General features: G+C 36.5%; 2 protein-coding genes across 4 annotated transcripts; both read right to left on the bottom strand.

Moving 5' to 3' along the window:
* Positions 1 to 8,920: 8,920 nt before the first annotated feature.
* LOC149782709 (low-density lipoprotein receptor-related protein 6-like) lies at positions 8,921 to 58,531 on the bottom strand. 3 transcript variants are annotated; one of them, XM_089934211.1, is made up of 20 exons: positions 58,394 to 58,531; positions 57,016 to 57,469; positions 55,275 to 55,348; positions 39,276 to 39,454; positions 36,317 to 36,473; positions 35,721 to 35,831; positions 33,153 to 33,303; positions 31,330 to 31,470; positions 28,227 to 28,335; positions 27,301 to 27,442; positions 25,947 to 26,048; positions 24,639 to 24,869; positions 24,039 to 24,210; positions 22,178 to 22,308; positions 19,877 to 20,033; positions 16,264 to 16,376; positions 15,238 to 15,363; positions 13,805 to 13,975; positions 10,762 to 10,894; positions 8,921 to 10,398 (listed from the first exon to the last, which is right to left on the bottom strand). In XM_089934211.1, exons 1-20 carry the CDS (start codon positions 58,476 to 58,478, stop codon positions 10,377 to 10,379), a joined length of 2,961 nt encoding a protein of 986 aa, XP_089790337.1. In that variant the 5' UTR covers positions 58,479 to 58,531; the 3' UTR covers positions 8,921 to 10,376. The 3 variants fall into 3 exon arrangements, 1 of the variants encoding a protein (XP_089790337.1); XR_016414426.1 differs by lacking the exons at positions 8,921 to 10,398; positions 10,762 to 10,894 and having other exon boundaries at positions 13,953 to 13,975; positions 15,238 to 15,663; XR_016414427.1 differs by lacking the exons at positions 8,921 to 10,398; positions 10,762 to 10,894; positions 16,264 to 16,376 and having other exon boundaries at positions 13,953 to 13,975; positions 15,238 to 15,663.
* A 16,577-nt stretch (positions 58,532 to 75,108) lies between these two features.
* On the bottom strand, positions 75,109 to 108,924 carry LOC149782708 (low-density lipoprotein receptor-related protein 4-like). The gene is made up of 7 exons (XM_089934209.1): positions 108,748 to 108,924; positions 107,341 to 107,794; positions 102,910 to 103,162; positions 101,136 to 101,292; positions 79,593 to 79,703; positions 78,086 to 78,215; positions 75,109 to 76,840 (listed from the first exon to the last, which is right to left on the bottom strand). Exons 1-7 carry the CDS (start codon positions 108,830 to 108,832, stop codon positions 76,828 to 76,830), a joined length of 1,203 nt encoding a protein of 400 aa, XP_089790335.1. The 5' UTR covers positions 108,833 to 108,924; the 3' UTR covers positions 75,109 to 76,827.
* Positions 108,925 to 117,383: the final 8,459 nt, after the last annotated feature.

The raw sequence follows: 117,383 nt of genomic DNA, 5'->3' as shown, positions 1-117,383 counted from the left end.
GGTTTATTACCCACAAGCACAGAGGTCGGGAGACGCTACAAGAAGTTGACTGACATGGTAGACATGTTAATTACCATAGATACTGTTGAAACGTTTACAACAACTTTTCTTAACCTTCTGGTAGTGACCTATATTAGGTGTTTAGATGTTAGCCTTGCCATCCATCAAAGGCTACAAACCACTTAGTTGGAAATTTCTAGTTGTTAAGATTGTTGCCTGAACAGCGTGGCAACCAAATATTGGTTTTCAAAAACATGGGTTAAGAACGACAGGTTCAAACAAAGTTTATATTCCTCTCGGAAGGTTGAATAATCTTGGGTGCCTTTGAGTTCCTTCACTTTCTCGATTTTTCTGGATTTTATATGATATTGAATATAACTATTCAATTATCAGAAAACGAAGGAAATATATGTCAGTAATGTTTATTTTTTGGATATTGTGTGCACCCATGTTTTCAATCTATCCCAAGTAATTTTCAAGCCTTGTTTAAAACCAGTTCTGATTGGCAAACATGGGAATATTTTCATTTCTAGTTTGATAAAGAAATTTGTTACACAAATCAGGAATATAATATATTCGAGGAGAGGTGTTTTTGCTTTGCAAAATATTTCATACTTATACATTGTGCCACTATACTCCCGTGGGTAGGTGGTTCTTCCCGGGAATTTCCCCGCTTCTTCCTCCACCAGATATATTGGCCACCATGTATGGTCTATCATGTACTGATAAATGGTGTCAAATCGATAATAACAATAGCAACAAGAACAACAACAACAATAAACCTTTGGCTAGAGATATCTTTGGGTATAGAGACTATCCACTTCAAAATCGTTTCTTTCTGAAAACAAGACAAATTATCGCAACCTGAAGCCAGGTGTATACTTTGAATGAACTAACTATCCAGGTTAGTCATTATTCACAAAACTGCCATCCTAGATCTATCCCAGCTAAATTTAGATCATACAACATGTTCTTTTTATAGAACACATGAAAAATGTTCCAAGAACTCGACTCAATGTATTTTCCGAAAAAGTTTATTATTGATATATTTATTCCTGCTAGATAATTTAGACAATAATGACACTAACAATAACTCTACTCACAATAAAGTAATAATATATTTGCATTATACTGATTTATTTTTGTTTAGGGAAAATGTTGTTTACATTCGATGATTCTTGCATTCTGAGATGTATATGTACATAACTATATTTAATTTATTGTAATTACTACACTTTAATTTCTGTTCAGACAAGATTATATCCTTCTGTGATAATAAGTTTTTTACAATGGGGAAAAATCTGGATTAAGGCACCGTCCATTTCGATTTCGAAACAAAATCATAGGCATATTTTTCCTGAACAGTTTGACAAGGAACTATTATGCTATAAGGAAAGGCAGCAGAGAAGATAAGCCAAAGGTAGATGAATAATTTTTGTTAAGTAAAGATAAATAACACCAACGTTATTAGCGACAGTGACTAAATTACTTAATCAACAGAAGCTATTCTAAGAGACAATTAATCGACTGCATATGTTGGTAAATCTTTCATCATTGTTAATTTCAAGGCATAGGTGATTGAAATAATTTAAACACGTCATTTTAACCCTGATATATGGATACACGAGTTAAAAGACTCAAATCCACATGACAAAAAAACCCAAAACAATTATTTGAGTTAAATAACACTGGTTAGAGTTAAAAACTATCATTTTAAGCAGCGTAGAAAACTAGATAGTCTAGGTAAGACGTATAATTTCGCTCAACTGTTTATCCAAACCGTCATATGAAAAAATATTTCCATAAATATATCATTTAATCCACCTTAGCTCCTAATGCATCATAATTTTATAATTCACCATAATTGATCCTTTGATGGGATGTATGCTTAGATGAGACAGTATGAGGGTTGCATTGTGAAGACAAGATAATTTCGATTTCGTTTCTCAGTCTAGGGGAACGGATATATATATATATATATATATATATATATATATATATATATATATATATATATATATATATATATATATATAATACTATAACCATGTATTGAAATGAATATAGTACACGTGTACTTAATTATACATTTATGTAATGTATAAATGGAGTGTTCTTCAAGTATTTAATTTTTGCTAACTATTATTAGATTTAACGTAAATCTAAAGATTAATTAGATCCTTTTAAGGTTCTTTGTTTTAAACCAAAGGCATTACGTGTTTTTAGTGGAGTGGCACACAATTTGATCATTCAATACCCGATCATGTTTCAGTCAATCGACTTCTATTATGCTTACGACTACGATAAACGTAAGTCGGGCATAAAGTATGCACTAAATATAGGACTATGTTCAATGTGTCTCTTTACCTACAATCCACAACAATAACACATTACCTTGGCATTGACATAAGGGTACAAATTATATAGCTTCAGAACTGGTCGATGCCTGTGAGAAAAACGGTGAGTGGCTAGTTATTTTTCTTTCAACTTGGGGACTATTCCCCTTTATTCCGATGGAGGGAAAACCTGATATACTACGAGGGACAACATCGGACATGTATCATAATGGAGGAATATGAAAGATGGAATGCAGTACACGTTTGCTAGTTAAGTAATTTGGGAGCCGACGTTAAAGTAAAAAACAAGTATTTAAACATTAACATTTAACAAAGAAAAGAACGTTGTATGTCAAAAGTATATACAACTTTATAACTTATTTTAAATGAAGAAAACACTTGGTATGAGAAGGGAATACAACGTAGTAGCCCAGGCAACAGGATCAAACAGCGTCAGACGTGTGCAGGAAATAATAATTTCCAAAATTTCGACATGTGTCTGTATGTGTGTGCCTCGACGTGTGTTCATGTTAGTATCACATCTGTCATCCTCCGTCATTACTTGAAGCCTTAAAGTATCCACTGGGAAAGTTGGGTTAAGACTGAATTCTCATGCGAATAAACTAATCAAATCTAATTTATCTCTTACATCCCTTTCGCGCGCACAAACAGTTTATCGTTTCTATTTAAATGCTTTAGCACTTGTAAACATTTCATTTTTATCCCTCCGTATCATTTATATTTGCACAAAACAGTGCTAGGCATATATGCATCTGAGTTTAATCTGTTACTGTGATGTTGACCACGATAAGCCACATTCCATACGAAATTAATGCACGATATTTCATGAGAATAATGGACACAAATGTTTAGTTTCAGTTGTTTCAAGGTCCATCTTTATATGCGTGTTTCAAGCATTACTGCAGAGAAACCATTTTCTTCTCGAGAAAAATATGTGTCTTTAATAATACTAACACGACCATAATACCTTAGGAGAACCAATACTACCTCGGAAGTCCGGCCCTCCTTGGCTAAAACGTTGTAGCTAAAAAGCCAAAAGTTAACTGCCCACCTAGGTAGAAGTTAGATAGAGTGATTTCCCTTTGATGCATGAGCCTCATGAATACTTTAGTTATTACTTGAGCGGAGTGCAAGCTCTTTGCATGGATGAAAACTGTGTGGAGGATACAAGGGTGTATGTGTATTATGATCAGGTACGTATTATTGAAGAATCCTATTTTACTGTTAAAAATGGTTTTATCTTCAAACAGGATATCCGATCGTTATACCTTAGGATAACAGGTAATGGGGGGTATGTAAATATTGTAGGTATATGAGAAGCTTCTAGAAGAGAAAACTTAAGAATATACTACACATGCTGGGGAGAGGTTTCGAAAGGGAAAAACTTTTTACTCTTGCAAATCCATCGGATATCATGCAGCCGCTTCCTTATGAAGCTCAACTCCTACCCTCAGTTATTGATAAAAATCAAACACATGATACAAGTTTAACATACATAACAATTGTAATAAAAGCAACCTTTAGGAAAGGCCAGTTGACTACCTATACAGGTAAACTTACTCAAGCGTCGTTTAATGCAAATATGAAGATGGTTCTTTGACCAAACTATCCATAAAAAAATCGTATCCAGCTGTTGCTGAAACAATAGAGCAATATAATTGAATTTGCTACAGCACACATAACACATGCACATAAAATGCACTACAACTTCACTATTGATACTTAGGAAGTGGACACGATAGTATCAATTGCAAAACAATGTTATCTGTATGAAAAGATGAATGACGGCCTAAATACTCAGTGGCCTGTAAGACTAGATTAGCATAGGAAACTTACTCTTAGATATCCGTCCGTAGCGGAAATTATACAGCAATATTGTACTAATTTTCTATGTCACATACAACACCCACACCTATTAAATAACGCTACAAATCATATAAAAAAGGATCATCATATAAATGTAATAGATGTTTGCACTGTTCTTTTATTAATGAAAATATTTCTTTCAATAGTAATAATACGAAAGAAACTTTTAATGTGCGTTGTGATACTAATTGTGCAACATCAGATGTTATTTATTTGGTCACATGCAAAAAATGAGGCATCCAATATATTGGACAAAACCGTCAACAAATATCTAAACGCATAAACCAACATAGATCAGACATAAAATAACTATATCGATCAACCATTCTCATCTGATGTTGTCGCACATTTTAACAGAATTCCCATACTTTGCAAGATTTATCCTTTCAACCTATTGTTATAGCTGATTTTGAGATGGAACGTCTGCTAAAGGAAACCTGTTGGATTCACCGTCTTAATACGGTATATCCAAAAGGTCTAAATTCCAAATCACTATACAACATCCATTAATCCTTTTTTTTAATTATGTCCCCTGTTTACAATTAGTTAAGAATATTTTTATATTATTCTAATTTGCAGAATAACTTAACTAGTGAAAGTATAAACTAATATAATAAAAAATTTACTAATTCCTTAAAATTGAAAGTGCATATTTAAATTAATTCTCAATACAATATGATTAATTATTTATAAAATACTTGATTATAAGTATTATGCACACCATATTTTTTTTATTATATACATTGAGCACCGATGAAATATTGAACATACGTCAATAATATATCAAGATATCAAATAGTATTACTTTTTTATTTTTAAAAAGTTTCATATTTATTTATTTATATATCTTTTTTAAATGTGCATTATAATAATAAAAATATTAATAAAACTGTTTATCTCTATTTATCCATCAATTTTAGAGATAGTTATCAATAGAGATATATGTATCTTTAAGACCCAGTTTTATGTATTAAAATATTCATATGTGCTGTATATGCATATCTTCATGTGAATTATTCGTTAAAAAATAAGAAAATGAGGTAAATAATGCAAGCTATGACGTCATCTTGTTTATGTCATATTGTTTATGTCATTGATCACTTAGAAATTATAGGTTACTGCATTTTTATGGGAAATTATGAACTAGCTTTTTGAATGCAAATACTGCACAACCTTGGAAGTGCAGTATATCCATCCGACAAAAATAGTTCATATTTTTCCATACAAATGCAGTAAACTTTTTATTATATGCTCATTTTTTAATTCTACCTAATGCTTAATTATATGAACAAAATACACTACAAGAAACAAAGTAACTGAATGTATGCCGTATTCCAAACTAAATACACAGGCGCAGATTCATCATTACACAATAACATTATTACTGCGTACATAACTCCGCCCAGATAAATTTGAACTTAGTCGCGCGCTCGACATAACTTTCGAAAGAATATGACGTGTCTAGTTAAAATTGAAATTTGGAGTCATATTGTGATTGAATGCGCATTGCAATAACGTTTCCATTTGATCTGGAATGAATAGAATTTGGTATTTTTTTTTCGATTCTCCGAAATTTTCTGATTATGGACTGGATTTATATGTGACAGTTCCACATGAAATACGTCAGTCTGAAGAAGCGAGGGAGAAGCGTGTTGACGTCTGCAAATGTGTTTCTGTTCTGTCATTGAATGTTTGAAATCATAATGTGGGAAAAATATGAAGTCTTTCAATTGCAATTATCTAAAAGACGCTATGGAATTTAAAGCTTATTTCATTTTGAGTGCAGTAAGGAGGATGCCATTGCACTTATCATCGAAATTACAGTACAATTTCGAAATGTGTAATCAAGCTTGAGAACTCATGACATGGCTCATATAATTCGGATTTGCATAACTAAGAAAGTACATTTTGAGGAACTTCAGGATGTAAAACTGTAAGTATATTTTTTTGGTCATTCTTATCACCAGCTAAAGAAGACAGTATATGCCTTGTCACATGAAAGTTAACGCGGAATGTGCCAAAGCAGGTGGTATGTGGCAGTCCACGAAGCATCTGGTTTACTTCATTCAGAAACAAATTTCATCAACCACAACCTAAAGCGCCTACTACGCGATTGTACACGATTTGTTTACAAATCAAAAGTGCTGGCGTCTGGGTCCATTGTTTGTTTACAATAGAAAGTAGTTCCTTTATGCATGTAAATGCAATATGTGAATTTGCACGCGAGTTCAGTATCGAGTAATATTGCACGATTCTGACAATGTTAAGTTAACGGAAAAAAAATGAGCTATATATATATATATATAAAGATGAATCATCAAAGCAGGTATGAAGGATAAGATCGCAATGGGATTTTCTGTCTCGGATGGATAAAGTCCACTCATTGGAGTTAAAGGACTTCTACATAACAATAAAACTAGCCTCGATTTACTACAGTCTGCGCGGTTATTGGAAAGGTGAAGCTGGTATTGGAACGTTGGTGAGTGCGGCAAAGGTCCCTCACGAGGTTGCTTGAACATGGTTAGCCAAACAAGTGGTGTGGCAAATATACCTAATGCATGTAATTTGGACCTTACTTATGTAAGTACGTTGCAGGTCGACAGGGAGTTTTATCACAATGTAGAAAATGTTAAGTAGTATGATAATAGTAGTTTTGTCTGGTTACAGAACTAGGCTAAATTCTTGTTCCCGACATGAGTGTCCTCTTACATGGTCGTCTCCTAATAACTCGCATGCATATGGTGTGACCAGAAACTTGGTTTTGTAGAATGCTTTGGCCGAAATTGTTATTTTTATGCTACTACATTTCAGTTCATATATAATGCAACCATATGTTCTCACTTCGCTGACACTATTTGTATGTAATTATGGAGTCTGATGCGTACAGGTTAGGCAATGGGTGCCATAATCATTGACCCTGGTGTTCGATTATCAGTATAAACCACGTTAAAATTATCTATCCTGTTCGGTAATATTCTTTCTCCACAGTGGGAACAGTAAAGCGATTTTAATAGGATAAATGAAACTCATGAGAGTTTTGTAACATAGGCTTAATGCAGGTTTCTTGATACGACCACAGTAGAAAAGAATCGGACCTCATAATTATCCAGGTCATATAAGTTCGCTTTTGTTTTCTTCACCAAACGATTGAAGATTGACCAAATATAAATTCAACTCATGCACATTCGTCATTTGAACAGAATGGACATTTGTTCGTATTTTAACTAAATTTCACGCCGATAGCCTATTCTAAATAGGTATTGAGGGACGGATTTAATGAATATAACTACAGATTTAAATTACATTGAAATCTACATTTCGCAAGCTCACATGCAATGTGAAAAAAACGATGTTAAGATTCTTTCCTGTTCTCACACTTTTGCTTTATTTCTTTAGCAGCAAAACATACTTGTTTAATAAAACCACATACTAGCTAAAATTTAATAAGGATAAACAACAATTTATAAGAAATTAGCATTATGATAATTGAAAACCTTGCTGTCTAAATTGGTCACATTCTTAAAGCTGATCACCTATATTAATCTGTATCAATCAAAAATGCCTTAAAGCACGGTTCTCCCGAGATAATCCATTTATAGATTGTATGGTTCTGATATACGAAAATATGCAAATGTTCATGAAATCTAATTTCTTAATATATGAGTCAGCGTCAAGAAGTTAGATTGTCTTATGTATTGGGCATTTTGATACTCTTGAATATAAATCAGGCGTCGTCCAACTACACCAGGTGCTGACTGTAAGTCTACAACATATACCGGTGTCCTTACAGATGAAGAAATATACTCCACGACTAAAAATGTGCAATCAAAATAAACGGCATTTGAAAAAGACATGTGAAAAAGATGCTATGCTAACGAATGATGCGCCGTGAAAGTAAGACAGACACCAGGTAGAAGGGGGTAGAACGTAAAACGAAAGACTTATATAATTGATCCACAGTGTTCATAGAAGCGCAATAGATGCTCGCTTGGAAGTTAAAAAGTTTCCAAGCAGAAGCTGGTCACAAGGCAGATTGACACACAAAACTTCGAGCTAACTATGGCAATACAACTAGACGAAAAGAATAAACAATTTATAATAATTCATAATTTATGGAGCACATCATCTGATCACTAAGCTTTGATGAAGATCAGTTCCAAGAATGTGACATCCTCTTTGGGGAGGTACGTTATGTATTTTAGATATATAAGGACAAAGAAACGATGTTCTCATTAGTCAAACCGGGGACATGTATTAAATATGGTAAAAAGATTTTAGATCCAAACGGGACCTGGCATCGAATCTCCGTAGAGTAAGAATTAAAAATTCTTTAACCTGTATGGTAGTAATATTTGATTTAAATATTAATTCTGCCTACTATTATAAAGCATTCTTCTGTAGAATCCATGGATATCACTTTCCGTTATATCTGATGTATATTTATAATTCTGTATAATTAATTATATATACCTTGATTTCTTTCATAAGAATCCGGAATGACTGTGTAGGTAGATGAGAACTAATTACTAGGTCGTCATAGTGGGAGGGAAAGTTGAGTATGCAAAAATATACTACAGAATAAGGTCTTAAAATATGTTAAATACAGGCAAAAGGAAGATATATGATGCAGATCGAGACATGAATCAAGGAGAGTGCAAGATGGATATTTTATAGGATTAATCATTCAACATTGCAAATCGATGAGTGTCATCCTGACAATCGTTTATTATCTACATATTCATCTATGTAAAAGATACAAACAATATGACATAACTATGCAGTTATAATTGCTTTATATTATATTTACAAACATATATTTTGAAAACTGTTACATCGGCACCGAAAAACCATGTACTTTAGGAGTATTAACAATCTTCAAACTTTATATTGTTTCAAGATATTTGTTCAGTACCATTCTTTAACACAAAATTAATATGGATGAGTAATCGAGGATAACAAAAATTAAAATAATAAATTTCATCAAATATTTTAACAATTTTGCAAATGTACAGATACAATAAATCATAGTCGTAGCTACATTTGCCATCAATACCAAAAAGTGGCAATATGATCATGCTTAATGACTCGCATTTGAGCAATTCAAAACCAAAATATTAAATTAGAAATAATTCTAATTTTGCAGTTTTTTTATACATGGGATTTATGTTATTAAGAGAAAATATCATACATTACACGCACAACACGGGCGTGTTTCTTAAACCACGTGCACTCAGTAAATACAACAATAAAATTTCAATATTTGTCAAAAAATTAAAAATGCGACAGAGGTGATATGCCGTGACAACGGTCTCAGTAGTGTTTATCAATCATCGTGTAATGTGTGAAAAGGCATAACAGTCCCATTTGTGTTCACTTATAAATGTGACAGATTGAATAATGGCAAAATAACAGACTCGATAATATTCAACTATCAAAGCAACAGATGTGGAATGGCGTGATTACAGTCCTATCAGTGTTCACCTATCACGTGACAGATATGATATCACATGAGAACAGTACCAGCAGTGTTCACCTATAAACGTGTCATATATGATATAGCGTGAAATTAATCCCCATATTGTCATCCGATGAACATGAAAAATAGGACATGGCGTGATAACAATCCTGGTAGTGCCCATTTCTCAATGTCACAGATGCCTCTTGGCGTGTAAATAGTCTAAGTGACAGATGCAATATTTAGTTTTTCCAATCTCGGTAGGGTAAAACTATCAACTCAACTAGGCGATATGGAGTGGTAATCAATTCAATGTCTTCGGTAGGGAATATAGAAAACAATAGTTTAGAAAGTATGCTCTTTAATGAAGATTCCAAAAGCAGATATTCGATGTTCAATTATTCACTCACAATTTGCGTATGAAATTTAAAATCTTGTGAGTACCAACGATAATGTTTGGATTGACTCTATACATATATTAATAATTCATCCCTTACACTTGGAAGTTATATCCATGAAGTGAACACCATGGAGGCTACAACGTTTTGCTTTTCGAGTCTTTTGTATATATCACGATATATATCTTGTGAAGACTGACCGTTTCGTGCTCTCGTAATCGTCTCGTTATTCGGATCAAAACACAGGAAAAACATATATTGCTCTCAATCATATCGTTGAAGTCGTCCTTCCATTGCTTTTTAAGCTTGCTCTCTATGCCTCCTAAATGTTAAACAACAGTTTCATTAAGTACGACTGACATAAATTGAACTACACGACCCATAAAGGCAAGATCACTTCAAACATTTTAAAACATTTTATTATTATTATTATTATTATTATTATTATTATTTTATTATCATTTGAAAAATTTCAAAATGTTACTTTTAATATTCTTGAATTGACGATCCATGAATGTGAGAAATTTCCTCAGTATATTATGGGCCTGTTATGAATAATAGTAACTATAAAGTATTTATGGTGGTAAATAATTGTTTAAGGATTCATTAATGACTCTTTTCCGATGGCCTTTACTTATGCAGATCTACATGAAATACAACTTAACATGTTATCTTTCAAACTTACCGATTTTGGATGAAAAATATAAATATTATAAGACTAAAAAGTATCTCTGTCTTCCAATTGTTGATCGTGAGAATGATGGTACGATATCTCTGTTTCAACTGTGAAATCCCTTGTTCACTGCTCCCTTGCACATCTGCCAAATATTTTGAAATCATGCTGAGATTACGTATCGAGGCATCCTACGTAATATGTTGAGAACAAATGCATAAAGAGAACTCATGGTGCTGATAACACAAGTTGAATTGAATTTAACCCCATCACATTTTCTTGATGTATGTATATATATACCTATGCATGTAATCTTAACTCCAATTTACCGCTCAGTCATCCACATATCTATGGTAAAATTGTTTGCTCTACAATTTTCAGAAGTTAAAATAGTTAACATATATTTAAATATCTTTCAACAACTTTGGTACTTTTCACTATTAGGAAAATCGATGTTATCTGAAGGAGACTGATACAAATATATTCAAGCAAAGATTTGCCTGAATTAGTTAAGAACCTAAAATATTGTATTAACTTAGACAATAATAACTTTTTATATGCTTCGGAAATAAATATTAAACACTCCTCTAAATGAACCATTGAGAGAACCAAATAGAACTTCCATAGGTAAGATCAATTGTTTAGTAAATGTCCGATGGAAAAGAGAATATTAACAATATTTGACAGCCAGTTCGTCGCATCTCGTTTATGAATTAGATATACAATATTACGTCAATCCGATTAAAACAATTAAAATAGAGATAGAAAACATGTCGAAATGTTAACCTTGTTTCACTATTTTGCTACACATTACTATAAAGATGGAAGGATGCTAAACAAGATGTAGCACAGACAAAAAGTCTGCACGAAAAGAACGATATTTGTAACAAACGATTTCTTTGTTCAATAGAGGGCCTGAAAAATAACTTAACAGACTTACTGAAAGATTTGCCTTTACATTTTCGTATTTATTTTGCTGTTATGTTAAATCGATATGTTTCTGAAATTCTGCTTATTTATTGTCAACACGTTAACTGCAAAACTTACTATTAGTCAATGTCTTATCTTCGTAGATATTAAGTATTTTCTTATCAACTCTATTCAAACCGAGTAGTAGCTGCATCAGATACTTCAACAGGTCAAGTACATTTGTTATACGTTAGTCACTGAGGCTAAAGTGAAACGTTAGTTGTAACTCCCATTGATGTAGTTATTGTTTCTAATTTGGCAAAGTATTCAAAGATTTGTCTAAGTTAAGCTGCCCAAACAGACATGTTTCTGCTAATTGTGTATTATTTATCTGACGTGAATAACAGTTTACAGGCAAGATCTAGTACACTGCTGTCTACATCTTTTGTGTTGACATTTAACGTTTTCATTGCTTATTTTTCATCGCCTTTAATGCCAATTAACGTGATAAAGTCTCCATTGTAAACATTTCAACAGGCAGAGCCTGTAGAAAACAGGAATAATACAAATTAAATTACTTTGTACGTCGTTGATATGACCAAAGGTTACATGTTGAAATTTAAAATAACCCCACAAGCTATAACCTACTCAGCAAATCTGTCTCTCCTCCTCTCTCTATCTCTTAATTTCTCTCTCTCTCTCTCTCAGTTACAGTCGGTTATGTAAGTGTTTCAGTATTGCTCAGAAGGAAAGTAACTAAGAACGGAGTAAACTGAATTCCTGAGAAATCATTCTTTCTTAAACAGAGAATTAATGTACTATACTTATTTATTTATTTTGCCTGAAACGGCAAATTCGACGTTTTTTGTTTTTCTAGCAAAAGGTTGCATGGGAACAATTTAAACAGCTAGGAGTCAAAGATTTGTGTTGAAGCTAGATTCTAATATTCTCCTAAACAAAACGTGTTTCTAATGCTTCCCGTGTCTACATTGATTTAATTTCTTTCCCTCTATTTCCAATTTATGTCAACTTTTGCTTTTCTATTTTGTCTTTTGAATCTAGCAGAGCTACATCATATTCTGAACCAAAATGTACTATTACAAATTGGTCACATTCGTAAATAAATTTTATGTTTTATTTTTGAATCATTGTAGATTGCTCTTGCAAGATTTTCAAGCTCGAACTTTTCCAAATACAAATTGGTATATTTCCCTACATCAAATACGTAATTTATTCACTCTTTCTTCATACTGCGGTGTTTTACTGTGAAGACTGATGCTACTTACATCGCTGTTATCATAGCTAAAAGTAATTTTGGAACGCTGCATCCTTTAGGAAGTATTTGCCTATATATTTAATATTCAAATCAACACATTGGAACATTTATTCTCTTATCGCTATAATTTAAGGTAACTAGTTTTGAATATGCTTTGAACCCTTCCCAAATTGCTAACCAATATACACTCTCCCTAGATACGGACATATTTATATCATCTGTCTAAAATGCATGTATAATTCATTATCATGTAAGTTTTTCTAAGTCTTGAAGAAATTGCTAAAGTTTCAAAATACTTTTGTACCACCGTATCAATATGATATCACAATCAAAGGTTTTCGTTTATAATCTTGGTGTTATCATATCCCTACCAGAATGCGTGAATGTGTTGTGCTAATCAAATATAATGTTTGGGATTTCAATGTAGCAGTGTGTTATTTCTGTAGGAGTGGTTTAGTGTAGTGTTGTTATCTGCCTCAAACTATGACGCATTTGTTATCTGTGCCGCATAAAACAAGTTTTCAACTATAAACGTTATATTGGTTTTATGAGACCTTGTAGTTCAAAGGAGGAAACTTGAGTACGGTATTTTAAGATGAGGTAATATAGTGTATTGTGTTAATGTCTTTGCCTATAGTGTTTATTTATGATATAAACTGCATTTTTCAGCAATGAAAATGTGAGAGTATGGGTAGGTATTGCTGTTGATCCTGCCAGACATAAAAGTTTTGAAAATAAATTATATTTGATTTAACTCATTAAGAGATCGGGGGTAATTCTCTGATCCAAGTTTATAGCACTGAAAGGATGTTTCTCAGTTGCAATGTTCAGACGGATTCTTGTTATTTGTTTCTTTAACAAGATGCATACCTTCGCAGGGTGATGGCGGATCCCAATATCCGTAGTCATCACATCTCAATTCTAGTAAGCCATGTCTAGCAGAATATCCTGTATCGCATACGAAAAAACATTTGCTGTCTACAAACCGGGAGCACGGTGATACAATTCGGCCATTATTTATCTTGGCAGGACACTGTAGCACTGTATATGGAAAACAATCATTGATATTTGGCAGAAATGAAAAAGATGCGAGACGGTAAGGTGGATCCGCATGACAACAGTATGGATGGAATATATTTAATGACAGTGTTCGAAATAAAAGAAACGGTTGGAAACATTTTCAAAAAATGTTACAGCAAAAGGTTGTACAAGCATCGTCTTTTTCTTCTTCTACAAACTAGATGCAAAAACGTTTTAATTTCATACCTACAAATCTGATTCGTGATCTATAATGGATGTCACTTATTATTGTTTTGACAAGCCAATACTTAAAATGTGTTTGTATATTAAATTGAAATTAAAGTCTTTACATCAAGAGATGAGTATCCCCAAGCCTTTACACCTGTGTGAGACATATCTAACTAGTCATATGTGTGTTCTGAAAGTGTGGAAGCTGTATGAACGCAAAGTCATTCAGTGATAGTGTCCACAATATTGAGATTTGAATAGAAATTTAGCTAAATGTTTGAAATGAACACAATCTTCGTTGTAACTCTTGGACATACTACTTGTCAAAATTCTCTCTCAATTGTCAAGCATCACATATAATTACAGAATAAAGGAAGTACGAAAATACTTCATACTTCTTTCGGCAATACCTTTTGTGATGAAAAAATGTGGAAGCTATCAAAATCAATTGCATTCAATTTAGGGTATTTGGATACATGGCTTTGCAGATAATAAATACAACCAAATACCTACCTACACGACATTTTTTCTATGTGATGTAAGTGCATACGTTATAATGTAAGTTTGGAAGACAAAATGCTATATACCAATGCAGTTAAGAAGATATTTAAAAACATGCCATGCTGATAAAAAATATTGTTTTTCACAGTTCGTGCTGATGGTTATGAAACCTTCCACATATTGCTGCAATAAAATGAGCCATTTTAAATTTTCTACAAGCTAACGAGTTCAAACACCCCATCTGCCAGTTCCAATACATGGCTGACATCTAAGTCTGAAAAGTGTTCTGATGTTCTTCCTCAGAGACGTTATATCTGAATCACGATGTCTAATGCGTCTTGAAAACTTATCGTATTAAATGATCTAATATCATATATCTAACATGAGACAATGATCATATCATAAACTGTTGACGGTAAAAGAAAACCATCTGGTCACATGATTTAAACAGAGAACAAAACTATAACAATTCACGTTCTAAATATACAGTAGAAGAATGCTTTATTTGATTTTGTAAATGACAATCATTAATAACTCAGCGACTAAATTCCTACCGTTTGAACATCTTTTCCCGTCATCCTTCAATTCTATTCCGTCTTCGCATGCGCATGACCTTCCATTTCCATTTGGCAGACAAAATGTACTGCAGTCCCCATTATTGACAGAACACTCAGGATGCCCTTTAAATTAAGACCCGTATTGATTTAGAGTAATGTGTGAATATATGTACTATTTCTTTACTGCATTTCAAGACAAAAGTGGATACGCAATGCCTACAAAATGGTATGTTAGAGAAAAATAGAAATGAACTGCACAAATGTTAAAAAGATAAAGCTTTCTAAATTAATGCATAAGTGAGCACAAGAACAGGATACTTATCCAATTAAATCTGTGTAGGACGTTTGTTAAGTTCAATGCAGTTCCTGTATAAGGGTCCTGAAATAATTGCTCCACTATACGTGTCGTCTAATAATTCAGCGCTGTAAAATATTAAGCACTTTTATAAGTTTTTTTTTAAAACTCATTGTATTTTGTAATATTGCTTCCTTTAGGTGACGACACAGTTGATTTTGTTTAGGACAATGCTTGTAACGTAGCACTAGCAAGCTGAATGCACGTTGTATCACCTGAGTGTCTTCTGTCTTCAACAGCTTGAAGAAAGCGCCTAAATAGTTATACAACTTTCACTCCCCTTTTAATTTCATTTTAAAGGGAATGTTAAAGGCTCAAAATAACTAATGTATTGCTCACAATTCACCCATAGGTCTCCTTGAGGTTTACCTATAATCGTAAGGAAACGACCTGGGTTGTGGTGGAAACGATTGTAGACTGCATTGAATTTGCAAGTAACAAAACATAAAACAAAAACAAGTATTACATCAATTGTGGCGAAAATTATCTTTGGTTCAACAGTCAAAGGCAATAACAGATGTGGGGGTTGAATAAATCGTACTTAGTTATTTATCACGTTTTTTTGTTTGGAGGGGGCCAATTCTAGATTTGTCAGCTAGAAAAATCTATCGGAAAATGTGCAAACAAAAGCTAAATTATTAACGAAAGTTGTGTCAAGAACTACTTACTTGGTTGTAAATCAGATGTATATACTAACAAGGCATCCAGACGGCCAAACTCAGGGTACTCAAACATACGTACCCTTTGATCTGGATTCGATTTACTTATGGCGGTTATGTATCTGCAAGACAATCATATTTTCACCATCGCACAAATGAACAGTGACATATAACAAATTATGTAAAAAGAAGACAAAATGTAGACTAAAAGTAAAAGACAAATGGATCCAGAAAGAAATGCAGTCATTGTTGCAAAAGTAATTCAAACAGTACTATCTCAAAGTTGCATGACAGGGAATCACTACATGTACTAATATTAACTTCAACTCACTGTCAATGGCAAGCTAAATGACACGACAGAAAAAAAAAGAAACATCGCGTTACAGATCTGAATTATCATCTTGAAAGATATAAAATATTAGTAGACATAGTAATGTGAATACACGGTAAATTGCGAACACTTATTGTCCAAACGAAAGCAATGGAAAGCCTTAAGTCGCTTGTTTATCTACATAGTATAATATGTGCATCTGGGCTTGTTGTTCTTTGTACGAAATTTCAAAGATGAAAGTTGCTTCAGTGAAGCATGCGTATTTTTATTTATGACAGTTGATGGATCTAGCTCTGTCAAATTTTATCACATGTTTTAAAGACATATAAAGTGAGGCACAAGAACTATTGAGTCAGTTGCAACGGATATTTCTTCTTTCTACTCCGATCTATGGTTCATTTTCTTTTCTTTCGACAATTCTGAGATACTGTAGTAGTTCTCATTGTCTGAAAAAACAACCCATTGTTTCAGTTTAATTGTATCAAATATTAAATAAACTATCAGTGAATCAAGTAATGATTAAAATAAATTAGCAAGACAATCTAAATTTCATTATTTTGACATAGTCTGGTTTACATTAATTAGACAAAATTCCTCACAAAATCAGCATACTATACTATGAGATATTCCAGAAAAATGTTTGATTTGTGTGGGATGTACCGGATATGAAATTGTAAGGAGAGAAATAATTTAAAATATATATTTCATGAAAAACGCATAACAGCCTAAATATCTAGAAAGATCGTGTGTCAAAATTTTCTTTCAAAGCTTCATTGTTATGTCTTTTCTCCAGTACCTGGACAATTAATCATTATAATTATTAGCGTAATTATATAAGTGATGTTAACTATACATGGTATGTTCATTATATGTTCAATACACACCAAAAGGAAGGGAATACGCTATCCTGGATTCTACAGGAGAATGCTTGACAATACTAACATAACTTTTATAAATACGAGTAAGCAACATGATCAGACAGGTTAGAGAACTCTAATTTGATACATGGGTAAATGTCAATCAACGCCTTCGCTGTAAGGACCCGAACCCTATGCCATCTCGACCATGGGTACATGGCCAAAAACGATGTCCCAGAGTTGGTGGTATAGGCAACCGTGTGTATCAGACGCACACACATGTCGATTTAGTAATGAATTCTCATCTGTACATAGTGTTCCCAGATTTCTAAGACAGACACTATGGTATATATAACTATTTATTAATGATTACCAATTTACACCAGAACAAACGTGCTATTCCTGAATTATACTGTTAGTATCTTCTACGCACTGATGCCTATACCACAGTCTGTAACATCCGTTTTGGGCGGTGTGCGTGATTGAGGTAGTGTAGAGTTCGAATCTCCTTAAAGCATGAAATTAAACTTTTCTGACATGTACGATCATGCTATTTGTTCATATATATATATATATATATATATATATATATATATATATATATATATATATATATATATATATATATATATATATATATATATATATATATTGTATGTGTTATTGTTGTGTTTGTTCATTTTCTACTGTTTGTTTTCTTTTTCTGATGACTGTATGATATACATATCTGTATTCTGTATATGTGCTTTATCCAAAGTCAAGTTAATTTCATAACTAACACGCGATTTTATTTTTGAAAACAACATAATGCATAGCTAATATTTTGCATATAATAAATACTCAGATCATTATTAATGGTGGTAAATATATTTATTTGATTATGAGTCTAGGACATCAATTTCCTTCTTGCAAATTAATATACTTGTTGACAAATTTGAACATTTTAGAGAGGAGACTCACCTACATAGTGGCTTTGGTATTGTATATTAGCCTTTGATATAAATGTTGTGTACCAGATAAAGAGTTACTCATTCCTGCCTCAAACTTTTAAGCAGAGTCAGTGTTATTGTTGTGTTCAGTTTTTAATTTGTGATTGATTTATTTATTTAAATTATTGACTGGAATTTCAAAGTGCCCATTAATACTTCTTGGACTAAGTCATTAATTTGGAATTATAATGAATTCAGACACGGCAATTTTAGGCTTATATTATAAAAGACTGTCAGCACATCTCCTCATTCCAGGCCATTGGCAAAACATATTCGAAGTTACAGGCACATCAACACATTCAAAATTGAAATATATTATCAACGTTACTGTAATTCAATTGGAATCTGTACATTTGGATTTATGATAGAACTTTAAGGACTATTTTGGATTTAATTCACAACAATTGAAGTTTTTTAGTTATCACATTTTTATTTTAGGTAAATACATTGTTAGTTGAATTGTACAAAACGTGTTGGTTTTCGCTCTTGTCTGTTACTTAATTTGAATCCATAGACTCGTAACAATATCTCTCTCTCTCTCTCTCTCTCTCTCTCTCTCTCTATATATATATATATATATATATATATATATATATATATATATATATATATATATATATATATATATATATATATATATATATATATATATATATATATATATATATATATTTATATATCATACCGTACATCAACATATCGTTTTACTCTTTGTGGATACACAATGTAATTCAACTGGTGTGCCACATGCACGGGTTGCTCAAATATTTTACACGAATGAGCATTAAGCACCGGAAGTGAGTTAGCACCTGGGTTCATACCTAAAAGCCCAAGTCCATCAAACAATATTTCATTTCTGTCATATTTTATGTTATATGTATACATGGTTATTTTGTGAAATTCATTTATTTCAAAACAGTATACAGCAATGTGCCATTTTGATAATGAAATGTGTTTGTTTTACCTCTTTTCTTTCATGCTTTGATTACATTAATATCCTATAGATGAATAACGATAGTAGACATTATGGTTTTTCCCTGTAGACTGAATAAAAATATTGAGGTTTGTAACATTGTCTTTTCCTACCTCACTTTGAAAGCCTAACACATGTATAAAATCGTTTACTGCATCTTAGCTTGCGTAACATTGATTAGAAATGTCTGACAAACACATTATTTTATGTTAATTCTTGTTAACAGTTTCGCTAGAACCAGTACGATTCGCCTTTGGAAACATACAGTTTAAGGTTTGCTTTTTAACTTAGAATAAGCAATATATATTGTTTTAGTAACATTTAACGTATATGTTGCCAACACGTGTTCATGTGTATGCGAATCAGTTCAGAGAAAATTAATAGAGACTATAGATATGAGCACAATTGATGCGTGAGCTTTATTACAGTTTGTTCCTAAATCGTGAAGAAAGCAAACAAAAAGACGTCTTACAACTTGTTCCATGCGGTGTAATACAGAAAATCATTGCCAATGCCGATATCCATGAGGTGAGCCCCAAGGTCTTCTGCTAACAGTGTTCTCCCACTCCCATCCAGTCCGCAATATTCAATCCGATTATAATATCCATCAGTCCAGTAAATGCGGTCCGCTGAAATTAATATCATAATCATTGAATACGTTTCCCCGATTGTAAATGGTCTTTAAAATAGTGGTAGTTATAAGTTATAAAAACATATGTGCTATAATTTTAGAAAGATATACATGCTATATGAAATGTCTCTTCAGGAAACAATAACAAAATATGTTGTAAAAAGCAGGCATTGTTAAACATTCCTTTTATATCCTAGCTTGGAAATTGTTATAGCATGAGTCATATCTTCCAAACATAAAAGTGCAACTACAGAACCATAATTTGTATGTTTTATGTTTTATTCCAATTGCATGACAAATCTTTAGAATCGAATACATTCTCTTTTTTCTCGGATGTATTGGCAAGGATGCTTCATCTGATACAAACAGTTTTACTTGCTACTGACACTATGCAGTAAAATGTCTCTTAATCAGGTTCTCTGCATTCTGTTTTCACCCTCAGAGAAACCGCACAATTTCGGAATCAATAAGTGGTCCTAATACCAATAGTATCTACTACTGACGTCTATAAATAGACAAACAATGCGAGTGTATGTAGGACATATAAAATATCTAATAGACAATATCATCAGTGTCGTTAATGGGAGAGCAGATGATGGACAAACATCTTAATTTAGTTTCTCCGTTTCGAAGTCGCTGACTCCAAATTTCGTAATAATATTTTCCCTCAGCCCCAAAGTAACCCTGCAATAAGGAGTGAGATATTTCCTAACTGCATAGTATTGCAAGAGAAAATAAATTAATGCATATAAATAAGTAAGAACTATATCACTGTTATTGCTAAAACGTCTATGATTAACAGTAGTCTGTTTTTCATTTTGTTTTCAATTACCTCCAGATGAGACCTACATAGAAGTCAAGCTATTATGTTCTTTACTGTGGACGAGACACCAATCTCACAAAAAGCACCATACCCATCCCTTTAATTGCAGAATATGTGAATCGATGTACCAAAGGAAAGTTGTCCCTAGTTTTATGGGAAATAGACGTAAAATACCTTTAGAAGTAAATGGTTAGCTACTAATGCAACTGGAATTAAGCAATAAATATAGATTACATATCTGTTTATGTTTCAGTCTACATATCAAACGGAATAAAGCACATGATGTTACCATTTATAATAATGGAGGAACAACATGGGGGTCCCATCACCTTTAGAAGGTTGATGGCAAATAAATGTTTATATATAAATAGATTAGTTTTGACTTCATACTGGATTGAAATTCAGGTACTTACCAAAAAAGGTAAAACAATAAAATACAACATTTGAAGAAAACAAATATGCGGAAATGTGTGCAGATCCATCTAACTCTAGTGAAGCGTTTAATATCAAATGTCAACCGGTTAGCAATATTCTTGTATTTTCGTTTCTGGTGTGTTCAGAAATTTATTATTGTACGTAACCCCACTGATTCCATGTATGTAGTTCTAAAATCTCTCAACCACAAGTTAGAACTCGGGCATTTAAAATCGCAATAAGCGTTTTATTCGCGCACAGTGCCAATGCCATTATACTAGATTGCCTAGCAAATGCAAAATAAACTAAAATTGAATGAATCTGTTTGGCTAACGAATCGGAAAAATATCGTATCTTGAAGATGATTTTACTATAGATTTACGTGACATGGCTTTTATGCTTCATTTAGAATTCAGATGTTTATTGATGCTATTGTTTCTGCCATCTGATAGCTATGTAGAATTTTTAATGATTTAGTTACTTCTTGAGAAATAAGCAAAGTTAAAACAAGCTTTTGTTTAACAATTTTCAAATGATGCTTATAATTTTCAGTTCGGCTGGCTTACATTTTCCTTCATTCCTTTGTTTTTTGTGTGTCTAGTTCGCTATTGTGGCATTATGTGTGGACATCGTAATAACGCTAGATGTCATGTGGGATACGGCGCCGGTGGTATGGGTCATTATTTCTAGAGTCTTTCCTTATTTAAGTTATGTCGTGTCTTATTCAGCTTGAGCTATAATGATTCAAAATAGCCTCTGAGTTATATATTTAAGCCTTTAGCCATCGACATTTGGTCCTAAACCAAACCTCATCACAATTATAATGCATAGGTCAATCACACATTTTATTTATATTATGTGAGAAGGATGCAATGTTTTAAAATCTTCTTTGGAGTGACACTTACAAGAATAGTCAACTGCAAGTCCGTTGGGCCAAATCACGTTTGATTTCACTAAGATTAATATCTTCCCACCATTCATAGCGGCCCTTCCAATGTGAGGCTGAGATTGGTGATGGTCGGTCCAAAATAACAAACTATAAAATTTTACAAAAGCAGCACATATTTACAAAACGAATTGAAAAATCAAGCAAAATAATAATTCATACAGCAACGTTGACTGATGTATGTATTTTCCACTCAGAAAAATATATAGATAGCTTTTGCTATCTTCGTGATTTCATATGGCAAGTATATTAGAAGTTAAAACTGATTTTTGGTGAGGCAAAAGGATGAGTGCAGTAAGCAGCTGAAGATTTAAGACCACGAGTACTCCATTATGTTCCAGACATCTTAGACAATGAAAGGATTTCACCTACTTTTTACTCAATGATCAATTGTATTCGCCTATGCTCCTTTACACAACTACCTGTTTCATTAACAAACGGCATCAAATATACAAAACAATGGACGAAACCTATTCAATTTATTCATCAATTTATGATTTCAAGCCTAGCAATTATAATAGAGGCTGCTAATTATGTCATCGCAATTCGAATTTCAATCTAAATGAAGTTTTCATTATAGAAAAATACAAGCTTGCTCAAAATCCTTTTCTGGTTCCTAGAAATGTCCATTTACAGTGTTTCGTTGCGTAGAAGGTAAAAAACAAAGCTGTCGTCTGCATCCATTTCGTGTAACGTTTAGTTTTAATATCTCTCCAAAATAGTGAACAAAATGAGAAGATGATGAGTTAAAAGGGCTGTAACTCCTACATTTACCAAATTATTCAGAGCATATCGAGAAATACAGTCTCGCCAACGAAAATATGGATACCGTCTTAGTGAAGAAACTGATGTTTGGATTGAGAACCGAAGGTAATAACAGTTTTATATGCCCCTGGCGACAAAGATATTAGAAATTATACGTTGATGAATGAAATGACTGTTTTGTACTTTCTTTTTTAAAATCAATATGAGATGGTGGGTAAAGACAATAACAAACAGATTCAGGCAATTAAAACAAGACACCCATTCATATTTTGGTTTCTGCTATAGTGAGGCTGCTATAAGTATATTTGTATCAACTGTTAACATTTTCAATTAATTTATTGAACCAAAGTAAATCTCTAGTAACAATGACATCGTAAAGCATATGAAAAAGAACATTAAGTATACAAATTAATGATATATTTTATTTCTTTTACTGTACCATGTGAATACATGTTGGGATGGAGGTGCAAATTATAGTTACAAACCCAACTTCCATTGGCCGAAAATACACTTTTCTATTCTCTGTAGTCAGAGGATATTTTGAATCAGGTAAAACAACAATAAAAGGCACAATCGACTAATAACAAAGAATCATAGCTGAAATAAAAGTTATTTACGTGTAAGGGTTGATCTTTTTTTAATACTCTTTTTTATAGTCATGTTACTATCTTAATGGGGAAGTTTGTGTTCTGCAACACTTTTCTTTTGAAATTTAAATAACATATTTATTACGGGAGAGGCAATGGCTGACTTTTCGTCTTTATATTAACCCAATTATTAGCCTACTTTTACCGCTAGAAAGATTACAGAACAAAACCAGTGATTGCTATTATTCAGTCCTTTGATGTAATATATCGCAATTGCTAAAGCACAGTATTTTTATTAACAGCTTTTTATGCAGTTATTTATTTTTATATAAATTTGAGGACTTCTAAGAGTAGCATTTTTACTTCACGGCAAAATTATTTTGCCGTATGAGCAGATACAAGTAAATTACAAATCGTTCTTAAAGGTTTACACTAGTTTCATTTCAGTTACAAAAGGGACATTTTTACCTTTTCAATGGGTACACCCGTACTGCGCGTGGTTGCTTTAGACCAACAATCAATTTCCTGTGCAGACCTTGCTTTGAAATGACCCCAATGTAACTGTCGCTTGAAGAAACAACGCTATGGTATAAATTACCTGTTGAATGATCGAGAGCAAGGCGATCCGAATATCCGGATGCTGAAATATACAAGTAGGAATCATTAAGTAATTAATACGATATGCATAATGTAATATATATATATATATATATATATATATATATATATATATATATATATATATATATATATCTTATTACAGAAACTGTTCAATAGGCCATTTTGTCCTGTGCACTCAGATTGTTTCCAACTTTTCAACTAGTGTTAGATTCTTTGATTGTCCAGATGTTTTCAAAAACACTCGCGAAAGAAATATGTACAAAGAAATGAGCTCAGGCCTCGCCATATGTTTAAATTATTCATTTTCTTATGAAATCTCCAAGTCTTATTTATTAAATGTAAACGAATTTGACTGAAATCCTTCCTTAGGTGAATTTGTTAACTTGATTTGATCTCAATTAATAATTTAACACTTTCTGTATGTCACCATAGTTTTGGAAACACGACCTGTTGAATAAATCACTTTTTCTCCTGTTCCATTAAGATAGGCTGAATTAACCCTGAATGTGGAGGCATCGGTCCAAAAGACCATGTTTTGGTTCTCGTCATACTCAATGCCGGTTGCTCTTCCTGTACTTTTCATTGATATTGCATGTACTGCTCCTCCATCGAACACCAGCTGGTATATCATATTATCTGTAAAGTCCGATACCAGAATGAAATTTGTTTTGACAGGGGCTGAAAAAGAATGTAACAATTGTACAAACATGATGACTAAACTGAAGCAAAACTTTCTTAAAATGTATAGGATCAATATCAAATCATTCGCTGTTTCGATCCATAAGAATGTTTCATGCGCGACGGATTATCTTTTAAAGTCATATTTCTTGTACAAACGTGACTCATTTCTTTGCATCTATCAAATTGGAACTTAACAACACAGTACTCAGAGAAACTCCATAATGTCCCTTTTCTCATCTAACATCTGGAATACGATTGTGAGTTTAAGATTGGCGTTTTTTAAGCTAATGTTTAGTATATGCTACGAAACAGAGAAAACTTAAATTTACCACTGCAGTGTGATACGAAAGGTTATGTAAAAAAGTATCTAAGTTAGTGCAAGTGCTGTTTATATCTAGTCAGCGTGGATTGTATCTACAAAGGTAGCTGGCATAAATATAGTTCATACTTCAATGACATTGAGGTATCATCAGCGTTCGTAAGTTGTAGTGACCAACAAATGGCTCACACTGATTCCCTTCAAAATATCAACATGCTATTTCAGTTTCTCTTTTAAACCATAAAATTCTCGAAGCGTTAATTAACACTTCTGAAAAGGCGTATAGCTACTTCCACTAAAGATCCTTTTAGTACAGTTATCTAGGCAAACCTTTACAGTTGTGGGTTGTTTTGTTTTGCATATGCGAAAAAAATGGGGTTTAAAAAGATGCTAAAATAATTTTTTCGTCGATTGTGCAACTCTTGTAGAAATGATCAATTTTGAAATGTTTTTTAAAATGCTTTTCAACACCTGAAAAGGTAAAAGCAAACATTTAATCAAACTATATATACTTCTTCACTCATCGCTTTATTGATTAATGCACGAGCTAGTTTACTTTAGATACGAATATGTTCGTAAAGTTAACTATGGAAACAAGCCTACATACAAGAAAGTGCTTAATACGAACTCTTACATATGTACTGTCTTTCCTTTGATTGCTTCATTTTTGCGCATGTCATAAGAATTTAGGTAGTCTCTATGATAACTCATTTATTGAAAAATGATAAATTAACATGTTTTGTTTTTATTCTCACATGACTTGCAATGTCCCACAGAAACTTCACGATGAAAACCAAGTTTGCATTCTGCATCTATTCTCACATCCGTCTCACCACAATCCAGTGAGGTGCATTCCACTAGAAATAAAGAGTAAACGAATAGTGCATGCAGTATATTCCATATAGCATAGGTTTGTCTTATAATGCTTATTGCCATGACTGTACAAGTAAAGAAAACGATCTGATATATATATATATATATATATATATATATATATATATATATATATATATATATATATATATATATATATATATATATATATATATATATATATATATAAGGTATGTCTTACATATATGTATATGTCTATATTTTATAGACAATATCTTAAATGCGATACGGCAAATTAAGATCTGTAAAATACTAAAGAAAACGTCACATTCTTTGCCTTTGCGAAGAGAAAGGATACCATGTTGAATGGTATCCTTTCTCTTCGTATAAGAGACTAGCAGTAATGTGCGAGCTCGCGTGTTTCATGAAGGAAACTGAATACATCCTTACCGAGTAGAATCCCAATATGAAGTTGAGATGTAAAAATAATATAATATTAAAAGGCATTATAGGCAATATATATATATATATATATATATATATATATATATATATATATATATATATATATATATATTGTCGCATACGTATTTATTTGTACATTTATTTAATTTTGGATAAACCATCTCAGAAAATTTCCTCCACTATTCAAGTAATCACCTGGTTATACAAGCACACATTTTTCTGCTACCTGTTAAATGTATCTAGCATTTAATATCAAACAAAATATGCATTATCGCCTTCAAAGAGTCAAGGAAATGCAGTTTAAATTTCCTGAAGTATCTCTAGTAACAGCTGAAATTGTACGTAGTTTTAGCAGCATAATGATTATAGAAAACGTTTTGTTTTCAGATTATAAATTCGTTGCTTTATTGAAAATTATGATAAGGGAATTTAGCAGAAATGTTTCTGAAAACGTATTTAGACGCCTTAGAACTCAAGACATATTTCCAGTGAAATTAATTTTGTTGGATATTTGATGGGATAATATTTAGCCCAAATCCGATGCAACTGTGCGCTAAATATTTGACCATTTGTACTAGTTTAATAATTTGATATAAAATTTATAAAATGGATTGGTCAAACAGAAAACCAGTATTACTAAACTTAAATTTCAATCCAGTTACATTAATTCGTTAGTATTCCACATATATGACATGAAAACTATGTATAATACATCTCTCACACGAATAAGACAAGTTTGATAAAATAATGTAGAAACCATTTGCATAATGGGATAGTATATCTTGCAATTAAAGTATAAAATGTGCTCACCCTTTTGGAATGTAGGATCAAATACTCGTATATCAGTAATTTTGCCATCACTACTGTGAATGTTTAGGGGAGCAGCTGCTTGTTTGAAGCTCAAATGTATTTCTGACGAAGTATACGTTGATACCACTTGAATAAGAAATCCCTGCATAAGCAGAATGAAAATCACAATTTACCACCATACGCCTTTTCCACAGTTCTATTAAAATTTATATTAAATAGACATTGACAACGATGATATGAGAAATGTGCAAATAAATGTATGGTACTTTCTACAATATGCCCTTATTTCATATTAAGCATTGTGCTATATTGTTCACAAACACTATATTATTAGGAAATGTTTAACCAAATGATACATTCTAGAAGAATTATTATAAATAATATAGATCCACCGTCACCGTAGCAAAATCATCAGTAATATTTGAGGATTTCCTGTCCCTTACAAAATAAACGGACTTTTCTAGGATCAACCCAAAACAAAGTCAAAGGCCATTCAAAAACTTTCTCCATTATACAATATAATTTGAAACGTTAACGTTCACAAAATGTTTGTTATGGATCAAACTCTTGTTTAGTTAGAAACAAACTCATCTAAATCAACACATTAAGGATGTAAACCGAGAATCACTGTCCCCTTGAAATTGCACTATTGATATTCGTCCCGATTGTGGATTCTGAGTGACATTTATGTAGGATCTCATTCTTAATCCCCATAAACAGTACGAAACAAAACACAAATCACATTGAAATCTTTCATTTGTTTATCTATATGTTCTAAATTATTTTCATACTCACCCTGCTTGACATGGTCAAACGTTATGGTAAAACCAATGTTGTACACACACCGTCCTATAATTTTCAAACTGCATGAACCCTGTACTCCATTTACTAGGTAACATTATTGTGATGAATGAAACTCTCCTTACTCTATATAGCCTCAGCAAAGAAATTGTTCTCCTGAGACTGTACACCGCCTTGATGTTTGTTCCGTCTAAGCCGCTAGATTTAAGATATGCCCCGTCAATCCAGTACAACCTGTGATGAAATAATTTACATGCCAGTAAATGAGTAAAACACAGTAAACTGGATTTCCGCAAGAAATAATTTTTTTAATTTGCTGTAATGAGTTATCACTGTTTTTTTTTTAAAAAAACTCTATTCAATACACATCGATAACATTATCCGCTATGTTTTTTCAATTAAACGATCTAGTGAAAAACACGACGGCTTGTCATGCAGGAGTGGCAGGTTCGAATAGAACAACGCATTTAATTTTTTTATTTTGTAGTTTATGTGCCTTCTTACCTAGACACAGGAACGAGAACTGTGTTACTATTGCCATCGTCTATGCCAATATACACACAACACAATATCGTTTCAAAAGTAAACAGTTGACATTATCTCGGTGGATGCATTAAGAGCTCTTCTACTTCAATCTGTACACATTAGCTAAGCAATACGTTCGAGCATACAATGAAAAGAAAATTTGCTTGTTCTATATCAATAACGGAAAGCTCAACTGATTTAGTCCAGTATATGAAATATATCCATTATTTACTCAATTCAAGCCAACAATAGCTTTGTACTTTTCACGGAATTGTATAAATCCTTTTATTTATTAAATGCTAGTGTACAACGATACCCGAGGGTGATTTATGTATATTGTACAATATTTCAAAATAGTGAGTTCGGTTCATCCTATGCCGCACGTGCGAAGTGCTTTCAATGGGAAAAACCGAATGCTACCAGTGCACAGACAATGTAGGACGACTTCGTCTGTGTATAAATGCCCCACTGTAAGACTAAATCTTCACATTACGGAACGTCTTGTCAGTGTGCGGTCTACTTTAAGGACTTGCACATCTTCAGCTGTAGAGGTATGTGAATTATTAATTTCTTGTGTATAAGTTATAACTATTGTACTACCACATTTATTTTTGTATGTTTGCTATGTAGTTTCGGTTTACGTAGTGTAATGTAAGTATGTTTTATTCTGGTTTGTGACTTAGCAAGGGATTATATTTGCAATATAAAGCAGCATTTTTAAGAAACGTTTAGTACCGTAGATTCTTGTCATGCACGGTTAGGTTTACTTCAGAACCTGTTTGTTGTTTTGTAATTGTGCTTATAATGTAATCTGTATAACTTACCGTATATAACGTCATTACGTTTTATCGTATATGCCCGTGTCATGAACAGTACACGGTGTTAGGTGTATTTTCAGCTGACCCGAGTGATCGGAGCGATCGGAGTTATCGGAGTGATCGGAGTCGACGTGGTACTAGCTGCAGAACTAAGCATAGAAGTCGGCCGTATCAGCTGTGAAGCTGAACCATAGCAGCCGTAGAGCTGAATAAACGGTGTTGCTGGTCAAGTAGCAGGTGATTGGGAGCTGACTGCTTGATTGACCAATCTGGAATACTAACGGCTTGATTGTCCAGTGTGACTGGTAGCCGAGTGTGCTGGTGACGGAGTGTGTAACTCCATGCATGTAATCTTTTAGGCGTGGGCTAATTTTTGGGGTTGTAAAACCCAGTGTGTTTTTTGGACTGTAAAGGTAATTTGTATATCCGTCCCATTTGTTTACATAATTTCACTATTTGAGTGAATATATTTTTACTATATAAGTAAAATGCTGCATTTGGTTTACTATTTGAGTAAAACACGTCAATATTTTCGTTGTGAAATTACTGTGAATTATTCATCCCTTGTCCTTGCACTGTGTAAGGTCATTTATTTGTATTTTCATTATCAAGTCCGTGCGTTTTATGTTAATTGATCGAATATTTGGATCATATACACTCACATATTAATCATAATTAATTGCTCATTCAAGTCGTTTGTTATTAAATATTGTATCACCATCAAAAGCGTTCTGTTGTTAATCCGACATCCCAATTCTGGCACCATTTGGAACAAGGTAGCAGGGTGTAAATAATTTACGTTTCATTTATTGAATTAGGGACTATATGAGATTAGAAATTTCAAAATATGTTAATTTTCATTAGAAGTTTTTGTATATTTCCTTTAATATTAATATATGCGGATCTGCAGTATATGAATAGTTCCCAAGCGAGAAATAATTCAAATCAGTATTGAGATTAAGGAGGGAAAGTGTCAGATTAATTTTTGATGTCTTTGTTTTACTATATATTATGCATTAAAAAAATAAACCATATTTATTAACCGTATGAGATCCACAAAAGCAGGAAGGGTCAGCAATACAGATTTCTTTAAACAAATCATACTTGAGTGTGCTACATTTTTATTCTGATCCGACTAATGCACTAAAAGCTTGCCGATCGCCGATAGATAGAGGGGTGGGTAGATAGATCCTTTCTATGTGTTTATCATTGATGATGGGATGGAAGTGTAAAGAAAAATGTACAATATAGAAAGAGAACATGCTTGTGCATGCTTTTCAAGATGTAATTTGGACTTTGTTGACGATTTATTCAAAAAGCACAGAACAATTTACTCATGTATTTCGTTAAATCAGAAAGTAATGGGTTGCTTAAAGCTCTTGCTTGTAAATTCTTTTCAGAATCGGCACTATCACATGATGACCAATTTCAATTCATTCCTGCACTGAAACAGATCAGCTATATAATCGACGTGATTTAGAAGCAAGCGAGTTTCTTGTCAATACTACGCATTCTTTGTGCAACAAGTGTAGCAAGATTCTTTATTATAGGTAGTATTTTTATTTACGGCATTCTATTAAAATGCTTCCGTCAACAAAGACAAATGTTTGAGTACAGAATAGGAATGTTTACAAGGTTAATTTTATAAACAATCATGTATGACAGCATTTCATTATATTCTTATTTGATATCACTTGCTTTGTGATTCATTAACATCTACAATAACAGTGATTGATAAAATATGTATATACTCTATCCAATTAAAAGAAGCTGGAATGAATATTTTATATGCTTCTCGACTTACTGCCTTAACATCTGAAATCTATCGTTTATATGGATTCCTATATATCTGCCTTATGTATGATTTTATATCTCCTATACTTACTCATAATCAGTTTGGCATATTGTAAGTGATTTAGGATCGTCCAAATGTCCACTTGATATTAATGTCTTCTTTGCAAGCCCTTCTAAATCGGATGACTTAATGCGTATTGATGAATCATGACCAGATATCCAAAAAAGTCGCCTGCAGAATAATAAAAATATATGTAATTTAATATTGTTGTAACACAAGATATGGGAAAACTGAATAGGACGAGAGCAGTAGTTAAATTACTTGGGGCGTTTGAGTACTGTTAAACTTAAATTGTAAGAATTGTTTGAATCAAGGGTTAATTTTTCCGTATACTTAAGAAATAAAATGTTTCTTGCAGTCGTTATATTACTAAAGTTGGTCTCACACACTTCGCGAGAAAACAATATAAATTCCACGATTAGGAAACAAATGTTTAGCATTTAGATATAAAATTCAAAGCCAACGTGCTAGATGAGCTCATGAAGCAATGCAATAAGTCAGATATACTCCATGTAGGAGTTTGTTTTGTGCGTCGTTCATGTATGATAATCACGTAAACTAAATAAATCCCCGCATCAGCAACAATAAACAAGATAGACAGATACTTTTAAACCAAAATCACCATCTAGCGCCTTTTGCGCCCTATGACTACAGAGGGATCCCAAGGCAGGAGTTTATTCTTTGTAGTTCAATAGCTAACTTTACATTGCAAAACGTTAAATATATAAAATATTATATTTAAAAAGGTCACAGGAAGACCTTGATACTTTATTTGATGGTATTTCACCCATTAAAGCTTTAAAGGACCAGTTAGAATTCAAGTACAAAAATATAGTTTTATCAGGGATAGAAAAAAGCTACTGTGCCTACACGTAAATAGTGTAGCATCTACATTGCAAAATGGCTGTAATGGATATTCTGCTCAAGTCAATATACACCATTGGCATAAATTATGACCAGTAACTTTTAAATTATGTAGACAGAATAGTACATTGCGTAAATTCCACAATTGGTTTTGTAGACAACCTTTCAGAAACATAAGGACATTTAAAAGCTATGTGCATTTTACCCTGCAAAAAATGTTTGCAACTCAATAGTCGATTGTGTTGTTTGACATAGCAATTATCATAAACAATCTTTAACATGAAATATTGTTTCTTGTTCATGACTCTCTGCAGTAAATTGTCAGCTACTAGGCCTCTAATGGAAAATTATATCGTGCGCCCATCAAAGCCTTTATAATAGAATCTAAAACAACAATCGTGAAGCGAACCGGTGCAGACGACATTATATATATTTCGTGTATGTGTTTGCTGTATGTATGTGGAGTTGGAGGTGGAATGATCAATTCTAAGTTTAAATACCTACCATATTTACATTCTCACATACCTCATCGCATAATAGCACAGGTGAATCGATATGCTTATAAATTAGTCATTCATTGCATTTAAAAAAATAAAATCTTTACTGTGTTTATGTATTTTACAATAATGAGGTTGAATATAAAGCATATATGCCATATTAGCGTTGCCCGTAAGGGTTTAGTTTTAAAATTATCTTATATAATTACATCAGGTGCAAAATTTAGTGGGCATATTGCCTTTTGCTTTTGGAACTCAAAGACTCGGTCTATTTCATTCTTTACTGTGTATATATAGGTCAACAGCTAACTTATATAATTTCGTTGCAGCACATAGAATGTTATTTGGAAATCGCGAAGTGAACATTTGCTTCTGAAATAGTCTTTGAACGTATTTCCACACTATATGTTATTATACGAAATATCTTTTTCGCAAGATAATTCTACTGAAAAGAAGAAACAGTTGTCCATAGTTAGGCTTTGAATTACAAACTTTTGTTCTGGGCTGATGACCAGATCTCGCGGAGATTCTAGTGTGGTCCAAATTATCGATTTGGTTTGAGTAGATCTCGAAAATTTTAATAATATCCCATGATCTTCGTCACACCAGTAAATATCTCTGTTGGTTGGGTCGAGAGCAAGACCTGAAATTCACATTGGAATATCAGTAATAACATTATAAAAATATGTATAGGATTGTGGTGTATTGTAATACGTTTATGCTCTTCATTGCGATCTCCCGTTATAGGGTGCCGGAATAACTGGCCATAGATCATAATGGCATTGCATCTATAATGTAATGAATTATGTAAAAAGTTACTGTGCAATTATAATTATAGTATACATCTCATACATCTTTAATATTATTCATATTTTATGACCATTGGTTCATACATTACCCCTTATTTCGAATAAAGAACCAGTTGCATAATAACCACGATCCTGCAAGTGTAACTAATAATAGTTCTTCAGTAATTGCAATAACAACGTTTCACCTATGAAAAGCATAACTATCATGTTGAATGTAAAAATGAATGGGTCTTAACATTAAGAGTCCAGTCAGTCGTATATTAAAGGATAACTGCATACATAAGTCAATAACAGCAGGTACGTTTGAGAGAAAATAAAACCGAGTTTTGTTTAAATTGCATAGAAGTAAAATTTTGTATTAATTTGTGTTGAAGTTTGATTTGAATAAAGAACTGTAATATTACATGAATGGTAGGCATATTATATTGCCATTCCCTACTTTCTGCTGAGGCAAGATTCATCTTTGAGGTTTTCTATGTTTTTTGTTACATATAAATAATGAGATATTATATCAGCCCGAGGTTTTTTCCCAGCACTCTGATCAGACCTAACTATATATGTATCAAAAGCATTCGAGTCTTGTGAGTTCTTACTTTCGCTTAGTTTTATGAAAACGTTTTCGACTTCTTGGGTTTTACTTAGGTCTGACTAAATTTAGGCATTTGAGTCATATAGGTCTTACGTCGGCTTGAATTAATAAAGATATCTGAGTCTTATGATGGCTTACTTCAACTTAACTTAATACAGATATTTGAGTTTTGCAGGGACATACAATTGTCTGAACTAAGTCGTTTGAGTCTTTTGGTAACTTATATTACCCTGAATCATTAAAGACTAATCCCGATTTAATAAAGACGTTTGAGTCTTGTAGGGGTTTCTTCAGTCTCAAGTAATAAAGAATGATGTTAGAAAATGGTGAGTTTTAAGGAGACCTTTGAATAAGGAAATGAAACAAATGGACGATCCTGATCCCTCCACGCCCACAGAATGAGCACCTCTTCCCAACTTGCCTTGCCTGTGTTACGAGGAGAAATACATTACTATCTGAAATAGGCCCCATGGATCCCAAGCAAATCTTAGAAAATATATATCTAATGTTGCTAAACGTGATACAGTTAAATGAAATTTCTGAAATGCAATCACACTGAAGATTTTTTTGTAACATTACATTGAAGGTTAATGCAAGTATAAAATGCAACTTTCTTCAAGAAAATCAATGATAATAAGAAATAACCAACAAGATTTACTCGACAGCTCTTAATCGAGCATAGTTCAGCCCAATGAAAAGTCAAAAGAACTATGTGTATAGCAGAGGCTTTGGTAGACAATACCAACCACTTATATGTCCTGTAATAGGCAGCAATAATTCCAGTTTGTAAGACTTATCAAGTGGTTGATGAAAAATGCCTGATTCATTGGCCATAATGACTTCCTTGTTGATCAAGTCCACTTCAAAGAACAGGATATTTTGTCGTATGCAAGAAACAATTCTTTTGGTCTTCTCCTAAGGTTTTTGTGACTTCATGAATGTCAACCATGCAAATACTTGTGGTATTGCTGTAGGCCAGACTTCTATGAAAACCACGTAGAGTTTCTGCAACAGTTATTAAACAGATTTATGAAGCGTTTTATTATGACTGAACAGTTTGTGAGTAAAATCGTCAGAGAGGTAATGATTGCATCATTTTGAAATAAATTAATGCAATTTTCAAAACTGTTTTTTCATTAATGTTCAGAATAGAAATGTACATAAAAACTATATATAAATTAACTTTTTTCTAGTCTGTGTTCATTAAAAGCTGCACATAACAGAAGAAAGACAAGTATGAAATGGAAACTAAACACAAATTGGAATACGGATAAATTATATATATACATACACTAACTGTTGTGGTGAAGTGCGCAATGTATGGATATTCAGTCTGCTATCAATTGAATTACGCTCGCTATCAAAGGCATGAGGTCATTTTCTAAGAAGCGTAGCATGATATCTTTGAAATGTTAGAGTGTCTCAGTTATTAAATGGCCATTGCGAATCTTTCTTTAGGTTGGTTAGAACATGTTAGGCTCTGCTAGAACCGCTCATTTCGATGACACCTCGTGGCAGAAAAAAAGGAATAATGAATGAAATCAAAAGTCTGCACAAGCTATACGTCTCTCCGTTTTGTATATGTTAATCAACATTGTATCTCGTAATCTATACTGTGTTTTTCAGCAATTATTATACAAAGAAAAGTAAGATTTGAATTACCCGAACACGTTGATCCATCCTTGTTCAACAAATAACCTTCCTTACACTGGCATTCTGCATTTGTTTGACCGTTTACACAAAAATGCTCACAACTAGCGACCGTGCAGAATTCTAGAAATAGTTTCAAAACGTAGTCACTGTAGACAGATTATGTTCTATAAAAATTGTAATGTGGGAAAAATAAATGACGAGTCAGGCTGTAAGATGGCACTATTTAATAACCATGTATGAATTACCTGAAAACATGTCTAGACACCTGAAAATATTATCTTCAGGATAGCTCCATAGCATACTTAGTTTTCTTCTTTTCTAGACCATGGGGACTAGAAGTTAGTCTCATAGAAGCTGTGCTACTAATAAAATGACATATGAGGGTCTTAAAAATAGTATTCTATGCAATGGTTGTACGGATTTTAGTATTGACATTTCTAGAACTCAGTACCAACTAATAAACTTTCAGTATAAACAATGAATTATGCATCTAGTAACTGTTACATATGTTTTTATGTTAATACAAGGACGTTTGAACAAACAGATAAGGATATATCACAATGAAAAATTGTAAATAATAGAAAAAATATATTTGATGCACATACCACTTGGTATTTTATTTTCCTTTGACTGCAAAATTGCTATCGCATTTATTATATGATCTTTCTCACTCCTGATGATTTCATGTGTTTTACCATTCGCTTTGTTTAAAATGTATAAACCATTCGACGTAGTGGCACCATCCAAGATATAAATTAAATCCTGGAAGAAAAGAAAATTAGGCATAAAAAGACGCAGTACTTCTGAATATATTTGTATCGTACACTATCACTATAAATATGTCAATACCATTGCCTTCTGCAGACAACTGAGACTCTTGGCACGGTTTAGTAACATAAACAACACACATTATTCAAAGTTTAAAACTGAACATTTAGTGTCCTTGTGACCTACACTAGTCGTCCGCTTTGGAGAATTGTCTAAATTTGATGTTCAGTTTCCAATTTTTTTTAGTTAAGTTTTCCAAGACATAATATTACAAGCGGATAGCTACAATTGGTAACGAATATCCCACTAATGGCATCCCATTAGGTGCACAATACACTTTATAGTGTTTTCCTCCGTAAATCTAAGCCACAAATTGAGAAAGGTCTGTACAGTAAGTATGTAAATAACTGGTATCTATAACTGATTTACATTTTGTCAGTGTAGATTAATTTACAAGGCTGATATATCAATCATTTAAGTCGCTATAAAAGTATCTAGCAACGCTGGAACATGGAACCTCTCAGCGCAAATCTTGTGAAATTTGATTTGAAACCAACGAAATTGTTTTTGGGTGAATATCTTACTAAGACGCGAAAGAGAAAGAACTTAAATAATGTTATAACTAATAAGCTTCTGAATAAAAAATAAGTAAGAATGTCTTGCATTCATAAAATAGTGTTTGATTCAAGGTCTTTTAACTACTCTTCAGGCACTTGACTTTCTAATAAAGTATATATCTATCTCGTAAGAGACTCGAAAGTTAATGAAAAAAGAACTAGTCCCAAGAGTTTAATAATTTTACTTTTCTTTCGTCGCCAACATACAAGTGGATGAAGTGGATTTTAACTTCACTAGTCTATACTTAGATCCACGAAGAAACATCAAGTATAAAGATCTTTGACTTCCCAAATGCTTATCATTTCATACTGTTGTACATAAAATGCCCCTTTGTTTCATTCAAAGCTGTGCGTTTTGTGCCACATAGGCTTCCTCTTTCTCAAATAATGAAATACATTGTTTTTTAATCCCGGATACGAAACTTATCCTTTTGAACTTTATAATTGGTCTTGTTATGGTTTTATTCTGATTTTGTTGAACTTTTGTTGAACTTTTATGTTGCAGTTCTCTTCCGGAAGTATAAATCCATTGGAAAATGTAGACGGTGTTGTGAAAGGTACAAAACCATATATAATATTGCAGTTTGTTAGTTTCGATAAGACGTCGTGTTACATATCACTTTATTAGATTCTGATTGGTCCAAATCAGCCCACATGAAACTTTTGTGCCGTATCCTCTTTACCGACTGGCTGCGATCGTGGGAATACAGTTTAGACCAATCCTGCTGGAATTGTTGTTTACACTACCAATATTTTGGCGGCCATTTTTCGACTTGAATCACGAAAAACGAATTGCGGAAAATGGTTGCGTCAATCTGAATATGGCCAATTTACACCTACTTAGGGGTTTGTTATGTCATGTATAACTTATCATCACATGAAAAATGGCGTAAATCCCCAAGACAAGAACGAGAACAAGAAGCAAAACTAAAGGTATTGCTCAGTTGATAGCGGTTGTGTGGGTGGAGGGGCACTATACCTGTAATGGGGAATAAACCCTATATACAAGCGTGGTTTAAATGTTAAGTCACAGAAATACCTCTATTCACAGAAGAATGTAAACATATACCGGTCCAACAACTGACTGAACTTTATCCAACCACATAATATTTACGTGGTAAATATGTGATGTAATCCCGACTCAAAACGAAAATTGTTTTATCTTCTCTAGCATACGTTTCCAAATTTAATGATGCATTCATCTGGTCACAAATGCATTACATCAAATATAGAAAGTTTTGCATCCAGTGACATTCTGTGCTGAGAAATGATTTTGTTTGTGTAAAATGTTCTGTTTATTAGGAATGCCACATTTTTCTAATTTTTAATTTGTAAAAAGCATACTCTTCATTTAAGCGTTAATGCGTTTGGGACATTGTTTACTCACAACAAATAAAAAGTGAGTCGTATCAGTCAAACTGAACAAAATTATTCATTCTTAGTTCAACCTAGATACTTTTCACTAAAATAAATCTATGTGATAAAAAGAATATCGATTGGGTCATGATTTAATTTTATATCTATTGAACTCTTAATATAAAGTTCAGCTTTGCTTTTCAAGGCTTTCACAAGATGGATATCATTCAACTCGTTTCATAAATTGAATATTATATTGATTGTAACCCATTTATATCCTCTATATATAGCTGTAAGAAGAGTTTCTTGTTTTTAATTAGAAGTTTTTTACATTACTGACGTAATTGCTACAAAGAATAGACGCCGATGGTTCCTTTTCTCGTTAACTATTTACATACGTTGTTTGTAAATGTCACTAAAAAATCAGTTACAACGCAACACATTCAATGAATAAAGACGACGAATTATATCAGACATAATTACAGATGAAGCTCATAAACTTAGCAAATCACAAAACCTAATAAATAAACAAAACTATCATTGTACTAATTGAAAGAAGAAATATACCTTTAAAGAGACACTGAGAAAACGACAACTTCTACGAGTTCTATTTCTCCCCATCTTCTTCTACAACTCTCATGGCAATCATAAAATGCAATTTAGTAAATGAAACGTACTGAGACTTTGTCTACATCAGTAGTTAAGTTCCATATGTCTCTGTATAGAAAGATATATAGACTGATTAATCGATCTAAATATATACTTTGATTTGAGCTGAGCTGCAGTAATACCAGCACAAAGATATAAAATATAGCCTACATACCTCAAATATTGCAATATCGAGGAAATTGGTACCCGACATCCGAAGAAACAGTTTCCTTTGTTCTCTGTAATATCCGATGCTTTCGATTGTATCTCGTTCACTGTCAACCCAAAATATTCTGTTTGATGTGCTGTCGGCTACTATGCTGACAGGAAATATGAGTCCACGACTAACGAGTAGCAGCAGAGGGGGCGAATCGGACATTTTGTCCAATCGTTATTTTGCTTAATTATTACTTTCTGCACTCAACGATCTAGTGTCGTCAGCGCCTGGTAAAAAAAAAACGACGACGTCGTTGGGGGATCGTCGCGTCGTCATTTGGTTTAATTAACACCTTCTGCGCGCCGATTCCCAGCGTCGTCAGCGTCCGGTAAGCACGTCGACGACCGCGTCGATGTCATTGCCCCCTCTGCTGCTAAGAAGTTATTTACAATGAAAATTATTTACAACTAACCGAATATTTGGTCAAGTCCGATACGATATCGTGTCCGAGGATCATGTAAATTTATCGTTATGAATCCATGTGGGGTCGACTGAGCATGACTAAAAAAGTTTCGAAAAACATTAAAGTCCATGTCACCGCCGCACCATGTCTGCCAAATATTTCGTAGCGTGTGTGTATCAACGCCGTTGAATACAGCAAGAATATTGCAGTTATCTCTGATTACTTTTGGAATCTGAGTGTATCGTTGAGTGACATATATCACGTCAGTGTTTTTATGCCTGCCTCTGGAAAATATCCTAGCTGGGTTCTTTTGATTGTCTAACATAACATCATCGTACACGACTAGATTGTTAACGTCGCCATCAATATCATCAATACCCGGTGCATCATTGATATCCGTAATAAACTCAATAACATTCTTTTTAGCGATCGCTGATGCATTCTCGTTGAAATCTTTCAACACCTCGTAGCATCGTTGATCATCTACGCTAGGAGCAACCAAATACAACTTATCCCACTTCATCCATCTCATTATTAAATTGAGTAACAATTGCGTCTTGCCGGATCCAGATGGTCCGATGATAATCATCCGGATCGAGTTTGGTAACGCTGCAACATGCTTAACTGGTTCTCTTGTTTTAGTCGCCGAAAAATCAATTATATTCATATCTCTATACATAAATTATGGATCTATATTGTGTGAAGTGTAGAGTGCGTACTGGCACAAATGATATGACAACCGTTACGACAAGAAATAACAGATCGGCGCTTACTGGTAAGTGTGTACAATGCGGTACAAAGAAATTTAGATTTATTTCTATTAGACCCGGAGATGTTTTAAAAAAAAGCGAGGAGGTGACATCGCAGCCAAATTGGCAAAACTCCCCGGAACACCGTGGGCAAAGTATCCAGGAGAAAAACACCTCCCAGGATATAACTACTGTGGCCCCGGAACACGATTAGATATTAGACTCGATGATCAAAATCAGCCCAAACCCGGTGAGTATCCAATAAACGCTATCGATAAGGCGTGTCATGCTCATGATGTTGCTTACAAAAGTAGCGATCTGCAACAGCGTCATATCGCGGATGTAAAATTAATTCACGCGCTAAATGCTATTCCTGATAAATCCGTCAAAGAAAAATTGGCCTCATGGTTGGTAAAATCGGCTATGAAAGGTAAATTAATGATTGGCGCTGGTAATTAATAACAATCATCCAAGAAAAACGATGGATTCCATCTATTATTCTCCGAGAGGATACTGGAAGGGGAAGGCCGCAATTGGTAAGCTTGCAAGCGCTGCAAAGGTAACAAAGACCACTGCGGCTAATTGGTTATCCAAACAGGCTATATGGCAAATCTATCTACCACCGCCTAAACAAATCAACTTCTCGCGCTTTGATGTCAGCGTACCTAATGAAGTTCATCAGGCTGATATACTATTTCTGCCGCATGACAACGGTTATAAATACGCGCTAACCGTAGTTGATGTTGCGAGTCGATACAAACAAGCGGAACCGTTGAAAACAAAGTCAGCAACTGAAGTAGCCGATGCGTTTGAGCGGATTTATCGAAGAGGTCCTCTGCGCTGGCCAAATCTATTACAAGTTGATCCTGGTAGTGAATTTCGCGGCGCTGTTTTATCAACGCTGAAACATCATAGCGTCGCGATACGACGAGGTCATACTGCGCTACATCGTGATCAGGCAATTGTTGAACGATTCAATCGGACTCTCGCTGAACGGTTATTTGGATATCAATACGCGAAGGAATTCATCCAAGAAAAACGATCTCGTGAATGGGTTAAAAGGTTGCCAGGTGTAATTGCAGCGTTAAATAACGAGATTACCCGAGTAATCAACATGAAGCCCAGCGACGCGATTAAATACGAGTATATACCCGGAAAATTAAAAATAAATAGCGTTTCTAAGCCGATTCTTGGCGATGTCACTGTTAGATATCTATATGAACCAGGAGAGCTTGAAGGCGGTAAAAAAAGGGCTACCGATCCTATTTGGAGTGTTACCACACATAACATATCAACGATAACACGATCAATTGGTAGACCACCGATCTATAGACTGGATTCAACTGCTCCTCAGCGCGGATTTACACGCGAGCAACTACAAGTGATACCTAACGATACTCAATTACCCCCGCGTGGTCTTAACTAGCGCCGTTGCGTCTATTACACTCAAGACAGGTCAACCTCACATTGTTTTTGACATGACCGAGACTGTTATCGATCCTATCCACGGTAAATTGGCGAGTGTCTTTATCCGAATAACGCCAACTCATTATACAATTGCAACTCGCGCAGTGATTATTCTGTTGTTGTCGTAGCGAGATTATTAATTCGGCATCAATATCAAAACGCCGCTGTTTTTTTTTATCCTGTTGGCGGTAACCCGAGAGTTTTCTATCAATGACGCTTGCATCGATGGTGACTTTGTCGCCGGCTTCGTCGGTGGCTTCGTCAATAACAATTCTTCGAAGCTGATTTATCCTTCGTACTCTGGACACTGCAAGATAGACTAGATTCGACCATTCGATGCGATTATCAACTATCCAAACAATTGTGTCCGTGATGGTTAGTCCCTGCGAGGAATGTATTGTTGTTGCGTATCCTAGCGTCCACGGGGATTTATCAGCACGTAGCGCGTCCTCGACGACGCTGATATCAACGAGCACGATATCATTCAGCACGAGAATTTGTTTTTCTGTCCGACCTGGAATTTCAACTTCAATGTTCTGCCGCCGTGTGTCCGCGGGTCTATAACATAACGGCACTGGACGCGTTGGAAACTTTTCCTTATGCAACGTAAACAACTTCCGCTGAAGTGTGTCTCTGACTATCTTTCTACTCGCTACAATCAAATCGTTTGGTCTCCATGTTTCCCAGAATTCATTTAACGGCGTTTCCGGAATCACCTCGCGAATTATTTCACATTGAATTCTATCCGGCTGTAATCTGATTAATTTCTTAACCTCGCGCAGTTGTTCATCAAGTGCTCGGTAATCAGTATCGGTTTCTTCATAATAGTCCACAAAACCCCTTAACCAATCATGTGGACCCTCGCCGACAAATGGTGGTGGTTGGCCATGGTCCCCACACATGATTACCGCTGTATTCGCGCGCAGCAACCACTCAAGAAACATTTGTAAAGTATCTAACGAAACAGTACATATCTCATCCCAGATGATAATGTCGGGAATAAATTTTTCACCCATTCGATCAGGAGTCCACTCACCGCCGCTGTATCGAAAAAAGCTGTGATAAGTAACGGCGTCAACATTTCGTTGTTTTATCTCTCGCGCTAGTCTATGGGTCGGTGTAAGCACGATTATACTTGCCCGCGTTCGAAATAATTCAATTGCCCGAGTCGTCTTTCCTGACCCGCCACAGCCGCTTAAATAAACCGTCTTGTGTCTACAAATTGGATCAGAACACGATGGTGCATTAGACCATTCTGACAATTTATCACCGCGTAAGTAGTTGTTCTCAACGGTGACATCTGCTGACGGGGAATAATCGCGTCGTATTTCATTTTTAATTCTCCATGTACCCCAACTCTCGTCCGGACTAGTAAACTCGGCTACGTTTCCTTTATACGCTACGTCAACATAAAACGAATCAACGGCTACTCTAACCGCGGTATCGGGGAATCTATTTATCATCGAGAATAAATTGATAGCGGCATATCCCAGCATAGACGCCCTCAAATGTGGATACGCCGGGCTGTCTCCATCGCTGTAGGTAACAACTGTACCCAACCTCGTTCCATTGGACAAGAAAGCTGTTTTGCAGTTCACGTATCTATTTTTTGCCACTGTGTCCTTGATTACGAAATCATATTCTGCGTCATCTATAATCAGCCGTGAGCAATATCGTTTGTAGTCGTGGTTTTTTCCACCTTGTGTGAACTTACCAATTATTCTTCTACCGAGATCTTTTGCCTCGCGGTTTCGTTGGTTAAATATCCTCCTGGACCATTCGATGATATATTCCTCGTCGGCATCAATGTTTTTTCTGGACTCGTCAATTATGCTATCTAGACGCTCCGGTTCTGGTAACCAGACTTCAGTCTGTGCCCGGTATGATATAATCGCGTCACTGACAATCAACGAAACTAGCATGCTACAATCAATCATATACCGTAGCAGCGCTATTGGCAGCCATCTCTTTTCAGCCATGTGTCTACCGATCCAAATATAGCAACAGCGATGGAGTCCTGCCGCGAATTCAAATGATACTATGCGAGCGAATCCGGTTAAATCAAAATCAGGCAGTGGTCCATTAATAGCAACACGAATCATTTCATGACTGGGGTGTCCAAATCGTCTAAAGTACTCAGCGGCGGATCCATACCCGAGAAAACTCGCTGGATAACAGGCAACCATATCAACCGAGATCATAGCGTCGCGGTTGTATTCAGTGTTCCATAGTCCACCGTGATAGTATTCCAAACAACTGGATTGTACATCCGGTAGAAATTCTCTGCGCGTTGGTCTCCACGCATTTTTCCTTGCTGCAACATGAGCTACAACCGATGGAATCGTAAAACAATTTGTTAGCAGTTGTTCATCATGCTCCTCAAATTCTATGGCGGTTTTTTTCATCCTGTTGTGAAATGCTTCAGTGCGATATAATTCACCGTTTGGTCTTACAAACTGATCAAAGGTATCCGCATCGTTTTCAGCGCTGCGAAGTAACCACATTGATACAGGGTCGTTTTTACACAAGTAGGCAATAGCATCAAATAGTTTCCTCTCCGCGAGAAAACCGTCCTTGGAGAATTGTTCTCCCAGGAATTCTTCGGGGATATATTTTACTGTTCTATCCCGTGGAAATATTGTGATCACGGGCGTCCATGCGTGTTCGTTATGATCAATAATTTTGATTGGGGCTCCCTTCGATTTATACTTCGATTCGTATAATACTTCACCGGTTATCGTTGTAACGGTTATTGGAAATCTCAGCGATGTTTCTAATCTCGCTATGTCGCTGATGGTTGCTCCACGCTCTTTTACGGTTAGTTCCCACTGGTTGATTTTGCTACGTCGTAAATCAGTCAATTTGTTTCCTCGACATGCATTTGTAAAATGCTCTATTATTCGTTCTGCTACACAATTTATCCCAGTTGACTGTTTCATCGGTTTCAGTTTTCCGATATCAGGTTTCTTATTTAACGGGTATATTCCATAAACAACTGCTGTTTCAGGATACGCTCGTTCATAGTATGGTTTGTCAATTCCGGTTAACAACCCCGGCTTGGAGTCGCGGCTGACAGTAACTGTTTTCTTGTCGCTGAGAACTGGTTCAAATTTATCACGCATGATCCAATCGCCTGATTCCACCCGGACAATGAATTTTACTCTGAAGAAATACCTTTTACCGTCAAGTTGTGATATTATCATTGCTGCGCGGTTGTCGTTCATGGTAGCATCAACAATGCCATCAATTCGAAATGTTGACCAACTGTGAGATGCGCCATCACGCTTGAATTCATTGATACAATCGCGTATTTTACTCAACAGGGTTTTATCGTTTATTAACGCTTTTGGTGTGTCCTTGAGGACTCTATCGAGATTAAACCTAATATTTTTCCGGGGCTTAATTGCTGCCAATCTCTCGAACTCATCCATATAATTAAAACAAGTATTTAAATGAAAGAATATAGTATAATGAATCACTGCAAATGGTTGATGATTGGGTCGACAACCCCGTGCAATAAATCATGTAGAGGTGAATTCTGCGGGTATCATTTACAAAGCGTTCGTAATGGTTCTCTTGGCCCCCTCCCGTGCTTGGTTTGCCACGTCGGTGTAAGAGGAAAATCACAGTTGTGTATCAATTGTGGCGGAAAGCGATACAGGGAACTAAAACGCTATTATGACAAGCGAATTAAAAACGCCGTCATTAACCCCACCGCCGACTTCGTCATCAAAACCCCCCAAGACTACGTTGAAAGATTCATAATTAAACCAAATAATAAATTAGACAAGTAGTATTATTATACAAATGGACCAAGAATTTCAGCCGCATCCCCTGCTCGTCAATTACGAGGCATCTCGCGACGGTATTGTTAGAAATCGTAGACTGAAGAAGCCGGTTGGATGGAAAAACAATCACGGGTATTTAATGTTTACTGCTGGAGGGAAAAAATATCTCTGTCACAGAATCATCTATGAATGTTTCCACGGATTGATCAAAGATACTCTCGTTATTGATCACATTGATTCTAATTATCAAAATAATAGACTGTGTAATCTGCAAGCCATCTCTCAGAGTGAAAATAGTAAAAAAGGCCAAACTGGTAAATACTCAAAGAAAGCAAAACCCGTAAAGTCATTTGATACAACAACTCACGAGGAAAAAATATTTCTGTCGATGAATGAGGCAGGAAAATATTTTGACATTTGTATCGCCTCAATACAATTTGTTGCAGAACGAATATATCAAACAGCGATCTCAAAAAAGACGGGTCATAGAATTCGATTTTCATATATAACATCAAAGGGAGATAACTCGTTTTGTGATAGCGTCGCATGACAAGAGTTACGTCCCTTGAAGTCTAATTAATGTTGCGTCCCTTGAAGTCCAATTAATGTTGCGATTAATTAATCATTTTACGATGAAAACTAATGAAATACACGCTATTATCTAACAGCTGTATTCTTTTTTTTAATGTTTTATTTGAGTATTTGGTTTCATTTAAATGCCGTGAAACACCATTAATAAGTATTTAAGGATTCAAACGATTCAAGGGAATTCAAATTAACACACACCTTGTGACTGACGCCGCTGTATTAGTCACTTTATATACAAGATGACTCGTTATAAGCCTGGGGCTTTCGAAAGCCAATTCAACTAATCAAAACTAACCCACGCTCTTGACCCGGGCGTGTGGTTGTCTTTTGTTCACAATCATGCAACCGGGTTAATTTAATTGGGTTGCTTTTGATTGGTTGAATTGGCCGTAGAGTTCCGCCCCGCCGTTTTATGTTTGTGCTGTCTTGTACCGTCCCATCATCCATCAATCATTTCATTGTAAATATATTTATCCTTAATTAAGTACATGTAGTGATGTCCCCCAAGCATATCTTCTGGGCGGTCTACGATGACGTTTGTCACCCTAGGCCTCCCTCCCGGAGATGTATGCTTTGGGGTTCCAAGATGTGAATGTCCTTAATTAAGTATATGTATATGCCTGTAATCTGCCACAACACTCGAGTGGAGATCTACGGCATTGTACTGTCCATGTATGCCTGCAATCTGCCACAACACTCGAGTGGAGATCTACGGCACTGTACTGTCCATACAAAAAACGGGGTCAAAAATGGCCCCAATAATTTTATTAAAATTTTTGATATTAGAAATAAGATGTTTTATAAGAATAATGAATATCGAAGACATCAATAATATATTAACTGAGATTTCAAAATTAAAAAATCAAGGAATTGAATTATCTGATGGTCTCGACAGTGAAAAAATATTATCCGATTATGAGATTATTAACGAACAGTCGAAACGGGGGCGTTTTACCCTGGCCCGCGAGTATTTTTTTATAAAACGATTACAACATACGATTAATGAGAACCTGTACCACAATGACGCAAATGCATTCATTGGACTATTTACTGCCGTTGAAATAATACGAAAAAAACTCGGACGTGTTTATGAACGACGCCGGGAGATTTCTAGTAAGATCAAAAACATTAGAAGGATTATAGACGAAAACTCCGTGGAGCTCCCGATGGTACACTCGGCGGAAAATTAGAAAATTGCGGATCAATTTACAATAATGGTAGGTGAATCACTTACTACTCGGCTAGCCAGAGAGCGGCTAGCAGCGCTTAAAAAGTTTATACCGTTACGAGACAGAGTGAGAGAGAAACTTCAAACGCGACAACAAATGCAAACCGATTTTACTGTTGGAAGCGAACAGTTATTTGCCCCGGTAACTAAAGCGACTAAGGATGTTACGGCGGCAACTGTACCCGTTCTTGGTGCGCTTGAAAAGATAGCGGCAGAGACAAAACAAACAAAAAGGTCTTTAGAAACACTCCCTGCAAAAATAGCGGCTGCTACAACACGGAGGCCACCACCACTCGCTATAACCGAACCACAAGAACCTTATGTTACAATGGCCGACGAAGAAGAACCAGGCGCCACCGCAAGAGAACCAGAAGAAGAAATACCCGAAGAAACACCAGAAGAAGAAATACCGGAAGAAAAAGAAGGGAATATACCCCGTATTGTACTCAAGAAGAGCACAATAGATCAAATTAGAGGCTTCAGCAACAGGGAAGAATTAATTAATTTTACTGCCAACAATTTTGCTAAGAACATACGAGATAAGAAGCATATCAATAGCGGTTACGAGAAAAATATAAAGTCGTTAAAAGACTGGGCAAGAATAGTGTATTTAGCAAGTAAACATAAAGATGCATTACCACATCGTAGTAAATCCGATTACGACGCATTCCACAAGGAAGTTAAGAGTATAACACCAAAAAAAGGAAAAGGATACCCTGTTGGTAAAGAATCCTACGGCGTTACCTGCCCTAATAGTGTTCTCAGTGATATATCACGGCTGGAAGTACTAATCGGAGGAAAACGAGCCGGAAATAACTCTCCGGAAATAATCAATGAGGCCGCTGATATTTGCAAGCGTTTATTTGCAGGCGGTATTATGGACATTAATGCATATCGAACGCTCATAGACGAGCTCGTGGATGATTAATTGGAAAACTGGTGTTTTTAATAAGGATGATCATACACTACAACCATGATAAACCAGTACTCGTCTACGTGGTAAACTCGCGATTGCCTGTTTACCGCGCGTACTATGGAGATGGTCTCGGTAGCACCATTGCGGGGTTATTTACAAGAATGGCTCCAAAAGTAGCGCCGTTAGCCAAACAATTAGGAATGAAGGCTATTGATGTTATTCGTGATAAGGGTATTAGTGCTATTGGAGATGTTGCCGGAAAGGCGCTTTCTGCCGCGCGAGACAAACTAATGTCGTTGGTGAAATCCAGGAGAAAAAAACAGAAACCACCGGTGATGCCATCAACGACAGTGATGCCTGCAAATGTCAGTAAAGTAATAAATAACGCCGTGGAAGAAAAATTAGAGTCGTTGGCGACGACTCAGTCGTTGGCGACGACTCCGTCGTTGGCGACTTCGCCATCCGCCGATGCGGCAACCAACGCGCTCATGAACGCGATAGCGGGGAGTGGTTTAAATTCAAAGAATTTACGACGAAAAAATCGCAATTGAAAACATCAACATGATAAATAATAGAATGTTTGCGCGTACCGCTGATCCCGCGTTTGATATGGATGCCCCAGTGCGCAGGGATGATTCTGTCCGTGATTATCAATATTATTCTTATTATGCAGCGCAACCCGACCTACGATCGCGAATTGAACTTCAGGTCCAAGATACCAGTAAATACTTTCTGCCGTGTGAAGCGTTTATCGAAATTGAGGGAGAACTCGTGACAAATGCCGCCGATAATACACCATACGCAGATGACCATCGTGTTCGAGTTGGCTTCGTCAACAACGGTATCATGGCGTTATTTGAGAGCGCCAGATATCTTATTGACGGGCGAGAAATTGAATCAATAGAACGCGAGGTTGATGTTGCAACGACGATAATTGGGTTGGCGAGATACTCGGATGATTATACAAGATCGGCGGGCCCATCTATGATGTTTGCGAAGGACACCACCAATAACGCTGACCATCTTCAGTACATCAACGTGCTGGCGGAAAGAGATACCGCAACTGACCCACAGGCTGAAGCAGCCAATCCAGACCGCAGAGCAAGACCAGGTGCTAATTTTAATATTATAAAAAGCACCAACAATGATTACAATCTAGGATTCGCAGCACGAGTAGGAATGTTGCAAGGACCACGCCGACAGTTTTCATGCGCGATTCCACTCCATCACATATTTGGATTCTGCAGAAATGTCAGAAAAGTTGTCTATGGGGCTAAGCATACAATCGCGCTGACGCGAAGGGGCGATGATAACAATGCAATATGGCGTGCTGCTGGCGTCGCTGCCGGTAAAGTCATTTTAACTAAAATGGCATTGTGGATGCCGGTGCTGACTCCATCAGTTACCACGGAAGCACGATTGTTAGCATTTATGGAACAGGGAGGGAAATCGTTGTTGAGTTGGCTAGCGGTAACAACTGATGCTAAAGAGGATAACGTCGCCGATACGTTTACATGGCACCTGGCATCAAAACAGGGTGTTTCAGCCCCGCGTCATATATTCATAGCGCTACAGAATAGGGAACGATTGGGCAGTCAAGAACGCAGCCATATGATATTTGATCAATTAGGAGTCAGGGATGTTTCGCTGAGAATAAACGGACAACAGGAACCATCCGAGGATATACAGCTTAATTACGGCGACAACCATATCGCACGTGTGTACCATCGATTGCTGTCGTATATGGGTCGTGATCAAAACGTCGACACTGGTTTGCAAATATCACAACTTGATTTTAAAAACCTGTATCCGATTTATTATTTTTCACTGGAACATCTTGATTTAACGAGACAATCCGTCGTTGATATACACTTCCGAGCTCGTATAGCCCCGGGTGGTGTTAATTATAGAGCGGTTGCTGTCATTCTCAGCGATAAATCAATGCTGCTAGAAGGTGTTGGTGGACGAATGAGAATCGTTGATGCGCCAGTGGAAAACATGTAATTGAAAGCACAAAACGCGTTTACAATAAATGTCGTATAGTGTCGTCAGTGTAGAGTTGACTGATGGTCAAGTCAAGAAATTACGATCAAAGTCGGCTAAACAATGCGGAACCACAATAACGCTGAAGCCGTCGCAGATGGCGGGTGGTAATCATAAGATATCGTTGACGGCGCGTCAAATAAAACATTTCAATGATGCGATGAAGAATAAAAAGGGTGTTCAAATAGATTTTTCGGCCGCAGCAATTAAAAACATGGAAAAGACCGGTGGGATATTTCCGCTGTTAGCTGCGATTCCGGCATTAATTGCCGCGGCCGCACCAGCAGTGGCTAAGGCGGCGGCGTTAGGAGCCGTTGGTACCGCGGCGGGGATGGCATTGAAGAAGGCAACCGGGAAAGGCTACAAAAAAAAACGACCCGTAGCCGGAAAGGGTCTAAGACTACCGGGAACCCCGTATTCATGGTATTCGGGAAAGGGTCTAAGACTACCGGGAACCGTTTATTAACGCAGGAGTCAATGACTCCTGAGTCAATGACTCCCATGTCTAATTTTGATTTAATAGACGCCGCAAACGCGTTAGCGATAAAAAACTTCAGAGGTGTTTTTATGAGGGATCAATTACCGGCGGCCCCAAGGAATACTGAAACCGGTATAATTAACCTCGATGGGTCCTCCGGAGCGGGAACTCATTGGGTTGCATACGCGATTGATCCGCGTGCGATCGTCTATTTTGATTCATACGGGTTAGCCCCGCCGAAAGAGTTTATGCGGTATATCCGGGCGTGTTCAGCCCCGGCGTGTTCAGCCCGGGTTTTTTATTCCACGCTGCCAACACAGCAGTTAAGTGACCCACCGATATGCGGCCGTGAGGTATTGAACGTACTCGCGGCGATTTCATCATCGCGAAAACCACCTCATGTGGTTGTAAACGAATACACTAGTGGGGTCGTAGAGGCCCGGCGGGTTAATTAGAAACGTCGTTTTTTTCTACAATAACGATGATTGATATTTGGGGACGACCGGTTTCGGCGCTGAAAGAATCCACGGAAACGGCCGCCGCCGACATAAAAAAACTAATTGAGGATGAAATCGCTGATATGTTAAATTTAATCAGTGTTGACCCAGGCGAAATAGTTGTATTTCAAGACCGCCAGGGTAAATTGAAATCCGGTAATGTGTCACTGAATGATGTTTTAACACGACAGCGTGATGCCGCCGAGGACACTATCGCGTTATATACCGGCGACGGACGACTCAAACCGGGTGAACATATATCGGCGGTAACATTAGTCAAAGACGGTTTTATAAGGTTGGATAGATCGGTGACCGAACTTGACGCGCAGGTGAAAAAATCTGTCACCGAGGTGAAAAAATCTATCACCGATATACAACTCACTACCGCTAGTTTTTTCGGGACCCCGGCGGTAACCGAACCAAATCTTGCAGCAATAATGGGTGCTATTTTGGATTTTGCAACGCTGTCGGGCCAATTTGTCTCGTTACGGAAAAATGTTAACAGGATCGATGACAACTTTGATAAATTCTTTGGTAAAAAAAATACCAGACCGGATGAGATTACAACAACTATAAATGATATCACTGCGTATGGACAGGAAATAAAAACAATCAAACTTGATGTTGCAGAGAACAGAAATGGTGTAGTAGTACATGAGCGGGAAATAGAAATAATCGGCGCTAATGTTGCAAGGATCATAAATAATGTAGACTCGCATGGACGGAAAATAGAAACAATCAAAACTGATGTTACAACGATCATAAATAATATGGACACGCATACACAAGAAATAGGAATAATCAAAACTGATATTGAAGCGAACAAAAAGAGTGTAGACGCGCATACACAGGAAATAGGAACAATCAAAACTGATGTTGAAGCGAACAAAAAGGGTGTGGACGCGCATACACAGGAAATAGGAACAATCAAAACCGATATTGAAGCGAACAAAAAAAATGTAGACACGTATTGGCGGGGAATAGGATTAATCAAAACTGATGTTGCAGCGAACAAAAAAGGTATAGACGTGCATACATATGAAATAGGAACAATCAAACTTGATGTTGCAGCGAACAAAAAAAGTATGACCGAGAATACACGGGAAATAGAAACAATCAAAACTAATGTTGCAACGAACAAGAATAATATAGACGCGAATTTGCGGAGAATAGAAATAATCAAAACTGATGTTGAAGCGATTAAAGACGGACTACCGAGAATAACAGAGCAACTCGAAACTAATATTGAAGCGAACAAAAAAAATGTAGACGCGTATGGAGGGGAAATAAAAACAATCAAAACTGATGTTGAAGCGATTAAGGACAGACTACCTAGAATGACAGAGCAACTCGAAAAAATGAAAACACCTCATGGGATCATCGGCAGTGGCGTATACACGGTTCAATACGGATCATTCGATTGGACTCCTACGCGTAATGCAATAGATGTCACCGCAATTGTTAAGGGTATTTATCGATTGACATTGATTTCGGCGATGCAGTTCAGTATATCATCGCCGAGTTCATCCGGGTTTAACAATACAATATCAACAATCATCGACAAGGATACAATCGAACGGTTTATAATTAAAGCCGTTGATAGAAATCTAGCCGGGGCAAACATTACATGGTATGTGGAATTTGTAGCGAATCTAAGTAATTAAAAACACTAGTTCTTTTAAAATAAAAATGACCACCAAGGAAATTGAATCAGAGGTATCACCGACGTCACATCAATATCGATTCGATACCGCAAAAGAATTCTCCGCGAACTTGAAAACGCTTTCCGAACAATACCGTGCAAAAATAAAAAAATACCGCCGAAAAATAACCGCCATCGACGCGGTCGTGTACTCGGTGTCGGGTATAGTGGCCGGTACCGGTGTTATTTTATCCACGGTGACCACGATAGCCCCGATCGCTGTTCCAATCGCTGTCTCCGCGATGACAACAGTTGCTGGAGTCGCCAACGCAATCACTAGGAAGATATCATCGTGTTTTCAGAAAAAACTCAACGAGTATACAGTAAAACATCAAATAGTATCCGACGCATACTCGAAATTATCCGGGTTGATCTCGTTATCGATTGATAATTTGTTCGTATCCGATGTTGAATTCTCCACGATGGTCCAGTTATATAGCTCCGCGATGTCAAAAATCGAGGATTTTCAACTGGAAGCCGAAACCACCTGGTTGTTGAAATTAGACACTAAAGACAACAAATAATAATAATGTCGCTGAACCCCGAAGGGTTTCAATTACTTCAGCGGATCGCGGAGAACACCACTCCGGTACAAACAAATATGATATCAATAACGTCAACGAAACCCGAATTCAGTGTGAACTTCCCGTCGCCGGTTCCAGTGAAGGAAATAGCGCTGGCAAAATTGCGAGTATATCACAGTTGGCCTAATATTCGAGCGGACGCATTTAACGGACAACAACCTAATAACTCGCTGGTTTTTGCACGGAAAAATAAACCCGATGGGACCCCAGACTGGGAGGAGGTTACAATACCAACTGGGTCATACCAAATAGAGCAAATCAATAAAGAATTTCAACGCAGAATAAAATCGATCACAGGAAAGGAATCAAAAATCGCTATTACGGTTCATGAACCGACGTTATCATCGACGATTGAAATAAGCACACCGGGGTATATGGTTGATATTTATAACAGTTCAATAAGAACCATACTAGGATGGCCTAAGAATCCACCCGCGGATTTGCACACAAATGTGCAATCGTATCATGAGATTAATCCCAGTTATCTGAATGATTTGTCTATTATAAGAAACACGTTATTACCCAGCGAGTTTATATTTCAAGACAGGAATACCATGCAATGGTTTTTTCCGTATAAGAAAACTCCTGAATTGTCAGCCAAGGTCACAGTTCGTTTAGATGATATCACTGGTGCGTTTGCCGAGATTAATCGTAATTACCAATCACAACTAGAACAGCTACGGAAAACAAAAGCACGAAAACACGTTGAGGTGTTAAATCAACTTATATCAGACATGGAATATATTAATGAGCGAATCGTTAAGACAATATCCGATAGCAGCGATGATAATAAACAAAAATTCCTAACCGGGTATAATATCACAGAAGCCGATTTACCCGATTTCAAGTTTCCAGGATACAACGCACCTGAACTAAGAAAGTCTCTTAATGATTTTCTCAGTCCATCAACTTATATCCTCAGACACGATAACGGGGATGATGGTATGCATATTGCTCCATACAACGTAAATATCGCATCGGTGATAGCAATCAATCTAGTGTGTGATGTTATCGAAGGGAGTTACCAGGTAGATACCAATCAATCAAATCAAGCTCAACAGGGATATATCCTTTATTCATTTTCACCAACAGCCCCTCCGGGATTTTTAATCGTTGAGAATCCGATTAATCCGGTCTATATGCGATGCCATGATCGGTTTTTAACGAGAATTAATTTTAAACTCACCGATCAGTCAAATAACCTAATTGATCTACAGGAGGAGGAGTTAGTGATCACTCTGTTTGTAAGATCATTGTAAATAACTTCTTAGCAGCAGAGGGGGCAATGACATCGACGCGGTCGTCGACGTGCTTACCGGACGCTGACGACGCTGGGAATCGGCGCGCAGAAGGTGTTAATTAAACCAAATGACGACGCGACGATCCCCCAACGACGTCGTCGTTTTTTTTTTACCAGGCGCTGACGACACTAGATCGTTGAGTGCAGAAAGTAATAATTAAGCAAAATAACGATTGGACAAAATGTCCGATTCGCCCCCTCTGCTGCTCGAGTACCGATCTGTTACGGCCAAATAAATCTGACTTCTCAATCTTTGTTGAATTTCCGATGTCACTCCAAAAGAGTAGTCTGCAAAACATGAATAAAATAGTATAAACACGATTATTCCTTCAATGACTTTCGCCAATAAAAGGTTATATAAAAAGAATACATTTGACACGAGGCAAAGGTGTTGCTCGTGAAGACAGAACTAACTTATCTATAATAAAGGTACTGTAAAAGAACATCGATGGTGATGAGGAACTTAGATAAGAAAGAACCATATACTGCCTATTTATAACCATCAATAAATTTGCACTCATTTTCAGTCATCTATGGTTGTTTATTTTCGTCTGTAACACCTTTAGATAATATATTTGCGGGAATACTAGTCGCTCACATTTCAACTGGATGCCTTCTGAAGAAGATACAAAAGATCATACTTTATTTTGGATTTTATTTGTTTTGTTTATATATTAATGGGTAAAAAAACCTGAAAGAATCATGTTGATATTTATATGAATTAAGTTATAATCAACCCCATATTTGTATATTTTGTAAACTATTAAGAAACATAACTTAATTATATCTAGGTAGCGTCCCCACAATGATTGTATCCAGTTAAGATAGCTGAACAATTAAACTAGACCACATTAGACAAGGGCAAGTATCGCTGTGAGTATGATGTTGAAGTGCAGTCGAGGCCATTTCTAGCATTTTTACTACATCGGGCAGACACAGAGGAAAATAAACATTTGTTTCAACTCGCAATTAAAAATTTGGCACATGCGTCAATTGACAATATCTCATAAATAGGACAAACATATGAAATTGAGAAACATGTGAGCAATCATCGGGTCAATGAAAAGAAAGCCTGTAATATATGCATAATCTCTACAAAACACGTGTTTCACATGTATAAATATTCATAGCCTTTCTGTAATAGAGGAAGTGGTAGAACAGACTGGCCATTCTTTAATGTATATTAAAATTGCTGACATGCATCCAGGAGAGGAGAAATGTTCCTTTCATTAAGCATTTGAACGGAACATGAATCAGATAACTGATAGGGCAAATATGAGTTCGTATTCTTTAAACTGTCAGCATCTGAAAACAATAGTAAGAGAATACTTTATAAAGAATTAGGTTATCACCAAATGACAACAAAGATGAGAAAGCTGCAAGCATAGTATGTGTCAATTAGGCGACAAAGGTGGTCGAATGAGAGCTGACACTCAAGAAAGGTGAGCAATATTTCATTTATCATGTTCTTTGGGACTCTGTTTTGAATATTGGCTCCTTAAACATCTTCTTATTCTCGCATATAAAAACCTAGTGGCGATTTGACTGAATTCGAATTGTACAAAACTTTTCATATCTCTCAAAATTATCATGCCGAAGAATGAAATACACACTGCTGACGTTAATAGACTGAGAGAAAGTACACAAAGAAGAAACAATCAATGCAAACTATGTAAAATGCAACCAGAAATAAACATCAAGAAACAACTTTGTACGTAGATCATTGAAATTATGAAACAGATTACCAGAGTTTGAAATCTCAGACAATCAAACCACACATTCAACTTTACTAAGCCATTTCCAATATATTCAAGATTTAATGTCGGTATGGAAGAGTAGCTGAAGATAGAGGTAGTATAGTCTGCTTTCAGAAGAGTGATTTAGGTAATGTAGATGAATAACATTTGAAGGTGGTTTGCACGCTTCTACATGTATATGACATCATGATCGGTTACTTAGACACAGGGTCCACCGTTATTGCCCGTGGATTGCTGAGTCCTTTGTCGATTATTATTTTGTACATAGTCGGATCACTGCTGTTCATGTGCCGCATTCCTATCCAACGAAAGTGTTGGTCCGTCCAGTAAAGGTTGTGATTCACCCAATCAGCCGCAAGTTTAACATAGTCACCAGTTACGCGTTCTTGTATTACTGACCAGCCTGATGCAGACTTTTCCAGCGAGAAGTTTTCACCAATATATATGCACCTGCACATAGATTCGTAAGCGTATATGCATTTTGCTGTGGAATCGATGGCTAAGCTTACGAAATACAAGCTGGAATTACTGACGTCAAACCATGTCTTATTTCTAGATGTTATGTTTCCTTTCTCTGTCATGGGTAATGTAAAGTAGGTGAAGTGCTTGTATGTTGTGCCCGAGGGAAGAACGGATAAGACCAGTCCATTTTCTGAAAAGAGTAGAAGTAATGGATTCGAACTTGTGGTAAATAGTACCGTAAATCCCTATATGATACCAGTATACGATAGAACGACACTTACCATTTAAATGAAACCTATGCCAGCATTATTCCTTATCCAATGCGTTTCGTTGCAACGTGTTACTGAAGATGTCAATAACGAGGTATACAATGCATCCATTTAGTTTCTGTCAGAAAATTACTGTGCACGAAACCAAGTCAAGAGGTTTTTATTTGTAATCTTATGCACAAATAATGGATGACGAAAAGCGTATATCAATATAATTACTTCAACCTAGAGAAAACAGAGATCCGCAAAGCTAGCCAATATAATAAAAAACAAAAGTGTCTTCTCATCATTCAAGGAAAACAGACATTCGTTTTGTATGGGGGGGTCATTGCATTCACATATTATAGCATTCATTATGTCTAGGCAATACAGTTGCTGAAATGCCGATTTGAAACAGACATACAATACATCCAAATTACAAAATTCATATATGACGGTCAACTATACATAACGAATAAAACAAACAATAAATCAGTACAAGTAAATGTGTATAAAATAAGTACCACAGTTCGGTATAGTACAACGGATGTCTTATATTTGCTTTAGAAATGTAATTAACTGCGTAGTTGAATCATTACTCCTAAGTACTCCTTCGCAATTTGTGAATTTCAGTGAATACATGACAATATTTTCTCCGCGCAGGCAATTTAAATGTCATATTGACTTTCAACCAGCTGCCGAAATGCATTCAACCTTCAACTAAAGCAGATGTTAAAATTAAATGTAAATAGTATACTGATGTGCTAAATATAAAGTTATATGTGCAAATGCATAAAGTTTTGACTGTTAGCGTATACCTTGTTTATATACAATGCGATTAATACTGATTTAACATCCGTACTTACCTGCAACTGTTTGGGACGATAATCTAAGCAGGAGCTCTAATGTTGCAAATATAGCACAAAATGAAGTGATTGATTTCTGTTCCATCTCAAGGAATTGTTTCTAACGAAATACTGAATGAACGTAAGGTATATTGACCAAAGGGGGGGGGGGACTATTCATGGCCAGGTATGTTTGGTATGCATATACACTTCTGAACAAAAGTTAGTTATATTTCAAAAATTGCAGCTGATGAGCTACATCTGTTTATTTCAAGCTTAAATGGATAATTAATAGTTTAATTATTGTTCAATTCAATCATTTGTAACTACGAAAGGTTGAAATTGTGTATTGTAATTGCTTTAAGACATATTGGCAAATGTTCAAATTTGACCTAAATGTGTGCAATACCGTTTGAGTTAGCCAATAGTTGTAATTTCATTTTATTATTGTCCATTTTTTGCTGCCTCGTTTCTTTTCAAAATATCAAGTATGTGTTGTGTACAGCTGCTAGTCTCGGCTCTATATGTTGAAGATACATAGATAATAAGATGCTAAGAAGGGTTGATTGCCATGGTAACCCTATTAATCGCACTGGACACGTGAGATCTCGCCATCAATATTATTATTTTTGGAAGGTTGAAAGACTTTGAGTACTGTCAAGTTCTTGCACTTTCGGAATTGTTAATGTACACTCTTGTTCAGATAATTTATATTAAATCGAATGTATTTAGTTTGGCAACACTAGAAAAAAAATGTCAGTACCCATTGTTTTTAGAAACTAGTGTGTGCTCTCTTGCTTTAACAAGTCGTTTGTAAAATCGTTTTTATCCATTTCTTACTCTCAAACCAATGTTGTCTTCTCTTCTTAAAAAAGTGAAGTTGTACTCAAGATGTGGAATTAATACATCCGAGGATAGATATTCAGGCTTGGCAAAATATTGTATTATATTGCACTACACACTCGCACTGTGGCTAGAGATATTAATTGTGAAGAAACCACAAGGAAATATCCACTCAGAAATAGCGTCTGTTTTGAATACGGGACAAATTTATCGCAACCTGTAGCCGGGTGTATAATTGAATTGATTGAATCACTTCATATCCCATAATACCTTTACCCAGTTAAGTTAGGAGTATACGTTCAGTACTCAAAAGAGATCATATGTCACAGTTTTAAGAACGCCACGTATAATGTATTTTCTGAAAAAGGTTATGTGCTAACCGCATGTATAACTACTAGACAGTTATACAATGAAAACATTGACAATGCTATACACATGATAAAGTACACATTTATGTGCAATGTACTAATTTGTTATCGTATACGGTCACACGTTATATGCATCTGGGGACCTAAAGGAATGTGGAAAGAAATATGGTTAATTGTTTTTGTGAATAGACTTTATCATATATTCAGACTTGAATATATTCCTATGTTATAATAATTAAAATGTCAGTAGTTCCTCCAAAATAAGCAAAGTCTTGATTAAGGCACCCTCCATTTTCATTGAAAATAAAAATCATGATTTGTAATTTGCTGAGCAGTTTGATAACAGTCTTAAAAAAATAGGGACAAAACAGTAGGGAAGATAAGTCAAACTTAGAAAACGGGAACGTTATTACCAACAACGGTTAAAAGGCTTGGCAATCTTTAGGTCAGGTGTATGGGTTGAATACCTGAGCTGGTCATTGTTATATTCATTCGCATGACATACTTATATTCAAAATTACCTAAGTCAGATAACACTCATTGTAATGCAGCCATGCGTTTTGAGCATACAGATTTGAAATTGTAAACGATCACATTTCTGTATAGTTAGATGATGTATGCTTACCTAGAGGTATTTGGACATATATTCAACCGGTTGTGCTCGCTAGATATAAAGGTTTGTTCAACAAAAATAAGTTCGTCTGTGATAAGAAATGAAATGTAATACCTTTAGTTCCTTTAATATAGGGAAATATTTCGGTTAATTCACCCTCAATTTTCGTTTAGATATAAATTGATGAGACGTACTTTTCTCATCATATTGGCAAGAGAAGTTTGAGGTATCAAGTAAGGCAGCAGAGGAAAAAGTAAAAGTTAGAGAGACTCAATTAATTCAGTAATATCAGATTAAAAGCAGTTATTGCCTAAAATGACTCGAGTATTGAAAACACGAGGATAAATAAATGGTAACATATGGTCGTAAAGTGTTAGATTTTGTTACTGCTGGAAAGTTAAATACGACATTGTGTTGTAGATATCAGTACGTAGATGGTGATAATGCAAAATTCGCGACCCAGAATGAATATATAAAGGTCTTTGTATAGGATAATCAACCAGAAGCATACACAGAGTTCGAAACAATTCATGCAAAGTAGCAGCGAAAACTAGATAATTTAGATAGGGTGTATCACCTTTCTAAGTCTCCTAAATCTTTATCTCTTAGATGACGCCCACTTCGTGCATGTTTGTGTGTTATTATATAATTGGTTGTAATAAAACAATTTGTCCAGTATGAAAATCGAAAAAGAATCGCTGTTAAGGCACCATAGTATTGCATGCACGTACGAACTGAACTCTAATACCATCTCAACGAAGCTCACATCGCCTGCAAAGATGGAACTTAGTCGTAAACAACAGCCTTGTTCAACGATATTCGTATTGAACAAAAATAAAGAACAAAAAGAAAAAAGCTATAGAGTATATTCGACCCACTGAAATATTTACGTATTTCAAATTGCTGCTAATTGCTGCCAACTGTCTTGCCATTCTGTACAATATGGTTATTGACTTGCACTAATAAACTATACACATGAAGTATTGCCGATTACAATTGATTCTTTTCACCCATACAATATAAAATCGTAAAAGATATTTATATTTACAGTTAATTCATACACATTCAAAGCAGAAAAATAAAACTCAATAATATATGTTGTTCATTTCAGCAGTGTGCTACTTTCATCATTTATCGCTATCTATTCTTTTAAAAGATATTTAGTTTTAAATTTAATATGGATTTGTGACCATGTCAATAATTCTGTGAATCATGTATCGTGTGTTTTACTATTGAACCGGATAGGTCGATTCATCACTTTTCAGAGAGCAAACAAATATCGCTGATGTGCTTGTGCGTAAGTCACCATATTATTCAAATAATATAAATATTCAAACAGAAAGGGCACCTTTACTTAATGAATAATGCGATCATGTAATTAACGCATAATCGTGAGTTTTATAAGATATTACGTTCTACTAATAATTAGTTGGTTTCTCGTAACTGCAAAAGATAAATCATATCATTAGATAGCTCTTTATGTACAATAAAGGCATAACAGATTTACGCCATAAACAAGTACATAATTTAAACAGAGTCAATACGAGACCTCGTAAGAGTTAAACCAAGTTCAATTATGCTGACGACTACTCTATATATAACACATAGTAAGTCTGCACTAAATTTGGGCTCACAGGTAAAGTCTCTTTTGTCTTGTTATAGTCTAGAAGAAGAGACTGTTATTTTTGCCCTGACGGGCACGCAAATATTACATACTTTGAAAACAGTTTGATCACTTTGAAAGACACATTGAGTTATAGTATTATTCAATTGCTGAGACTATTTCCCTTTGCTTTGATGCAGGGAAAGTATATGTATGCATGGGAAAATGAATACCCTAAAGGGATAAATCAGGCAACCCTCCATTTGTCTCAAACTATATGAAAGATGTCAAATGTCAGGCACTTTAAAGTAGTAAAGACAGTATTCTAAAATGTACTTAACAACACGTTACATCAAAACTGAATTCAGATCATAGTATTAATCAACAAAGTAAAATAGGATAACCTATTAAGAATAGAACCAGGTGTGTTTATATCCATTATTTTGGTTAAAACTCAAAACCTGGGAAATGAAGCTCATCTAAAATTCTTAGGAGTTAAGAAGCATGGTTCAATATCCAACAAATACTTTACAAGATGATACGCACTATGCACTGTTAAGCTCCAAATATTTTGTGCAAAATTATAACCTCCATCTTATTTTGATTGGATACGCGTATGCCATTTTCTTGCTAACTGATCACACAATTTACATCTATCATTAGTCATGATGGTCATCATCATGATCATCAGCATCATCATCGTCATCATCATCATCTCTAATGGTAATGTATCTTCTTCGATCAAAGGAAATTTATAATAAGCTGTCCTAACTGAACTAAAGATGTATAATTTTATGTAGTGCTTTTCTTAGGTTTGTATTTTGAGAAATGTTTAACATACGTGTTCTAAATACGAATGGTGTGTGTCAACGTATATATAGACAGGACATTAGCTTGAAAGGAGTGTATAATGGATCCATTTCAAATAGTATTTTCACGACAGGAGATACATACGTCCTCGGGCTGCAGCATTGATCACCTTCCCTGCAGCAGCATATCATCTCGACTAAGCGCACATCCCTATTAAAGGATGGAATCGCTTCCATATATTTATGCTTATGCGTGCTCAGTATTCCAATCATTTCTGGAGATATCAGCATATGTGGGATCACTTGGGGTTGTTTGCATACCAGTTAGGTGTAATAATCTGCAATCTCCAAGTTATATTTTGAGACGTAACGCGGCATTGTATCTCAATGTATTGCGTGCCGGTGGCTTATTCCAAATGGGGATTGAAGTTCAGATTTACCGCATTGAGTTACCGAATTAAATCATGCGGTCAATCACTGTTTCAGAAGATGGTTCTTATTTCATAACTGTTATAATAAACACATTGGCGCTATACTACCTCAGCATTCTCCCCTTTTCTTTAAGTTCTGCATTATTTATTTAGCACCATGTAAACTATCTAGTAAGGACCAGATGATGTAGAAGTGATTGCTGTTTATCTTTTATATTTTTTAAAAACAAATTATGCCTAACTCGGTTTGTGCAGTGTAGGTTGATACATTAGTATTTTTCGACCGATGTCCAGTTATATTGCACAAATATCTATAATCCGATGGTTATCAAATTTTCCATACAGAAATTACAGTTGTGTTTGGTAATGTTAATAGCAAAACATTCATAAATATTCCTGAAACACCCCATGAAATGACTTCTTTACTTATTTACATTTTACTTCGTTTCATCACTTCTGTCACAGCATGAGGGTCTGTGAATATTAATCTTCCGAAATATGTTTGAATTTGATTGTATGAGAACTATTGCAGTCGTGGTGTTAGTGTGTGAGAAGGCACTTCCCTCAAAACAAGAGTGTGGTTCAAATTAAGAGAAAAAGACAATTTCCCAGAATTGCAAACTGATCAGGTTGGATATGTGAATAAATGCATACTTAAACAGTTGGTATAAGATATTAATTCTCACACATATCAATACCTATATAAACCAACACTGAAATATTATTTCACACACATGTTAATACCTATATAGATCAACACTGACATATTAATTCACAAATTAATCGTAATGTTGATAGCAAAATCCTTTAAGAAAACACATTCATTATGATTTTTCTTTAATCCTCGAATATTGTGTGTGTACATTAGATTTAGTTACCGTTCCAAGTTTCCTTGATTCATTGATTCACTCACTGATTCATTGATTCATTCATTGGTTCATTGACTGAAAGATTGATTGATTGATTTGTTGATTCATTGATTCATTGATTCATTCATTGATTCATTCATATTTTTACATGCTGATAATTTCTTACTTGCATTTTACCTCCTGAATTATTAATATACCTGCTAATTTAAATTAATATAGAGTATCATACATAATTGTTCACTTCAATAATTACCCCAATAATTTCTATCCATTGCGACCGTTGGTGAGCAACGGAAGAAAGTATTCGACTAGTTTCGTAAATGGCATTTCAGGGTGAAACTATTGATTGTATTTAAACATACTGCAGAATAATGTGGTGAAATCCCTTTGAACTACATTATGATCCCTCGGTCGTTATGCCTTTCTATGGCATATGTATTCATTGGTGATGTCATGCAATGACATTACACGTGATATATTAGTTCAATAACACAATAAATCAATATTTTGGTCGCCTAAATGCTATGTCACAAGACTGATTGGCTTATTTTGTTCTTCTGGATGTGTATTGAATACGTAATGCTTGTTTCCGTTGTCACGTTAAATGAGCTGAGTGGGCAGAAATGCAAAACTGAAAATAAACATTAAAATAACTTGTCTCAGGATAACAGGCAGGTATAATCGTGAGAAAAAAATTGTTACGACCAATATTGTTTTCTTTGAATAAGGGATATAAAACAATTCAACAGTCAGTTTGTTTACTGATATGTTCATGACTGTACAATAATGATGCTTAGTAATGGAATTCACAGATCTGCTATTTAAGTTAAGAAATTCGAGTAAGAATCTGCCAGGTCTTTCAAATAGGTTATATTACCTTTCTACGTTGATTAACTAATAGAAAAGAAATGTTCGAATTGTGGTTCGCGGACCATTGTTTTTCTGTGAGCTTCGTTCAGGAGGTGGTCCTAGGAAAAGATGCGCAAGAATTGAGAACCTAAACATCACCTAAATAAAACAGGCTAATCCTTCCCGATAGAAGGAAAGACTACTGATACTAAAATATGTGTGTTGTGTTTTTATTTGTAGAACAAAAGAAGTTAATTATTATTATATTTTTTATGTAGCTTTTTTATCCAAAGCGCATTAGAATACTTCGCTTAGGATACAATTAATATTGCGAAAGGTCATTACGTGGTCTTCCAAGACCTCAGCGGTAACTACAGTGGTCCACTGATACCCTCAGCAATGTTCATGTGGTCCGTGAAGACGCGTTTGAGAACAACTGTACTAGAGCAAAGATGACCTCCATTTGCTATAGCAGGATATTATTTCCAGGCTAAGGCACAGCCAATCGATTGATTTACATAGCAAGAAGTGACATTATTATGAATAAATATGCTAGGTTAGTTTTGGTCAGTATTTGAAATTATTTGAGTAATGTAGAAAGAAGTTTGAATAAGTTTTCGGCATACAGGATTATAAACTAAGAATCAAACTGGACACATAAGATGATTCTGAGGTGATTGTATAACAGAAGATGTGAGATTCGTTCAACGATATCTACTGAATCACTATTTTAAACTTAGCATTCTTGACTTATCATTTTTCGTGAATTCTTATTATCAACTATTTATCTCACATCAAATACGTTTTTCCAGCTCATTTGCGGTTTAACATGGTTCTGTTCTATTTAGTGTTGCCTAAACAGTAACCATGAATATGCGTAAAAGCAGCTGTGGGCGTTTTGAATCAGCTTGACTTCATGGCCCAATACAGAGCCAATAAATAAACACATGCAAATTAAAATACTGGTCTATATTTTGTTGTTCGGCCTTTATTCGTCCACTTAATTATATAGTTGCTTAGAAAGAAACGGAGAACAAAGATAGACAATGTGATCTTTATTTGCTGAGTCATATATTGCATAATAATGAGAAAAAAAAAGAAATAAAGAAACTGTACATATTTTATATTCTTCTTGTTGTTAAATATCGCATTTTATACTATTATTATTCCGCATATAACTCCAATATATGCACTATATATGCAGCATAAACGTCTTCAGTTTCATTCATTTCACTGGTTTTATGAGACCTTATACAGTGTACAATAATTTACATTTAGGTGATATCCGTGTATTTACTTCATGTATTTACCTATATTGCTTTTTATGATATAATACAGCATTTTATGTCATTATTTGGTTTGTTTTCATTTAGGTAACTAGAAAGTCTAGTTAGGCTTTACTAATGATTATATCGGGCATTCGATTTCGAAATCTGTTCAACTGAATCCAAGTCCATAAGACAGAACGACAAATGTGCTTCCCCTATGTCATAATCAGCGAGTAGATTTCTCAAGTGTAATGTTCAGATTCATTCATTTTCTTTATTTGTTTATTAAACAGCTACCTTGTAGTACCTTCACAGGGCTATAGTGGAGATCAATAACCATAGTCATCGCATCTCAGTTCTAGTAAGCCACCTCTAGCCGTATATCCTTTCGACAATATGAAAAAACTTTTGCTGTCTACATACCGGGAACACGAATATACAATTCAGCCATTCTTAATTCTGGTATAACGCTATCACTGGATAAAGAAAATACAGATTTCGCACAATTGAAAAAGATGCGCTACTATAACGTGGATCACCATAAGAACAGAACGAATGGTAGAAGACTTTTGACAGTATTTGGAAGGTACAATGAGATAGAAAAGTTTTAAAATTAGCCTACATGCAATATATATTGTTAATAAATAAAACAATGTGCATGCACGGCTAGCATTTCATATTTACAAATGGGTGTAGCATTATTACATTTGTACATTTGTGAGAGAATCCTAATCCCAAGCTTTTACAACTCTGTTCATTATACCTAAAATAATGTAACTGTATTTTAAAAGTGTAGATGTTGTATATATAGGTAACTTTGTTAAATGGTTGAGTTTAACAGCATGATCGCAGGAACCTTAGACCATGACGCTGTCTAAAATTCATTACCATTGAATGTATATATTGATTAGCAAGCATTACATGTATAATTACACCCGAAAAGTGCCAAGAGACCAACTGTGTGTTAGTTATTTCATTATGGTGTAAAAATACATTTGTCTTATGAGATGTTGCAAAAAATCCATTGCATTCTCTCAAATATACATCAATAGGACTATTATTAAATAAGAAATAACACGACAAGGATTGTTTGAATGGAAATAGGTGCATACATTTTTTTGAAAGGCAGAATGTTGCATGCTAAATGGATTTTAAGAGTTACGATGACATCTAATTACATGGCAAACTGTTAATAAAATATCGAAAGTGTTTTTAAAATTTCTCGCTGGCGGATACGGAAATGTTCTCGTGTTGTAGACTTATGCAATACATTTTCAATTGTCTACACGCTAAAGCGTTATAACCCTCTATCAGCAAGATCGAAGATGTGACTTACACACTTCCAGTGAGAAAATGAACCTTTAAATCTATATCTGGATGCATATGGCGTCAGAAAAAAACGTGTCGTTTTCAGTGATCAAATCTTATAGCAAACATGAGTAGTTATACGCGATGGAACTGGGGGAGAAAATATATTTAAATAGGTGCCAGTAGTCTTTATGGACAAACCACTGTATATAGGGGGCCATATGTTTATCATGGCATCGACACTTTGGGGTCAATCGGTAACAACATTACAAGTAGCTGACCTCAATCGGGGTGACAAACTAACATTTCTGGTGTTGATTTCAATAGGTGCCACTTTAGGTAAGCATGGGAAATTCTATACTAAATATTTCCATAGCTTTAACATGGGGATTGGTTTATAAGGTCAAAAGTGTTTATGGAGATGGAACTGTTTATGGGGACAAAAATATTTCTAGGAACTGAAGTGTTTTTGTGGACACACTTTTTTATAGGGACAAGGAAAAATGTAATGTGGACCTTGCAATTGGTATAGGTCGTTTCTATGCTCAATGGCAACTTACGGAAAATGTAACATTAAAATTGTTAGATACGATCCGAACACACACCTTACAATCTAACACCCACATTTTCATGACTATCCAAGTACACCACGTTACAATCTGACAGCCACATTTTGACTACTTTCCAAACACCGTTAATAGTTAATGACCATCCTACAACCTATAAACACAATCCATAATCCTTTTTCCTATCACTGAATCGTGTGTGTTTGTGAGCGTGTGTGTGTGTATGTGTGTGTGTGTGTGTGTTTGTGCATCGTATACAAATTAAGACAAATCAACGGTGGATGGACAGACTGACAACCGCTCCGCTTTGTATGCATAAAACTCGGATGTCATGGAAAACATTCGCCAACGCGAACGTGAAAGAAAACGTAAGACCGATTTACATGTTAATATAAATTCATACAGTTTCAATAACACCAAAAAACAATACCATTACAATAATCAACATTTGTGACCATCCGAGGCAGATTCTCAAACACAAGATGCAAATACACAGTTATACAGTTTTAAACAGGAACGCATTTACAGGGTGGAAGACGTTGTGGAGTCAAACTTGACTTCCACGTTTCCAAGACACTGTCATTTTGCCATCAATGCACACTAAGTTCTCTAGATAAAACCAGAAGATAACCATAATCTTAACAAAGGCATCTTTCTACTTTATTATCGTTTCTAGATTGCTCACGATCAAAACTAGTCACTAAATGTTTTAAGGGATATCCAAGACTGTGTTCATGAAGATAATACACACAATATTTTACACACATAATGGAATTTGTTTCTTGTAATCTTACATTATTGAACTGAGTCGATACGGCATGTCTTCTAATAAAATCAACAATGCCGTCTTCCAATGGCGGTGATCCATAAGAATCAAACTAGTACACTCTGCGATCATTTAGAAAATAGACGGCTACCGAATGGTTTCTGGTTGATTATTGTCGTCGATGTTGATGGCATAGGTTTGAATGTCTTTTTGTTTGCGATGACAAAGTTAATCTTTAGTACACACAACAGGACTCAAAGAAGCAGTGTGCGAACTGTACGTCAAAAGCTAACGAAGTTCCTAGGCTTCACAGCAATGATGAGTCATTAATATACACCTGACATTTTGTTTGAAATTGTCTATCAAGTAAATGGTTATATACTGTGTCTCCGTACTCTGTTTCTAGAAAGCTTAAATGCGTTGGATCTCCAGAGAAGTGTGAATGGAGGGATGGAAAGGTAACTTCAGTCTTTATGTCACTTTTTCATCACTTTATCTTCTCAGATGAAACCCTTGGTGTCATCTAGGTACCAATTGTTCTTCTTGGATCATCTTGAATTATTTATTGTTTATAACCCAACAGCAAGCTTTTTGGATAAAAGTTTTAATTTGTTCTGCCAGCTCATTAGCAGAACAGGAAACTAGATGCCGTTCGTGCTCTCGCCATCTCAACATCATAACTGTTTCTTTCACTATTTCTTCTGGAGTTTTGTCTTCCTGTTGTGGTTCAAACCATCCCCGTCGCCCATCTACATGGGTTCTTCGTATTCCACAGCGTCTAATAATCTCTACACCACTCTCAATTTGTTGATTTCCAGAGTATTGTCAAATTCTGCACGACGTTCACGACAGAGCTGTGGCAAACTAAGTTCCACACGAAGTTGACCCAAATTTAAAGGGTGGAATTGTCCCTCGTTGCTGCCTTGATCAGAAGTAAAACCAAAGGTACACAAAGCACAGAACTGCGTCCTTGTTTGATTTTGTTTGGACAGTCCTTAAATCAAACCTAATGATCTTCATCCTCATCTGTAATCAAAGCTGTGTCGTGAAAATTCTAGAGCGTGTCAGGTTTCCACATGACGGAATCATCCAGTTTTGTATTCTTGGCTTCCTTTCCGTTCGTCAAGAGATTGTCCATTTACGCTCGGCAAGGGTACATGTCCATGTTGCTGTTGACAAGTTTGTTATTCAAGTACAAATCTATGTCGCTGAACAATGAATGCATGAAATTGTTGACTGGAGCTACTCTGGAATCGGCGCCTGGATTGGTGTTGTCCGTTTGAGAACTTTGACTTTAAATACAACTGACTACAATTCAGGTCGATGTAATCTTCGGTTTATCCTTTGATATCGTGTTTCATAGGGGCTGAGTAGTCAAAGCCAACACGGGATGAAATTCTACTCAATGAGAATCTTACATCGTCATCATGGTAAGTTGCGTGGAAACAGAACGAGGGTTGTCTGTATTACTCATTTAAGTTTGACCTCACACAGGCAAACATACACGTGACGCGAGGGATTCAGTCATGGTGGGTATATTCTCATCCGAATGGAAATGCCGGCAAAGTGGACTTTTGTATTTGTAAATCTGCACTGTTTCTTATTTATGCCCATAACTAACTCTGACTTTTCATTTCTGCCAGTACAGTCTCAAACGCAGCCGCACTGATTATATTATCCTTAATTGCAACCGATTACAATTAACCGATTGAGGCTAATCTGAGTGGCCGCATGCAATTCAGAATAGACGAGTACTCGGGACTCGGGAATTTATTGATATCGAAATTAAATTGCTCACGCCACCACAGACACCAGTTACTATCATTATAATTCGGGCAACAATTCCGATTGGTGCATTGACAATGAGTGATGTTGTTCTGATTTCAGTCACACCAAAACCAACAGTTGCAGCCACAACATGACCGCAAATAATATCTACCACCAAACATCTGGGATTGATTTTGACGATCAGCGCTTCGATTATTTTTTCGGCGTTGGAATGACAGAAGGTCCGTCTTCTATCAATAATACATTAGCATATTTTAATTGCAGGACGGGCATACCTTGCCTGGTCTCATCATCACGTGCAGGCGTAATACGCACGTTTACATCTATCCAATTACCATTTTACTGGCACAATTGTCATGCAGTTATAAAAAACCTCTTTCTTTGGAATACTTGACTCTCTGACGACAGTGGGTTTTGGCAGTTTGGCACCCATCTCATAACAAGACACACGATTATGCCAGAACAGTGTACATCTAACGATCGTCTATACCCATAACTGTTACCAAATCAAGTGAGCCTTTGTTAAATATCAGTCGAGATCATTGTGACTCAGCCAAGTCTCTGTTGGTGTAAAATATTCGGTGATGAATGGAACTGTGGTTTATACAGCGAATTATACCACTTCGCTACGATATAAACATATCCGGAGAGTTTTTGCATCTGTTGCTGCAGTCAATATTTGGGCGTCTTCCTGTGCTATGATTCCAGGCCTCGAGTTGGTAGTTGTGCATCCGGGTGATTAAAATGACAATTTCTACTTGACCCTGAACAAAATTTTATGTCAGTTCATACTAGGGCTTGGTAACACCACTTTGAAGCAGATATTCATTGACAAGTGGAGCGAAATTGATATCGTTGTTAGCATCCGCTGCCAGCTGATCCAAGACTTCGTTGATAGATCCGGCAATCTCATCACCGAGGTCACATTCCATTACGTATACAATTATAATAAAATCTGATCTTAAACACAAACGCCAAAGACAGTTAAGTATCCTTCGTAATGAATTTCATCTCCGGCGACTAATGATATTGATACTGTGTTTGTGAAAAAATCTACAGCATGAACAGATTTGACGATAGGTGACATAAATGATAGAAATCCAAAAATGCCTCGGATTATTTATTATTATTAAATATCTACCCCATCCACATTTACATCCAGTTCTGATAAATAAGGATGATCCAGACTCGCGTGTCTTTAAGGTGTGACGTTTATATCTATTAAAGCCATTTTGATCAAGAGAACTTAAAATAAGTATGGCATTTGCTAAGTTAGTGTTTTCCTCTCCTTCTTTGATAAATATTCATGAAATTGTTCTCCATGAAGTTATTACATGTGGTGGCACGTGTGCGATTTTTTCTTGTTACATATTTAGCTGTATGAACACGTTTTTTGATAAATACAACCAAAACGCCGCTGTCTCTTATTCCACTGTTGTCAAGTAGCTTAATCAGGTTTTTTTTTTTTAAACCACAAAATCCCCATTCAACTTGACAATATATATTTTGAATGTCTGCATCAGACTTTTCAGTTTGCCAGCGTGATCTTCAAACTTGGCGACTAAACACAGGTCCTCTCAAAGTTCTTCAACGTCTTCGTTAGCTTCCTCAATCGCCTCTGACTAACCCGCGATAGCCTCTGCAGTTGCTCTTGTGGCTTTTTTGAGAGCCTGGGTAACTGGACCAGAGGCTGCTCTGTTCCCGTTAAAGCTACCACCTGTTGTAGGGATGCTTTGGTGGCCTCGGCACTTTTTTTTTGTTGGTTTAATCAGCGGGTTTCACGGCATCGCTTCCAATGCTTCTGAACGACATTGCTGCTGGACATTTTATATGATTTGAATTTTGATTGTTGAATTGACGCATCCGTGTGAAACTTGTCCGCGTTCAAATCAGCACGATACTTGCGTGGTTCGGCAGTCAAATTATTCGACAAAACTATACGGGTGCGAGATAATCCGTGCAAACAAATATGTCAAGATCAGTTTCTTTACTGCCGCAGAAATCTTGTGAGACTTTTTTTAATTGGAGCAAGCATTTGCCGAGTTAATTTACAAAGTTTACTTACATCACTACCTACATTTGCAAGAATATTGCCAACATTTGCCTAGTTCAATGCCTGCATTTGCCTAGATTGTTGCCTGGCTAACTTACCACCACAGAAACATTGGTAAAATAGCAAGAAATTTTGTTTATGGCCAGCAGTATCTTCTTTGAGAAGTGGATATTAAACAGTCAACCAAATTGGTTGTTTTTTTTTTGTTATTAACTAACACTGCACTGATGATGCTTGTCAATGGAATTTCGAGCTCTGCAGTTTAAATTATGTCTTCAGGACGTGGCGTTCTTCGTTACAATTTTTAAAGAGTTTATATGGCCCAGTAGATGTAGTCTGTATGTAGTCCCCCACCCCCACTTCTCTCTCTCTCTCTCTCTCTCTCTCTCTCTCTCTCTCTCTCTCTCTCTCTATATATATATATATATATATATATACACTTTATGAGTAGAAATTCAAACTATATTCTTCAACTTCCTTCTGCTTGTCCATCTATCACTCGAATTAATATATACCCGTTTAGCTTGTATATTTTGTTCAGAAGAAATGCTCGAGAGGTCTGGAGCATTTCAACAATTTTCATAGCAACCCATTGAATACGACAAAATAAAGTTAGAAATAAAGATCTTACCACCAAAAATGAAAATAAAACATTCATAATCACGTTTGCTCCGAAATGGAATTACTTTTCAATTTTTGATCACTTGATAAATGATGGCACAATACAAGAGAAACGGTCAAGGAAGATAATTCCATTACTTGTGTTGATTATCACAACAAGACTTATTTCCCGTGATATCATTATACAGATTCTGGCTCCGTAGATAATTTCTATTGAATTTTAAAAAAATTGAAATGCATTTAAACGTATCCAATTTCTTTAAAATAATCCCTTCAGACTTGTATCGGATTTAGGATTAAAATATTTTTTAACAAACCAGGTACTATTAAAAAAATAAATGGAAGACAAATCAACAGTGTGTAAGGATATTAGCACCATGATACATGGAGACTACCTTGGTGTCTAAACATGTTACTTTTTACAGGTGATCATATGTACGAATCTATGTCTAAAGAGGCAACTTGCCACCCGATAGTAATCTGTATCAACAAAAACGCATTAAAGTATGGTTCTGCCCAGGAAATACATGTTTTGTTTGCAAGATTCTACACCATAGCCGGATCACATATGCGAATGTTTATGAAATCGAGACTCTTATCATATGGGTAAGTAAGACTGAATATTGTAATGAGGATTTCCAATATAAATCGGATGCTGACTGTATGTATAAAATTAAACATACAAGTTGCCTTTAAGATAATCAAATATTCTACGCGATTTAATAAATATAACCTCCTCGAATTGAAAATGATTTAAAATGTGAGAAGAAAATAGGGGTTGTCCAAAAAGAGACACGTGTAAAAGTTGCTATGTTAACGGCTGATGCGCCCTAGCAAGTTGCACAGACACCAGGTAAGTGGTGGTCCTCTGTAGGTTCATGTACTAGAGCAACATGACGCCATGTCCAAAGATAGGCTTATATAATTAAGCCACAGTTATGAAGTCAGCGGAAAAGGAGATCGCTGGGAAGTTAAGTAGATTCTATGGAGAAACTGGTCTCATATGGAACTCACGAACAGAGATTCGGGAGGCAATATGGCAAAACACTAGAATAAAAGAATAAAGAAAGGTTATAGCTTAGGGAGCACATCATCCAATCATGGAGCGAGATGACAATGTGCTTCAAGAATGGGACCTACTGTTTAGCGTGGTCGATATATCTGGATAAAAAGGCGATTTTCTGAATCGTAAAGTGGGCCACATGAAACTCAGACTAGTATTATGTGTTAAATAGAGTAAACGGGTTCTATATCCATGGGGGAATTACCTTTGGGCAGCCATCATGGAGAGCAAAAGGAAAATGCATTGTCTAAACATTGGGTTATATTTTTATTCACGAGTCTGCCTCATTAGAATTGGTAAGGGTAGAAGATGTCTGTTTTGGCTGGAAATATAATCAACAATCGGTTAATTCTTCTTTTACAGGATGACCCAATATAATTATAAATGGGAACAATGTTAGACTTGATTGGTGGAAATAGGTGTTTGCATGCACTCAAACTGAAATATTGTATTCCACCCAATTGTCTACTATCCAGCTTCCATTTATCGACTATCTAGTATCCAGGTAATTTACTATGATGAGCGGGATGGAAATTTGTTTTCAAAAGCCATTTTGAGGGGCATATATTTATTTTAGAAATGTACTGTTTCATATGCTAATATTTAACCTGATAACTTGTTATTGTCGGAATCGTGCAGTTTTTTTCGATACTAAACAGATTCTTACTGCACGACACGTGTGTATAAAATACTATCGTGTATTAGGAACTGCTTTGAAAACAAACCATATACACGTCACGTGTGAAGACCCAAATCTTACATTGGTAGCATTTTTAACGTCACACAAGAAATAAAAAGAAAGAAAGAAACAAACAAAACGATCATTTTTAGATAATACATTATTTACGGTAGTCTAATTCTATTAATTTTTGTAAAACATACTCTGAATGGTAGAATGCAATAAAATCGAGAGGGAAATTTAAGATGCACATGATTTATTCAGCAAGCCTCTTAAATATTCTTCATATCTCAAAATTGTCTGTAGGATTGAATCTATACACTACCCTATAATCAGAGAGTTCCCATTTCCAAGTTAGATGATGTCCTTGAAGAACTATTGAGAGATGACTTCATGAACGTGCAAGCTGGATATTTAAAAGTTGGAAATAGATATGTGTCATCCTGCCACAGGATGATTACCAACATATTTATCTAAGTAAAGAAAACAAAAAACGTATACAAAAGGGTCATCCCACTGTGCAATATTTTATGCAAATACAATTGACATATAGTATATTTAAAATATTATATATTGCAAACTATTACTTTTTCACTTCAAAAGTATGTACTTTCGGAGTATAAACAAATTTCCATCCTTATTGCTTAAAGTTGTATGTTCTGTTCTTTCCTTTAACACACAAAATTAATATAAATGAATAATAGAGGATAAAAAATTAAAACAATAAACATCACGAAATATTAAGACAAAGTTACAAATGTACAGATAAAAGAAAAGATACTCGCAGTTACATTTGCCGAAGATTCCAACAAGTGGCAATGTGATCATGACTAACAATTCAGCAGTACAAAACCAAAATATTAAATTAGAAATAATCCTAATGTTGTGTAACGTACTTGGGATTTATCTCAGTTACTAAGAGAAAGTATAAGATGTTGGCACAACATGAGCATATTTCATAAATTACATGCATTAAGTAAATAAAAATATAAATTTACAATATTTGTCATTAGTGAACGATAGGACAGGTGTGATATATCAGGACAACAGTCTTAGTACTGTTTATCTATTAACGTTGACATGTGATAACAGTCCCATAATGTTTGTATGAAAATGTTGCAGATTCTATATGGCATAATGACAGTCTCTATAATGTTCAGCTATCAACTTGACAGATGTATAATGGCTTGATTACAGTACAATTAGCGTTCACCTATCGCGCGACAGATGTGATATAGCTTGAGAACAGTCCCAGTAGTAACGTGACATATCGCGATATAGAGTGAAAATAATCCCGGTAATGTCTTCCGTTCCAGCCTGGCAGATACAACATGACGTGATAGCAGTCTTGCTAGCCTCTATTTATATTGGTCACATATGCGTATTGGCGTGTAGATAATCTCAACAAGATCCACGTATCAACGTGACAGATGCGACATGAAATGATGGCAATCTAGGTAGAGTCCAACTACTCTGATGAAGGGAGATAAAAGCCTCGGCGGTGCATATGTATTAATTGAAAATATTCAATAGAGAATATATAGAAAAAAAAATACTTGAAATTATCCTCTTTAACGTCATTTTGAATATTAAACTTACAATAATGGAGATACAGTGGGAATGCCTTGGTACATCTATTCATAATTCATCCACCCGTAAAAGTGGAACTTGGCATAACAATTGTGTCCTTAACGTGAACACTGTGGAACTTGCTATGATTTTGTCCTTAAAGATTACACTATGGAACTTGGTATGATTGTATCCTTACAGTGAAAAATATCGAGGAATCAACGTTTTGCTTCCTGTGTCCTTCGTATATGTTACAATATATATGTTGCAAGGAATGGCAGTTTTGGGCTCCCGTAGGCTAGTCATTCAGATTAAATGAAAGGGATTGTGCATCTTGACCTACATTGCTCTCAGTCATATCCTTTGGACGGCCTATCCCGTTAGGCCAGCTATATCTGTCTCCTAAATGTTAAGTAAGAATTTCATTACGGATGATTAACATAAATTGAAGCACACGACCCATCAAGCTAAAAGCACTTTAAACACTTCAATAATAATAATAATAATAATAATAACAATAATAATAGTAATAATAACAACAATAATAATAATAATTGTTGCTGTTTAAAAGTTTATTTTCATATTCTTGAATTGATGAACCATGAATTTTAGAAATTTCCTCACTGTATAAAGTGTAATTTTATATGAAATTTTAGCAACAACTGAATACTTCTTTGCGTAAATATACGTTAACTCATACTAGTCATGGTTGTTTAATTTTTAAACAAAATATATCGCTTTTCTGCCAAGTTTAACTTTGTAAAGGAGCATCATTATGTTGCTATTATACAATTAAACGTCGACATTTTGCGTTTTTTACCAAGCGAACTGATTCATATTCTCTATATTTTCTGACAAAAGTAAAACCAATAAAAACTTTAAAATTAAAATCGAAATGTCGGAAACGTGTTAACTTTTAAAATAAAAAGATATTTGTATAAAATAAAGGGTCTCTTGGTAAAATTAATATTTTGCGAAACTATATATGTTCACACATAGACCATTATCTGTATTAGCAATGATCTTATGGAAACAGCTTTCTTCGGAAATTTAAGAGATTTTAATTCTAAACACATGCTATAATTCCGAATCTGTCTTAATAAATTAATCCTTATATAAACACATACACATGTTTTAAGAAAAGCTCTATCTATGCAGGTTGTGTACAAAATCTCCATCGGAATGATCGATGTAAAACTCTACCAACGGCCTGTTGTGTTTAATGTCATATTTTATAATGAACAGATAAGCAAGCTGTGATGTTGGACAACGAAACAAATTATTAATATACATATATCTGCGTCGACTTTGTTGTGAATAAGTGAAGAACGAAAAACAAACACATACAAAATCTTTCCGAAATTGATACCAATTTTAATTGATCCAAATTAACCTTTAGCTCCTTTGTTCAGGATCACGTCGATAACTGGAGATGAGACCACAAGTATGGAATATATAAACTATTTCTCATTTGGATGGTCTATAATAATGCAATATTTGACGTAGTTTTTTATGCATATTAGTAAATGTTTAGTGTTTATAGTGGCACATTAATTATTTAAAGATTAACGAATGACAGATCTATGAAGGTCTTTTGTTATTTAAATCTACATGTCATGCAACTTATATGTTGTCTTTGAAACTTACCAAAAGTGAAGAATTATAAAACACAGAAAAGTAATCATTATCTCGATCTTCCAATTGTTGATTTTCTTAAGGATGTCACGAAACCACTGTTTAAACCGTAGATTCAGTTTTTCGGTGGTCCCATGCACGACTGCCAAAATATATTGAAATCGAGCTGAGATTATGTATAGAGGCATATATTTAGATAATAACCGTATAAAGAAATTTCATGGTGCCGATAATTATGATGTCCATATGCATGGATGCATGTATGCATGTATGTATGTATGTATGTATGTATGTATGTATACATGGACGTATACATGTACGTAGATATCATTCAGATAAAAAATCCTGACCCTCCACCCGCCATCCATAAAAGTTCATCTTAATGACTTGTTGTTTTTGTCTTACAAGAAACAATATGTTATTGAGCTAAATCCTTTGAACCCCAAACCAATCTTAGAAAATATATGTGTAATGCTTCTATCTACAGGTGATACAGTAAAATGTATTCTCCACAATAAAATCACACTTAAGACTATTGAATTGTATGGGAAAACAAATTTACAAGACAACACCTTTCTTCAAGTCAATCAGTGGGAAAAAGAAATAATAATAATAATAATAATCATAATAATCATAAGGACTTTTATAGAATCTCTAAGCTCTTTGCAACATTAGACAACACAAAAGAACCAATATGATATCGACGACAACTCTTCAACAACATCTTGATCCCAATGAACTGTCAAACGAAACCATATTTATAGGAGAGGAGAAAATTACGCATGCAAATATATAATCACGAATTCTATTAAGTTTACTGGACAATATCATCCACTTTATGAATATAATGGCGAAAGGGACTATATTTTTACCCATTTGAATGGAATTACATCACCTTTTAAAACTGTTGTTCCTTGCGTAATGCTCTTAACAAAAGAGCATATAAAAATTTTACATAAACGAAGTTTATTTTCTGCTCTGTATTCATTAAATGCAAAGAAAAGCACAATGAAATGAAAACTATCTGGAGTAAGGATACATGATTATATATATATATATATATATATATATATATATATATATATATATATATATATATATATATATATATATATTTTTTTTTTTTTTTCAGCTCAATAACTAACTAGTGTGATAAGGTACAAAAGTAATGGTTTACAGGTTTTCTCATTTACTCAGTTTAAATGCTTCTATCTATTGAATTACTCTCACCATCAACAGGCATGATTTCATTTCCTATGAAGCTTAGCACGATATATTTCAAGTGTTAGAGTGTATCGGGCATCAATAGGTGATTTATAATCTTTTTAAGGTGGGAGAGACCCAGTAAGGCTCTAACAAAGCTGCTCGTTTACATGACGCTTCATTGACATTTAAAAGAAAGAAATAATGAGTGAAAGCAAAGTCCTGCAAAAGGTATGTCTCACTCATTATTGTATTTGTTATTCCATATTGTATCTCTAAGCAATTATTCTGTCAAGAAAAGTACAATTTGAATTACCCGAGCAAGTTGTTCCATCCTTGTTCAGCTGATAACCGTTCTTACACTGGCATTCTGCGTTTGTTTCACCGCTTACACAAAAATGCTCACAACCAGCGGCAATGCAAGATTCTATGAATAATTTCAAAACGTCGAGACAATGAAGACAGATCGTACTCTATAAAAATTGTACTATGGAAAAAATGAATGTGAAAAGAATGAGGCTATAAAATAATGACTCTGTTTAGTAACCACACATACATTACCTAAAAAGACACATGTACACACTTGAAAATATATACTATGTTACACAATGTTTTACAGGTAATTTCAAAACAACGCCATAAACAAGTCTAGTTGTCTGTACTTGCAGTCCAAGCTGACTAGCAATTAGCATCATATTGCCTGCGCTTCTAAAAAAATCACATACGTTCGTCTAATATATGGTTTTATTGACAATGGTGTTGATAGATTTTATTATTTACATTCCTAAAATTTGGTAACAAACAATAAATCTACTATATAAACATTGAACTATTCAGCTACTAATATATATATATATATATATATATATATATATATATATATATATATATATATATATATATATATATAAGTAGTGAAAGGGGCTACTATAGGGACAATGGGAATTAGCATTACAGACCCCCCCCCCCCGGGTCACTATAGGTACTATGTAAATTTAACATGGGGAAAATTGCTGGGTCACTATAGGGACAAGGGAATTTAACATGCGGAATAGAGTTTGGGTTTGTTTAGGGACAAGGAGAATTTAACATGGGAGAAAAAAAACTACTTTAGGGACAAGGGGAATTTAACATGGGATATTTTTAAATTTTTTTTTAAAAAAGGGTAGGCAATTGAAAGTCAATCTCTTTTCGAGACCTATGAGTGGCCCTGAAAAGGGCCTTTGGGTTTCTTCTTCTTCTTCTTCTCTTCTTCTTCTAACTCCTTAACTTCTGTAGCCATCCTCTTATTTTTTCCATCATTCCTTTCTTCTTCTTCTTTTCTGTTTCCGGTATCCAGTCCGGGTGACCCATAGCTCGGAACTTCTGTTGGATTTTCATCCAGTTAGCGTTCAGTTTCTCTAGTTCTTCCTTTTTCTTTCTATTTTCTTCTTCCTTTCTTTCCTTTGACCACTTTTCTTTGATGTTCTTGACCTCTTCGGTCAGCACTTTCCTCATTACTTCTTCCGCTTTCTTAAGCTTGTCTAAGCCCCACTTCACAAAAGACCAATCTGTCCATTCTACAATGTCTTCTAAAAAACACCTTACACTCGTCACATAAACTATGGCTTCTTTCAACTTGCCCACTTTCACATACGGTGGGTTAATGAAACCTCTGATTCTCTTCTCCTCATCCTCTATCATTTCTTTCACAATATCGATTGCTAAGTGGAGGCTTGTTACTTGTCTTGAAACGAAGTCTTTTGTCACTGCATGCCTCCATTCCTGTTCAAGCCTTTCTGCTACATTCAATCCATCCACCATCCAGTACCAACTTCCCATAAGGTTGTTATACAAAGCTGAAGCTGCTGGCATCTTCTTGTTTGCTTATTCCGTGGAATGGGCTCCAATGGCAAACACTGTGAGTTCTTATAGTGAAAGCGCGGACGTGATGGAAAACATCCCCTACTTTTCTCATTTCATATGATCTACTATCCACATACGTAAACCATCAATAAACAAACCCCTAATCTACTATTTACACACGCAAAGCATTAAAATGAAACCCAAATCTACTATCAACACAAACCTACGCCATCGCTTACAAACACACACACACACACACACACACACACACAAGAAAAAAGAGTCAGTGTTTATATTCACATTACTTTACATACACACATTGGCAAATCGATTGTTATTTCTTTTCTAAAGGTTTGGGTAGCCCTGAAAAGGGCTGTTTGTTTTTGAACTCCAGTGACACCTGGTTAATGATGGCACCTTCCAGGCCTGGCACCACACACACATCTTCTTCCCCAGTCTCCTTTTACCTTTTTTCTTGGGAGTGCAGAGGCGGGATAAGTGGCTTCAGAATCCCAATTTTCTGTCTCTGGGATTCTGAAATTTCTTGTCTCCTTTTCCTCCTCTTCTTATTTTCTTCTTTCCTCCTCCTCTTTCATCCTTCCCTTTTCGACAATGGCCTCCGCGGCCAGTTCATTTAGTATGCGCCTGGCATATTACAGGTTCATCTGGAGTTCTAGAAACTTTACAATTCTGGTATTCATTGTCTTGTTAACGAATGAACAGGGTAGCTAGACTGCCCAGCGATTTTCAATTTATACTAAAAGCGCGGACGTGATGGAAAACATCCCCTAAAAACAAAATTGATCTTACCTAGATCATGACCAAACAACGCGCGGACCTAAAAGAAACACTCACTTACTTTTTTATACTGCCCATCACTATTCTAAAAAAATTTATTAAACAAATAATATACTATCCACATACGCAAAGCAATCAAACCCCAAATCTACTCTCCACGCACGTCAAACAGCAAAAAAACATGATCATAATCTACTATCCACACTAACACATACACTCACATCACAAAAGAGTCAGTGTTTATATTCACACTACTCTACCTACACACATTGGCAAATCGATTGTTATTTCTTTTCTAGAGTATTGGGTAGCCCTGAAAAGGGCTGTTTTTTTTTGTTTGCTATGGCAATCTTTTAGTTTCTAAGAATGCGACGTCCTCTGAGGATAGACTTTCTGACGATAGGTCTGCTTCTTCGGAAAGAGAAGAAGAACTCTTTGGTGTCGATACGACAATCGACAAAGCCTCTGTCAGGTTCAGGTTGCTGCTGCTGCTGCTGCTGCTGTTGTTGTTGCTGTTGCTGCTGTCTCTGAAGTCAGTACTTCTCTGTCCATTCTTCTTTCTCCCTGTTCACTTCTTCTCTGAAGAGCTCTTCTATCAGGTCTTCAGTGACTTTTAACATTCTCACATTCTCTATCTCTTCTGGCTTCGGTATCAGACTGTGTCTGACCCTATGCAAATTCACGTAGGCTTCGTTTAGCTTAGCTAGTTTGGAGCACATCTTCGTAGGAGGATGAGTCGACAATGGATGGTTAGACTGGAAACTACCCCGGTTCTTAAAGTCAAAGCGCGGACGTGAAGGAAAACATCCCTCCACGGTTTTCGAGCCGGAATGTTCAATGAGTGCCATGAGAGGGATAGTAAGAAGTCAAAGAGCATGAATCAACATTCTTATAGCCAAACAAACCACAAAGGCATTTTTTTCAAAACACAACATTTTTTTATTCAAAATCACTTAACACTAACCAACAACTCCAACATTTTTAATAATAATCCAACAATATAACATCAAACATTTTGTTTCAAATGACAAACATTTTTTTTTCCAACTCACACATTCTTTTGGACAGGGCTGATAACGTTGTGAATGAAATTGTGATTTCCACTGTTGGAAGTCATTAGGCCATTGGTGGACACTACGTTTCCTAGCTTGAGACAAAAGATAAGCATACTGGTCACAAAACCATTGATTTACTTTCACATCGTTTCTAGAAGAAGAACGAGGATCAAAATGAGTCACTAAATGTTCTAAAGAATAGCCCAGGCTGCGATGATGCAGAAAATACACACAATATTGTCCACACACCAAGGAATCTGTGTCTTGTAATTTCACATTATTGAATCGTGTGGTTTGAGCATTTCTTCTCATAAAGTCAATGATATCGTCTTCCAAAGGGGGCAATCCATACGAATCAAAATATTCCACACATCCTTTTTGACGAAAGTAGACGGCTACCCAGTGGCTTCCTGGGAGATGACTGTCGTCCGTGTTGATGACATAAGCTTGATGGTCTTGAGGTTTGCGATGAGGGAGTTCATCTTTAGCACAGACGACAGGATTCCAAGAAGCCGTGTACGAACTGTGGTTCAAAAGATAATAAAGTTCGCAGGTATCCATTGATTTGTGTGGTTTTTTTCTTCACAGGTAATGATAAGTTATCAATTCGATCCTGACTTTTTGCTTGAAAATGTCTGACAAGTAAAAGGCGTTTAGCTTCGTCTCCCCACTCTGATTCAGGACAGCTTCGATACGGTGAATCTCTTGAGTGGTTAATGGTGGACAAGAATGTTCACGCAAGTCTTTATACCACTGATGCAACACGACTTTGTCCGAGATGAGACTCCAAGCTTCGTTCAGATACTCGTCCAATTTTTCTTCTTGACTCGGCATCAGGCATTTATCGTGTTGAATTTGACTGGGATGATCATTTTGACATCCATAGCAATCTTTCTTGATCAATTCCGTCATTTTTTCGACCAAGTGTTTGGCAAAACAGGAGACTAAATGGGCTTCTTGTTCTGGCCATCTCGACTTCATCATGACAACTTCTTCGTCTTTCTCTTGGGATTCTTCCACGGTCTCCTCACATTCCATGTCCAAAGTTTCTCCACTAGGTAAAGAGGGAAAACAGTCTTCCATGGCTTCTAATAATCTAAAATGACTTCTCTCAAACTGTTGATTTCTATCGTATTGTCGAATTCTGCATACAGGATGACGTTCAACGTTGGATCAGCAGGGTCTCGGTTTGCAAACTGAATTTCCACACGAATCTGGCCGGATTTTATAGGGTGGAAATGTCCCTCGTCGCTGCCTTGGTCTGGAGTGAAATCAAAACCTCACAAAGCATAGCCTCCTGCATAATCCTCGTACGTAATGCCATGACTGGTGTTGGTTCCTAACTGTCCCGTGGCTTCGTACAGGGACAAGTACGATCTCAAGTAATTGTTCTGGGTAAAATTAGGCTCAAAGGGTCGGGTACACAAGGCCTTGCCGTCGCGACTGACTTCGATCTTGGACACGCCAAAGTGTCGATACTCAAAAGGATTTTCGCTGTGAAGTCCATTGAAAGCTGAATTCCTGACGATACCAACGATCAAACGTTTGGGTAACTGTCCTTGGAACAGATGATCTTCGATGATGCATCGCTGTCCAACAGGAATGGTGAACGTTTTCACTTCTACGCGTCGTATCGGATACATGGCGGTCGTTCTGCACAACGTCTGACTGACGTCGTTTCCCACTTTAGGTAACACTTCCACACGACGCACCTAAAGTCGGGATTCTTGGATGAAAGTTTTGTATTCCTTGGCATGGGCCATCAAATGGAAAGCGGCAGTGCTACAATTCAGTCTCAGACGGATATCCACTCCGTTCAGCAAATACTTTTCTTGTAACCACACGTCCAAATGCAAGCGATCCATCAGTTCTAAACTTCGCCCTTGCAGAATTTTATTTCTACGCGTGTTAAACCCCACATTGTGAGCATTCCCATCTTCTATCAGGGCTGTGTCGTTAAACGTGTTTGCACCGGCCGTGTCAGGTTTCCATACTACGCAAGCATCCAGATGAGTATTCTTTGCTTCTTTTCCGTACGTCAATGCTGCTGCTGACCAGTTTGTTATTGAAGTACAAGTCCACTTCACTGAACAAGGAATGCATGAAACTGTTGACAGGAGCTACTCTATCATTGGCTCCAGGATTGGTGTTGTCCGTTTTGATCACTTTGACTTTCAAGTACAGGAAACTGCTATTCAGATCGATGTAATCTTCGGGCTGACCTTTGATGTCAAACTCGATGGAAGCAGAATCCGTCAAAGAGGAGACCGGGTGAAATTCCACCCATTGGGATTCTTGCATGGTCATCATGGTGGGGGGCATGGCAAACAGATCCAGTTCCGACTTAGAACAAGCGCAAGACTCTCGGTGCATCATTTTTTTGTTCTTTCTCATTAATCGAAAACGTCTAAGTCTCGAACGGTTCTTCTTTTCTTTGTCTTTCTAGTTTTGGACGTGTGAAGTCTGGTGAAAGGGTGTTTTCTTCGTCGTCTCTTTCTGCCTTGTCCTTGCTGAATGCCTGACTCGGTAGCGTGCAGGGCATTCATAGGTGTGTCTCGTCGGCCCAAAAGGTCTTTACCCGTTTGCAGCAAGACATTTCTGCCTGCCCTCATGAAAGCTTCTTTGGGGTTTTGTTTGTCGATGATGACATTTTGGAGAAATTCTTTGCCTTGTGTCAGTGCCGCATCTTTCAAGGCGTGCAATCCGCGTGTCACCATCGGTTTCAACACCGGAGCCACCGAACGAAAAGCCGATTTTAACATATCTCCTAAACCGTGTCCTCGCTGTCGAGGAACCCCTCGGTACACTGGATACATGACTTACGAGTCGTGAGAGAACCGTTTTCGAAAATGGAGTTTCACCGTGACTTTTCCTTTGGTGAATGGAATATTTTGTCCCAGATCTCCTTTTATAGCAATGTTGACCGTGTCCAAATACGACTTGCTGACAGGCAAATAGTGAGGATGTACAAATTCGCGGTGAACGTGGTAAGTGTTTCCATCTTCCTCGTCAGCGCTCGTGGCAGAATCCACTTTGAAAGGAATGACACGCAGTAACGGCACAGAGGTGTGTCCCACCACGTTATACTCCACCACATCGGAGTACACAAACATCAAATTCAGTCCTTGGTTCAGTTCTACCGGGGCACGAAATAACTTGCTAAAAGACTCGTTGTCGTAAATGATTGGTAATTCGTTTTTTTTCAGCTTGGTCATTCTCAGGTCCATGTCTCCGCCCAACATGTCAAACAATTCAGGACAAAATAAAATGGACAGGATTTTACTCCCGTCAAATTTTATCATGAAGCGACGAGCTGCTTTGTGGTACTCCATGGTGACACTTTTTTTGACACTTTCCAAAGCTTTCAGAAACAAGACATTAAATCTGGAGGTAATGGTGCTGACCAAATGTTGACCACTAAAATAGTAGCCTGGGGAAATCAACAAGTGGTAGGACCACTTCTGTGTTTTGTCATCATAGGTTTTGTGATCATATTTGACATGGGTATTCAAGTACTTTTGCATTGACTCGTCATGAACTTCCACCGTAAAAAATTTTGATTGGGAAGGACATTGAGGACTTGGGTCGGGTGAATGATTTCCACTAAAGCCACTTCCCAATGGGCTTCGTGATCTAATGGGATGGCCTGAGGTAATTTAGCTGTGTAACAGCATAACGTGTTGTTGGGAAACACCTCCATGGAACTGTCACTGGGTAAGTTTAAGTAAAATTGGTTTTGGTGACTCATAATTCCAGAGTTCTGTGGCTGTCCGAGGGGTTACTGGACGTCAGAGGCGTGTCTCCGTCTAAAATGGGGTTCTGGTTGTGATTGAAGTGGTGACTGGCACCGGCACTGGACACAAGGTTCCCGGGGTTCCCGTTCGAGGTGAATTTCAGGGAGGGATTAGGAAGCAGGTAACCGATGCAACTGCTCAATAAAATGGTCCACAATTGTTTGTCTCCTTGTTGCAAACTCAAATTGGCGATGGCTGCCCCGATGACACAATACACCACGAAGATTTGGCAGAAAAAGACGATTTGCGTTTTAGGCACACGTTCTCCACACCACACCCACAAGGGTTGTTTTTGTAAATCTTGCAGAGAAGAACTGGGTGAAGGAGTGGTCGACGTAGCTGCATCTGTGTGAAAGGGTATGATGGTCACTTTTCTTTTTATAGTCGATGACTTGCGAAGCGTCGATCCAAGAATCAAAACTGGGTGGATATCCTTTCCAACGTACTTTGACTTCTTTGACATGTCGTTTGCCCACTTTACGGGTTCTGCGTTCGAGAATGCTTTCGATGTCGTACACGTCGTCTTCTTTTTTGGTGACACGTTGTAACTCGGGCAAATAAAACGTTCCTTTGAGCACTTCTCCGTTCGTGTCTTCCAATTTATAGACGGTAGGATGACGGCCATGCACTCGTCCAGTGACACGAAACAATTCGGTCGTCCAGTTAGGTAAGTAACCTTTGTCGAAAGTGCGTTTGGTTTTGCCAATGCGCACCCAATCTCCTATGGTCAACTCTCCACTTTTCTTGGGGACAGCCCTCGTCGGGGACGTACCAAACAGGCGCTCAAACACCAGCACTTCGTTCTAGGGAGTCACTTCTTGCGGGGCACGTCCAATGCTTCGATGGTAAGATTGGTTGTACGCTTGCACCAGGTGAGGTAAGATGTCGATGTACTTCAGAGTGTGGTGATGCGTAAAATATTTCCACATGCGTTCTTTCAAAGTGCGTTGAAAACGTTCCACGATGCTGGCTTTGGTTTCGGGATTCTCGGTGGTAAAAAAATGAATGTCACGTTTCTTTAATTCTTTTTGGAAAGCTTGGTTCAGAAATTCGGTACCTTTGTCCGTTTGCCATCGAAGAGGGTGACGACCGCTTTGTTTCAACACCCGTTGCAGGGCTCGCACTAACTCGCTGCTTGATTTGGAAGTCAAGGGCACGACCCAGGCAAACTTGGAAAAGACGTCGATGACACAAAACAAATATTTGTAGCCACGATTGTAGCTGGCCAAATGAGAGACATCGGCTAAATTGGCTTGCCATTGATGATCGATGCCTTCCACTCGGGTGCGACTTCTGGAAAATTTGCGTCGAATGGGTTTGTGTAAAGTGTAGGTAGCTTGTTCTTGTAACCATCGTTGCACTTGAGGTAAACGGAGACTTTTCAGTCGAATTTTGGCAGCACGATACAATTTTTGAACTCCTGCGTAACCTGCAGGATGGGAGGGATCGTAGTAAATGCTGGCTAAGACTTTTTCCATTTTTTTGTGTTTGTTTGTGTAATAATAAGTCACCCACTCTTCGGTGATGCTACTTTGGGTGGGTCGAAAGGGTGGTTTGGAAACGGATTTACGTGTCCGATGGGCTACGGGAGTAGAAGTCGAAGGTAGTGTTGGTGGAGGTGGCAATGGAATGGCTTTGGTCTTCTTTTCTGTTTTCACTTCTGGTTTCCCTTCTTTCTTTTTCACTTCTGTCAAAGGAGGAGTGGACATCATCTTTTTAACCCAAGCTTTCATTTCTTCTCGTTGGGGTGTGGGGGACGGGGTCAACAAGGATGCTGAAATCTTGCTCGAAATGGGAGCTGCTGACGGTGTTTGAAACACTTCTCGCATCTCTTCTTCCTCAGGTCTTCGTGGGGCAGCATCTCCGGTGACCCCTGGGGATGGTAGTAGTGGTGGTGGTGGTAGTGACGATGGTGCTGGACTTTTCATCAAGGTCTTAAAATCTTTCAGAGTAGGTAGAGCTGTTTCGCCTAAAGCTTTCTGGTGAAAGAGTTGCAGTCGTTGCAAGAGTTGACCGTACTTTTGCGATTTTTCTGTTTCGGACAAATCTTGGAGATCCATCAAGGACTGCAATTCGTGTTGTAACTGGGACATCTCGCTCAAATTGGGAGGTAAATGCGGGATTCGTTGTTCTTGCCAACGATGGTATTCCATCCATCGTTTGTAAGGCACTAAAGCTAGTTTTCGTCCTTCCATGGGGTTGTCAGGGGTCGATTCTGAGATCTTGGGACTTCAGAGGGCCTTTTTATCTTGCTCCCACCAGTCCTCCCAACATGGTTCCCAAGACTACTTTCAGTAAAGGGCCTAACAAGAGGGGTAAAATGCCTCCACGTTGGACCAACATCTTCTTCTTTTGACGAATGGGAATTTTCTTTTGAACCATTTGGCGAAGAACGTGACGATGTTTGCCTAAGCATTGTTTCTGGTGTTTGGACAAAGGGATCGTGCCTTTCAAGACGTTCAAACAACATTCGCACACGGTATCGATGACCTCTTTGGAGGCTGATTGAATGAGTTTTTTTCGTAGGGGTGGAGAAGCTTTGGACAGGACAGATAACATGTCCCCATGTTTGACTAAACGAGGAGGCAGTCCTTTTCTTTTCTTTCCTTGGGGATGTTTAGAAGAGGGATGTTTTCTGGAGAGTGACATCTTTGAGTCTTCAGCACCAAAAACACTGATACCCCGACTTGGTCACAGGCCTTTTTTATACTGGAACGCGTCGCCACTGATTGTCTTTACGTCGCATCAACTTCAGGACAGGCATGACACGTCGTGCAGGGGTACGCAACGGACTAAATCGAGCCAGTTCTTGCTTGGACAAATCTTTTAAACTTTGTAACATGCCCGATCTTTCTTGGACTTTGATTTTGGGAGAAGGTACTTTGTGAGCAGCAGCCACTGCCACTAAATTGGAAGGTCCTGCCACTGGGGAAGTTCTTGGGGTCATCAACGGAGAAGTTCTTGGTGTGATCAACGTCTCCAAGTACTCTTCAGTTCTTGGTGTCATCAACGGAGAAGTGGATGAACGTGAGGCTGCCGGAGACGCAGTCACCGCCGTGGCAGGTCGTGGTTTGCGAGTGTAAGGTTGCGTCCTGGCCGAAATGCCTCTCTTGCGACTTGTTTTCTTCTGTGGACTTTTCTTTTTCTGGGGACTTTTTCTCCGTTTCTTTTTCTGGGGGCTTCTTTTCTTTTTCCGGGGTGGTGTCTGGTAAGAGGAGGGTCCCGCCACTGGAGAAGTTCTCCTTGGGGACCTGGTCTTTTTCTTCTTCTTGGATCTTCGTTTGACTTTTTTCTTGGGGAGAAGTTTGGGGGCATTAGGATCCCATCTTAAGAGAGAGCGAATGATGACCCCTCCTAGAGTACCGCTCCCTCCAGGTTTCAAAATGATTTGTTTTTTGGTTTGAGTGTCGATGCGGGGATCAGCCAGTTGGGTCAAAGCGACTTTGTTTCGATCAAAAAAACGTTTGGTTTGATGAGGAATCTGAATGATCCCTTGTAGCAATTGACGTGCTGTCACCGTGAACCATCGTAAAACTTCTTTGAGACTAGCTTCTAAGACACGAGCTCGTGATTGTGGATTTTTTTCTCGACTGATGCCATACAAGGCACGAATCAATTTGACGGGAAGATGCGACTGAAGGGACGTTATGTTCAAAATGTGTGTGAGACAGACGAAAAGGGTCTGAGGTTTTTATAGATTTTTTTGTGAAGTGAAGTTAAGTCGAGGACGGAGACGTGTACAGGACAGGCCCTCAGTCTTGGCACCAGTGGTGAAACAAGTGGGTACGAAATCGCAAATCATCAGGGGTCGTAGGTTCCAAATCGACGAGTAAATAGGCGTGTGGAGTTTGAGTGGCATCGTCGTACGCCTGAGTCAGCCAAGGCGTTCCTAACTGTTTGGCTAAGACTTGCACTTGCGATTTATCTCGAGGGCTTTTAAACAAGACCACATAATGCGCATTGAGACTGATGGTGCGATGGGCTTTACTTTGTTGAAACAAATTTTGGGTGATGTAAACGACACTGGCATTACGGTGATGCCCTTTGCGCGTGAACCACAGCTTAATTTCTTCTTCGTCTTCTCCTAACATGTCGTCGAAAATGACCAAATGGGTTTGACGGGAGTCAGAGACGATGCCGTCGTCTTCTTTAGGAATGCCTTCCACAAACACGATGGAATCGCCTTGACTTTCTCGCAAGAGGCTGTACGCCGATTGCCACTTTTTGTAACACCACACGATCCGCTGAGGTGGTCGATCGATCAAATGATGTTTATGTTCAATCAAACGTTTGACGAATTCGATTTTGCCTGAACTGCTAGGTCCAGCAATGAGCATGTTAAAGGGATGGCGAAGATACAAAGCCTCCCAACTGGCACGATCTAAGTGTTCGTCGATGACTTTGACAGTGGAGGAAGAGGGAGCAGAGACAGCAGAAGTAGCCATAGTGTCAGGAATGTCACTTGTGACACGAAAACAAACAAGACGAGAGTTTATATACTTTTTTTCAGAACACGTTTATTGAATGTTTTAAACATGAATACGAAAGACAAAAATACATAAAAGCCAAAGGCTTAAGTACAACGATAAAAGGCACATGAAAATCAGTAACGTGAAATAAAAACAAGTGTCTGTACAACATGTTTTGGGTAAAGTTCTGACCAGTTCTATAGGGGGTAAGGGCACACAAGTGTCCTCCCGAAAGGGTCTTTCAGTCCTGTCCACGACAGTCCTGTCCTAGGTGACGGGTTCTTCTGGCACCGTTACTAACACAGGTTGAAAAGTAACTTTTTTCTTTGGACGTTGAAAGGAAGGATCACAACTCTCGAGCATATTGGGCCACTTCTTGGGTCCAAACCTCAAAATCCCATTTTTTCCAGGCACGGACATCTGTCCAATGGGGATGTAAGTCACAAGCTACATACACATCGTCATACACGTCTTAGGTAGCTAAAAGTTGACGAATCTTTTTCTCCCGTAGAGGTCGAGAAGTATCCAGATGAAAACGTAAGGCTTTGAGCAAAAGGAGTCTCTCGTGAACATTTAAAGGCACCACTTTCATGTTGAATGGGGTGGTAAATACTGTTCGTAAAGAGTCCACGAGGAATCGGCTGGTAAACGAAATCCCAGAAAACAAGTCACTAAGACACACACCACTTATCAACCCAAATTGAATGGATACAGTTCTTGTAATAATCGATGGCAATGATCCACGGTTTGAATATGGTCATTGAGTTCCTTCCACGGAATCTGTTCAATTACATACGACATAATTCGTGGCATGGCAGCCTGTTTTTATAGTCTCTTTGTTTCGGAAACAATACAAGTACTTTCTAGCCAGAGATCTTCGTTCTCCAGTGGGGAATCTAAATCTTGCATACTGTAACCTAGACTTCAAAGTTTGTTTAGATGTTTCCTCTTCCACTAAGTAGATTCCACGTAAAATATGTTGGTAATCCTTTAACTTGTCTTCCTCAATGCGTTGCACTAGGTGAATCTCGAAGTAACCAAAATGATCAACACGTGGATCATCGGGGGCCTGGAAGTATTGAACAAGGTCTGACCACTGAAACAATTTCTGACGAATCAGTTCTCTTATACCATTCAGGTACCAGTGGTTAAACATCTGGTGACGTAACGGATGCAGCTGTTCTTTACGTTTGACTTGTATTTTGACCAGCTCTCGGTAAATGCGTTCTCTCAACTCCACAGGCAAAGCACGAATGTTCTCTTGTAAAGTATCCATGAATAGGTCATACTAAATCCTCTTTTGTCTGACACAATAAATGTACCGTTTGCACAGGCATGGTTTTAATTCATTGTCGAATCTAAATCGTTTCGTCACTAATCTACACATTAAAATTCGTTCATAAGTTTCCACTTTCACTAAGTTGACATTGCGTAAAGATGTTGGTAATTCGTTAACTCTTCCCCTGGAACTGGATCCAGTACGTTTACAATGTAGTAGATAGAATCATCCATACCAAACCAATTCTTTTTATAACCAGGGGGTCGTTGATCAATGTCTGTCCAATGGAACACTTTCAACTCAATCAGTCCTTGTATAGCATTTAGGTACCAGTGGTTCAAACACCGGTGACGTAACGGATGCAACTGTTCTTTACGTTTGACTTGTATTTTGACCAGCTCTCGGTAAATCCTTTCTCTCAACTCCACAGGCAAAGCACGAATGTTCTCTTGTAAAGTATCCATGAATAGGTCAGTCCGTACAATTCACAATCTTCTCCTAGAGCAAAAGTAATCCACATATTGAGTAATTTCTGACCACTGCCATTCAGGGTAACGCCCAAGAATCTCACTGAACTCTTTTGATGTAAACGGTCTAGAGTAATACAATAGGATGAATGCACACTTGACCCAAAGAAATCTAACACACTGGTTGACTTTTTTCACTTTCCTCTTGTGAATTTCACGGCACAAAAGTTCTACAGTCACCCATTGAGATTTCACTCTGGCATGTCCCTGCCAAACTTCCTTGTAAATCTTCTCTTGCAGTTCTTTAGATAATGATCCAATATAGTTTTTGAAATGAAGTTTAAATCCTGGTCTCGGTGATGTCCAACATTTGACTTCTATCCAAAATGGTTTCTTCTTCGTCAACGATATGGTAAGTTACTTTAATGTCTCGGTCCCACTAAGGGTAAGTAATGACAATTCAGTGACCATCTAGCATGTTCTACGTAGGCCGAATCTTGTGGTTCCCAGTGGTGAAGTGACACACCGCAACTGAAACACTTGACTTTATCTCCTTCGCCCAAGTAGAACAATCCGGCTCTGGCTAATTCTTCGGGGGTCGGTCCTCCCAGATACTTAGGCCATTTTCCTTTGAACGATTGAAGACGATTTTCAAAATCGCAGTATTCCGACAAACGCACAGGAAACGAATATTCGTCTTTCACAGGTTCGTTTCGATGAGGGTTGGGTGACATGGACAGGAGTTTGCTCAGAGCTGGATGACATCAGTAGGGGGGTAGACGTGAAGGTGAACATCCCCCTTTAAAACGAAACCCAGTAAAATGTCCAAGAGGACGAGCGGCATCGCTTTCGCATCCCTCATGTTTGACACGCACAGCATCACTTTCCATGATAGGGGTAGTGAGAACAAAGTTCCCATGATGCTTCACGGCATCGCTAAGGTCACAACGTACAGCATCGTACCCATCGCAAGGCTCACAATCGCACTCGTCTGCAAACTCCGTTACGCAATTACAATGGTAACCACATGGACAATCGCAGTTTCGTTCCGGACATTTTCCGTCGCAATGCCTGGGTTTTATCCATCCAATATTAGTCACACTAGAGGAAGATACAACATTTTTACAATCCCCAAACTGGAACGATGTCTCTTTCAAAGTATTCATCTTGTTCGCTTGGTCTTGGTAGTCACAATGAACTATCGATAATGACCATAGTATATTTTTATACTAGTCGCAATGCAGTCTCAAGCTTGTACATCGTTCCTTTTTTATGTTTTTTATGTCTAGTTTTGGAAGGTACCGTCTCTAAGGTGCCGTCATCATTGTACCGTAGTGTCATGGGTGGAAAGGCCATAGAAAGGTAAGGAAAGTGCGGAGACCATCGAGTATGTTCCAGAATAGCTGAATCTTTGTAGATACATAGATCCATTCGTAACTTCAGTCAGCAAGCGAAACACTGTACTTCGTATCCCAATCCTGACTCAGGTCCAAAGTAGACAAATCCTGTTCTAGCCAAAATGTGCGAAGAAGGTAATCCTTTCCTATCCGTAGGCCATGCTTGAAACGTGTCCAATCGACGGGCACAATCACAATAGTCAGGCAAGAAAACCGGAAAATGGTAGGGTTTGAACTTGGAGTTCTCATCGGGTTTCTCACTCGATTCTTGCTGTGGCGAAGTCATCCTTCTGGTGGGTGGCTATCCGCTTACAACCAATGTTTTATACCAATATGTCCATACGGCAAAGTAAAGTGGTTGGGCAGTCGCACTCGCTTCTGGTACACGATTTGATAGACTTTTTCCAAGGGTCGACGGACGATGTGGTGAGTGGGTAAACGTACAATCTTGTTGGGTTGATAGGTGGTCACTTTAAAGTGTTCATCCTCTCCAGATTGCAAGGCTTCTTTCAATACCCCAAAGTTCACCACACGACTGATACGATAATTCAGAGTCAATCCTTTCACTTTACACTTCGTGTGCACTTCTCCTTGTGGGTCCCGGTATTCGTAGCCGTAATTTTTTGGACCGCCACTGACGAAACTTAGAAACTTGTCGTCGGGATGCTCGTCTGTCCAGGCTCCTAAACGGTCTCCTTCGATGTCAGGGTGCTGTTGACTCGGGTGATGGATGTAAATGCAACTGTCCGTGTCAAAGTACACGACACGTTCCCCTGACAGTTCTAAAGCTTCGTACAATTTTAAGCGAGCATGGGCTGTCACATAAGCCGCAATGATGACATTTCCAAAAGGGTCGTCTTGTACAAAGTCCAGATCTTCTTCGTAATTGACCAAGATCAAATCCTCGCGAACGACGTCCACGTGTTTCATGAATTTGGTTTTGTCGTGAATCATCTGGAAGTAGCGAGAAGGTTCTGTCAAATACTCCGTCTTGGGTAAACACGGACGTTGTGCCATTTTACCCCACAAGCAATTTAACATCACTTTGGCAAACGATCGCCTGCCTTCGTTTTTCTCGATGTGGTCTAAAGAGATGCCTTCTTGTTCATAGTATTTCTCTTTGAATTGTATTTGGTCTTCGGGAGTGTGACACCAGGACGGATAGCCGCTGACCTCTTGCTTCAGTTTCGAAAAGGCATCCACGTAGTCGGCGAAAATGCCTTTCTGACTGGGGTCACCCTTGTGGTATTGTTGTGTCTTGGGAAAGTGACAAATTTCGTACACTTCTAACAGTTGGTATCCCATGTTCAGAGCTTTGAACAATTCTACGCTGACCCAGGTTCCCGTCAAAGCCCGTTCTTACTGGGTGTGCTGACAAGGCTGATCTTGGTTGCACGTTTCGGCACAAGTACGGCACAAAGGAAACATCAGTTTACCTTGGCAATGGTGAGGTAAGACGGGATGGTACAAATCAGTGGGAGGCAAAACTTTGCACTTGATCAAGCCTTCGTATTGTTGAATGTTTTTCAGGTCGATGTGTTCCGTCAACAATTGTGGGTGCCCTACAGGAAAGCGACAATATTTGCACACGTAGGGATACAGCGAACACACGTCCAAGTATTTGATTTCTTCTCCTTTCTCTTCGTCGGCTTGGTACAGAAAACAGGTGGCATTGGTCCTTCCTCCGTACAAACTATCCCTCGGGTTCAGGGGGTCCATGAACTGGTAACTTTCCACGAGGCGTTTAAACTCGGGATCGGTTTTCAAACGGTGATCGTATTCGTGTTCCCACATTTCCACCACTTAGTATCCTTCCTGTTCTAACTTTAGGCGTCGCTGACAAGTGGCCTGGTACAAGTCTTCCATGGTTCGTTGTAAAAACTGATTTTTAGTGCCACGGTCAGGGTAACAGACGGGACATCCGTGAAATAAGCAACCGTTAAACTCGTACACGATCTTGGGGTTTTCTAAGTCCCAGCCATCGACAGAATTCGTTCCGATGGTCTTTTCGCCCCCTGCTTTGCGGGCATGCTGAATCCATTGTCCTTCTTGTCGCACAAGTAATGTAACCAGCGTAGGGCTTTGACCGAGTATTGACGTTTGACATAGTTGGTCGTTTGAGGACTGATGACAGCTACGGTGTTTTCAGGCATGAATCGTTGCCGGTACACTAAGGAACACGCTTTGGCAATGGTGCAAGCTTCTTTCAAAGGATCGACCCCTCCGTATTCCATGAACAGTTCTAGAAATTTTCCACAGCAACGTCGTAAAATGTCCACGTCGGAACGACAATACTTTAACATTTCTTCCTGAAAGTCGAAAGGGTCGGAGGCGTGAGCCTGGTACCAAGCGTAGAAAGCTTCTCGTTGTTCGGTACGTATGTTGTCGGGGTCGTAATAGTGAGCCTCAAGTAAATGGGGTAGAACGGCGTGTTGATTGGCTTCCGTATTGAAAAAGTGTGGAAAGTACCCTTTAGCCATTTCTGTCATTCCAAACGTTTTAGGCATTCGGTTCAAAGGCATGGCCAAGTAACTCATCGAATCTTTAAACTGTACTTGTCCCACTTGCATGAAAATGATTTGGCTCCGTTCAAAGTGACTTTAGGACGTTCGGTGCCTTGTTCCGTATAGTATCTTAAAAGAATCTGTCCATCGTATCCGGAGAAATTGTGAGCCATCACCGTGGCATGACGATGACAATCTCCGTAACGTTCGATGTCCTCTTGGCTCCACGTCTTGTCGATGGGGTCTAAGACCCATTTGGCAAAATCGGCTAACGTGTTCGGTCCTCAAAAGATTTTTTCACGCCCTCCGGGAATCTTACTGCAGTGAGGGTAATGACTGAAGATAGGTTCCTGAATGCACTTCTCGCATACTCGATGAGCCACGCAGAAATTAGGAATGTGAATACCGGTCTCTTGCATGCATTCGAAATCAAAAAAGATGAAATTGCCTTTCTTCTTGTGACCGTCCTCTTTCTCTGGTGGGGGTTGGTATTTTTGCACGTAGAATTGGTGTTCCAAGTCCACGCTGTGGTGACAAATGTGACATTTTTTCTTTCCTGAACATACGTGTGTCTTGGCATTATTGGTACGTAGGCCTTGTCCACACGTAGGGCACAATCTCAGCAGTTGACAAGCACATTTCTGCTGTGAACCTTGCGTCTTCAAATGTTGTTGGTAACAGGTAGGGCTGACAAACGTGCGCAGACAAGTTGAACAATGCACTGGTCCTTCGCTCAGACAGGGTTGAGAGGCCAAACATCCTGATCATTTCGATCCACAATGTTTGTGCTGTTCTCGATTGTTATAGCCAAAGTCACATTTCTCACAATAATAAACATATCCCAGGAATCCAGTGATACTGGTAATGGTATCGAAATGGTCATCGTGATAATAGACATGAATGTATTTTCTATCCTTAAAGTCTTTCCCTCGAAACAACAGAGGCCCGCGCATTTCTTGAGGGTACACTTTCAAGGTGTAGCGTGGTGCTAGGACATCTTGCAATTTTTGCATTTCAGGAATGCCACAGGGTGTGTCTTTGGGCAAGTCGGCTTGTTGCAACAGGAGTTCTGCTTCACTTCGTTGTTTGGCTCGGTCCGATTTTCTAATATTCTCCCAGGCTCTTTTCCATTCTACCGTGTCGTTTTTGTTGGCCACCACGATAGCCCTGGCTAAACACATCTGGTCTTGAGGGTTGTGAATTTGGACAAGGCTACGCTTAATGCTGCGAATCTCGTTTACCAATAACATCTTTTTGCGTCCAGTCCCTTGAGGAGGAGAGACTTGGGTCATGTCCAGTGTGGCTTTTCCATCGGTGATGTCAAACTGGTCATTGGATTGTTGTACGTGTTGAATTTTGTCCATGACTTTGGAAGCGGTCAGTTCTGCAGGGGTGCTAAACTCAATCCAAACAGGGGATTTCAAACCGTCGTGTTGTATGGAGAGTCTCAAGCGATCGTCTTCTTTGGGTTGACATTGTCGCTTGAGTGTGGTGAGCAAAGAATCCCACACTCCGGTGATGAACCCTTCTGCTTTCTCTAACGGTACTTCAGCCTTGAAATCTTTAAACTTCACCGTGTATTTGTAAGCCGTGGTTCTCAATTTTCTAGAGGAGCGCTTTTCGGTCTCTCGAATGGAATAGTATTTTTCAGGGTTGACTAAGGGTGGCGAACTTTGTTTAGAAGGTTTGGATTCTGGTTCACTCATGTCCTCTTCAAAATCACTGGCATGAATTTGTGCCAAGACTTCAGCTCTGGTACGAGGCGATAGATCACGTTTCTGCCTCTTACTTTCTTCTTCTTTCTTCTCGAATGAATTGGATCGTTTCATCTTGAGTGAAAAACGTCAAATGACTCAAGTTTAAACACCATAGACTAATTTATAGTCATGGCAGACCAGCGTATATAAAAGGGTGTGTGTCTTGTCCTTTCACTATTCATTTCACTCTCTAACTGAGCACCACGATGGAAGAGACTAGCCAAAATGAATGTTTCATCAGAGCTTTGCGAGGGGTCATTAGAAAATTTTCTTCAGACCAGCCGACGGACTATTCTCCTTCCTTTCGAGATAAAAGTGAAGATACTTGCTATATCTGTCAGAAGAAAGGGCATTGGTCTTCAGAGTGTCCAGACCGTCAAAAAAGAAAAAGAGGGGTTAAAAGAGACAAAAGTCAAGATACCTGTTATTACCGTCAAGAAAAAGGACATTGGTCTCCAGATTGCCCAAAAAAGAAACAAGAGGAGTCAGAAGAAGAGAAGGATTCTTCAGAAGAAGAGAGGGATTCTTCAGAGGAAGAAAGCAGCCAGGTAAAGAAAAAGAAACAGGAGAAGAAAAGAAGAAGGGAAGAAAGTGAAGAGGAAGAGGAGGAGGAAAAGACTGTGACGGTGAAGAAATTAAAAAAACAGAGAGACTAAACAAAGAGACAGAAGGAGTGTAAGAACTTTTTAAAGTGCTCTTTTGTGAATTGTGAATTGGATTGTAACTATTGATAAAAGAATAAATTTATTATATAAGGTAAGTGTCTTTGAGTTTTGATTTGAAAATAAGAAGCTACACTCACGCACTCATATAGACGTAATATAGGGGTAAAATGTTTTTTTTTTTTTGTTTTTTTGGGTTTTTTAAAAATTCTTTTTTGAGTTATTGGCAATTGAAAGTGTATCTCTTTTCGAGAGACGTGGGTGGCCCTGAAAAGGGCCTTTTATGGTGTAGGGGTGAGTTTAAGCAATCAACTTTATCTGTCTTAAGCCTTTGCCACGGCCGAGGCCTACTTCTGATGATGATGATTGGGTTGAAATCACTAAGGGTGGTACGGTAGTTTTAGTCACAGGGTTGGCGTGTTTAGCTCGGGAAGGTCGTATTCTCTTCGGTCGTGATAAAGAAGTCTGATACATTTGTTTCAGACTTCTTAACTCCGCTAAAATGTCCATCAGTACCGTGACGGTTTGACTTTCACCCTCTTGTTTCTTTGCTGCTACTTCTTCTTGTTGTTCTTTTTTTCTTACCTCTTCTTCTTGCTGCTGTTGCTGTAGGAGAAAAGCTTGTTCCGCTTCCTTTTGTCGTTGTATAAATTTCTCCAATTCTTCTTTCTGTCTCTGTCTAAAATTCGCCACTTGCGGTAATGAAGAAGGAGACGAAGGTTCCGGAACAAATTCTTGCGAGGTAAGAAAATCCACAAAATCCCAATTTACCTCTTCTGAAAGTAAGTCCGGGTTCCCTTGGGTGGTCTCCACTACTGGTGCACCCCAGTTGATCGTTTTCTGAGTTTCCGTCATGTTGAAAAAATGTCGCATGGATTGACTACACACAGGCGCTGGTGAATCTATATAGACCACGTGACGTCACAGACTGCTCTCTTCCGATTGGACGTGGGCTGACTGAATTTTGTAACGCGTGTTTGGATTGGTCAGTGAACTCAATCCGTTTCAATCCTTCCTCTACCTATAAATAAGCGCAGTTCACTACATTGATTCACCTGTTCTCGGCGCCTCAAGATGTGGACCACAGTCGAATCATCCACCCTTGTGTCTTCAATGATGTTTAGGACGGACATGCTAATGTATGTCCGATCCAAGTGGACAGTTGTCCACAAGTCAGACACCAGTCTGTGGATACGAAGAGTCTATGTGGAAAGACAAGGATGCCTCAAGAGGACTCTGATTTATGGCCCTACACTAAGACGCAGCTTGAGGACAAGAAGATGCCGCAGATGCCCTTTATGTTAAGGGCATATTAACATAAACCCAAAGGCCCTTTTCAGGGCCACTCATAGGTCTCGAAAAGAGACTGACTTTCAATTGCCTACCCTTTTTTAAAAATTTTTTTTAAAAAAATCCCATGTTAAATTCCCCTTGTCCCTAAAGTAGTTTTTTTTCTCCCATGTTAAATTCCACTTGTCCCTAAACAAACCCAAACTCTATTCCCCATGTTAAATTCCCTTGTCCCTATAGTACCCAGCAATTTTCCCCATGTTAAATTTACATAGTCCCTATAGTGACCCGGGGGGGGGGGGTCTGTAATGCTAATTCCCATTGTCCCTATGTAGCCCCTTTCACTACTTATATATATATATATATATATATATATATATATATATATATATATATATATATATATATATATATATATATATACATATATATATACATACTTACTGTTAATACATAAATGTTTGAATAAATGGATAAGGATATGACAAGATGACAAGATTGACAATGGTATATAATTGAAAATATTTACTCCATGCATTTACCACTTGCTATTTTATTTTCATGTGACTCCAAAACTGCTATCGCGTTTATTCTGTGATCTCTCTCATTCTTGATGAATTCATTTATTTTGCCATTTGCTTTGCTTAAAATATATACACCATTTGACGTATCCGCACCATCCAAAATATAAACCGAATCCTGGAAAAGAATAACATTAGAAATGAAAACTACGCACCACTTCTGCTCACATTTTGTATCTTACACTATCCCTGTGAATATGTACTTAGTCATTGATACACAATTCTGCAGAATCCCTAGACCCTTTACATTTTTGTAAAATAAAACACAGATAGTATGCAATGTAATTGGACTTTTTTGTCCTTGTGATCTACACTTGTCAGCCGGGGTGGAGAATTGTCATAAATTGAAAGAACAGTTTCCAAGATGCTCTTTTTAAAACTTGTCCTGAAGGTAAAATCTAGGATGGATAATTACAAATGGCAACTGATATGACACTAATTGAAACCCATTTAGAGCAACATGTACAATAAACCTTAAGTCTTAAATGTTGCAAAGCCTCTCTGCAATACTAGTGAAAATAATTCTTATTTATAACTGACTTACATTGTATAAAAGTAGATGAATGTATAAAACAGTACTGGAACATGGGGCCGTTCAGTGTAAACATCGTATTTGAGAAAGGCCGAGAATTATGTTCAGTTCTTAAAAACAGCGTTGATCTGATTATGATTATAACTATCTATGTTTGAAATTTGACCTCAAACCTAGGAAATTGTTTTCGTCAAGTGGGGTGCCTAGATGTGAAATGTGAAACAACTTACTGAATGTGCCAACTGACAGGTGCTTTGAGAAATATAAGAATATTTTGCATTCAAAAATAGTTTTTGGTACAAGCTCTTTAAAATAATTTAGACATTTGACTTTTTAATGAATTAAATCACGTCTTTCTAGAGATTCGAACATCGATAAAAAGAAAACTAGTCCCAAGAGTTTGACCTCTTTACCATTTGTTTTCGGCTCCGACATACAAGGGTATTGGGTTGGATTGTAACTTGGCTAATCGATACTTAGATTCACTAAGAAACTTAAGAGCAAAAATATAGAAATTTGACTACCCAAGGCTATATCGAATGTATTTCATATTGTGGCACACAAAAGATCCTTTTTTATTTAATTGAAGGCAACTATTTCTTCTTTTCCTCAAGCGATGAAATTCATTTATTATTAATCCTGGACGAGAAATGTATCCTATTACACTTTATAATCGGATTTGTTCCGATTTCGTTGAATCTCTTGCTGTAGTATAGTTTCAGAATAATAAGTTCATCGGAATTATAGGCGGTGTTGTGAAAGGTACTAGATGATTCGATATTCTAGGCACTGATTAGAGGTAAGTATAGTTGCTTACATAAAATATAAATCTACCCATTAAAAGAAAAGTTTCCTGATTTATAGCTGGATAAATGGGATGAAGTAAATCAGCCATTAATGCAAATAGAAACAACGATACTTAAAACGACAAGACTGACAAACAACTACAACGAGTTTTATATCTTTCCCATCGTCTTCTACAAACATAATGACAATCATGAAATGCATTTTATCAGATGACAAGTACTGAGACTTTGCCAACATTCAAAGTAAAGTCCCTGTGTGTTTTTAGATAGATTGATAGTTTGGTGGGTGGTTTTAATATTTCATATGAAATAAAGATATATAGATTGACGAGTCGATATAAATATATACATAGATTAGAGCTGCAGTAACACAAATACAAGAATAGAGTTCAGATACCTCACATATTGCAATATCGAGGAAACTAGAACCCGTCATCTGAAAAAACAGTTTCCTTTGTTGGCTGTTATATCCTATACTTTCAATTGTATCTCTTTCACTGTCAGCCCAGAATATTCTGTTGGTCATGCTGTCTGTCGCAATGCTAACAGGGAATACGAGTCCGCCACTAACAAGTACTGATCTGTTACCACCTGATAAGTCGGATCTCTCGATCTTTGTTGAATCTCCAATGTCACTCCAAAAGAGTAATCTGCGAAGTTAATTAAAAGTACATACTTGATCAGAGATAAAAATGTTCACTTTGAAACGAACTAATGAATAAAGCAATATAAGCAAGATCATTCTTAAGTCAATACAACGTTATATAAAACCTAGACAGGAATACATTTCACAAGATGCAAACATTGTAGTTCGTGAAGACAAACATCGCTTGAGCTATAATGAATGAGTGTGGTGTAAATAACATCACTGACGATATAGAGGAACTTAAATAATTAGTAACATAGACTGCACATTTTTCTATTTATCAATATTGAATCTTCAATGCTTGTTTAGTTGCGTCTGTAACATCGTCAGACATTATATTTGTGGGCAAACAAATCACTTACATTTCTATTGCAGGTACCTTATGAATTACGATAGAAAACAATTTCATGTTTTGTTTTGAATTTGGATTTTATTTGTTTTCTTTATGCTATTTGTTTGTTTATATTATTAATGGATTAAAATCGATAACAATTATGCTGAAAATTATATGAATTTATTTATATTGAACCCCTTATTTAAAACCTTAGTAAAATATTAAGAAACATAACTTGATTTTATCCAGGCGACTTCCTAGAAATGATTGTATTAAGATGGCCGAAAAACCTGACGAGATCACTTAAGACCAGGGCATGCATGACGGTGAACATGTTGAGGAATTGCAGTGTTAGGACATTTCTAGCCCTTTTACTACGTTATTCAGACACATGGGTCAACAACCATCTGGATTAAACTCACCATTTGGAACATGGTACAATTCACAATAGCCCATAAAGGAGGTAAATGTATGACAGTGCAACAATATAGTTTTTGCAGCAATTATTAAGTTTTGGGTACATTTTCAACAACATTTCAGTCATTTAAAGAAGATCATAAGCGAACCATTTGCGTCAGTGAAAGTAAAGCAGCATTATGTGAATGCTGTCAATGAAACGTGTTTAAATATTTTTGAGTCATTCTGTAATGGATGGAGAGGATGAACTGATTGGTGGTCATTTAACGTATATTAAGAAGTCCGAAATGTATGCAGGACAGTAGAAATATTGAATAATGATACAAAACTTTCAGTGAAGTGTTGCAGTTTAATTGCTCTGAAGAGTGAAGGTAACTTGCACGATGTTATTGATATTGTCATTATAATGGCAGCTGCAATATATATTCAAACATTCAAACTGAGCTACGAAAAGCAGGCTATTACCTGGCAAAAGAAAAGTAAAATCAAATCATTGGGTCTTAGGGAAGAGAGAAAGTTCAGGTAAAGTAATAATATACAATATCCAAAAGAGAAAGAATCAAGAGGACAAAGCACATATAGGCATAAATGACACATATCATAAATCACTGGACTCATAAAGACAAGTATAAGGGATTACTGGACTCATAAAGACAAGTATAAGGCATCACTGGACTCATAAAGACAAGTATAAGGCATCACTGGACTCATAAAGATAAGTATAAGGCATCACTGGACTCAGAAAGACAAGTATAAGGCATCACTGAACTCAGAAAGACAAGTATAAGGCATCACTGGACTCAGAAAGACAAGTATAAGGCATCACTGGACTCATAAAGACAAGGATAAGGCATCACTGGACTCATAAAGACAGGTATAAGGCATCACTGGACTCAGAAAGATACAACGTTTAGACGCACGTCCAAAAATGTAAAAAGTGCAAACCCGTCATCAGTTGTGTTGTCAAATGAAGATACATTAATACCTATAAAGGCAAAGAACTCCAGCTTCTTAAAATGAAAGTAGTATAAAATATGTCAACATGTCTTCACAACATTGAACTTATGTACGATCTGTCATGCATGACAATCATGTAGAGGTGGCTTGGTTTGCACCTCAGACGTGACAATAAAAACTTACTCAGTGTATATATAATGACGTATATTGTCCTATGAATTCTGGTAATAGCCACAGTGATAATGAATGGAAAAGTATAGCGTTGTGATAGAATAGAGAATCTCTCTTTCGTAATGTCATTAAAATTCGAAATAACTCGGCTGATATATATATATATATATATATATATATATATATATATATATATATATATATATATATATATGCATTCTATACTACACATAAATGCTTCGTTCAGGTCAGCAGAAAGTGTATGGTGTAATATTTGGGATTATAAGATATGGTAACCTTTACAAACTATCATAAAGTGAGAGATCAACCCAGAAACATATCTAGAATGTTGACAAAGTGCGTGAAAAGAAATAATTAGCAAAGTAAAGAAGAAACACAACGACGTTTTGGTACCATTTAAAGTCAACGACTAGGATTAGACCTGCTCTCCTTACCTGTAAAAAACGAGAGTACGTACCAGACTACAACCTCGGGCAGAGTGGAGGTAGCAGTACCATTTCGATCCTTTCAGTATCATTTTTATTCAAGAAGTGAATATCAGAGAGTGTGTACCTCTTACAGACATATATATATATATATATATATATATATATATATATATATATATATATATATATATATATATATATATATATATATAACCGGGGACATGGTGGCAATGAAACTGAGGCAGTAAATACTTGCAAATATCTTGGATCACACAGCTTGCATCATTCATAGAATTGCAATATATGCCTGCAACGTGGCCTTAAACCAGAAAAGCGGTAAAGTACACAGTCTATATAAGGTGATACAAACTGCTAGACATTATAGAGACACTATGGTTCATTGTATAGTATGTACAATCATGGAAATAATCGTTAAAGATAGCATCACAGAACATCTGCAGAATCATAGGCACTTTAATGTTGAATGATTTGGTTTCATGAGTGGACATCCATTACTACGTTACTGAAAATGTTAGACCAATGGACTGAAATGCTTGATTCAGATAGACGGGTGTAAAGACGTGATTTGCTGTGAATTTAAATAAAACATCTGTCACAGTACACATATACAACTAATTATAAGACATGGAAGACATTTCTGTCTGTAAACAAAATGTTATTGTACATTGAGAAATATCAAATACCATTGTGTACAAGTAACATTCAATAAAGGTTCGTGCTGGTTCTGAAACTTTAAATGCTTACTATACTTTATCTTCCATATATGTGTTAAAATATTCGTTTTTATACATATTTTCTGCCCACACAAAATCTCTGAGAAATATTCTGTGAGGAAATACTGTGAAAAATAACTCAAGAATTTGTTCCATTTATGCCATTTAATGTGGTGACAAAGAAACCATCTGGAGAAATTTAAAGAGTTTGGAATGAAGAATGCGATTATTTTGGTATATTCTAGGACCAAATGAAAATATTCTTGTACATTGTAATTTAGAAATGGACACGGGGGCTGCTGTTGGCAGCAAACGTTCAAGGACTTACAGATGCATGCCAATAGATGAATACGGCCAATGACAAATGGAATTAATTAGATTAAATATGGAATATAACAATGCTTACATAGCTTTGTTGTATATTTGTACAACCACGCTTTGAACCAATTCAAGAGCGCCCGCATAACGTTGTCTGGCAGAGGGAAGAGGGCAAACATGAGTTAGTCAGCTATTACGTTTTACCCTAGGTGCGGGCGCCTATTGAAACTTCAAGAAACATGAGAATTGAATCATATAATTTTTTATCAAGTTCTGATGAAATCTGTTTTGAGTGTAAGTTCCGTAAAATTGGTATTGTTATTCTAGCATATCAAGTAACTAGTGGTTATATTACTGAATTGTACAAATTAAGCAGGCCGAAGAAAGAAACACACACTGCTGACATTATTAGATTGAGAAAAAATACACAAGCAACATAAATCAATGTACAATGTATAGAATGCAAAAGATAATAAATAGAGATAAATAAATATCAAGAAGCAACTTCGTACCAAGATCTTTGAAAGTATGAAACAGTTTTCCAGAGTTTGTGATATCAGCCAAATATGTTGACTTCTACAAGAGGGTAATAAATAACTTCTGGGCAAGCCAAGACATAGGATCTAGTATACCACGATATTTAAAATGTATTCTAGATCTGAACTCGGTCTAGAAGAAAAGCTAAAGCTAGAGATCGTATAGCCTGCAGATGAAAGAGCGATTTAGGCAAATGTACTTGAAATACATTTGAAGGTGGTTTGAACAGGTGGCTAAATATGCTTATGACTTAATAATAGGTTACTTAGACACTGGATCCACCGCTATTGCCCACGGATTAGTAAGTTCTTTGTCTATTATTATTTTGTACATTGTCGGATCACTAGTGTTCATAGGGCGCATTCCAATGCAATGGCAGTTTTGGTCTGTCCAGTAAAGGTTGTGATTCATCCAATCAGCGGCCAGTTTAACATTGTCACCACTCACATCTTCTTGTATTATTGACCATCTTGATGCAGAATTTTCCAACGAGAATTTCTCACCAATATATATGCAACTGGACTGAGCGTCGTATGCGTATATGCATTTTGCCGAGGAATCGATGGCCATGCTAATAAAATACAGGCGAGATTTACTTAAGTCAAACCATGTCTTATTTATGGATGCCAAGTTTACTTTCTCTATTATGGGTAGTGTGAAGTAGGTGAAGTGTTTGTCTGCTGTGTCCGATGGTACAACGGAAAAGACGAGTCCATTTTCTGGAAATAACAGAAGTAATATAATGGTTACGCATATTTACATATGATAAAAGTATACTAGAGAACCATAAATTAAAATTTATTTAAGCCAGAACCAGTATGGAGTATCGTTGTGACGTGTTACTCAAACGTACATAACTAGGTACGCAATCATTTCGATACAAAAATCACGGGGTACGAAGCCAGGTCAAGAGCATTTTATTTTATTATCTTATGTACACATAATGAATAACGTAAAGAACATATGTATATAGCTTAATTGAAGCTAGGAAAACCAGACGGCAGCAAAGCTAGCCAACGTAATGAAAATAAACACACGATTTCGTTGGTGCGTAATCGTACAAGGAAAACAAAACTTTATTTGGTTTGTTGATTGAAGTAATTCCCGATTGCATTGACATTATATATTACTAATTTTGTCTTGGCATACATGCTGCTGAAATGCTGATTTCTAACAAAGATGTACAAAACTATAAAATTACGTTGCTTCTATTCTGGATATAATCATCTACCACCGGCATAATAAACAAGAAGACAAGTACTACAACTACAAGTGGACGAAATAAAAATCACATTTCTGTATAGTATGACGAATTTATTATATTCGGTTTAGAAACGTTATTACCTGCGTAACTGATAGCTCCATTACTTCTAATTAAGTACCCCTTACAATTTGTGAATTTTAGTCATTACTGGAAAATATTATATTTCCCCAGCAGAGGCAGTTTGAGTATATCGTAATGACTTTCGACTAGCTGCTGAGGAAATGGAATCAATTTTCACCCAAAGCATAACCGTCATTTAGTGTTATATGACAATTAGCAGAATTAAGTTTAAATACCTCTGACGTATTAGAGATGACGTTACTATCATTATTACATAAAGTTTTGACTCATTCTCCACACCTTGTTTATATACAAACCACATAAAACTCATTTAACATTGCTACTTACTTGCAGCTGTTTGGTATGATACTCTGAACAGGAGCTCTAATGTTGCAAATACAGCACAAAGTGAAGCGATATGTTTCAGTTCCATCTCAATGAATTGTTCCCAACGCAGTATTGAATGAACTTGAAAGTTATTGACCAAAGGGGTGAAAAACTATTCATGGCCAGGCATGTTTTGGTATGCATATACACTTCTATGCAAAGGTTAGGTACATTTTAAAAATTGCAACTGATAAGCTAAAACTGTTTTTTTTCGACCTTGGATTGTCAATTAATAGTTTATTATTTGCTCAAAACAATCATTATTAAGTGAGAAAAGATTTAAATTATTTGCATCGTGCAATTTATATGAGATAAAGAGCGACATATGCAAATTTGACCGAAATGTATGCAATATCGTTGAGTTATCAAACTCAAAGTAAATATGATTTTGCTTTGTTTTAGGTCATTTTATGGCACCTAGTTTCCTTATTTCTGCCCTCTAAAACATCAAACGTGTTGATTTAAGATATCCTATGACAGTTATCAAGCTCGGCCAAATATTTCTTATTCGTTACACTGTGTACTAAAACTGTGGCAAGCAACTACAGATGTAAAATAACCACTAGGGAAAAGTGACACAACCTGTAGCAATCGGTATAATCGAATAGTCTGGATATATGGGTTAGTCATTATTCACTTCCTTTTCATAATAACTCTACCAAGCTAAGTTTAGATCATACGGTCATTACTCAATATGGATCATATGTCATACTTCTAAGAAAGCCACGTATAATGTATATTCTGAAAAAGGTTATGTGGTAACACATATATACCTACTAGACAGTTATATGAAAAAAACATTCACAAAAATATACACACGATAAAGTAAACATTTATGTACAATGTACTGGTTTGCAATGATAAAGGGGCACATGTTGTATACAACCAAATGATTTCGCTTACGTAAAGACATGGGTAAATAAATAAATTTAACTTGTAATAAATAGACTTTAACATCGGGTCAGACATAAATATGTCTTTATGTGATAAAATACAATATGTTACTAGTTTTTCCAAAAATGGGAAAGTCACGATCAAGGCTGCCTCCACTTTCAATTTGATAGAAGCTCATGAGGTGTAAACTGCTGAGCAGTTTGACAAAGAAATATTATACCATAAGAAAACGCAGCATGGAAGTTAAACTCAGATGTACTAATTGAATTCATTAAAGTACGAGAAAAGGAAAGTTATTACCAACAGTGATTCGATGACTGCAAAACTCGACAATCTCTTTGCCAGGTATATGCTTCGAATGGGTTGAAGTCATGAGGCGTAATTTTCGCAGCGCATTGGCAAGGGAATTTTAAGGTATAAAGTAAGGCAGCAGAGAGAACTAAAAAGGTCAGATTACTCGTTCAGTTTAATAGGGTCAGATATCAACACAGTTCTTGCCTACAATGATACGAATTTTGTAAAGAAAAAGATAGTTTTGAGGACAATTCAAGGGTGTCATATAATTGAAAATTGTTAGACTTTGTTACTGTTGGAAATATGCTAAACATGACATTGTATTGTAGATATCAGTACGAATGAGCTCAAAACGCAAATTACATGACCAAACATTTATACACAAAGGTCATTTTAGAGGAAAATCAAGCAGAAGCATACGCTAGTAGCAGAGTTACAAACATTCACGTTAACAAACTAATTAATTTAGGTAAGGAGTGTTACCTCCTTGCCTAAGTAGTTTTTTTTATTTCTAAGTATCCATATCGATGCCTCTAAAGCCAAATATTAGTCTATACTCACTTCGTATGCGTATGTTTCTTTATATATAGGCTGTGATAATATTATTTATCCCAAATTTGAACATGGACCCGCCTGTACAGGCACCAACTCATTGCCTGCACGCATGAACTCTAATACCGTATCGACTAAGCTCACATTCCAAGGGAACTTAAGTCATAAATAGTCGCCTGGTACAACGATATTCTAATTAGACAAAACTAAAAAACAAAATAAAACTTCAAAAATTACTATCATGTTTCTTAGACATATTTCCAGTTCCTGCTAATTTGTACTTTTCTTGCCTTTCCCTACAAAGTGGTTAGTGACTTCTGTGGAAAGGCTAGACACGTGCAGTATTGTCCATTAGTATTGGATTTGTTCACCCCTAAAATATAAAATCGTAAAAAATGGATTATTTATGCTTACTGTCCATTCATGAACATTTATAGCAATAAAAATAACAAATATACACTATTATGTGTTGTTCATTTCGGCAGTATTCTGAAAAGGGACGTCATTCTTTGTCAACTATTCTTTTAAAAAACTTTTAGTTTTAATTTTAATATGGGCTTGTAACAATGTCAATAATTCTTTGAATCATGTATCGCTTGTATTACAATTTCACCGGATATGAAAATTCGTCATTTGTTTTAGAGGGCAAACGCATATCACTGTTTAGCCATAAGTTTTCAACTGACGAAATATGGGTAATTCCTCTTTTGAATAGTCACTTTTAAAAAGAACTATGTATTTAATCACATTTAACCATATTATTTGAATTGACCCCAGGTGGCCGAGTGGTTTAAAGCTTTCGCCATTACGATCACAGATCTGTCTGCGTGGGTCTTAGTCACGGGCTCGGTCAATGTAGGTATGTGAGAAGTCTTGCGAGTAGCTTTCGGTGGGTCGGTGGTTCTTACTGGAGTTTTCCGGGGTTCTTCCTCCACCAGTTTTACTGAAAGCCATGTATAGCTTATCTTGAGCTGAGAAATGGCGTTAAAAACAAAACAACGACAACAACCATATTATTAGGGGCTTATGATAAAACTGTCGGCTCTTTCCATTCATGGTGTTTGTACTGCTACCGCTAATAAATAACAAAATTTGCAGATGCAGTTCTAGCAAGTGTACATACTTATTTGAACAATGGAAACATTGTTCAGTAATATATTATGGGATCAATTTCGAATTTAATTTCGGAGATCTTTCCTATGTATATCGGAACGAGATTACTTTGAATCTGTTATATATTTACATGGACATATACGTTTGGAATCGATCCAAATATACTTATAAAGGTGTGTTTGGGATCGATCCACTCTTGACCGAAATTGATTTCTGGGACTGTTCCCAAGATTGCCAGGTAAAAGTTTTTTTTGGATTGATCCCTAGTTTGGTAAGAAATTCTTAGGATTGATCCAGAGGCTGCCGAGTAAACAGTAAAAACTGGGCGCGGTCCCATTTTTATCTGAAAATATATTTTTGGATTTTATCCCAAGTTTGCCTCGTAGATAATTGTTTGGGTCAATCCCACGTTTTCCAGGTAATAGACTTTTTGGATTGGTGCCAACGTTTACGAAAAGGAGATACTTATAGATTAGTCCAAAGTCTGAAAGGTAAGACTGGAATTTATCTCAAGTATGTCTGACATGATATTGTGATTGATCTCAATTTTGAACAGTAAAAAATGAAGAAGCTTGGATCGATTCCAAATCTGCCAGGTAAGAAATTATTGGCATCGATCCTAAAATTTCCCAGGTAAGAACCTCTAGTGATCAATCCAATGTCTCTTTTATAAGGATTGTTTGTTTCATGGGTAGATGGAGTGACTGAAGGAACAAATCCCAAGACAAAAAACAGTTGCCGTGCCATTATAAAACCTTAAGACATAATACAGGAATACAGAAAGAGCAATACATTATAGTACGGCATCTATCAATCCTAAAAGTAAGAATTAATAACAAAAGTCTAAACAATTTTATTCATTTGTTTAACAACATTTTTTAGTAACAGTTCAATACATTTGTAACTATTAAATGATGTGATGTGATTTGGATTTTTAACGTAGCTTTAACAATTTGTATGTCATATCACTACGATGTCTGCAGTGTGGCACTTTATAGTGAGGTATCATGCCACAGACATGCAGCATGATGTCCCACTCAGTCACATTATCCTGACATCAGGCCGACAAGTCATAGCACTAACCTCTTAATGCTGAGCACCAAGCGAGGCAGCTGTTAGTATCAGTTTTATAAGTCTTTGGTATCGAACCCACCACCTCCAGCATCCGAGGCGGACGTTCTAATCACTAGGCCACGGGAGCGGTCTAACTATTAAGTAAAAATAATATTTGTCTAATGTTAGGATGTTATAAACTATATTGACTGACACATGTTGAAAGGTCAATTTCCTTAACCTTTCATCATCATAAGGTGCACCATGCTTTCTGTATATAAAGAATGTTTCGTAATTTCTATACAGCTTGATATTTTTTTGCAAAAATTTTCAGAGGGATAATCTTTAGAAAATGCTTATTATTCTGATGTGTTTTGGTCCGATTATAACAAATTTCATCATTTCTTCGGCCAGGCTTAAAACTCAGTATCAGTTACTATACAGTTCTATGTCTTTGGCCTGAGAGATTACTTATGACTGCTATATGGTACTCTTACATTTCAGTTAAATACAGCAACTGATGTATGTTATATTCAAGAAACTCTAAAGCAATATTTTAATTGTGACAGTCCCTCCCGAATAAAATACCTGCACTTATGTAGGACCAACAAAAAGTATTTGTTTGAAGCCGACAATGAGTTTGCTCCATGACAGAGATGTTTAGCAAATTATATGGCTGACTGTTAACAGATATAGGCATTTATTTGTTACAGACGTTTATGTGTTTTATTAGTTCACCTAGTTTTAAAACCAAGTGGTCTTGTGGTATGCGTCGGTCTTATAATGGGTCTCAATTGTTAGCCTACAATTGTGTTACCACACAGTAACCGATATTTATCCATACCTTTTTATCAGACTTGAAATATTGTTATGCATATTTGATTTAATTTATATTTGATTTAATTTAATTGTTTGTTCGTTAGTTTTAATTTTTTAAATTCCATTACATGTTATAGTAATGTAATTTTGTTTATTGGAATTTGACACCTTCCTGAAATTAGTTTGACCTGACTGTTTTTTTTATTTTTATTTTTATTTTAATGCTGACCTAGATCCTAAACTTACAGAATTAGTAATAGTCGAAGTAAACATTTTTTAAATAGTTTTTTTATTTCATTCTTAATGTGTGATTTATAGAGTGAAATCAAGGCTGTACTGGGAGTACGTGATGTAAAGGTTCTATCTCGTTCCAGAAAGTGATCACGTGACCTATATACGGGAATCTGTTTCGCGTATTAAATTAGTGTATAACGTTTTTCTATAGAAAATTTAGCCAGTTGAGATTTTAAACACTTCGACGTCAAGGTGGTGTTTTTTCTGTTGTGACCAGTTGGAGTTTAATACTTTAATTTTTCTTCAAATTATTTGGATTCAAAGAGATTATTTCTTTTCACTGGGAATATTTAAGTGCTCATACAGAATTCTTGGACAAATATATATATTGACATTTTATTCGGAATTCAAGTACCAGAATATTATTTTCTGTGGGTCAACAAAGAACTGTAGATGCATCATTACTATATTGGCTATGGCATACGTCATCTCCTTCTTAAAACCGTAAGTTCCTTTTCCCATTTTTACCTTATTTTTCTAGGGAAATAAATTATTTGTTAAATTTTACAAAGCATGTTGTTTTCACTTTTTGCTTGTTACTGTGTATGAGAGCCTAAACACGTAACAATATGTATTTATATTATCAGCGAGATTCCTAACTATTAATGCGGCGATCTATTATCTGACTGACTGACTTTGTTACTACTATGCATGCCATATTTCTGATCTGATCACGATCGATACTTGCCATGTATACTTATATTATGAAGGTATCGGACAATATCAATAATGAGTGTGATCATCGTATTAATGAAGTGTTTAATTATTAACGAGGTTTTTAATTGCATCTGATGGACCGAGCATGTTATCATTTTGGAAGCCACAATTCTGATTCAAGTTTGATCAAACTTTGTATATCTATTTATATTTTCAAAATGTTAGATGATTTTGATATTTATCAAGGCATATTAATGAGATGACACTTCATCTGATTGTCACCACTCTGGACGCCATATTTTTAATCTGATTTTAACCAAACTTCAAATATATGCTTATATGATCAAGATCGCGCATGAGTTTCATAATCTTGCATGTTATTGCTCGAGCTTGATTACCGCTCTGATCAGATGTTATAATTATAACTGATTAGCACAATATTGAAGTGACTGAAGTATAATCCTATACGTAAAATATTTTTAAAATGACTTAAACCCAAACTAAAAGACAAATTCAGTAATCCTCTTGCATCTAGTTTGCCATATATATATATATATATATATATGATGAGTTAGTAGACATATAAAGCAATGAGATTAGGAGACTAGGTGTGTTAGAGGATTCTATAATATCACCGTCGGGGGAGAGATGATGGGGAAGGGGGGGGGTCTACTAAGAAACACAAGAGCATCATCAAATATGATGGCACAGTGAAATGCTTAAAATGAAACATCATTTAATGTATCACTTAAAATTATAATAAGATTTAAATTTGCAGTGGCTAATATATATTATATAACGTGTATAATAACTGAATAATTCTTAAATTTTAATTTCTATACTAATGTTTGATCTGATAAGTTGTAGATGTGTAATAAAAAGCACCTTTCTGTCTAAAGAATAATCCATGATAAGTTGTACATGCGCAATACAAAGCACCTTTCTGACAATAGAATCGATGGTAAGTTGTAGATGTCCAGTACAAAGCACCTTTCGGCTAAAATAATCCATGATAAGTGGTAGATGTGCAAGACAAAGCACCATTCTGCCAAAAGAATCCATGATAAGTTGTAGATGTGCAATTCAAAGAGCCTTTCTGCCAAAAGAATCCATCTTTATCTTTAAGGAAAACATTGGAAATGATACAATGATGCGGACAATATTGTCAGTTCTTCAAGAAAATTAAGAAAGAAAATAGCCTCAATAGGCACCCATTCCAATTAAACTTCAATGTTAAAATATTTATGAAATGTAGAGATAATTACTTACTTCTCAATCGTTAGCTTTATATTTCCTTTTACCACAGTGAAGAAGATTGATTATGTGTTTATTAATCAATAACCCACTGTTCATAACACACTTTCGACAAATTAAACTTTGATAGGATCGTAATTGGACGGTTTTGCAAAGATAGTGTGACAACCACGTTTTGTCAATAGAAGTAAACCGATAAGATGTATGCAGATATTCGTCAGACAAATTACGATGGGCAAGAGACTATAGCCATTCAGCTCAGTTTGTTCAATTTGTCTTTTATTTCCATGTGACCAATCTGCGTTTCGGAAAGAAATATACATCACAAAATACGAACACTTGAAATGAATTTTAAATAGAATTGGGCATAAAACGTTATACAAAGGTTGTTCTTGTTTAATTGTAAGCATGTGAATTATAGTTTGAATTGTCATTAAGAAATTTTAACAGATGTGATTTGGTATTTTATCACGCAGCTTAAATATTTTTCTTCATTTAATATATTACTACTTCTACGCATCAACATCATATGTCACGAAATTGCACATACTAAGATATCCTTGTATAATATACAAACGAATATGTATATGGGTTTCGTTACCGCCTGCAGCATTATCCGGGGGTGCATAGTTTTAGCTCTACCAATTTCAAAATACTGAGTTCGGTTCTCCCACCTCCGCAAATAGAAAGTGCAGGCGGTGAGAAACATATGGAGTGAGATATGGGAATATCGAAGCCGTGCAAGCCGAGCATATGAAACTAAGAAGGCTTCTTCGGCATGATTCCTTTGACTTGAATTTTCACCAATCCACTTAAACGTTCGTTATGTCGGCCGTAATATTTAATACCGTGAAAGTCTTAACGCCGCGCACGCTGAGTCACCAGAGTTTGCAGATTTACGTCAACCAGCAGTGTTCCGATAATCTTGGCAACACATGTTGTATTACTACAATATTTTCAATCTTTAGCGCCATTGTACACATTTGGGGCACATAATTTTATCGGTACTTGAAAATATCCCAACAATATTGGAGGAAACAAATTCGCGCCTTATTGCTATAAATAGAATTTACTCACAAAACATATCGTGCAAAGCCATGTTGCTTACGGAGAAAGAGAACAAAATTATAAATATATTCTTGCGAGATATGACCGCCTGGTACTGATCATCCGAATCCTTGTGTAAGATGTTCTATTCGTTGGTAAGTTTGTGCAATATGTAAGTGGGCTGTTCTATCAACTAAACCTTTAAATTCAGAATGTCACCGTTACAATTTGTAAATCATAGGGGTTTACAGGAGAAGTTTTCCTAAGTCCCACAAATCCTGTCCGCGACCCATGTTCGAATGCAAAGACACACGAACCCAACGTGGGGTTGAATATTATTTTATGAACCGCTCCGGTGGCCTAGTGGTTAGAGCGTCCGCCTCGGATGCGGGAGGTCGTGGGTTCGATATCCGTTTGAGTCATACCAAAGACATACAAAAATGGTACTAACAGCTGCCTCGCAAGGCGTTCAGCATTAAGAGGTTAATGTTAGGACTGGTCGGCCTGGTGTCAGGATAATGTGACTGGGTGGGACATCATGCTACACGTCTGCGGCATGATGCCCCAGTGCTAGACATCACTATAAACTGTCACACTGCAGACATCGCAGCGATATGACT

The sequence above is a fragment of the Sinohyriopsis cumingii genome, chromosome 15, assembly GCF_028554795.1.
Source record: "Sinohyriopsis cumingii isolate HCF-2022 chromosome 15, ASM2855479v2, whole genome shotgun sequence".
Classification (NCBI taxonomy): Eukaryota; Metazoa; Mollusca; class Bivalvia; order Unionida; family Unionidae; genus Sinohyriopsis; species Sinohyriopsis cumingii.
This window is presented reverse-complemented; position numbering and strand designations above follow the sequence as displayed.

Bases quoted from the DNA above. Each gene is read 5' to 3' on its own strand.
- LOC149782709 (XM_089934211.1), bottom strand. From the start codon at position 58,478: ATGGAACAGAAATCAATCACTTCATTTTGTGCTATATTTGCAACATTA. The intron at 57,470-58,393 runs GTAAGTACGGAT...TACTCTTTTCAG, and splicing joins ATCGTCCCAAACAGTTGCAG to AAAATGGACTGGTCTTATCC. The intron at 13,976-15,237 runs GTAGGAATTTAG...TTCCATATACAG, and splicing joins CGGGAAAAGATGTTCAAACG to TGCTACAGTGTCCTGCCAAG.
- LOC149782708 (XM_089934209.1), bottom strand. From the start codon at position 108,832: ATGGAACTGAAACATATCGCTTCACTTTGTGCTGTATTTGCAACATTA. The intron at 103,163-107,340 runs GTAACCTATTAT...TTAACTTCGCAG, and splicing joins GCGGTGGATCCAGTGTCTAA to ATTACTCTTTTGGAGTGACA. The intron at 79,704-101,135 runs GTAAATGCATGG...AATTATTCATAG, and splicing joins TGAAAATAAAATAGCAAGTG to AATCTTGCATTGCCGCTGGT.